General features: G+C 37.4%; 1 protein-coding gene across 1 annotated transcript; it reads left to right on the plus strand.

Moving 5' to 3' along the window:
- Nucleotides 1-14,796: 14,796 nt before the first annotated feature.
- PXDN (peroxidasin) lies at nucleotides 14,797-96,576 on the plus strand. The gene is made up of 23 exons (XM_005153329.3): nucleotides 14,797-15,115; nucleotides 43,139-43,210; nucleotides 43,933-44,004; nucleotides 50,514-50,585; nucleotides 57,923-57,994; nucleotides 58,569-58,640; nucleotides 61,459-61,628; nucleotides 62,908-63,025; nucleotides 65,064-65,233; nucleotides 66,144-66,416; nucleotides 67,608-67,724; nucleotides 68,831-68,989; nucleotides 71,350-71,462; nucleotides 72,418-72,574; nucleotides 76,105-76,213; nucleotides 76,646-76,803; nucleotides 79,678-81,181; nucleotides 82,014-82,148; nucleotides 84,509-84,717; nucleotides 91,494-91,614; nucleotides 94,011-94,143; nucleotides 95,358-95,471; nucleotides 96,114-96,576. The coding sequence occupies exons 1-23, from the start codon at nucleotides 14,904-14,906 to the stop codon at nucleotides 96,234-96,236; spliced, it is 4,455 nt and encodes a 1,484-aa protein (XP_005153386.3). The 5' UTR covers nucleotides 14,797-14,903; the 3' UTR covers nucleotides 96,237-96,576.
- The last annotated feature ends 47,603 nt before the right edge of the window (nucleotides 96,577-144,179 follow it).

Below are 144,179 nucleotides of genomic sequence, written 5' to 3' on the forward strand. Positions count from 1 at the left end.
TCTAACCTGAACTTCCCCTGTTTAAGTTTAAACCCCTTGTCTTATTGCAACAGTTCTTGATGAAAAGTCCCCTCTGGCATCCTTATAGGCCCCCTTCAGATACTGGAAGGCTGCTAGGAGGTCTCCAAGCTGCCTTCTCTTCTCCAGGCTGAACAGACCCAACTTTCTCAGCCTGTCTTCATACAGGAGGTGCTCCAGTCCCCTGATCATCCTCATGGCCCTCCTCTGGACTTGTTCCAACAGTTCCATGTCCTTTTTATGTTGAGGACACCAGAACTGCACACAATACTGCAAGTGAGGTCTCACAAGAGCAGAGGAGAGGGGCAGGATCACCTCCTTCGCCCTGCTGGTCACGCTCCTCTTGATGCAGCCCAGGATACGGTTGGCTTTCTGGGCTGCAAGCTCACACTGCTGGCTCATGTTGATTTTCTCACTGACCAACACCCCCAAGTCCTTCTCCGCAGGGCTGCTCTGAATCTCTTTTCTGCCCAACCTGTAGCTGTGCCTGGGATTGCTCTGATCCAGGTGTAGGACCTTGCAATTCTCGTTGTTGAACTTCATGAGATTGGCATCAGCCCACCTCACAAGCATGTCAAGGTCCCTCTGGATGGCATTCCTTCCCTCCAGCGTATCAACTGAACCACACAGCTTGGTGTCATCGGCAAACTTGCTGAGGGTGCACTCAATCCCACTGTCCATGTCACCGACAATGATGTTGAACAAGACCAGTCCCAACACCAATTCCTGAGGGACACAACTCATTACTGATCTCCAGCTGGACATTGAGCCATTGACCAGAACTGTTTGTGTGCGGCCTTCAGCCAGTTCTTTACCAACCAGGTGGTCTACTGATTTCTCTCCAATTTAGAGAAAAGGATGTTGTGATGTTGCGTGGGACAGTCTCGAACCCTGTGCCCAAGTCCAGGTAGATGGCATCAACTGCTCTACCCCTGTTCATCAGTTCTGCAGCCCTGTCATAGAAGGTCACCAAATTGGTCAGGCAGGATTTCCCCTTATTGAAGCCATGCTGACTGTCACCAAGCACCTTCTTGTTTTTCATGTGCCTTAGCATGCCTTCCAGAAGAATCTGCTCCCAGATTTTGCCAGGCACAGAGGTGGGACTAACTGGTCTGTAATTCCCCGGCTCATCAATTTTATCCTTCTTGAGCATGGGGGTTATATTTCCCTTTTTCCAGTCATCGGGAACTTCAACTGTCTGCCATGATTTTTCAAATACGATGGCCAGTGGCTTTGCAACTTCATTCGCCAGCTCCTTCAGGACCCGCGGATGGATTTCATCAGGTCCCATGGACTTGTGTACATTCAGGTTCTTAAGATGGTCACGAACCAGATCCTCTCGTACAGTGGGCCCAAGGTCTAAGTTTTCACAGTCCCTGCATCCGCCCTCCAAGACTCGGGGGCTGTGGTCGGAGTCTTTGCCAGTGAAGACCGAGGCAAAGAAGCCATTCAGAACCTCAGCCTTCTCCAAGTCCTGTGTAGCCAGTTCTCCCAAAAGCTTCCGGAGGGGGCCTACATCATCCTTGGTCTGTTTTTTAGCCACTACATACCTATAAAATCCCTTCCTATTATCTTTAACATCCCTTGCCAAGTTTAGCTCCAATTGGGCCTTAGCTTTCCTAACTTGATCCCTAACTACCCGGACAACATCCCTGTATTAATCCCAGGCCAACTGTCCTTGCTTCCACCTTTTATAAGACTCTTTTTTCTTGTGAATTTTTCTCAGCAGCTCCTTATCCATCCAAGGAGGTCCCTGGCCCTCCTGCTGCACTTCCTTCTAGTTGGGATGCAACACTCCTCAGCTTGTTGCAGGTGATCCTTGAATATCAACCAAGAGTCTTGAGCCCCCTTACCCTCTAGAGCCGTATCCCATTGAACCTTGCTAAGCAGGTTCCTGAAGAGGCCAAAGTCTGCTCTCTTGAAGTCCAGGGCAGTGAGCTTGCTGCACGCTCTTCTCACTGTCTTGAGGACCTTGAATTCGACCATCTCTTGATCACTGCATCCAAGACTTCCCTGGAGAGTCACATTTCCAACAAGCCCTTCCCTGTTGGTGAGCACAAGGTCAAGCAGATCACCTCTCCTCGTCGGCTCCTTTATTGCTTGCAGAAAGAAGTTGTCTTCCACACAATCGAGAAACCTCCTGGATTGCTTGTGCTGGGCCGTACCGTCGCCCCAACAGATGTCAGGGTGGTTAAAGTCCCCCATGAGAACAAGGGCTTTGAGAGTGTGAGGCTTTTTCTATTTGTCTGTAGAGTTCTTCATCCACAGGTTCCTCTAGATCAGGCAGTCTGTAACATATCCACACAGTAATGTGTCCCATCACCGATTTCCCCTTAACCCTGACCCACAAACTTTCTATTAACTGATCACCTGTGCCCAGACACAGTTCCATACTCTCCAGCCTATCCCTAACATAAAGGGCAACTCCCCCTCCCCTCCTACCAGGCCTATCTTTTCTAAAAAGCCTATAACCTTCCATTCCAACACTGACAATGTTGGACAACACTGGCAACTGACTGGGTGTGTTGGGATGGAATGATGCTCCCCTCCCCCAACACAACTAGTTTAAAGCATCCTTGACAAGTCTGGCAAGCCTCCCAGCAAAGCCACTCTTCCCTTTCTTTATCAGAGCAGTTCCACCAGACCCCAGTAGGCCTGGCCTACAAATTTGGGCCCCATGTCCAAGACACCCAAACCCTTGACTATAACACCACCCTTTTAACCAAGAATATCAACCAAGAGTCTTGAGCCCCCCTGCCCTCTAGGGCTATATCCCATGGAACTTTACTAAGCAGGTTCCTGAAGAGGCCAAAGTCTGCTCTCTTGAAGTCCAGAGCAGTGAGCTTGCTGCACACTCTTCTCACTGTCCTGAGGTTTTCAAATTTGACCATCTTGTGATTGCTGCATCCAAGGCTGCCCTGGAGAGTCACATTTCCAACGAGCCCTTCCTTGTGGGTGAGCACAAAATCAAGCAGGGCACCTCTCCTTGTCAGCTCCTCTATTTCTTGCAGAAGAATGTTGTCCTCCACACAATTGAGAAACCTCCTGGATTGCTTGTGCCAGGCCATACCCTCCCTCTAACAGACATCAGGGTGGTTGATGTCCCCCATGAGAACAGGGCCTATGAGAGTGAGACTTTCCCTATTTGTCTGTAGCATGCTTCATCCACAGGTTCCTCTTGATCACGTGGTCTGTAACAGATCCCCACAGTAATGTCTCCCATCACTGTTCTCCTTTTAACCCTAACCTGCAAACTCTCTGTTAACTGATCATCTGTCCCCAGGTCCCAGAGTTCCATACTCTCCAGGCTATCCCTAACATAAATAGCAACTCCTCTTCCCTGCCTGCCAGGCCTGTATTTTCTAAAAAGCCCGTAACCTTCCATTCCAACACTCCAGTCAAAGGAGCCATCCCACCATGTTTCTGTGATGTCTATTATATCATAGCCCTTCAGATGTGCCCACATCTCTAATTCCTCTTGTTTGTTCCCCATGCTATGTTTGTTTGTATAGAGGCATCTGACCCGAGCTCCAAATGAAGCTGTCTTATTGGCTGGAGTATCTGGAAGATCACTACAATGCTCTGAGCATTTATTATAGGTGCTGGCAACTGACTGGGTGTGCTGGGATGGATCGATGTCCCCCTCCCCCAACACATCTAGTTTAAAGCATCCTTGACCAGTCTGCCAAGCCTCCTACCAAAACCACTCTTCCCCTTCATTGTCAGACCAGCTCCACCAGCCCCCAGTAGACCTGGCAAATCTGCCTTCCCTTTTCAAGGTCCTCCCTTTATCCTGGAGAATTGATGAAAAGACTACCTGAGCTCTGGAGCCCCTAACCACCTCTCCCAGGCCTCTGTAGTCCTTTATGTTCTCCAGGCTACTGCTATCTATATCACTGATACCCACATGGATCACTACAAGTACGTAATAGTCTGTGGGACTTACTAGAGCAGGCAGCCTCTCTGCAACATCCCTGATCTGTGCCCCTGGTAGGCAACACATCTTCCTTGGGACTGGGTCAGGCCAACAGATGGGTGCCTCTGTGCCTTTCAAAGTAGAGTCCCTTATCACTGTGACCTCCTGGCAGCACCAGTACTGATCTTCTTTACCAGTGCATCAGCTGGTTCGTTGTGGTGCAAGTGTGTTTCCCCATTAGCCCCCTGCAGGACAGCGATTCTGGGTGAGGACAACAGATTTAGGAGGAAGCCCCTTGCTTTTAATTGTCGTCTTCCTCCTTTTTTTGTTGTTTTGTTGTTTTCTTTTTTTTTTTTTTTTATTACTGTTTCCCAGTTTCCTGGGTTAACAGCCTCTGTCTTTCCTCCATGAGCTACAGGGGACTCTTGAAGCCCCTGCACAGTTTGTTCCTGGAGCAAGCAGTCCTGCTTCCTCTCAGCTTCCCTGACGTCTTTCAGCTACTGACAGCGTCCCGCAGCTCAGCCCCTGCTGCATGAGGACCTCCACCAGGGACCACTGAGCAGAGCCCTGCCCATTGTGCACCCTCCCCTCACCAGACCAGTGCAGTCACTCTCTACATTCCTAGCTCTGCACTGCAGCCTCCCCTCTCATCGGCTCTGTCTGGGTGCCTACGCTGACCACTGCTGGGGCAGCCAGAGCAGAGCTCCCAGTCAGGGCCCTGGTCATAAGGTTGCATCTCACCATCCCTCTCTCCCTCCCTCCCACGCAAACTACCTAGACCCGTCGTGGTCGCCGCTCTCCCTGGGGCGGGTTTTTACCCAGTCAGGGCTAGTGCCGCTCCTCCTGGCTCTGCCCGCTGTGAGTCAGCTGCTTTCGTCAGCTGAGCTGCCCGCTCCTGCGTGAGTCCTGTTGAAGACCTGAGGCTCCCTCGGTGGTTCTTGCTGCTATGAGTTGAGGCCCCTGGACACTGAGCTTCCCCCCGCTGAGGTGTTGAAGGCGTCCTCTCTTGAGCTACTCACCTCAGCAATATGTGTAGTACCTAAACCTTATTGCTAAAATAGACGTTCCAGTTTTTCTGATTACACATGGCATGATACCTATTCACCTCTCATGTATATGTACCCAGAAACATTTTTAGAGTTAAAATTTAATCTAAAATTTTAGATTAAAAATTCTGATCTCCCAAAACTTACTGCTTCCTAAGAAAAGATGGAGCAGGAGAGCCTTTCTGTGGTATGCCTCTTTGACCAAGAAAGAACTTTATCTTTTAGCTCACATTTCACTAACTTTCAGTGAACCGCAAAAAGCAAAGGTCACAGTATTACTATCACAAAAGGTTACTACTTTTGTTACTCCACCCAGGAAACCAACATGTCCAGCATGTCAACACCAATAACAGCAAATCAAACTACTTTAAGCCTGTTCAGGAGAAATTTATTTGTCAGGTGTAAATTTTCCTTATTTTCACCTCTTTACTTATATCCTGCTTAACTACTTCCCCCCCCCCCCCCCCCCCCTTCCCCCCCCAAAAAAAAAAAGTATTTATTTTTGGATGTTCACTTCCCGTTATCCCACTCTTTCTCCTTTGCATCATCTGTGGTAATTAGAATACATGTGAGAACTATTTCTGAAAATAACTTTAGCTGGATTTCTATCTTAGCAGGCAGGTCTGGAATACACTGTCTGTAAGAATAATTAATTCCAGAAAGAAGAAAGAAGTAATCTTCTTTTTAAGCAGTTGCATTTACTGTTGGACAGCTGATGCATAATATTTAAAGTAAGGAGCAAAATTGTGGTACGACTCAAAACAGATACTGCATCATCAGCTGAACTGCTAAGGTTTTGTAGTCAACTTATGTGACTGTGTATGATTATAAAGTGGTTTGAACTGACTGGGATAAGAAGAGATTCTTCTTCAGACTAGATGTGTAAATAAACAAGAAGTGATAGAAATATTCATGCCAAAGGTTGCGCCTCTAATTGGACATGCTGATTCAGGTGAGGCTGCTAGAATTGCACATGACATGATCTTATCTATAGAAAGGGCTCATGCAAACCATCCCATAGTGCATCTTGTCTACACACAATCAGAACCTGTCTGAACAGAGATGCTCAGCATGCTGGAAAACTATTGTTCTTACATGCAGCATTTGGAAAATCCTGGTTAAAACTTGATTTTTCAAGCTGTAATTCAAATCTATCCACTATTTCCTAAGGAATCTAATAGGCATATTTAAATGCTGATTACAAACTAATGCATAGAAAAAAGGTAAAATATAAATGCTACCTGTTATTGTTAATACTTGTCTATTAAATGATCTGTTTTAATGTTTAGAATGCACTCCCTCAAAATCTCACTGAGGTCAAGAGAAACTCTGACTTTAATGAGCAGGACTTCAAGATATGAGTTGGATAAGGTGCAGAGCTGTTTTTGAAGAGGATCTGCCTAGGTATTCTCCTCACAGTAAGCTCTCCAAAGAAGACCAGAAGGATTCTGAACACACAAAAAGGCTGTGAACAAAGATAGGAGTTTTATTTTTTAAACGGAATGCTCAGAGCAGCTAGAAGAGAAATAAAACAGATGTTCCCATGTGCTCCTTTCACACATATCCTTACTCCTAAGCTAACCAATGACTTTCTGAGTCACTGATCCAGACCTTACTTAGGCCACTTGATCTCAGGAAGCTCTTTGAACCCTCTCCTAGATGTGACTCCCAGCTCTATGCTACAACCCTCTTTAACACCAACTGCTTCAAGCCCCAGCATTCACATGAAGGAGCAAACCTTCTGCTTGTACCACGGGGTTCCTCATTACTTTTTAATAGCACAAATTTATAACAATCAAAGAAAATTAACACTGTGACTCAAAAATAGAAAACAGAATTAGGAATCATGGAAGCACCTTCTAACATTCTGTTTTTTAAATCTAAGACCTAAAAAGTTGTTCTCTTGAGAAAAAAAGGCAGGGAAAACATTAAGAAGGATGAAAAAGAAAGTCTGAAATGAAGAATTAACAGCTGTGTCATTTTAATTCCGGTGTCTTTCCAAAAAAAATACAAACTAAAATTCTAAAAGTCTGTTGTTCATAATGATCTTACAAATGATACTGAAATTATGATATGCCATTTTGCTACTGGTTCAATATATATATTTATTAGTTAAGTGATATTTGGGGCATGTGAAGATAGGCTGAGAAAGTTGGGGCTGTTGAGGCTGGAGAAAAGAAGGCTGCATGGAGACCTCATAGCAGCCTTCCAGTATCCGAAGGTGATCTATAAGGATGCTGTGGAGGGACTCTTCGTTAGGGACTGTAGTAAGAGGACATGGGGTAATGGGTTAAAATTCAAACAGGGGAAGTTTAGATTGGATATAAGGAAGAAGTTCTTTGCTGTGAGGGTGGTGAAGCACTGAAATGGTTTGCCTAAGGAAGTTGTGACTGCTCCATCCCTGGCGTTGTTCAAGGCCAAGTTGGACAGAGCCTTGGATGATGTGGTCTAGTGTGAGGTGTCCCTGCCCATGGAAGGGTGTTTGGAATTAGATGATCTTAAGGTCCTTTCCAACCTTAACTATTTTATGATTCTATGATTCTATATTTACAATAAAAATATTTTCATTTTTTCAGTGGGGAGAGAAGACATGAATTAAAATTTCAGATTGAATTCTATCTTTACTACAAAACATTCCAAATTCATGGAATATTTCATGTGAACTGTATTTTTAAAATATTTGCTTTTCAGCTAAAACAAAAAAGTAATAAAATAAAAAAAAAAATCCAAACTTCCTTCTTTACCGTCATTATTTCCTGACAGCTTTTTTTAGCTGTTGTTATTCTTCTAGGAAAAAAAGAGACAGTGAGAATACTGTGAGAACGATAATGAAAGAAAAAAAAAAACAATACCAGAAAATTCAACAGAAAAAAAAAAATCTGCTATTTTTTCTAATATTCTTCCAACTAATTAAAGTTTCATATTATAAGGAGAAATAATAGACCTGAACTCATTTAACTCAGACATATTTTAAATATATCTTTGCTCCCAGCCAGATCTGGATGGGAATAATTTTGCTTTCCACAGGCTATGCAAAAATAAAGAAGACCAAAACACCCAAATGTCCATTTTGTGGATAAGCATAGGACATCATGATTAGTGGAGGATAGTGAAGGATTGTTGAGGATATAATTTGTCTTTGCAGCTGAAGAGAACTGTACATTACATTGATTTGCATGCAAAATGTACTGGTATTGCTACAAGTTCTAATAGTATTTTGGTTTGCAGTTTTTTTGTGGTGGGTTTTTTTTGTTTTGTTTTATTTGGATTTGTTTGTGTGTTTGTTTTTTCTCCATTTGGTTCTTAAGCAGGCTTTGTTTTGCTCACTTTTATTTAAACCTTGCATCTGTTAAGGCTGTTTTGCTCACTGACAGGTCATTCTAAAATCCAAAGGCCAACATGAAGAGAGCATGAATGGTCATGAAATTTTGGTCATGATACAATAACCTGAGTTACAAATCAAGACCCTGATTTCACTGCTACTGTAAATCAAAGTTGGCCATCTGGAGCAAAGATTTTTGGTTTGTTCTCTTTTTCATAGTTGTTTGTCTATGTTCAAATTAATAACTTACATATCCTGTAGCAAACAACAGAACATCAAAGTTGACTAAAGGAGGAAGATCAGACAGGAATTAGGCAATCTAGGGAGCAATTAGAGGACATCAAGACTACCCTAAGGGAGAGAACAGGATTGAGCTAGCCCACCCTAGTTGAACAGTCCTGCTGACTTTGAACAGCTAGGAAAACATGGATGAGCTGAGGGAAGTCTGTTGATAGCCCAGATCTCAGACAACCTAGCTGAACACACCTTCTTGCCTCTTTGTATACCCTGGTATTTGACCTGAAAGTTTGAGGAACTGTATCTTTTTGTTTTACTGGTTTTAAACACAAAAATCTATGTGGAAAAATAAGCAATTTTTCTTCTTAATGTCCTGTTAAAGTATCACATTACTTCTGTTGTTTTTTTTCAAAGACTTCTGTTCAATTATTACTCCAATCAAACTATGATAAATTAATTTTGCTCCAGAAGAATCACTGCATTTCATTAGAAGCCAAGGCCATAATGACTAGAGCAGACCATTCCTGTCCCAGATTGTATTATATTGGTAAAGTTGCTAATGACTCACCTTTCAGGCTTGTGAGGCATCTTGCCCAAGCTAGTTACCTACACTCACCCGATTGTTAGCAGAGATGGGCATTTCTAAAGCTCAAGTCAGCTGATTTCAAAACCACAGACATGTTGGCTGCAGAGGATCCCTGAAGTCATCTTGGTAAGCCTCCTGCTCAGGCAATGATTATTGACACTACTGTCTCCTGTCAGCCATGGCTTTGTCTAAGCAAATCTGGAGAATCTCTCAAAAAGAGGATTTCCAGCATTTCTATGTAACCCATGGCAGTGTCCCACTACCATCCTGGTAAAAAATGTTTTGACACCATACCCAACATAAACTCTTCAAGTTACAACTATTGCACATTGATGTATATATCATCTACCACTGCAAAGAATTGTTTTGCTTTATCAATTTTTATAGTTTCTCTTCAAGGTGTCATAAATTGCTGGTGGATCACAATCTTGCCCCACTTCACCAGACTAAACTAGCATAGCCTCAGCCTATTCTCATATGCTCTTAGGTCATGTATTCAAGGCCCTTGGGCATCTTGGTCCTCCTTCCAGATTCTCATCATCCCCTTTGATCTGGAGAGCCCAGAGCAGGATGTGTCCTGCCAGGTGGGACCTCAACATGCACTAGCTGAGGAAAAAAGCAGCTTCCCTTGGTCTGCTGACTATGAATCTCCTGATGATGCTCATTCTTTTAAAATTAAGAACAGAAAATACTTACACTGCTTTGGAGAGTTCAACAGGATTTATTCAACACTGCCTCCTGGACCCTTCCTAGGATTTGATATCCCCATGGCCAAGAGCAGTAGGGGTTCCCTAGGACAGCAGGGCAGGACTTAAAAGTAGGGCTGCTTACCCTCAGAGTGGGCCCTGGCTTTCCCCACAGCAGTTCCTTCTCCTTGGGGATGAAATCTACTCTTCCCAGGCTGGCCCTGCACCCCAGTAGCCAGGACCCATCTGGCAAATGGACACAGTCCTACTGCATTTGTCTGTCTTCAGAGAAGATACTGCTTTTCATTTATGTATATAAAACATGTGTCCAGGTTGCTCTGATCCTGGCTAAGGCCTCCAGGCACAGCTGTAGTACAAATAATAGGCTGGAATCTCTTCTGGTGAAGTATTTCCTCAGTGTAGGCATGGGATTAAACTAATAACACCCAATTTCCCGTTATGCTGATAGTAAGGAAAATGACTCTGTGGGAAACCAGGAGCTCACTGATTTGAGTACATTTTCCCTTGGGAAAGTCTCTTCACTAAGTACATCAACTGGCTATTGAGTAAAAGCCTATGTTTTCCTGCATTTTAAGCAGCTTGCCAAAGCAGGGTTAATATTATTTTTCATTTTTATTTGATATTTTTTCCTTAGCATATAATTTAAAAAGCCAGAACGATAAAAGCAGATTATCCTATTGCACTGTTTACTTTTCAAGTCTGACTTCACTAGCCAATGCAGGTTGGTAAGTGTTTTGCCCCCACTTGTGTTACTTGTGATAGTGGTGTGTGATCAAAAATTCCTTAACAATTAGATCTAATAGATCCATATTGTACAGTTCGTAAAAACCCCAAGCTTTTGGACATTTTCCTAAATGTCAGATAATGGGTTAGCAAGGTCCATTTGCTATAGCTACACTTTAACTGTCTCTTTGAAAGGGAGGACACATTAAAACACATTGTCTGAAAGAACAGAATTATTTGGCAAATATGGTATACTGGCTGATGGTAAGCATCTTTCATTGGACACATACACTAGCACCAGGTAGCCTGGTTTAAGTGAACATTCAATGATAATTTGGAAGACAATCTTTTTTTGACAGTTTATATAACACCTGTCCCAGGAATTTCTTTGTATAAAGAAGCAATGCTCATGTAGGTAATCTAATCTGCAAGACATGAGGCAAGTGCACAAATCCTAGAGCATTCCAGTGCTAGGCACACTTTTGTTTGAAGTTGGAGGGAATCTTTTTAATAATGTAACCAGTGAAGGAATAATTTTCCAGAGAAATTCATGATAAGTTCAGGAAAGGAGAATGCCATCTTTCAAAGGTATCAACAACATCATTTTCACAACTAACAGGAAGAAGGAGATGAAGAATGATACGTGAGTCTGGCTTCTGTGGAGACAACATTTTTATTCTTTGCTGGGCCAGTAGATATAATAAACTCTTGAATGCTCATGATCAGAGAAGTTATACTGATCTGACTATGAGGAAGCATGAGGTTATTTAAAGAAGTACTCATGAGTATAAAATAAGCTTTCCTAGATAATTAGGAACAGCTTATGAACAAGCATTCATAAATTTAAATAATTGATTTATCTGGTACTCTGGGTTTAGCACACTTGCTGACATGCCATCCAGCTACCCCATGACATCCACTTTGCAAATGTAATAGAAATAAAAGGCAAGATTACATGCTTTCAAAATCACTCTAAGTTTTGCTTGTGCCTTATTAAACAAACAAACAAAAAAAAACAAACAAAAAAGATTGAAGATATTTAAGCTTTAGGGTCCTGTGCCAGTATATTATGATAAAACTACTTTAAATATAAATTTCTATTGTGCTTTTTAATCATTTATTTTAACAATCTGTTCCTCTTGACTGTTGCTGTTATTATTGACCAAAATGGCCCTAAATAATAAACTAGGGCATAATTCTTTGTCTGCCAAAGTCAATGCAAAGCATTTCCATTGTCAGATATCTGAAGACAAATTAAAATGTCTTAAATGCCTTATTTTGTATCCAGAGATATAATGTTAATGTGGAGATATAAACTGAACTCAAGAGGATGTGAGCTTATATTTCTTGTAACTGAGGTTTTAGCAAAACAAAAGATAAAAGTATTAACTGATGCATCTTTTAGAAAGTGGGTTTTTTTTAGTACTTCAGCAAAGCAAAAGCTATAAAACTAAATGACTGCTATGGAATAAGACCAGCAAGTGGCAGTATTTGACAATAATCTGAGAAGTAGGAAAGTTTTAAAAGCCAACGGAGATTTACACTATATTGAACTATAAGGTAAGTATTTCTCCTAGCATTTGGAAAGAAAGATATCTAATTTCCAACATAAATACTTTTTTTTTCAGTTAGCTTCTCAGCTACAGAAATTAGAAACAGGAGACAAATTTCCCATGGATATTTATATGCAGGGTCAACAAAAATGACCCTACACATTTTATAAAAATTCTTCTATGAAAGCTGGCTAAGACTAGAAAGATATATCAAAACCATTTGGAAGCCTTATTTATCAGAAACCTTCCCTGTCACAGATTTAGAATAGCATGCAATGAATATTAAAATCATAGAAACACAGAATCATAGCATCGTTTAGGTTAGAAAAGACTTGTAAGAGCATTGAGTCCAACCATAAACCTTACACCTCATATGCCACTGGGTATGAAAATAGTCTAACCTACTTGACTTATGAAGCATTAATAACATATTAACCAAGTGCCTGGAGTTTACATATAAGTAAATGGCAAGAATGCTATATAGCATGTTAAGGGTAAATTGCCGAATTAGAATAAAAATATCTATGCACTTTTACTCTCACTCCTAGAATTATGTATCTATAGCACAGATACCTCCAATGCATAGTACAAAGTCTAGAAAAGCCACAGATGTTAAAATCTTTTCAGAACAACTTTAATTTGCTATAGAAAACATAATCAATCTTGATTATGTGTTTACTTTTGAAAGAGATCGCCATAAAGGACCAAAATGCCACAGCATAATATATTTTCCTAATAATCATATTTTCCTAAATGCTACAAATATCCCAATTTAGCAGTATCTCTGTATTACTGTGTTTAATTATCTAACCTCAGACGTTCTGCCGCTTTTAGTATGGGCAGTGCAGGATGACACATTTAAAACCACCAAGATGCTCCAATGTGAGTGGCGTTTCCAACACAAAAACTTACTTTGTGCCAACACCTGCATGCTGTAGGCCAAAAGTGCTTGAGGTTTTTTGCCGGACCAGGAAACAAATTTAATTTTCAGATTATGATATGCACATATCCTAAAACTGATTGCAAATACAGAGGGGGTGATACCCACAGCAGCTGCCTGCTTAATTGACATTGAGGTGATGAACCTCTTTCTTCTGTAAACTCTCTTCTACTTCAGGTTGATATCCTCCTGTGCTAAGCAGCTGGTATCCATGTATATGATTTTTTGAGTAACTTATATGGGTTGAAATAGCACATTATGTCCAGCTCCAAAACAGCATTTAGAAACGTACCTAATTTAGAAGTGTATCTAAATGGTAAGTCTTACAAGAGTCTCTGACTACCCTAGAAAATCAGTAGTTACGTTCCAGATAAACATCAATAAGCCTTCCTTATCTCCAGCCACAGATTGTGCCCACAGGCTCCCAGTTAGCCAGCCTCCAGCTCACTGCAAAGTTGAAAGATGTTTTAAAGGATTCAGGACTTCTTAGAACAAGAAAAACACTTCTATGCTTCCACTAGCTAACTCCTTTTTAAGATACAAGCAGTTGTGTCTCACTGTAGAGAAGAGAAACACAGTGACTCAAGGAAGAATGTAGTCAAATAGTACTTCAGAAAGACAGTTACAGATAATGACTCATATAATCATACTTTGATTCTGGGCCCAACAGTGATCTCCAGCACTTGTATCATACTTCCAGGCTTTGACTTCCTACATGAGTTGTTTGACTTGGCATTAAAAATATAAGTAGTTCCCTGGCTCATGCTAAAACCAAGTTTTCACAGTGAAAATTTGAGTAAGAACTGTTATAGCTTTTTTTTTTCAAGAACAGCTTCTACATTGTTCCTTGAAGAAAAAGGCATGAAGGCAACCCTGCAGTAGTGCCATGGCTTATTTCTGGGGTGGAAATGGGGGTGCTGACGCCCATCATATGTAACAGAATATGTTGTTGTTACACTTCATAGGCTAGCTGTGATCACTGTTATTGTAATTTCAAAACTGACATTCCAGTGTTTTCACCTGGGATAGTCAAAGCATGGAGAGGGCTGGAGATGAGGCATCTATCTAGTTAAGACCTGACATCATATAAGTACAACAGATTCAGAGCAATGTTAGAAATCTCAAAAGCTATCTAAATTTGTGATATCACGAAAGATTTGAGGAAGTGGTGAGATCATGGGAGATAAGGCTACAACCATTATTCTTATCAGTACAGTGACATTCTGATGGTCCTGTTCATGTCCTTGCTGGTGTATACACCTACCCAAAACGGTCAGCTAAGTGCAACTGAAGGCAAATCCTCCAGATTTTCCTGGTTCATCAGTGGAAGTTGAAGCATTAAGAGGGGCAGTCCGAGGATTGTGTACGTGTCTTTTAGACCACAGCAGAAAAGACTTGATGTGTTGTTTTATTTCCCTTATTATTTTTTTTCTCTTCTAATTTCTCCTCTTTTTGTTCTCGTTTTCCTCTCCTTTCCCTCCTCCACTTCATTTTGCTTCCCCTCTCTCCCCTTCCGAGGCTCATTCACTCTCCCGCTTCAGTGGCTACCCTCACCCCTCCCTTTCCTGGGGATGAAGGCGAGGGCTGGGCTGCAGCGAACGCCACCCCAGCCCCGCTGCGCTGCCCCGCTGTGCGTGCGCAGGGCGGTGCGGAGCCCCCGCGGCGTGGCGGCCGCCCAGCCCGCAGCCGGCCGGGGCGGGCCCACAGCCGTCCCCTCCTCCAGCGTGCACGGGGGGACGGGATTGTCCTGCCGCCGACCAGAGCGGCAGCCGCTGCCGGGGAGCGGAGTGGGTGCGACGCCGAGTTGCCGGAGCCCCTCTCCTCCTCTTCCTCCTCCTGCCCCGTGCCCCGCAGCATGGCCCGGCGAGAAGTGGCGGCCGCTCCTGGCCTCTGCCTCCTGTTCCTGGTGCTGCTCGCTCCCCCCGCCGCCGCGCAGCCCCCTCCGCCGCCGCCGCAGCGCGGGAGCGTGTGGTGCCCCAGCCGCTGCCTCTGCTTCCGCACCACGGTGCGCTGCATGCATCTGATGTTGGAGAGCGTCCCCGCTGTGTCCCCCCAAACGACCATCCTGTGAGTAGCCGGGCGGGCAGGGACCGGAGTGGAGGGAGGGTAGAGGAGGAGGGAATACCTGGGGTGGGAAGCACTTTGGGTGGCGGTGAAACCTCAGCCCTTTGTCTGCGGTCAGGGGAGGGGGTTAGACCCGCGGCTGTGGTTCTGCCCGAGCGGCCCCTGGCGCCCCTTCCGATGCTGGTTGTGCTTCTCGGTGAGGGGCGGCGGGGCGGCCCGGGGCTAGGCTGGGCTTGGCTGGACTCTCCGCCCCTTCCCCCCCCCCCCCCCCCCCCCCCCCCCTTGCCTGCGCGGGCCCGCGGCCGGTCCCGGGGTGGCGATAACCTGGAGTCCCCCGCCCGGCTTAGGCGGCGGGAAGTGGGGGTCTGGCCGGTGGCCCTGGTTTTCCAGGAACGGTTAGAGGTGGATATTCTGGTTAACCTGTGGCCATTGTGTCTCCAGTTTAATCGTCCCGAGGAGGATTTTGCTGCTTCCTTAGTATCCCACTTAAAAGCATGTTCATCTGGCAGGGGAATCGACGGGGATAGATGTAGCACTTTCTGTTCAGTTCTGAGACGTGGTGGGGATGAATGAGCTGATCGGGACCCAAACCCTGGGCTTATTGGAAATTTACCTGGTTCAAGTCCCTGCGGAGACTTGTGACCATTATTTGATGTTCTTCTAATCCATGCACTAATGTGTCAGTGTAAGTGCCCGGTCGTTCTTCTGCAGGGTCTGGCCTGAGTGGGTAATAAAATTCAGTATTGACAATGATTGTCATTTATTTAATTCACGATGTTACTGAAAGTTACTTTCCAGCCGTATTTGCCGGTAAGAAATGCAAAGTTCTAAACAAACACCACACACTATTTTGTTTCAAGGCTTACTTGAGGAGCGTATTTGTTCCACTAACCCGTTTATACGTTATTTGGGCTCAGAAAACTCTTGGCACCAGCCCTGTCCTTCCCTTACACACACAAAGCCGTGGAAGCTTAGCAGAACTTGGCCCTGGGAATTTTCTGCGGGGCCTCTTGTAATAAATTGACTTGTGACTTTGTCAGATATTTTCAAAAGGGTTCTATAAAGCCTTGGTTTGTTTCAGCATCCAAGTATTATTTAATGTGAAGAGTACAGTCATTTAGCATTAACTGAGTCCCTCTTTGGCAAGAAGTGCAGCCTTTTGGCAGAATGGGATTAGTCCTGCAGTACTTGTAAACCTTTTAGGGAACAGTACAGGAAGTGGGTGGTTAATGTTTCTTACATTTGAAACAAAGTACATTTACAGAACACCTTTTGCCTTGAGATTACAGGAAACTGTATAAAGTTAGTTTTGTGAATCTTCTTAAATGTAATGAATAAATAAAATCTTTAGGGTATGGAGTTAAGTCTTAATGGTTTCATGTTATAGGTAGAACGGCCTGCAACAGCAGAAAGTGTTAGGTTAAACCTAGCAGGGGTGGAGCTCCCCTTATGGTGGGTATTTATAATCTTGCAGTGAGTCAGAGGAGTATGAACAATACAAGCATTATACTCGGCTAACCCCACTAATATATCAAATTGTCTAGTATCCCAAATCTGAATTATCAATCCAGTTCTGCTACAGTTCTCCTTCTATTCCTTCTGCTACAGACTGTGAGTGAGGAGGACATGGGCCAGAAAATATGAATCTCTGGGACAAAGAATGATGTTACAGTTTATTTAATAATAAGTAGCTTGAAGGTACCAATTATACATAAACAGTTTGCCTATTGTGTATGAATTGCCTACCTTTAGCTGTAGGAGGTACTTTCAGAATAATTATTACAGGTCTGAGTACTCACTGAATTACCACTGATATTTTTTTCCTTTTTTTCTACTATGTAAAAGTGCAGTTCTACACAGCAATGTTACGCTTCATGGATGTAACCCATCACCCACAGAGGGCTTTCTATACACAAGAATAGTTTCTTTTTCAGCATCAAAACAGGAAGCAGTTATTTCGTCTCTGGTTTGACCCTGACAATTTGTCTTTCATGTGGAGCCTGTATATTAGACGTGTTTAGCAGTGGTGTTGATATCTAGATAATTAGAAATAATGAATCAATTTCAATTGAATCTATTCCCCTTTAAAACATGGGCTCATGAAATCCTGCAAAATGTGTTGCTGATGGGTTAAACCCATTTTTACTAGCATTGGTAAATTCCACATTCTTGTTTAATTTGTTTCATCCTTAGGGCACAGATTGACCCTGCAAAGTAATTTTGAAAAAAAAAATCACCATAAATTTTTCCTCATTTTTAAGTATATAGTTGTGTTGATTTTTGCTGAGCACTGGTTCTGAAAACTATCCCATTTTGGCAGCTGAGTTGACTTTGCTCTACTTCACATATAATTTGTTACATGGATTAAAACAGCATGAAGCCCAGACCAGCAATACGAGCCAAATGTTTTTTCCCCACATATCAAAAATGTCCACTCCTAATGTCAGTCTCTCTTTTGAGAAAACTGTTCATAATATTACTAGTTTCTGACCTTGCCAGTGCTACTTCTGGCTGTACATTTTCTCACTGTCTGCTGCTTCCCCTACTTTCTGGCACTTTCTGCTTCCCTGCTGCAGGCAAGGATCCACAGCATACATTTCTTCTGCACGGTGGATTCTACCAGCATTGAAAGTGCTCACGGAGCCTTGTGCGGGCATGTGATTTCACCCAAGATGAGATGATTGCTCAGGCTCTTTATAGGAGTAGGGCTGGCATCCTAGCCCACAGGTCCTTGCTGACTTAAGAATGGAGGCCCATCTCCAAAGCGGTTTGCAAAACCACTTCATGACTTAAGTACTGTTGTGGAAGTTTCCTTTCATATCTGACTAAATACAGAGTGTTCATGTATTCATGGAAATTGCTGAAACATATTTATATTAGACCATTTAAATGGTTGAGGAATGTGAAATTCTGGACACAGTACTATTGCTGTCCTGATTTTGCAGAATTGTATTCCATCTTATGTTTATTTGGGGGATTTCTGTGTTTTTACAGTAATTTCTAGTTCACAGTCTTTGTACTTCTGACTGGGGTCCTTTGAGCATTGATACAATATGTTACTATTTGTATCTTGCTTAAGCATAACCAAAATCCAAACCTGTCTACAAGGCTAGGTACACATACCCAGACCAATACTACAATTCGTTCACAGTTTTTCTTGGCAACACCTGGATGCTCTAGATTTTTGCTAGCTGTATAAGCATAACTACATGTAGTTGGATCTCACAGACTGAACAAAAATAGAAACTAGTGTTCTCTTAAAAGCAGAAAAGGTAAAAACTGACTAAAAAATATTGTCAAAATAAATATTGACAGATACTGACAAAAGATCGTGGACTTGATTTGCACTAAGAATGGCATACAAATCATTGAGGAGAAAATTTTATTTCTAAATGAGTTACTCATAATAGTATTTGCTATGGGTAATTATTACTTTAGCTATCCTTTGTGTCTGTTGTAAGTAAAGCACCTTTCAAGTGAGTGTAATTTTAAGTGATTAGGCCTAACAGGACTTTTGAGATTGCAGTCATTGCGGGTGAGTAGTTTTTGAAAGTAGTCACTGAAATTAAATTGAAGGCAACAGTCTCAGTGTTGCTTGTTACTGCTTTTGTTTACATGATTGCAGCATATTCTAAAAATTTGATAGTTTACAGTGCACACCTTTTTACTTACCTGTTTGAATTTCTGGTTTGTAGTGTAAATGTCAAGGATTCATCCAAAGGGAATAGGGAGAGTGTTAGTTTTTAATTCTATAACGAGTTTCTGGATAGCTGCATTAGAAGTACTTAACATTTTTTTCATAGCTCCATGAGAATTTCTGTGGAATCTAATGTATACTCACAATGCCGGTGAAAAGCACCACTGATGCTTTTCAAAGACATCTGTCTTAATACAATTAAAAAAATCTCCAACAAAACAATTGAATTACACAAATCACGCATTTGTTTGGAGTATACATGAATTACTAAAGAGATAAGGGTAATGAAAAAGTAATGACATTTTGCATTTCACTGTTGATTAGTGATAGCATTATGCCTCTAAATAGGCATTTAGGGAAAAGAAATGGGTGTATGTATGAATTCTGTCAGTGTGGTAGTATCTCAGCTATTATAGCAAAAGGATGCATGCTATATGCAGATCTATGATTTGCAAATGATACATTATCATTCAGGAAACCACCATCCCATTCTCATCTGAAAATGTAGGGTTGTTGCTTCCTTTCAGATCTTTGAAACCCTTTTAGAAAAATTCCAGTAGATTAAGCAATTAGAACAGCAAATAAATACATCTCAGCAGTGTGAAAATCTAAGGATTGTACTCTCAAATCTGAACTATGAGTAAGCTTGATCACTGCTGGGCATCAATTTACATATAGGAGGTAGTCGAGAGGTACGACACTGGTGTAAGATTTTTGGTAAGACAGGGATTTATACCTGCTTAGTGTTCAAGAAAGAAGGGGAAGATGCTGAAGGTTTCTATGAAGTGTTTGAGAATAACTGAATACTAACCCAGATCTTGACAGACTCTTGACTGGGCAGCAAACTGCATTAGGCACCAGTGATGATTTACTTGAATTACAAAAAACAGGGGGAAAACATAAGTTTATTTCAATTAGAAATACTCTTACTTCATGGTTTTCCTTCATAGAAATTTTGTGTTGAAGTACAGAATTCAGTCTGAGATTAGAACACAAATTAAAGTGGCTACAATATATATCTCTATGTATAGTGATGTAGGTCTATATACTGGAGTCTACAGCCATTTTTGATGCCTGAGCTTCCCTTCTTGTGAGTGGCAATGTAATCAATACAGTCCATAGTCCTGGAACAGGACCCAGCCCACCCAAAAGGGGACACTTTCATTTAGAATCAGTCATAGAATAATTAGGGTTGGAAAGGATCACCCAATACTCCATCCAGACTGGCCTTGAACACTGCCAGAGATGGAGCATTTTTGGGGCAACCTGTTCCATTTCCTCACCACCCTTACAGTAAAGAACTTCTTCCTTACATCTAACCTGAACTTCCCCTGTTTGTTTGAACCCATTAGCCCTTGTCCTATTACTACAATCCCTAATGAAGAGTCCCTCCCCATCATCCTTATAGGCCCCCTTCAGATACTGTAAGGGTGCTATGAGGTCTCCACGCAGCCTTTTCTTCTTCAGGCTGAACAGCCCCAGCTTTCTCAGCTTGACTTCAGATGGTAGGTGCTCAAGCCCCCTTATCATCAATTATCATTTACTAGCCATACTATCTAGCGTTATTTGAATTTCCATGAAAAAATTATTTCTAGTCTTGCTGCCTCTCCAAAAAGGACAGAGATATCTATCAGTCGTATCTGCTTGCTCACAACAGATGTCCCAGCCGAAGACATCTAAACCAACAACAGGCACCGCTGTTTGGACAACTGAATTAAGCTGCCTACTGTCTGAGCAATTTAGGAATTTATTCATGCATTCTCCAGCATGAAAGTGTTGACTAGTTTTCTGTTAACAATAAGGGTTTAAACATCTGTATGTAAATGTTGATATTTTTTGTCAAAAGCTAAAAGTATTTTTCAGAAGAGAATGCTTGCATAGTATTTTCATCAGAAAGAAGCTGCTTGCAGAAATTGTGAGTCACACACAATACAGAAAGTAACTTAAAGTATGTTAATTTTTTTTAAGAGGAGAGTATTCTCCTCCACTAGGCCTTATTCTCTGAGGATCAGCAAATCAAACAGATACAACAAAAGATACCAAACCTCCCCAGCAAAACAGCTTGGGAGGGTGTGTAGGATGGGAACCCTGTAAAGCTATTCCTAGACAATCTCTCTGTATTGCTGATGGAACAACGCAAGGCTGAGGCATGAGTATGTTAAGGAGACATTTGCAGAGCTTGTAGGATGTGCTTGGTCATTAGCAGGGACAGAGGGCACAGCATTTATAGAGTGTTTGGCATTTACTGGGACACATTAGGCAAAGCTGCTGAAGGATGCGGCCGAAGGCCCCAAACAGTCCTCATTTACAGAATGTATCTGCATATCACTAGATCCATTAGTAGCAAGGTATTTTTTGTTATTTTAACAGCAAGCTAACCCTCATCAGATTCTTTGTTGAAGAATGGGAAAACATGTGGAGCAAAATCATCCCCATTGTTTCCTGCAAGTATCCTACTGTGCCTTTAACACACCATTATCAGAGGAATATGTTGTATTATGTTACAGTTAGTAAATATAATTTCTGATTTTCATCTGTTTCTACTAAGATATATTTTTGACAAGTAAATACTTACCATTTGAGTGTCAAAATGCTAAATATGTATTTAATTACATTAAGATATCTGTAATGAGTAAAACCATTTGATCTACTGTCTGTTCTTTGAGGGTGACTGAAAGTGTAGCTTATAAACAAGTAGACAGAATTGAGCAGCATTTACTGATTTATCCCTGTAATTTGCAGTTTAGGGATTTTCTGAGCTAAAGACCATTTCCCCATTATATGTAAATCTTGATGGATTTCTCCTCCACAAATCTTTTTTCAACTAGTTTAGCTGCTGCTTGCATTAATAACTTTCAGTGAGAAAGGTGTACCATACAAACTGCATAGTCTAAGTTGCTCTCATCTTTTGTTTGAAGCATAAAAGTTATCAGCTTCACTTGGTGTCTCCCAGCTCTATTAGAAGAGGCAGTGCATACTCGATCCCTGTCATTTCAATGCCTTCAATGATTTTAAGACCTTTGAATCTAAGCTTCTCCATTCTTTTTAAAGTTGAGAAGTCTTCTCACTGAAAGATTTGTGTTCTTAACATCTGAAGTGCTCCTTCCCTCTCTGCTGTGTTTTGAGGTGAGGAAATAATAACTTTCCCCAGTTTCTGGATGGACTGATCTGGTATATGGTCTAATTAGGGGTTTATAGAGCAGCATTAGAGCAGATTGTTCAGCCTTGAAAAGAGAAGGCTCAGGGGAGACCTTCTAACAGTCTTCAATACCTAAAGGCTGCCTACAAGATATCTGAAAAGGACAAGATATCTGACAGGACAAGGGGGAATGGCTTTAAGATGACAGAGGGTAGATTTAGATTAGATATTAAGAAGAAATTCTTTGCTGTGCGGGTGGTGAGATGCTGGAACGTGTTGTCCAGCGAAGCTGTGGTTACCATCCCTGGAAGTGTTCAAGGCCAGGTTGGACGGGGCTTTGAGCAACTTGGTCTAGTGGAAGGCATTCCTACCGGTGGCAGGGGAATTGGAACTAGATGATCTTTAAGGTCCCTTCCAACCTTAACTGTTCTATGATTAGGATTGTCTCTGTTTTTATTTTCTGTTGCTTTCCTAATAATTCCCAATATATTTCTATCTCTTGAACTGTTGTTTTCATTGAATTATCAAGTGTAGCTTAAGATATTTTCTGTAAGTTGTAACGATCAGTTCTAGGCCCACCATTTTATTTGTAAGGTTTGTTTTTCTCTGTGTACATTACTTTGTATTATTAACATGCATTAGGTCTACATTTCAATAGCCATTCATGGAATGTTGATGTGCCCTTCTGCTGTTCTTCCTAGTCTGACTTTGTTAAAATAGAAGAATAATTAAAAGCAAAACTTTGTGCTCGCTGTTGTTCATTCCTTTTCCACTTATAAATAAATTCAATGCAGCAAATCTCCCTGTGAAACTCTACTGGTTACCTTCCAGCACTGTGAGAATTCGCCATTTACTACCAACGTCTCTTTATACTCAGCTGTATTGTCTAGAATACTCACTTTCTAGCTGTTTCAGTAGTGCCTTCTAATTCTCAAAACTTTGGGAGGTTGGACTGGGGTAGCACAAGATTTTTTTATTTGGAAACATTTTGGAAAGCCATGAAGATTACGTAGATGAGGGGATTGTTTAGTATTGTTGTCTGAGTTCCCAGTTGAGAATCACAGTTTTAAATATTTTACTGTCTTTCTGATTCTGCTAACAGGTAGCTTCAGTGTCTTTACTGTGGCTCAGTTTTCCCAAACAGCAGCAAAATTGAAAGTGATGAGTTACATCAATTTTCATCATTACTTTGGGGAATTTAGGGGCATGAGTGACATCAAATAGTAAGTTGGTGAGCAGCAGAGACAAACATGGGATTACTCATTGGAAAGAATGGGTGCATGGACATGGGTAAATATACTCTTTCTTCTAATTCCCAAAGAAGGCTGGTGGAAAAATAACAGAAAGATGACTATCCCTTGCATCATTCAGGTTTGGATCTGAGATACAGTGGGAGGAGTGTCTCATCTAACAGTGTGTAAACATATGCCTAAGAGAAAAATATTACTAATAAATATTCCAGCCTCCTCCCTTTTTCTGAGTAGCTCTTACTGACTTTTCCCCCAGGTGAGGTCAGTACTCATTAAGAGATGAGGTGGCAATGTCATTAGCCAGCAGAAAACTTGGTGAAGTAGATATTAAATAAATATTAGGCTGTCCACATGTGCTTATGGATTGGCTTGCAAGTAAACAAGTTTAAAAGATTAAAAGTCTAGCAGAGAGGTAAAAAGTATAGTTAGTAGAGAACAGAGCTCAGGGTAAGATAGAAGGAAGCTATAGAAAGAAACAAACAGAAAAAAATGCTATTATGACATGAAAAAGTATCAGACAGTTATTCAGAACAGAACAAAAAAAGAAGATAAATAGTGCATGATATGTAGAATTGCTTTTTTTTAATTACAAAACATCCTTTTACAGGAATATTTTACTGCTCATAATGGGTGGAATAAAATGCTATATTGTTTTCAGACCCCAGTTCTTTTTCTGTCAATTGAAAAACAAACTAAATTTCACCTGTTTCGATTCATCTCTCAAGATAGTATTTTTTCAATTACTTCTTTTTGAAGTCAAGTTTCTGAGACTTTCAAAGCTTATTGTATTTGTTTACAGTATTTTTCCCACTTTGTATATTATTTTGTGATCAAATATTTAATATTTTGTACACTTTAGATCTCACAAATGTGAACTTATGCTTACCTTTGTATACATGAGTAATACCGAGGCTTCTGATTCTTCCTGGGCTGAGTCTTTTTCCAGGGAGCCTTACAGGCTAAGACTTCACTTATAGAAAATCTCCACTTATGTGACTTTTAAAATCTATTATCACACAAGCTAAATATAGTTGCTTGTATTTCTGGAGAAGTTTATGTATAAAAATAAGTTAGTATTTTAAGTATTTGTGTGTATGCCTGTGTTTATATACACACATGCTAGATGTACTGTGCCTCTGTGTGTGTATATATACAGTAATATAGAAACAACTAAGTTAAGTCCTATAGTTGTTTCTATTTATCAACAACAATTTTATAATTTCTTCCATTTGGATTTGATGAAAAAAACCCAAAACATTACAAAAATAGTTTTACAGGCTTCATTATTGAAAACATGGGCAAAGTTTCAAGACAATCCAAAGAGATGGTGCAATGAGAGCTGGCTGAGCTGGAATGGAATGACTCAAGTATTTCCTTTTCCTTCCTTTGCTTATCAGGCTGCCAAATTTTATTTCTTTTTGGCATGGAATTATTACTGTTGCTAATGAGAATCAAGTGGTTCTTTTAAAAAGAAAATGTATGTTTAATTTATTGCAAAAAACCAAAGATTCTCAAACTTCCGGAGAAACACATGAGAGACGGATGTGAAGTTTCAGCTTTATCTGCTTTATGTATTTTTGTTTACAAAGATTAGTAAAGATTAGGACCTTGAAGATTTTGTGCAGTGCCTGGCGAGGCTTCCTGAACATTGTGAAAGTTATTAGAATGAAAACTGTGAAGTTTGGTGCAATGTAATGTTCTCTCTTATTTGGTTGTTGTTTTTGTTTTGTTTTGGTTTTCCTAAGTTGTTTTACTAAGTAAAACAATGAGCATACCTTTTTAAATCCAAAGGACTGTGACATTGCACCCCTTTTTTTTTGTTGTTGTGATCTGTTGTTCAAATTTTCAGATTTTTTATTCTTTTTCCAATTACCACTCCCAAATCTTTCGGAAACACTTTCAGCATTTTTTCCCCTACATTGCTTGTTACAACAGTCTGCTCCTTGCCTGGCTGGTTTAAAAAAAGAAAAGAATATTACTTTGTACACAGCATTACCTTACCTAATGACTGTTTTTGGTGAGCAGGATGATGACTGTTAAGTTTCAAGCTATTTGCATGGAGTTAGCCAGACTGATGGATTTATTATCCATTTATTGGCCATATGGCTGCTGGTTCCCTTCATAGGAGAAAAACTACAGAATTAGTGAGTCCATGCTTGCTTTGACTTACATAAAGGCAGTGTGAGCATCATAGCTGGTGCAGCATGAAATTCAGTTCAGACTTCTCAAAACAGTTAAATTCAGAGGCTTATAGCCTCTGTCCAATACCCACTATGCTCTAGAGAAGATAAATATTTTGGTTTTATATGGTTTTATGAAGCCACATCAATATAAAAACTCCCTCGTTGATAACTTGTGGTTACTTAATGCCTGATTATCATGATAAGACAAATTTCATTACAATCAGATGCCATCTGTCATCAACATTCAGATCTTTAAAGCGTGTCTCAATTGATGTCTTATAATGTTTTGAATTTTAATTAATGTTTTAATTTTTCAAAAATATTTTGGAAAAAATGCGAGGCAGTGTATGTTCTGATGCACAGATAACTAGTGAGCCATTCAAAACTCAGAATAAACACAAATAAATGCCATATTACATTGTCTGTTAAGATAATGTAAGAAGCTGGAACACCAGTGTGATGGTGTGGCATATGTATATAAAAAACTCACAGTAAAACTCACAACTTGCTGTTGTAAAGCTCTGCCTATCAAAGCAGGGTTCCTTTTAAGGCTATTTTGTTACTCTTTGGGATAACTAACTTGGGTTCAAGAAAATAGTTTTTGTTTGATGGCATTTTGATAATCTCAGTGAAAATTTGAGAGGTGAGAGTATTTTAAGGTAGTTTTTGTTTTTTTTAAAGACAAAAAAATCATAAAAGTCAGATCTTTGACTTAGGTAACATTCTCAACATCTAATTACGAAGTGGTTTTAAATGCCAAAAAAAGGGCAAACTTCCACTGAGCAAGAAGAACTGCAGAGCTGGGACAAGACTGCAAGAATAGGGGGTTTGCTCTGGCCAGATTCAAGTCATTAGCTTTCTGATTCAATTTTATTGTCCTGAACAAAGCTTAAGTCAGTGTAATAGCACCCATGTAGGAGGTAGAATCAGCTAAAATAAATCAATTAAAATGATTGCTCATTAGACTTTATGTATAGATAACCAGGTTTTACATGAATATTGAGGACATAGTTGACAGATGTGTAAATAATTGCTACTCGGCAGTTATTAAAGGTTTCTAAAGACCTTTCTCAGCATAGAAACTTTTCCTATACTATATTTAATACAACTTTTAAAACTCGTGAATTTTTTTTTCCTGAGTATTCTATCCGTGAGCTAAATTACTTGAAATTTCTAAAATTTTGATACGTGTTGACATGTTTCTTGATTCAGTAAACAACAGTTTTGAAAACTTAGATAGAAATCCCTATAATTCTTCCATTATGTATTTTCTGAGATGTTTTATACCGTGTCGACTTTGTGTTTTTATTGGGGTGGACGTTTTCTTTTTGATGTCTTCTATGTTCCGTAAAGATGGACCTGTTGGAGGGAGTCCAGAGGAGGGCCATGAAGATGATTAGAGGGCTGGAGCACTTCTATGAAGACAGGCTGAGAGAGTTGGGCTTGTTCGGCCTGGAGAGTAGAAGAATCTGGGTGATGTAAGAGCAGCCTTCTAGTAACTAAAGGGGACCCACAAGAAAATCTGGAAAGGGTCATTTTACAAGTTCATGTAGCAATAGGGCAAGGGAGAATGGCTTTAAACTGACAAAGGGGAGATTTAGATTAGTTGTTAGAAATTTTTCACTATGAGGCAGGTGAGGCACTGGAACAGGCTGCCCAAGGAATCTGTGGCTGCTCCATCCCTGGAAGTATTCAGTACCAGGTTGAACGGGACTTTGAGCAATCTGGTCTAGTGGAAGTAGTCCCTGCCCATGGCAGGGGGGGCTGAAACTGGATTATCTTTAAGGTCTCTTCTAACCCAAACTATTCTGTGATCCTATGATTTCTGGGTACATCTTGCATGTGAAGTATTGCATAAAAGAAATGGAAATGTAAGAAATATTGTCTAAAATTTAAAAATAATCTGAGACACAGTATTTATTGGCGGTTTCCAGTTGAGCAGTTTGGCACATTAATGAAGTGTCAGAAAGCAAGGTCTATAATAAAATAAGAACACCCCCTGGTATTCAATGTCAGTCTTTATACCAGTCATATCTGCATGGAAGATATCCATTGATTGACGTAAAATATAATTGTCTTTTGAAGAATTTTGTGGGTATACCAAATACTTTAGATAGTACAGGTTAAGTTTTCCATTTTTTATGAACTTGCAACATGAGCAACATTTAGAGAACAGGTATAAGAGGTAGGCAAATAACTTCTGTACAATGCATACACTCAGGTACTCAGGTATATTATGTAGTTCAGTTTTTAACTCCATGGCATGTGTTCGTAATACCTTATTCATCAAAGAAAGAACTAGTTGTTGTTTGGCATTCAGGATTCAACAATATCAAGTTCAATTAAAACTATTTTTCAATATTAATAAAATGTTTGTCAGATGTTTAAATCTCATCATTAGCCTGTAATAATAAATATATCTTAGTCTGTTATCTGAAGTAGAATTTGCATTTATAGTATCCTTAAATATTAAAATATCTTTTATTTACTTAATGGTTTTGTAGGTTGACTTTACTTTGAAAATATCCTTATGTATCTAAAGGGATATTTCACTTTTTCAAGAGCCAATCTTCTGAACAGTATAAACAAAACAATCATTTTAAAGCAGGCAGGTGATTAGGGTGGAATTAATTGATTTTATTTTTTAGCTTTGAACTTTGGAGATAATTGGACGTGATGCTAGGTGCTCATAAAAAAATTTTTTTTAAGATCTGGACCCAGATGTAAGAAATTTCTGATTGTGTCAGGATTTGAAAAAATCATTGAATTTGTTTGTGGATTTAAAATTTGCTTTTTCTTCCTCTTGTTTGGTGTCTCTTTCATTTCATAAATCTGGCATTTTTAACTGCATAGTGACAAAGCTTCAACGAGGGTGTGAAGTAAAATGTCCATTCAGCTCAGCCTTATCTTTAACCCTGTGGTTTGGACATGGGAAGGATTTCTCCCTCCAGGGACCAGAGCAAGTACAAAATCTCAGGTGAGATTTCAGCCATGACTCCAGTAGCAGATCTGATGCCTGAGGAAACTCCACCAGTAGAAATTCCTTAGTTTAAGAGGTTAACTGCTGGGTCTGTGGCTTGCACTCTTCAGCTTCTTAAATTTTGTTTAAGGTATCTTAAGTATTTGTGGAAATCCCAGCCATAAATTGGCATTTGTATGCCTCTGGATCAGAGGGTATATTTGTATGACTAACCAGTCTTACAACAATGATGATTTAGCTGTGGGTCAAGAGGATTCTTCAGGTGAATTTGGTTAATAATATCTGTGGGAAAGAATTTTTTCGCTAGCTTTTAAGCAGTCCTCTTAGTCAAGCAGAGTACTAATAATTTGTACATTTCCAAGATATGTAAATATATGTTTTTTTGGGTGGTAAGGACATTCTAAGAATCTATTATTTAAAGATGAAATGTAATTAGTAGATCTATCTGCCTATGAAACTAAGATTTTGGTTTTTTTATTTTTGGCTGCAAATAAACTTATTCTTTTAGAGGTGACTTAAAAGAAAAGGTGTATAAAAGAAATTAAAAGAAAAAGTGTATATTAAAAGAAAATAGTGAGTCTAATGTATTTTAGTAGCTGGTCTATTTAGTTTCTCAATGCTAGTATGTACCTACTTGTTTTGTTCGAGTTTTCTGTTGCCAAATAGAGATTGTATCTCTTGGCAGTTAAAAAAAAACAACCCAGAAACACCCTGTGAGTGGTACTTAAGTTTGTTTTGGCTGCTGGGTGCCAGCAATAGTTGCTTATTCATCTTCACAGTCAGTTAGCACAGTTAGCTGAATAGTAAGCATTGGGAAAACATTTGGTTTCACTCTGAATCATTTCCCTGATTTTGTGGCCTGTGATGTCTGTGGTCACTCATGTTAGCCCTGTTGAAGAGGTGGCCTGGCATGCTGCAGGAGGGAGGAACTGTTTCCTGAGGGAACCTGTTAAAACTGCCTTGGGGCCTCACTGAACTAAGCTTGCTGTCAGGGAAAACCGTAAAAATAAGCCAAATATGTGATACAACTTGAAGGGCCAGGTTCAATGCACACAAAGGACTGTAAATGCCCCTGAGCCCTCCTTGCAGAAGTCCCCTGCTAATTTCCCTCCTTGCTGGGGAAGTGAGAGCCACCTATCCTCACTCCATGCTTCCCTGAGCCTGCTGCTCCAGCCTGGCAGCCAAAGTGAATGTCTTACACTGGAAATGTTTACAGTTTTAGCTTCCACAACTGTTTTTTAGTTAGCCTCCCATCTATTGAGTTGCCAGACTAGGTATTTATTATGTGATATGAGATGATAATGATATGATTTTCCTAAAAGCATGTTTGTATATAATTTAGTCTTTAAAAGATATTTCTAGTATTTTCTTTTCATTCTCCTTTGGTAACACTCATCAAATGTTTTAACTTTCCTCCCTTGATTTTTTGCATATGCATATGGCTGAAAGCAATTTCTGTCCTGTCTGATCACTAAGAAATACCCCTTGAGAGTCCACTTTGGCTATGATATGTTATGGCAAGCATGTGAAGTTGCTCCCTATGTAGCCCAGATGGTATTTATATGGCCTGAGTGATAGTTTGATAGAGGGTGAAACCAGGATGCAGGTCGAAATGCGTTCAAAGTGGAAAAAATTAGATTGATTTGAGACTTCGAAAATGGCATTAAACTGTGGAGGCTGAAGTAATACAGAATTGTCTTTGCTTATACTCAGAAATGAACTTTTTGGCCTTAGGAACAATATGTGTGTAAAAACTTCCATCTAAAAGTGTTTTATGCTTTTTTTTCTGCTATTTTTTGGTACTTTGCTAACATGAAATAATTACATACATATCAAAAAGTGCTTTCTAATGAATTATTGACTTACTACTGCCAATATGAGAACTACTAGGAAGATGGTACATGACTTAAAGTAAAATAGATATGATCTCCTGAGGCCACTGGAGTTTAAAATAACACAGACAAGACTGGTAACATGGAAATTTCAGACACATCTATATTTTGCAGCACTCCAATTTTCCAAGTTTTCTTAATCTGGTCAATCCAGGTCTAATTTTGGCAGTGAAAAGAGAATAGAAATGCGCAGGGAAAGAGTCATAGAATTGAAGCTATAGGCATATCATTTAATTCAGTTCTACTTTTGCAACATGAGGTAAAGTGAGATGGGTGCTGATTGATCCAAGTTATGGAATATAATAAAAATTTTGAAAGCATAATATTTATTATTAATCTTTTATTTACTCTCAGTAAATAATAAGTACTCAATACTAAAGTAGTAATAATTAATAAATACTCAGTAAGGTAACCTGTTCCCCAGTGACTAGAAAGTAGGAGTTGGAAATGAGTAGTAGCTCTAAAATTGCTTTAATTGTTTTTTTTTTCTTGTAATTTTGATATTGTTGTTAGGATGTACATAGCAAGAAGGAAGAGGAAGGAACAATCTCTGTTCCCAGAGGTTCCCTCCCTGAAAGTAATTTAGTTGAGAAATGTCGTGGTTTAAAACCCCACCTCAGTCTCCCGCAGTACCACACACTCCACTGAACACACTGCTGAACCCATGACAGGTACTTTTAAGACTGAATGTCTTCTTCTAGTAGATGCTTCCATTGCTTTCTCCCAAGAAACAGGAATGCACAGATGCCTGTGCCCAGGACATCTGCACTGATGAGGAATGAGGAGATAAGTACCAGAGGAGTTCTAATGCAGCACTGTCACTCCCAGTTCTTCTGAGTTGGCTTTGCCAGGAGCAGGAGGAGCTGGAGGCAGAGCAAGAAAATATCTAACTTAAATGCTCTGGCAGCCTGATATTAACCTCAGGAAGCAAAAATACAATTCCCATAGCTGCAGCTTTTTCAGTGAGGTGACCTGGGATTTTCCATGAAGTGGAAGGAAGAGCTGTCGCTTTGGATATAACCGGGAAGCTGGTCTGCATCCAAGTGTTAGAGTACCTGGATTTTTGTTTTTACTCTTAAAAGCCAGTAGTGCTTTTCATATTAATAGGTGAATGTCCTTGACATTCTATAAGAACAAGTATCTGGATAAATTCTAAACCCACCTCTGAGTCTGAATCTAATGACAATTGCTGTATTGGAAATAGCTGGATAGTAGGTAATGGTTGGAAATACATTCTGATAAAATCTGCTTAGTAGAAAGGGAAGATTGATGCATAGATTTACAATTAATAAAGGCTTTTGAGTCAAATTTATATGTTATTTTTAGATGTAGTAATTCCTTCAAATTTCCACATCCTTTGGCTTGATGTTGATCTTGTATTGCAAAGCTTCTTTTTGAATTGAAAGAGACAAAATGGGCATTCTTCATTAAGGTCATTGGCATTGCAGATGCTGGGTATTATTTATTACTATAATAAATATGATGCAAATTAATATGCAATGGATTGGTGAGGCTGCCTGCCCTTCAGAAAGAAAAGCCCCCAAAACTGCATTGGTGGGGAAATAATGCTTTCATACTAGGATAGTTTACCTGCACAGTTTGTTACTTCTTTCACAACTGTCACTCGCATCCCTGTTTTCAGGTGTAGGATCTTCTGTAGAGTTCATTATCCTCAGCTCTCCACTGATACTTGTCCACGGCTGGTGGGTATGCAGCTGGGTACTCCTGTAAGGGAGGGGCTGCTGTGTCAGAGCTAGAAGGAGGCTTAAGAAGCAATCTAACCTCTGGCACTCACTCTGGTAAAATGCAAGTGACTCTTTTATATCAGTGTGGATTTTTTTTTATGAATATGCAAACTCATTTACTTGCATTACACCTGCATCTGTTTTTCTGACAGTAAAGAATGAAAGAACTAATCTGCCATGGAATAAACTGGGAAAAATGACAATGAATTGTGAATATATTTTCCTGCCTGCCTTCCTATTTGAAGTTTTAGTACTTAATTTGTTCATTTCTAAATCTTTAAGAACTGCTGAAAAAAAAAAGAAGTATGAATTTCAGTACTTTACTCCTCTGCACCTGTTTTAAGAAGAATGGTCAATGCTGCACCTCACTTATAGCTGTTTACTTCTAGTCAGCAGAGACTGAAGATAAACACACTGACCCTGGAAGCACAGTGAGACTATCCAATTTTTAACAGCAAATATAGTTAACTACTAGAATGAATAGCAAGTTGTTAGGTTGTGCTTGATTCATGGTCTTTTTGAATCACAGTTTTATATTTTTCTCAAAGGAATCATTCAGCTCTGACAGCAATAATTGCCTTAAGACAGGAACTTCTCTACTGTTATGTGACGTCTTGTGTGGGAGGTCAGGGGATGATAATGTTTCTTTCTGGCTTTCGGTTCTTTCTTATGAGAATATCAATGTTTCATGGATATAGAGCTTAGATTTAGGCATCCCTGTGAGACAGAGAAGTGCGGAAACAGTATTCATTTTGCAAAATGGTAGATTGTGAAGGGGAAAGACTAATTTATTACTATAACCTAAAACCAGTATTTCTGTGGAGTGTTTCACAGCAGTAATTCACACAACTATTAACTACAAAACTGAATGAAACTGTTACAGCATTTGTTTCAGTGGTTCATGTTACTCCATAAGCTACTCAGCTTCTTTGTTTGGTATCTTTGCTGTTTTTTGTTTTGTGTTTTTTTTTTAATTTTAATTTTAATTGAAATGTACAGTTGAAATAATAAATATTGAAAAGGAAACTGAGAAGAGGTTGCATCTCCACCTGTTGCTAATCCTCTAAAAATATTTTGATGTATCACTAGCTCTTGCCAGTAGACTGTGCCAACCATTAGTTAACTCTTTGGTTGATCCAAGACCTTAACTGTCATGTATCTGTGTTACCACAGCACTCATGTGCAGCTATCATGCCTGCCCTATTTTATTGAGCGTGGCACAAATGCAGGACAAGAAGGCAGCCCATTCCCAAGGATATTTCTGTCAAAAATAATCAGTAATTAATCATATGGCTGTAATGTCAACAACCTTCTCATTATTTGGTTTTAGAAATACATCCCCCTGGAAGGAATGAAGACAGATTTTGCCTTTCCTTGTGATGACTTCAGACTGCAGAAATAGCATTACACCTCTTTGAATTCTACCCATACTGTTACGAGGGGAGGTTTCTTTTTTTTTGTGTTTTGGTTTTGTCATTGACGTTTTTTGTTTGGTTTGGTTTGTTTTTTTTTTTTTTTTTTTAAGACAGCATGAGAATTAGAAACAATTATAACATGAAATTTCTGATTGCAAAATGCAGTATTTAGTGAATGGATTTTGGAAGCTCTAAGGCTGGATGAGACAAAGAGCCATAATCATGCCAGAGTAAAATTTCCATGTATAAGTCTTGACAATTAAGCCTGCATGCTGAAAACTTTGAATGAGCAAATCCCACTTGAGTCCTATTAATGGTACTGCATAGCTGGTTGGAAAAATTGGCAACAAGGGCAGCAGAGGGATCTACAGACTTAGGAAGACAATACTGTATTGCTTTCATTGAGTTCACATTTAAATGTTTTCCTTTCAACTCTAATGGCAAAATAATTGTTAATTAAAACAAATCCTTAGCTCTTGGAGAAGGCTAAACTATAAGCTCTCCATTCATCAAAGCTGTACCTGATAAATATATTTTTAAAGACTTCCAAACTAGCATTCTCTTTCAGTGAATCTTACATATTTGTGCAAATCAGGCATCATTTTTATTAGATAATTGATAGGTCATCCAGATTCAATTCTTCATATTTTTATAAGCATGGGTTTATGATCAACATGAGTACTGCCAAATGTCCTGCATCCTGTTCTACAGATTTCAATATTTTTTCTGATCCTACCATTTACTTTTTTACTAAAATTATGGTATACTAAATATTATTGGCTATGATACCCATTCACTAGGCAAGAATTATATTTTCATTTCCCATCTAAAAATGCGGTCAGTTTATTTTATGTGCTGAGGCTAATGTACACATAATAAAACATTTCTCAATGTAAATTAGAGAAAAATCACATATTATATCTAGTCATCTAGACTGGGGAAGGATTAATCCAAAACATGAATTGCCAAGAAAAAGGAGAACAATATAATTTTGTTTATAAAAGAATCACTAGGGCTAAATTTTAAAACCAGGGGGAAAAAAATATCTTGGTTCCTCTGGTATTCTAGAAAATGTTATGCTGCTAGCAGTGAGGGTCACTATAAGTAGTGCTACAGCTGAAAGTGGGGTTTGGTTTTATTTTTTTAAAGTGGTGGCTTTCTCTTTGTTTGTTCAACAAAGTGACACATTTTTTTACAGGGCAGTAGTTAAAGCAGCATTAAAGTGCCATTGACATCATCCAGTTACTGCACTGACTTGATTATATAACCTCTTTTGTGCAATTTTCATGCTCTGCTCTGTTTGAATGTTTTTACTATGCTGATGGCTGTTTTTCATTTCCTGCTGGGATGACCTTGAATAAAAAAAGAGTAAGAGTAAAGTAGACATAAGCAATGTAGTCTTGCTGGCATTTGCAGATCTTTTGTTCTGTGTTGAGAAACATAGTAGTTTGGCATTTATGGTATAGGTTATTTCTGCTGGTTAGTAATTAATCTTCAACAGAAAAAAATGTTTTTCTCTAATTTTGTTCTTTTGAATTTGCCAATGATGATTCCTACCTTATTAAAGTGTCTAAAGAGAGCTAAACAAGTGATAAATGCAGTTGTGCTTTAGCTTAGATTATTAATTTAAACTATTCAGTCTAATAGATCTACAAATCTAATAATTCTCTGTTAAATTGCTCCCTCTTTTTAAGGAAAAATGAGGTTAACTAGTTTGCACTTTTTTCCAGATTCAATATATATCACACAGCTGAAGGAATTGTTATTTTTCTGGTTGGTTGCTTCTTGATGCCAATCAGCATTTCATTATTAGCCTTACCGGTGAATGAGATGAGTAAGAGTGCATTGTCTTTCACATATGCATCTAGACTTTTTATATCTCTCAGTATGAGAAAGTTGTAAAAATGAGAAATCCATCCTTTGAAAGTAGTTTGCATTATTCCTGCCGGTTCTTACCAAACCAAAGCCACCTCCTTTAATGTCAAAGTAATAAAGATCACATTATCATACAGTTTACAATCACATACAGATGAAAAGTTAAGCTTTAAATAGTTTTCACTGAACCTTTTGAAAGTGTCTATTGTTGAGGCAGGGGGTTGGGCAGAGGGCTTGCTCTTTTATGATACACACTTCGTATTTGAGAACCTTTAAATTTTGAAGATACTTAAGACAGTAGTATCCTTTCAGGTATTTCCATTTTGCTGCTGTGATGATTTTGCTTATCTGAGGAAATATCTCTGAATTTAAGTTTATGTCCTAAATCAATGCTGAAGTACTGGTTAACCCTTGAAGCAAGTTAATGAGATACTTCACTGTTAGTAAAAATCAAGATGTCATCTCACTGGTAAATGCTTCAGTATTTTTCTTTTTAACAAATATATAATAGAAGCCAGTAATGTGTTGACATCATGTTTCAAACATCAGTGTAATATACTATTATGCTGATTTCATTCACATTGCCTTTTTCTTGTCCATTGCTAAAAGATACACAAATATTTTTGATGTAAAACATAAAATAAATGCTTTCAATATTATAGGCTAATACAAATGCAGATCTTATAAACTTGAGTTTAAATACATTGTTCTAGTTTACCAGTAGCAAATCTGATGCTTTGGCTTTACTCAGTCTTGATCAATACTGTATTTGGAGAAACATGGAATTCCTTTTTTTGGAATTAGTTTTGTTTGTTTTGCTTAGTCTGATTTTCATGTAGTGTTCCTTAGCATGTACATATCAATGTGATTTATAATCTATTACATCTGAGAGTGGTACTCTGGAAAATAGTCCTTCACAGCAAATTTAAAAAGTGTAACTTTGGTGTTTAGATTGTTCTGATGATTGCATCTAACATTATTAATAAAGGAACAGAACATTTTTATTTTTGGGCAAGAATTTTGGATAAATGCTGGGAGATTACCAAATACTTGAAGGGACCTTCTAAAGTTTGGAAACATAGGTGATGTGGAAAACCAGGTCTACACCAAAAGTGTTAAGAAAGACATAGTCTCATGTCACAGTATTATTTGGGATAAGTAGAAGCAATGAATTCTTGGTTACACTAGCCAGTTGTCCCCCTCAGTCTAAACAGTGAAAACAGTAACAAATAAAGGAATTACGTAAGATTTAAACTAAGAGGGAAACAGGAATGATAGCCTATTTTTGCATTGATCTTTATCAAACTCAGGTGGACTATAAACAGAAGATGAAATTACGCATCACTCCTATAATTTCCATTTGCACATAGAGATCTCTTCTCAAGCATTTTTTTTAGTAATAGAACAAAAATTGCTCAAAGCAACCAAAGTTTTCTCCCTTACTTTAAGAATTTGCACATATTATTTGGGTAGTATGTTGGTGATTCTAGCTGGTAAAGCTGGAAACTATTTCCTCATGTTGCATTTTGTCAATCTGATTTTTATACCCCAGCAAATGAGCCTTCAGTTTTACTTTTTATTTAATTTCCAGCCAGTTGCAGGAAGATGGCAGATAGGTAACCAAAATTCTGACTGTTTTCAGCTGTCTTTGCTGTTAGGAATATTTTTATTTAAAGTTAATATCCTGAAAATTTTTATATTCAGATTTAAGTGCACTAGAATAAATTCATGGAAGACTGTGCATGATAAAAATCTTGCCTAACCTTTAAAAATGATAAGAATACTTGTAGTGATGGTACTAGATTTGAAATCTCTGTAACCGTAACATTTCTGTCAGATAGAGTGTCACATAAAATTCTTCACTAATGCCCTGGTGGTGTGCTTTACATATGTACATTATGTCACAAGATGAATGTTTTAAATTTAAATCATCACATTATACAGTGTTTCTATATCCATGTTAGTATTGGCGAATTTTATGTGTATATGTAGAAAAACATGTCTATGAATGAAGCAGTAGCATAACATTTTTTTGTTTTCCTTTTTTATTAGATTTTAATATAACATTTTTATGTCATGATCATTTTTTTCTGACATAAATTAAAATTCAAAAATAGAAAGCCATTTCTTATATACTCTTTCTATAACAATTAAGGTATCTCAGGGAAATCATACAAAACGTAGTAAGTGGCAAGGTACCTTGTCAGCAGGCAGAGATGAGAAGGACATGCCAGGGGTGGAACAAGCAGAGGAGAAGCCCTGATGTCCTCCTTCCTGTTGCTGCTCCAGCAATTCTTCATAAAGAATTTGCCCATTTGCCCTGGTTAGGACAACACCTTTTGTGTTAGCTGCTGATTAGTGAATGCTTATTACTTAGCATCAAATAGATTATCATCAAGGGGGTGATGATTTGGGTGACTTGTTATGGTGTTGAGCAACTTGATCCATAGGCTGATACTTTGTGAGATGCATGTCAGGAGCACACAAATAGGCAGCCATACTCTAAATCAGTTTGATATAGAACAGTTTGTGATTTTTCTTGGTTTGATACAGCTAAGAATCTTTAAAAGTCAAACATATGCAAGAAGGAATCTAAATTAAGATTATTAAAGTACACCAAGTCTAATCTTTTATAAAAATGATGAAATATGAAACCTTAGCTTTCCTCAATATGTTAGAAAACAAAGGAATAAAGGAAAATTGTACTTTATGTATTTTTTTTAATGAAACCCCTCTGTTTTAATTTCAGTGCGTGGTTTGTTATGAGCAAGTAACTTCTCTAAAAGGGATTCCTATATTTCAAATACGGCTATAGCACTTTTTTAATTGACTTTTCTTGTAAGTAGCTGATGCTTAAGGTTTGTGAATTTGAAAGCTGTATTGTTTGCTGTGTATCCTGTGTGATTTTCATATTCCAAATATTCATTGCCTTTTGGCATGTATTTATTTTATAAACTATTATTTTGTAGACTTGCAGTGAATTTACACCCCAAACGTTGCCATGCCCAATCAGGATGTGTTAACAGAGAACCCACAGTTTTCATTACTGCACACTGTCAGTGCAAGCTTTAAACATAAGGCATTCTGGAGTGCTTGAAGGTGACCTGGGAGCATTAGATTGTATGGGACAATAGAAGATGCATAAATGTTTTATATTATTTACATATTTAGAAGTTTTCACTGTGTTTAGCTAGATAAAAGTATTGTTACAGGTTAATTTTCAATTCTGAATTGAAAGCAGTTTACTGTTGTTAAGCATAGGTAGTCTTAAGGGGGGGAACAAATGGATGCAGTTAGCTCAAATAACTAATTTGTAAGTAACAAAATTAATTTTCATCGAGACAAAAAGTGTCTGCAGTAGTTTTTGTTTGCTTTGTCTCAGAAAGGGAAACGTACAAGTATTGGTTTTATTTATATGCCATGAATTTAGATCGTAAAGATTTTCATAAAGTCTTGTTCACATAATGGTGCATAGAAAGCCTGCTAACCAACTGTGTATGTGCACCCCTGTTGCTGCGTCCTGCTTGGCACAATTCCTGACCCACAGCTGAACACAGTGCTGTGGGACCCCAATCGTTCCCAGGCACTGGAATGCAACTCTCAGGGGCATCCAATCGCTAAATTTTCAGCGTGCTCCCTGGCACGTTCTTGGCCCACGCAGCCTCGCGCTCTGCTGAACATTTCCTGGTCACACTCCATGAATTAGCATGGAGCAGATGACTGACATGGGGCCAGGAAAGCAATCCTGACAGTATTCAGTTTACTTGGCATTGCTGACATATTGCTCTGTGTTACTCATGGGAGATGTAATGCTTCAAAGTGATGGGCTTAGCTTCTGTGGAAGTCTGGCTGAGGTATTTTTGCAATTTAAATTGTTAAGTTGTGGAGGGTGGTAAGAAGGAGGAAAGTGGTAACCATTTAGGGTGTTTTTGTTTGTGAACTGACAGACAAGTTTTAGGGCTTTATGTAGAAGGGAACATTAATTTTTGTTGTTATGAGTCTTCATGTGGGCTATGTTCGAGAATGGGACCTGAGATATCAGTGTTAGAAAATGTTCTGGGACGACAGATTTTCCCCAAAGAAAGATGCTTACAGGACCGCAAGCTGAAAGAATTCAATACAAGAAAGCATTAGTAGCATACTATTCCCTAAAAGTATTCTTATATAGTCTAGGTATAATTTTAAGGAGTAAATATTTTCACTGTGAAATAAATAATAAAGGAGCCAATCCGAGTGTGGAGGTAGGTGTACTAGTTTTTTATTTGAAAAGCTGGATGCATAACATTTAGGTTTGGATCATTACACAAAAGTCATTAGAGTACTCTGAAATCCCATGCCATCATCATAGATGTTTGCATAATTTTCATTGGTTGCTTCATTTATTGTTTAGAGATTAGGGAAGGTAAAAATGACAGCAGCTGGGTGGACTCCCTTGGTCTGCCATTTTAACCTTTTGGTACCCCTTGGCCGGTCAGTGGAAGTCAGGCTTGCTGAGCCCTGAAGCATAGCTTACAGCTAGGGTGCAGTCAGTTTGTAAGAGCAGAATGAGGAACAAAAAGGTGAGAGAGAAATGACTGGACAGGGAACAGTTGTTTTTGGGGTTTTTTTGTTTTTTTTTTTTTGGTAAAAAGTCATGTGGTGGCATGGTTGAGCAAGAACTAGTCTGGGAAAAAAAGGACAATAAACCTCAGCATGCTGATTATCCACACATTATTTTAGCAACACAAATGCCTTTGAAGATCTCCATCATAATAGCCTGTTTGAGCTACCCTTACTCATTTTTCAGTCTACCACAGTCCTCATTCCTGCCATTCACTCTCTGAGGAGATGTTTCCCAGTGCACCCGGTGCTGTTATGCTTTTGCTCTGAGCTTTTCTTCTATCCCCTTAAAATTTAGTCAGTTCTCTTAAGCTGGACACATGGACTCTACCATGGGAGGATGACATTTGAAGCCTGAGAAATGGTGCTTCAGTTTAGCACGGAATATACTTCTTTTTTTTTTTTTTTTTTTTCTTCATAGAATTGTATGGCAGTGGTGACTGATGGTTTCAATTTTTTGTTTGGTTTTATTGTGGTCACCTACTGAAACCTGAATTGGCTTTGAAAGAACTGATGTTTATGGACTTGGTTTATGGAGATTTGCTATAAACAATATTTCTCTAGTTTATATAAATTACTTGTATCAAAACCCTCAATATATGCAGTATATTTCTGTGACATACTATGCTGTTATAAAAGGAAAGTAAGACAGTTTGACAGAATTTCTTCTTCAGACAGTGGTTATGACCTAACAACTTTCATCTTCTGTGTACAAGAAATATCTCATGAAGTATAATTCTATTAGTTTAGAGAACAAGAAAGTTGTGTTCTTTATTTTGAGAAGCATTTGTGATCTGATTCACTTTTTATTTTGGGGGATTTTGTGTTAAAAAATTAATGAAAAATCTTCAAGTTAGCACTTAGAAGTTTTCCTTTTTTTGATGAAAGAGCTCCCCTTTAAAGGAGTGTACCAAAATCATACATTTTAGTAAGATTAACATTTAACTTAACTGTAGTACTAACTTTAAAAAAAACATAGACTTAATCTTCATAAAAAGATTATTGTTGACATCACAGCGTTCTGTGACACATTTTACTTACAGATATGGAATGTGCTGAGCTCTAGAGAAAATTTGGGTCCCATGTTTTATTATGGCTCTATTTTTTAGTACTTTTATGCAGAGTAAATATGAATGGATAGAGTGTCAAACACGATCTATTATTAATCTTGACAACTTCATATGAGAAAGGCAATAATGAAAGAGTTGGTATAAGTTATCACTATATGCAGTGATAGTAAAATAAGTTATTTGATTGCTGTTGCTAATCCCTAGTTATCCTATTGGTTTACTGCAGAATGGATTTGACACATCAAAAGCTCATTTTGATGCTGACTCAGAGGCCTGGCTTCTCCATTGCATTTATCCAAGTTATGTATTTATTTGTCAGCTTCAGTTCACTGTAAGGAATAGACATGCCTTTCATATGGGCAAATGTAGAGTCTTTTACATCTAAAAAGACATTCTGCATTCTCTCTATACCTAATTTGGGCAATGTTAAACTGTAAAAACAAGCAACCAACAAACGGAAAAAAAAACCCCAAACAATTTGAGAAGTCCCATGCTGTTTAGGAGCTAATTATTGCTAGTTGTAATGCTATTTTGAGGCTTTTAAAAAATACTCTAGTTTGCAGTTTTGGTTATTTTAATAAAAAAATAAAATGCTTCCTTGAAAAACAATAAGCCTCCAGTAAAACAAAAAGCTCCCAATAAAATGGAATGTCGTGTCTGGTGATGCTTACAGTGGGATCTGTTTAGAAAATCTCATCACCTGAGATTCAGTATCTCATAGGCAGCATCTCTTTCTCACCAGGGACATGTGTGTTTCCTATGTTATAAGTATTTCTCATGAGTGATGAGCAAAATATAACACTGTTTAGCTCTAATTAAGGAAGGTGCTTTTGTAAATAACAAATTCAAGCTATGACAATTTGTTGTTCTAAATCTGGAAATACTCGGTTCAGGTGGTAGTTGAGTTAGGGGGCTGTCCTGCATGCCTACAGACAGTTTAGCTGCACATTTAAATAAGGGATAGCAGTTTTACTCCCATTACTGATCAAATATTTTGGTGGAGTGTAATACAAACACATGTCTAATCCTTTCCTTACAATGAACAGTAGGCCACATCCTAAACCACTTATGTAGAGAAGTCTTTCTCAGGCCATTATTCCAGAGCTGAATAAGCCCTGGTGGACTGATTCAAGAGGAAGGATGTTTAAGTGTGCTTTTTGAAAAAGACTTCAGGCAACAATACCCCCATTATATACAACCTTGGACAGTGGGGTTATATGGGGTTAGTATGCAGCTGACTTTTTGTCTGCTTTTCTGTATTTCGTTTGATTAAGTACCAAGTTCCAGAGAGAGTTATTAGCTGTTATTTATGTTTTAATTAGGACAGGGTTTGGGGTAAAGATTGAAATTATGAAACGATTATGTCCCACTTTTTGAAAGCAGTTGGTTAAGTGTGTGTTCTAGGAAGGACAGTGCACTGTGTGATCACAGTCTTTCAGATTATACTTTCTGTTTGCTTCACTTTTGTTTGCTTTCCAGAGACTAAGGTCCCTGCTCTCAGTGCACTACCTCACTTGATAAATCAGTTTACTTCTTCTTGGAGAAGTTGTCATTAAGCTATAGATCTAACAGGAAACTGATGATGGTAAAACCATATAAAAATCCTAAGAGAAAGTAAAATTGAATAGGAAAATAAATAGCTGTGGGCAGCTGGATTTACAGGTTTTAAAAGTAGGACAACATAAAGCACTTAAGCCTCAAGCCAAAAGAGTGGAGTAACCTAAAAGTCTTGAAAGCTGTCTCTTTTATTTTTTTCCTGAGCTTTTTCACTGATGCAAATTTTTCTGTATCTGTTTATTTAAAAACATTTTTATTTACTGTATTATTTACAATCAGCTTTTAAAATGTGGAGAAAATTCAATTTAGTGAAATACAATTCAACATCCCATTGCAAGTTGTGTCACTACGGAAGAGAGCATCCTTCCTGACCACATGTTCAACTTAGATACAGCCTACAACATTGACTGCTGAGGACAGATTTGGTCAATCCTCTGCTTAAACTTGTTAAATGGTGTTTGAATTGGTTTTGCCTTCTCTTTTGATCAAAAGCTGTGGCTTAAGCATGTAATCTTATCATCATTGTCACAAAATACTTGTGCTTAGTTCAGTTTTTTTTGTATGAAAAAATACACAGATGTTTTAATAACATGATTCTTATTTCTTTATTCATTATTTTTACAGAGACCTAAGATTTAATAGGATTAAAGAAATCCAGCCTGGAGAGTTTAGACGGCTTAAGAACCTGAACACACTGTAAGTTCTTTTTCAACTCTAAGGCCCTTCTCCCCTTTTGATTTAATATGATTATTTTGATAATGTACCAAATTTGCTCACTTATCACAGGTAAGTAGTTTTACAAATTTCATCTGTATTACTTACAGAGCTGATGGAAATAGGGTTTAGGGCCAAAGTATTTGAAAGCAAAACCAGGTATATGTATATTAAAATAAAAAAGGAAATTTTTTACATCCTAATATTTTATTAACATACTTTAATTGGAGGTATGAAAAATATAGACCTTTACTACATTTTTTTTTCCAAATTTTGCCAACTTTGTAATATTGCATAATAAATCATGGAGTTACAACAAAGCTGTTCAGAGGCTCAGATATGCAAATATATTGCGGTTACAATATATTTGGCAAGCTCAAGATCAACTTTCAACTTCATTTCAGATACCTACAAAAAGCCACATTATTTCAGCTTTTAGATTTTTTTCTTTTTTTATTGTCTGATTTTTTCAGCATTTTCTTCTGAAAGGTAGTGAGTGAGCAGCTGTGAAAGCATGTCACTTTTTTGCTTCCAAGAGTTACTGTTAAGGAGGAAAGCATTTTGTTTTGGATATTTTTAAGTTTTCTTTTTACTGCTACCATACTTTTATTACTCTTAATTTTATTACTACTAATACTATTACATTTACCCCCCCCCCCCGTTTCTATATGCAGAAATAAATGTCTGTTTATTTCTTTCTATAGACTTCTAAACAACAATCAAATAAAAAGAATACCTAGTGGGGCATTTGAAGACCTTGAAAATCTGAAATATCTGTAAGTTAAATCAATGTCACTTTTGCATCAATGTGGAAAGTGTTTTTATCTGAGATTGTACTTTAATCTGACTCATTGTATCAGGAGATAAACCATTTTGAAAATCTGTGAAACTAATTTATGGTGTAGGGGCAACTGCGAATCTTTGTTCCTATAAGTGGGTGCTTTCAGATTTCTAATGTAAGACTACGATATCTGTAGGCAGCAGATTTACTAGTTGCTGTTTACTAGGACTTACTAATTACTCTTTACTGTATACAATTTAAAACAGATTTTAAAAAGGAAGATGTTGAAGGTTTAGGAAATCATCTCTTTAAGGGTTTGCTGAAACCTTCATGCAGATACTTATGTTTGTGTTTTAAAAAGTGGTTTAATAGCAGCTAGTCCTAGATTTGTGTCTGCACAAGCATGTAGATTATGTGAGTATTTAACTACTTCTAAATTGTCCACTGAATGCAGTGTAAGTTTGCAAAATTAAAAATAAGTCAAACACAAAATAGAAAATTACCTTCAGAATTTGCCATAAGTTCTATGTCTTCAGGTATCCTGTTGTCCTGGGTTCAACCTCTATATTTTAAGATTAACCCCTCCCATTTTTAGCCAGCATATTGAGTGTATTAAGTAACTAAATAAACAAAAGGCATTAAAAATTTGTCTGTATAAAAGACTAAAACTGAATATTAAGTTGTCATAGGGTCTTAGCTGTAATCTCGGGAATACAGCTTATATAGTGTCATGTAGAAAAGTTTCACTCTGTTCTCTTGGACTATTGATCAGTGTTTGAATGCTGTACAGATAAAAAGAGGGTCACTTTGAGATTTTATTGTTTCGGAAAGATTCCAGAAGCTGAATTTTCCACCTGCTTTTCAAGGATGCAGCCTGATTCACTGTAAGGAAGTAGGAGGAGGAAAATAAAAATCACATAAACCTATGCAGACACATCACCTCCTTTTCCATGCTGTTTGGTTACATTTCATGGTCTCATTTTTTATGTGCATTGTTTTTCAGTAATAACATTTTTTAATCTGTATACAATAGGATGAAAAAGAATATTGATCAGACTACTGCAATAAATTATTAAAGTCCACAATGCTTGTATTTGTTACACGATGTATTTCTATGATGGATCTGGTATCGGAGTATGTGAGATCTGCTAATTCAGGATGGCTAAGCTTCTTTGCATAGTCAGCAACTATGCAAAAATGCCACTTGTTTCTTGTTAGATCTTTGTTTTCATGTGCTTGCCTTTGCCTAGCTGTAGTAAACCTGAGATAAAATTCAGCTGTACACTCAAAAAAAGAGTGAAAAAGATAACTGAACTGTGATTTATTTTCATGTACATGTAGTTATATCTATATTGTGAAGAAGAAAATCATTCCCCTTTCCTCTTGTTCCCTGAAAAATCTTGATATAAAGTTCAATGTGGTAGTGTATTTAACTGCAGAGAGCTCTTTAAAGCCATCTCCTGTTTTGTTAAAATAAGCTTTAAGATTTTGCTATTTCAGTGGCTGTGAGATAAATGTTTAGCTTTAAACTGTACAGCTTAAAGTTATAAAAATGCTGGTATACGGAAGATAATCAATACAGAAGGCTTAAATGTACCAAATAAATTCAGTTCAGTTTGAAGTTTTCCGCTGAGCAAGTACATGCTAACTGTATTCTATGGAACAAAGGGAACAAAACAGACCATTTTTTTTTCCCGATAGGATCAACAGATGTAGAAGTTAGGGGGGAGAGACTGCACAAAAATTAGAAATATTGTTCAGAATTTAATATTATAAAGCCAGATTATTTGGAATAATTGAGGTTTTGTATAGCCTGATCCTATATGGATGTCTGTGGATGCCTAATTTGTATTGTTGTGTTTCATAAAACGAGATAATTGGACCATAACTTTACTTGTGTTCTTACAAGAATTCAAGTGCTAGATCACAGATGGTTCTGAAAATGTATAATTCACCGAGTAATATTAGAAAACCTTCAATTCTCAGTGGCTTTGATTTAGGAAAAGAGAGGTATATATAAGTAGAAAATGTATAGCTATCAGTAAATATTAATGCATATATATAAAATACCTGTAATATATATATCAAGTATTTTACATATGACAGATAAAATATATATAACTAAATGCTATGTAATTTTATGTAAAATATTTAAGTATAAACCATAATACAGTATACTTATTTCTAAAAAAGCTAGTGTCTGAGAGAGATGTCAAGGCCCTTTCCTGTATCTCTGTTGAAGATAATTTTTTGTGCTACCAAACAAAACTTTTTCCCAGTAAGTTTCAAAGAAGCCCTAGAATTTTCAAAAGTTTATTTGTACTATTTCTCTCTTGAAATTGAGCTGAGAATTTTGAGATGTATATGCTTCCAGAATTGTCTGTCTGAAGAAGAAAGTAATGATATTTTCTCTTTTTTGTGTTCATTACAAATATTAAACTTTGTACAAGTTTGTCTTTACATTATAAAAATATGCATGTATGATTTCTGAAGGTTAGTTTTTAAGGAAAATTTGTTACCATGTTCTTTATGTAATTTGTCTTTGAATTTGTACACCAAAAGTTGTAAAAAAGGAAATTTAATTATTCTTGTTTTGCTATGAAACTAGAGAATACCTTTTTCTGCCTTTCTGCCTATTTCATATACCTTAATGGTGGCAATATGGTTCCTTAGTAAGGATCAAAAAAGGTTTTAGCAACTTGGACCCCATCCATAATATAGTTTCCTTCTGAACTTCTGTATGATTTTGGGGGCCTTATGTTCCCCTTTCTGCAAAGTATACGGTAAGCACTCCTTCTAAATTAAACTTTAAAAGCTGTCTTCACAGGAGCAAAATAATTGGTAACATGTTTGTAATTTGTTGCTCCTGATACAAGATGTGTATGTGTATATGATGTGTATAGTGCACTGAGAATATTTAATTGACTTCCTGTGAGTTATTCATTTTACTAACTTAGAGGTGGTAGTGGAGAGTGATAAGAAAAAAAATATATCTCAACCTTATAGTACAGATTAGGCAGATTTGTGAAAACTTGGTAGGATGATTGTTCCTTATCCTGAAAGTGAACATTTCTGTCTCCAAAAGAGAAGATAATTGGGAATTATCATACTACTGTTTTAACATGTAGGATACTAGAAGATTTGGAATCAGCATTGAAAAAAAAAAAAGGATAAGTAAAAAAAAAATAATCAGGAGGAGATGCAAAAAATACAAAATAAACATTAGCGATTAAAAAAGGTTTTTCAGATAAATAGAAGGTTCTTAGTGTTTACAGAGATGTAAATTAGAAGTTAGTGTGAAGACAGTGGAGGAAATAAAAACAGAATCAAAATAACTTGGGTAACAATATTGATACATGTTCACTTATTAAGAAATGGAGAGTAGAGGAATCAGACATGATAACATTGCAATAATCATAAGATAAATGGAAATTAAGACTATGAAGTGTATTGGTTCTGGAAGTACTAAAAGAGAACACACAAGTTTTGTCTCTGGTGAATAAGGTAAGACAGCTTATAGATTTGCAAAAGTACACAGCTGCTGATCTCAAAATGGGATTAGATCACGTTTTCTCCTGTGTCTTCTGCTGCTGTTGCTGTCATGGTCATCTTACTTTGTCCTTTGAATGTCTCCAGTGATTCCGAATCTCATTTCTTTGCAATTCGTGTTGCTAATTCCACCATCTCCTTTATGTTTCTACATGAATCTCTTTCCAATATTTATTTAATTGTCAGGTTTAACTCTGCAATGCCTCATATTGCTATTACTTTTTACCTTTTCTCCACTCCAAACAATGTATCTGAATTTTACTTTCCTTCAATCACATGACTTCTAATATGGTCCTTTAAAAAAATGTAAATATGCTTATTGTGGATCTAGCAAACTTTTAAATTAAAACTACTATTTTCTAATTTTCTTATAACTGGTTACCTATTTGTTTGTTCATTTCCCAAGTATGCCCAGTACCTATGGCCTCTATCAGCCTTGCTTGCATTTCTGAAAATATTATATTTTTTTATACTCTTCTGAAAACAGTTTGTAGCAAATGCGAGAAACTAACTTAATGTTTTATCAGGATATATCTATCCATTGTCGTCTTAATCCACTGTTTATTCATTGCTTGTAAGATTCTAATGATTCACTTCTTTGAGAGTTTGTAATTAAATTAATTGGTAAATGACTTTTTCTTTGAGAGTTTGTAATTAAATTAATTGGTAAATTACTTTTTCCCTAATTATAATCTAAATCTGTTTTCTGCTAAATCTAAATAGTTTTGTGCTAATGTAACTGGGATGAATTTTGAGAATGTTTTTGTTAAGCATTTTTTCAGTATTTAAAAAGTTCTACTTGTTAGGCACAGTGGCATATCAGACATAAATATTTTTTGTGAGTGCTGCTTATTTGTATTTTGTATTCTGACATCTCTCTCTCTTCATTAGGCAGATATTTATATATTTATTTTATAAATGAAAGACTGGTTAACACATTGGTCATAGACACAATTTTTTCTGTCCTTTGGGTCGCTGGGCTTTCCCTGTGAAAGGATGACATGATGGGTTGAGGTCTTGACAGTCCTGCAGCTGAGCGTTTTCTCATGAGAATAAAACAAGTTGTAGTTTAAAGCTGAATCCCAAATAAAGTCTCACTACAGTGGCTTGATAAGAGCTCCATGAGGGGACACAAAAGGCTGCTGCTCCCTTCCCTGTTGTATGGTTGTAAAAGTCTGACAAGTTTACAAAGTCATTATCCCAGTCTTCCTTTAAGCCATCTGTGTTTTTCTCTCTGCCTTACTTTGTCTGCAGAAAGTAAATAAAAGTTACATGAGTGATTCTGGTAAAACATTTTAAAAAAAAAATGGGTTAAATAATTTGGTTTTTGATAAAACTATTCAAATGGCCTCAAGAGATACTAAACTGAAGTTGGTTGTTAAAACCATCTTAACCTACTCTGATTCATTGGTCTGATCAGAAATTTAGTACTCAGAGAAATAAAAGGAATTCTCACACTGCCAAGTAGAGTGTATTAATAAAGGTAAACAATACTTTACTTTTCAGTCCTTAAAAGTTTCTGAAGAGTGTGGAGAAATGGTACATTTTAAAATTCTCATAGGAAAAAAATTTATTCCTTATTATTCTGTTATTGGGGGACCTCTGCTTTTTGTTCAGATGCATGTCTATGTTAAGTATATTAATATGCTGGAATCTCAGCAAGCAGTGCATTGGATAACTAAATTTAGATTCAAGGGAAGGATACTACTCCATTTTGTCCCCCAGAGTTGCCATGAGTTGAACATCAGATACCTACAACTTTTTTTGTTGTTAGGGCCTATTGTGAAATGTTGCCTGTTGTCAAGTGAGTATAGAAACTGCCACCAACTCCAGCAGAGACAGTATTTTATCTGTTGCATCAAAAGAAGTTTGCCGTATTTCCAGTAACTTACTGAAAACTGTAATAATAGATAAGCTAAAATCACTACTAATAAAATGCCTGCTAATCAAGTTGTGGCCCAAAGTCTCTTCATCCCTTTTCATAGAAATCCATGCCTTATTAACTGAGTTTCAAATCATTTGTCAAGTAATTGTGAGAAAATTCTTAACTGCAAACCTGTTCCTAATCTAACACAAAAAAAGAGTGACTGACACTGAACCCCAAACTATTTTCATTTGCTGCCTCCGTGAAGAAACATCAGCTAAACTATGGGATTTTTCTCAAACACCCTCTCACTAAATCTTGCTGTTGAAAGCATGATGAATGTGAGCACATACACTGATCCATTGGGATTTATTCAAATTCTGTAGAAGAGGTATGGAAACATGTACATACTGGTACTCTGCATATGTTTATTCTGTCTATATTATAGAGTATCAATGTGGACCTAATGTCCATTTTCTACATAGTGATAAAATAAATATGCAATGCTGTTTTATGGATGTGGTACCAATGTTCTAACTTGGTTTGGTTTTATTTATTTTTTTTTTTTTAATATTCAAAATGTGACACAGGCAAAGTTACAGAATTCTCACTGTTCTCCATATCCAGTAAAAAGACATTCCATCATAACTTGACTATTTGTGCCAGTAGTCAGCTGAGCTATTTTAAGGAAAACAAGAGACCAGTGGCATTCCCAGTGCCTTCTGGTAAAGGCACTTCTGATGCAATTTTGTCCCACTGAGCTGAATTTATTTTGACTTTTGGCAAGCCCATCAAGAAACTGAACGGCAAAGAAACAGTAAGTAGTAACAGTGAGCACTGGGAAGCCCAAGACCATCTGGGTGACAGCCTCAGGGCCTACAAGACCCCAGTTTTTCGTCTTTCCTGACAAATTTGGGATAAATTCTCAAGGACAAAGTATTTTTATGTGTATGTGTCTAGTTTTTGTTTTGTATTTTTTTTCCTAATGTGTAGTTGAAAAGCTGTCTTCATGTGTCAACTTATATTCTTCTTTTCCACCTTCATGTAGCTCTTGTTTGTGTACTAATATTACTGATTATTTCTTGTTTCAGCTATTTGTACAAGAATGAAATCCAGTCAATTGACAGGCAAGCATTTAAAGGACTTGCCTCTCTAGAACAACTGTAAGTGCCTTTTCTCTTCTGTGCTGTCATCTCCATGGTTCCCCTGCAGAAGAAAAGTGCACGCCTTGATCCAAACATCCTGCCTGCATGCTCTGCATGTCTGCACTCCCTGGGTTGTTAGGCAGAGAGCCCCATAATCATTTGCATGTGAAAAAACACAATTGGTCTGTGTGTCAAATTCCTCATTTCTATGTTTGTCTCTTATTTGTGATTGAATTCCCAGTGTTGTATACATTGATACATAGATTTGACGAAGAAGCAACTTTATTATGGAAAATGTTGAAAACTAATGTATATTGCTTAGAGAGAGATTGTAGTTCCTTTGAGTGCAGCAGTTACTTTGGTTTATGTAGCATAACTGGATTGAATTAGTCTCTTGAAGTTTAAGCCAGATCTGTTGTATTTTAATATAAGAAGAAATTTCTTAAATTTAAAATATTATTGATGTTAATTATTGCCATATGCAGATGTTTAAAAAGTAAGAGTTCATTGCTTATAATATAGATGTTTCAGTAATGTCTTCTAGAAAGATTGATCAAAATCACTCCTTTTCCTGTATAATGACGAGAATAGTTTCTGTTGATAAACAATGAAAGATACAGTACTTATCGTGACAAAACCTGATTGTATTGATTCCGTTAAGTTTAACTGTATTTTGTTTTATAATCAGAAAGCCTCACTATACATTAATTCTGGTAATGTTTAGAAAACAGAAAGAGTTATAAATGTGTAGCTATTTCACAGTTTGACTGCCAAATGACAGTACTAGACCAGTGAGTTTTGTTGCATATAAATTTTGGGCTGAATATCTTCTACGACCAACATAAATTTTGATACTTATGACAGTTATCAGTTTATTATACATTTTCGATGACATATCAGTTTCCTAATTACTATAAACCTATAGTGGGTATTAGTGGACACCATGTATCTGAAATAAAATCACACTTTGGATGGATACAAAACCATGCAAGCTCATTTTAGAGAGCAATAGATTTCTTTTGAAGGGAGAACTTCTATATAAGTCAATAGTTATAGCTATAAAACATATATATGGGGGTTTTTTATTAATGCCTGTCTCTTCCTCTTCCTCCTACTCTAGAAATGATTAATTGCAGCATATTGACAGCAACTGGTAGGGCTTAATTGCACACTAAAAGCAATTCTTACCTTCTGTGTACAAGTTTAAATATTGAGGCCCATTTATTGAATTAGTAGTGTTTCCAAAATAATGTTCTTCCCCATGTCACAAGCCTCATATGCTGCAAGTGGCAACATTTGTCCTCTTTTCTTTATTTAGTGTTGATCTACATTACAACTGGAAAAACAAAACTAATTTTGGAACATTAATGCCTTCTGAATGTACTTCTCTGCTACATTGCAATTAAGTCTCTCTGCCTGTGTTGGTATCACACTGTATCGGATTAAATTCAGAGACATCAACATTATTCTGTATGAAATCAGATTTTAGAGAGTTTGAGTCTCAGCTTTGACTGTAAAGTAAGGAAACAGAACCTGGCATAATCACTGCTCAGTGTCTGACATTGTGTCACGGCATCAGTTGCTGCAAGCCGTGGCCTCTGGGCTGTATAGCTGCTGAGGATGTTACTGCCCTGCTAGGTGAACATGAGAAAGATCATTTCTTTTAGAGCCCTTGTCCTGGGCAGATCTTAAAAAGAAGCCTTGCCAGGTGGGAAAATGGGAGCACAGGAAGCCAGTGTGAACCTGGAAGTAAATTTACTTGAAGGTATTCATTGAGATTTTAAGTTTATGAGAGATTTGTCTTTTATGCATCTATAACATAAAAATAGGTTCTGACTCTAGAGAATCTGTTTTATCATAATAATTTTGGAGAAAGACTCTGTTCAGGGGGCAGAAGTTAGTCTTTGTGAACAAGTTAACCAAATCCTCTTAACTTCAGTTTGAGACTGAATCAACTATTCCATTGATGTTTCTGCATTTGAGGCTTCTGTTGATTCAAGTTGCCAAACACGTTTTGCTGGATGTGTTGACTCAGCCAAATGCTCTTCTCAGTGCTCAGCAGAGTTCTCAGAAGTAGATGCTGTGGTCCACACCTCAGGGAAAGACTTGATTTGTACTAATTTCTTATACCCCAGTGAGGCAGAATGAAAGCAGAATAGTCGCTTTAAAAAAAAAAAACAACAGCAAAGCAATCACTTTCCTGTTTGCTTTGTTTCGGTTTGGTTTGGTTTGTTTTTTTTTTCTTTTTTTGTGGTTTTGTTTAGTATGGGTTGGGTTTTTTTTGTTTGTTTGTCTGTTGTTGGCTTTTATGCAAGAGAAACTGTAAATATGATTTAATTTAGGAGGCCTGTTGCCTGTGTAAGAGAAGAAAAGCCCCCGTATTTACTGTGGCTGGCAGAATCTTTCTTAAACCTCCACAGCAGAATTTTTAGCTGCTGATGTAGTAGAAATACTTTTTTATTCAGAAATTTCTGCCAAGGGAAAAAGATCTTTGAACCAGGTCTTGAAACTTGCTCGTGCTAGAGTAAATTTTGAAAAAAACCTTGGCAGTTTTAGATGCTTGCACACATTGAGGTATATATATATTTTGTCACTTAACTCTTCAGTCATTGTGGGGCATGAAGGCAGAAAGTTGGCTGATGAAAAGTAGCTGCTTAGTCCCAGTTCAGGCCCTGCTAAATGTGCAAGACGTATGTTTGGGTCTGGCAAATGTGACATAAGGCTTCAGTACACTTACATTTTTTCAGAGCAGCAGCTGGAAGGCAGCCAGGCCACTGAAAGGCAATGAAAGCTGCCTCTATATGCCTGTGCTTAGACAACTGAGTCCCACCTGAAATGTCACAAGTACCTGGCCTGGGAGGTCACAAGTTTGCTGGATCCCAAGATCAAGCTCTATGTGCAGTCTTTTTCCAGATGTGTGTATGTTCTGTTTGTTCCAAATATCTACTATAGTTTTTGAGATCTCAGCTTAAGAGGTGTATGTACCAGAGACAAAGGGTTTTCTCTGCAGTCCTTAACTAGTGGAATACCCAATAATAACGGAATTACTTAAATGTTAACTAATCTTAGTAATTATGCATTTTCTTTTAACTTTCATGTGAGCATGCTAATTTTGCTCTTCCAAAACTTTTACTAGAATTATGTAGTTGTGTACACACGTACACAAACTAGTGTACTTATATACTATATAACTAGAGTTATGTAGTTTTGTACACATGCACATATTCTGGGGGAAATGAGTAGATTAGGTTATTTTATATATAGTGATGAAGCTTGCTCGATTCATTTCATTTCCCACAATCCAATTTTCAGTGGCTTTGAAATGTTGCTAAGAATTTTTTGGGTATTATATTGCAAAGTGTTCTGGATTTTTGCATAACTCTATATAGCAGTTATGCGCATTTACACAGTAGAGCCTGATGAAAATCTCATTGCTACTAAAAACATCTATGGTAGGGAATGAAAGAGAATTAAGTAATAAACAAACAGACTCAAAAGGTATCAAAGAGGCCTTGAGAAGTACATCCGTATTATTCTAGAATAAGATCAGCTAGAGACAACAAATTTAGATGACTGGAATCAGACCTTTATCTGGCTTTATTTGAAAAGTCTTTAAAGAGAGGATTCCATAATCTCCTTAAGAATCAGGTTATAATATTTTATATTGCTACTGTAAAATGTTATTTAAATGTCTTTCCTTGTGGTTTAAGCCTGTTACTTCTTGTCCTACCCCTGGACAAGGAAAACTCTGTGATAAATGTGGGAAATATATGTTTATTATTCTCTTTCAAATAATCAAAATGTCAAACAAGCTAATTAAATATTCAGAACATAGATGATACTCAACTAATGGATTTTAAGTACTTCCCCAAAGGTGTGGAGATACTATTAGAAATGAGCAATTGGCATATATGATAAAAATAATCCTCTATGGAAATACTATGCTACAGAAAACCTAATCCTAAATTTAGTGCTATGAAAAATGACAATGGGACAGAATTTTATTATCAATGTTCATCCTCCGAGATTAATAACAACAAAGAGAAAATCTGCCTATTTGACCAATGCTTTATCTTCCTCTAGGTGTGTTTAGTTTGGACTGTTTTTTTCCTTTACGTATTACCTTTCCTTGTGTTTCATCCTTGATAGTGAATTCAGAATTAAAAAAAGGAAGACACAGGGTTTTTTAGAATCACTCTTCCATGATTTTCTTTGTTTCCATTATGAAAGTCTTTTTAATATCAAGTTCAATACATCTTCCTGCTATTAAGAGCATTTTATACTCTGAACTTAAAAGATGTCGATAAGGATATATCACTGTGATATTATTTTCCTGAATATGATTACTTTAAAGTGAATTTCCAGTCTAAGTAATTCTCTATTAATTAAAGTAGTAAAAATCCTTTAAAAAGAAAATGTGAAACATAGAAGAAAAGAATGTAAGTGATAAATCTAAGTGATAAAAAGTAATTAAAATGTAGGACATAAAGCCAAAGATTTTAAATTCTTTTTATTGTAGGCTTACAATGCAATCTGGTTTCTGCATCTCTTTTTTTTTTTTTTTCAGAATTGTACTTGTTGCTAATTACTTTGTCCACACAACTACACCTTGTTCTGTTCACGAATTGCCTGGCAAGTTGCTCAGGACTTTTTTTCATGTCATAATTTAAAAAGACCTGCAAAATCCAACTATCTTGTCATATGAAGCAGTTGAGAGTATTTTCCAGTTGGACTTTATGATTTGATTTTTTGAGCTACTTTAGGCAGCATGAAATCTGATAGCATAAAGCTGTTACAATAAACTTCAGTGCCTGAATTATTGTAGTTGTATCTGTGATGATATGAAGTCATAAACAAGGCAAGATTTTTAACAGAAGTATTGTTTTAATTGTGCTGATTCACTTGCTTGGAAAAACAAGATGAGTTTTCAGGCAAATACGTTCTTTAAATTCTGTAATTTAGTAACCTGGAATACTAAAACAGCAATGAGCTGCTGCTTTGTGTTTAATGATGTATACATGACTAAAACTCCAAGAGAGGAGTCCTTTCTTTTACTTTCTTTGCTAATGGCACCTCTGATCCTTGCACTTGAAGAATGGGATATGTGCCTCAGTGTTACCTGATGGAATCATAGAATGGTTTGGATTGGACAGGACCTTAAATATCATATAGTTCCAGGTCCCCTGCCATGGGCAGGACACCTTCCACTAGACCAGGTTGCTCAAAGCCCTGTCCTTGAATGCTACCAGGGCTGGGGCAGCCACAACTTCTTTGGGCAGCCTGTGCCAGTGTCTAATTTGTTGTTCCTGTAAGAGGTATTATTTGTACCTACAAGTCTTTCCTTGTCAATGAAAAAGAAGTACAACAGACTAATTTATTGGGAAGATCAGAAGATACTTTTTCAAGGTGTTCATGAATCATAAAAATGCAAGTAGAATTAGCAAAGTTGAAAAGGAAAAAAAAAACCCTGTTGTCTGCACCAGAACTAATGTATGGAATTTTTTCCAAAATCGAAATAATAAACCCTATAGTTGTGCCTTTTTTTTCCTCTTCATCCTCTTTCATTTTACCTTGCCTTGCCCCCTCCCAAATGCTGCTGATAGTGGAGAGGTGGGTGAGCACATCCCTGGCTCCCAGTGAGCTGTGCCCACCTCATGGTCAGTCCCTGCTCACAGGGCAGGTGTCAGTCCTGTTGTGCTAGTCGTTTGTCAGAGCTGGACCTGACTGAAGTCTCTCATCTCTCTGCTGGCGACTCAATTGTATCTTGCAGGAAGTATGTGACTTTGAGTTGTCTGCCTTTTTAATTTGGATGAAATTAGCCTGTATTTTCAAAAGGAAGCTGAAGACTGGCAGGCATAGCATGATTATGCACTTCTTGTTTCCTTGTGCAAACAGAATCATACTCTATGCTCACTACAATATGTGGCCATGCGTTGCACTGGCAGTAAGCAGACTTGACACTCTGTGCCTGATCCACATCCGTGCTGATTTATTGGCTTTTCTGTTGTTCCCCATTCATTGCTCCCTGGCATCGTTTGCTGGCTCACGCTCGGGCCGTGCTGCTGCTGGCGGGGGATCTGGGGGACTGCCAGGCACATGCCTGACTTCCCCGCTGCACGCGCCTTCCAGGGCTTGCTGCAACGACTCTCTGCTGTAATTGCTGCTTGTTCCCGCTTTCCTCTCTCTGCAGTGACCATTCAGCTCAGGTCAGGGAGCAAAGCACCTGCAGTGTTTCAGCACAAGCAAGTTTTACTTTTCATGCTGAAGGATTGATTTTTCAAGAGATTTTGGGGTCTGAGATTTTTCTGTTTGATTTTAAATTGTGGGATTTTTTTCAGTTATTTCTATATGTGCACATTCTGCAGATGTTCCTGAGTTTGCCAGAGGTCACATAGCAGACTTTGAGAGGTTTGGATATATTTGGATATATAATCAGGATCCAAAGTCTATAAATCATTTTCACAGTTCCTTGTGCAAGTCACGTCAATTACTCCTTGCTTTCTCATCTGCAAGTTTATAGAATACCTCCACAGCATAAACTGGAAGACTGGAAAGATCCTGCTTCTGCAGTCCATTTTTACAGCAGTTACAAATTGATAATCTGATTAATTATCTTTTTATGTTAGACTTTTTTCTGTTGTTGTACAAGATTAATAGATGTGTAATACTTGTTGCTGTGTAATATTAATGGCTTACATTAGCTTCAACAGAGTATCAAACAACACAGCTCTGGTGGTTAATTGTACACCAGTTGCTGGGAAGCTCTTTGTCTAAAAGCAACTCAATCAAACTTGGGCTTATATTATGAATTTGCTTGGCTTTTGAGAGCATCCATAGCTTTAAATAGCAGTGTTCATGGACTAGAGCAGGTTACTTAGTATCTTTTGAAATTTTTGCTCAATGTGATAGCAGTGAAAACAGTTGCCCACTGAAAATGTGATTCTGTTGGAAGCAAAATATTTTCTAAACAACCTGCAATATCTTCCTGTAAAATAGAATAATTGTTTTTTTTTCTATATGTATTCAAGTATGCATACTAAAAAAAGTTGACTTGGCAAAAAAGTTCGAAGTTGTATCTCCACAGTAATGTGTTTTTTAAAAAAATTCTTTTGCACATACATGCATGGACACACACACACTATATAGTAGTATGCAAACCCTTCTTGTTTGTCATGTCTTGTATTTCTCAAATTCAAGTAGAGGATTCAGACAATAGAAGAAAGTTAAGCTGCTACATGACTATTACTATTTACATGTGTAAACAGGGTGGAAACTATAGCAAATGCTTTATAACATTTAGCTTCATTAAGAAAACTGTGTTTCAGTGTTTTTCCTTTTGTTTAACATATTTTCAGGTATCTGCACTTTAATCAAATAGAAACGTTGGAACCCGAATCCTTTACCCATCTTCCAAAACTTGAAAGGCTGTAAGTTTGATTTTCTTGGGCTATGATTCAGAAGGCAGCTTACTTCTTTGTTTGAATTAAATCAAATATTTGAAACTGGAAATGATTTTTTTTATTCCCATAGATGATTTTTAGTTGAAATTTTTATCTTTACTGCTACACAGTCTTTGCCAAGAACACTTTGGTCAGGCTGACCTTAAAGGCATACAGAAGTGAATATTGCTTGTGATATATTCTCTATTGCAAAATGGTTTCCCGAAGAGCTGTGATTGATATTTCACTTAAAATAAATGTTAGTAATGAATAAGTAGAAGATACATAGTATGACTCTTCTTTTTTTTTTCTTCTTTGAGTTCCTCATTTGAATGCTTGATGAACTCCCTTCTTTCAGCTACTTTGTCTTTTATGACATGTCCAAATACATGTTGGAGGCCGCTTAAAAAATAGCAGCCAATGAATTGCTGAAAGCATTTCAAAAAGATTTTTTTTTATTTTGTAAAATTACTCTTTAATAGAACTCTCAGAAGAATGTAAATGAAGTGAGTGCATCTCACAATTTGAATTATTACATGCATATTTCTGTGCTTTTTAACAGATTTTTGCATAACAACAGAATAGCTCATTTGATTCCTGGAACATTTAGTCAATTAGAATCTATGAAGAGACTGTAAGTAAATTGAATTATTATTAACTAAAGAAAGTTTAAATAATTATACCATATCTCATCTTGCAATATTTATATTACTTGCAAATGTCTTTTCATTGTGCAATTGTTTTAAATATTAAATAGGTTTTCCAAAGCTGTGCTCGAATTATTTTGCATACATGGATTAAGACCACTGGTTCATATCCTGCTTTCTCTAGTGACTGATTAAATCCTTTTGTTTCCTGTCTTGGAATTATTTGTACTGATACAGTCTTTAATATATATATAGATCCTTCTTTAGATTTTTTTCTTTTTTTCTTTTTTTTTTTTGTTTGTTTGTTTTGGCTTTTGTCTCCCCTTGTCTAATTCTTGTTGGGTTGATTATTTTGGTATTTTCTTTTTTAATTACTATAATTATCCATATCTGATGATAAAAACCATACTTATGAAATGGTGCTCGATGGTTGGAGAATATAATTGTTACTATCAAAAGCAACTCCAGAAGCCATTTCATCTTGGGCTGATGCCAACCTTATGAAGTTTAACCATGCCAAGTGCAAGGTCCTACACCTGAGTCAGAGCAATCCCAGACAGGTTGGGCAGAAAAGAGATTCAGAGCAGCCCTGTGGAAAAGGACTTGGGGCTGCTGGTTGATGAGAAAATGAACATGAGCCAGCTTCAGTGTGTGGTTAGAGCCCAGAAGTCCAACCATGTCCTGGGCTGTGTCAAAAGGAGCGTGATCAGCAGGTTGAAGGAGGTGATCCTGCCCCTCTACTCTCGTGAGACCTCATTTGGAGTATTGTGTGCAGTTCTGGTGTCCTCAACATAAAAAGGATATGGAACTGTTGGAACAAGTCCAGAGGATGGCCACGAGGATGATGAGGGGACTGGAGCACCTCCTGTATGAAGACAGGCTGAGAAAGTTGGGGCTGTTCAGCCTGGAGAAGAGAAGGCTGTGTGGAGACCTCCTAGCAGCCTTCCAGTATCTGAAGGGGGCCTATAGGGATGCTGGTGAGAGACTCTTCATTAGGGACTGTAGTGATAGGACAAGGGGTAACAGGTTGAAACTTAAACAGGGGAGGTTTAGACTGGATATAAGGAAGAAATTCTTTACTGTTAGAGTGGTGAGGTACTAGAATGGGTTGCCCAGGGAAGTTGTGAATGCTCCATGCCTGGCGGGGTTCAAGGCCAGGTTGGAGGAAGCCTTGGGTGTCATGGTTTAGTGTGAGGTGCCCCTGCCTGTGGCAGGGGAGTTGGAACTAGATGATCTTCAGATCCTTTCCAACCCTAACTATTTTATGATTCTATGATTCTTGGAATGCCATTAACTTGGAAAATTAGCATCTTCTTAGTCCCACAGTAACATTTGAAAACTTGAACTCAGTAGAAGTACCATAGTAAGGTGACCTTCAGAGTGTTTTCTATCCCACACTTTGGATTTCCACTGATCTAGGATAAACATTCCTTAAGTTATTCAAGACTGCTGTTTTGAGAAGGGCAGTCATGCATTCATACCCTGCTTTCTGGGAGGACTGCTGATGGCATACTGTGCAGCAAGACATAGCACTCTACTAGGAAAATAGATTGTAAGGGGTGTAACCACAAGGTGGTTCTGCTGATGTAGGACATTTGTCTAATTCTCTGGGACCATACCTTTAACTGTGTCTAAAGGCAGAATTAAGTAAATTTTGATGAGGTACGTGTCTTCCAGTTGTACCTGCTTCACTCATACCTCTTTCAATTCCTGTGGGGTTCAAGTGAACAGAAAGGGATGCTTCTTCATATAATTTGTGGGTAAAATTGAATTTCAGTAGTGACTGTTAGTGGAAGAGAGCTCTGGGCTAGGCTGACCTTGTATCTTCTGACCTAAGACAGCTCATCCTCAGAGGTCATGATGTTTGCGTTCTAGATTTAAATTCTACCAATAGCATCTCATATAATGAGAGAGGTTTGCATGATAACTCTTATGATATTTCTGCTTGTTCTTGCCTGTTTTTCACAGAAGGTCAGGGAAGAAATAATATCTGGGCATTTGTACAAGTGGTTAATAAAATATTAAAAGAAAAAATGATAAAAAAGCTTACTACCCTCAAAGATATACCAAACTGAGGTTGCTTTGCTGTACAATATTATTTCCATTTTGTATATAGATACACTTAATGGTATAGATTTCTGTACATAATGGGTTTAAACCCCCACATTTATATGGGGCTCCTTCAGCCAGAAAGTGCAGTTCTCCAAGTAATAATAGGGCCCTTCACTACTGGAAAGAAAGTCAACAGTATGTATGGGTTCCTGTTATCTGCAATATGCAGGTGTTCTTAGGAAGTTACTGGGCCACTGAATTCAACATGAGCTTAATACTTAAAGTGTGAGTCTTTGTGTCAGTTGCCTGATGATCAAAATGAAAAATTGTAAAAATGTCAGTTTAGCAGTGAAGCTAATACAGTGATAAGTGTTAAACAGAAAGTAATGTGGGGAGATTGATTTAAGTTGCTCACTTAAAGTTTGTCTAACATCTAAATAAACCCTGATTTATTCACTGAATGTTTGGGTTAAAAAAGAAAAGTTGTCTAGATGGTTGCTAGATTGAACACAGTCCTACTCATGCAGTAAAAATAACATGGATTTTTTTGTAATAAAGACTACCAGAATGCATATAAGCGACTGTTACCTGTATTCTGTATTGTCCATTGTAACCACATATAAAGTCTGTTTAATCCAGATTAAGCATATAAATATTTTAAATTAAAACTGCATGTAAAGGAACAATTTTGATCCTAGCAGAATAGTTTAAGGGTTGCTAACAAATGGTGTGGCTGCTTTGTGTTGTGTGTAGGCGTTTGGATTCAAATGCTCTTCACTGTGACTGTGAAATCCTGTGGCTGGCGGAGCTGTTAAAGACGTATGCAGAGTCGGGTAATGCTCAAGCAGCAGCTACCTGTGAGTATCCACGAAGAATCCAGGGAAGATCAGTGGCCACAATTACACCAGAAGAACTTAACTGTGGTGGGTTTGCCACTTCCTAATGGCTTCTTTAACATGCTAAATTTACCTAATCTGTATTTTTTTGTTTGTTTATTATTCTGTTCAATATTGATCAATATTGGTTATCTCCAGAAATCTCCCTTTGCTCTTTCTCTGTTTTTGTCTGCTTCTGACTGATTGATTGCTTCTATGCCTGTCCTTAATGAAACAAATATAGCCATTTGTCCTTGAGGAACTAAATGTGATTATCTGGAAAGACTTATTTTTCCTTTTTATATTTCAGTTTTGATCATAAAAGGATCAACAAGTAGGGTCTTTGGTGTTGCATTAGTGTTGTTTAGCATTCTTTCTTTCCTTCTGTACACAGGAAAGAGAAGAAAGAATCTGTACAGAACTGCTTCTGATTTCATAGATCTTATTGTTAAAACTCTTGTTGATATTGGAATCAAGGTTGGGCCAGTGGCTTTCTTTTTTACTCAGCTATAATTATACGGAGTGCCCTGCACTGTCAGTGGATTAGTGGATAAGCACTTCTGTTTAAATCCTTTTGTTCATCTATATTCCTTCAGCTTGAGTGTGTAAAGGCATGACTCCATGGGCACCATGGGGCTCAGCCCCACATCTCTTCTGTTCTGAAATCAAAATGCAGATTTCTTACCAAGCTGGGGGCATTTGTCTGCACAGCCATGTGATGAGGCCAAGACAGAAAAGAAATAAATAGTCCTTTTGGTTATGTGTTGGATATACCTCTGATCATGAGAATTATGACCATAAGCATCTATAAGGTTTTTGCAAAATATAGTAAAAAGGGAATTTAGTGCAAGAATAAGTCTCATGGCATCCTACCAGCTCTCTGCACATCTAAGGAGCCTGAGTATGGAAACTGCAGGAAACAATCTGGACAAATTATTCTGTAGAAGGCAGGTTAAGCTCTGATACTTATCTAAAGGAAGTTATTTTAAATGGCACTTGTGCTTGTTGTTTTAAAGTTTTTCCTTCATAAACAAATCGAGTCTCTGTTCAAATAAATAAAAGAGCTACTTTAGAACCTGATACAAATTTGCACAGTGCATTTCCAGTCTGCTAAGAGGTCTTAAGGAACAATGGAGAAGGTCAGAAAGCCCACAGTCACTTTTGCATAGGATAAAGTCCATTTAATCCTGATTAAGAAATAAATATTTTAAGTTAAAACATTTATGACATATATTTTTATACAAGGTGTATGAGAATTTTTTTATTTACCATTCCTTAGTAGTTTAAAACAAGTGAGAGTTCCTTACAAGTTTTATTGTTGATACAGAGAGGCCAAGAATTACATCAGAGCCTCAGGATGTGGATGTTACCTCAGGGAATACAGTGTATTTCACTTGCAGAGCTGAAGGCAATCCTAAACCAGAAATTATCTGGCTTCGAAACAAGTAAGTTTAAAAGAGGAAGAGAGAAACCTGATTTAAGTGTGTTTGTCTGGGTGTTTATACAATTCTGGGTGCATGTCCACACACATTATGTGCTCATATATGGAATAGTTACAGCAGAAACAAGCTATAATTAAAAGTAGTATATGAAGTAATAACTTTATTAAATAATTTTAAACACTTAAGAGCTGATAACTTTAGAAAATATTCGTTTATTACTATAATGATGTTGGTAAGATTTTCAGCTGTAGTTATATCTACAAAGTTTCTCACATGCTTTAAATTAATGATTTGTATGTAAGTACCAGACAATCCAACATGGATGTGTTGCACATGCATTTTGTAGGTTAGTTATTGTTTGCATACATTTTGAGGCAAAGCAAAAGCTGTTTTTAAAAGAACTTCAGCTGGATAAGTTAGGTTTCACAGAAAGTCTTCCTTGAGCCTCAGCTCCTCAGAGGCAGCTTTCCTTTGAGGTATAGTCCATTCCAGGAAAGTAGAGATAGATATATCAATTCCCAGGCTCCCTGGACTGGTACATGGAGGGTAGACAAGTACTTGCTTGTATCATAGGACTGTAGGTTAATTCAGGTTGGAGGGCATCTCTGGAGGTCTGTGCAGCCTTCTGCTTAAAGCAGGATTATACCAGGTTGCTTTGTGCAGTTGGAGCTAAAGGGATGGACGTAGTACAAGTTCTCTGGGCAACTTGCTCCATTGCTTCTCCTAACTGCTTAGGGAATTGAGGGAAGAGCTTATGAAGGACCTGTGTCTTTCAGCAGCCCAAGGGCCAGCCTGCTGCAGAGTGGCTGCTCAAGCTCTGCCTGGGTCCCTTCAGCGCTAATGGGCACTGCATGGCTGAACCAGCCATATATCAGCACATCACCTGCCTTACACTGATGTGAATTTATGATAGACACATGAACTGTGAGTTTACCACAAACTTAATCAGACTGGCTTAATAATGCTCTTACACAAATGAAAAACTGGATCTGAAAAGCAAATTCCCATATGTTTTATATTAGCAAATGAACCATTTTAGTTGGATGCTGATAAAATGGAACAACAGAGTACTGGTTTTGTAGCTTTCTGCTGATGGGGGTGACAACCCCACGTGCAGCAAGGGTACAGTGTTTATGGAGTGTGTCAAGAACAGAGCCTTGAACTCGTATGATAAAATTATTACATTAAAATTTTCTTTGGCTCATGTACTTTTTATAATAAACAAAGAAAACATGTATTCAGAGTACACATATGAAAGAGTTTTAAGAAGAAATTTGAGCTTAGGGTGTGGGATTATTGACTCTGGCTTGTTTCCTGGCTGTATGAATGAGAGCAAAGCTCTTTGCAAGGTAGTTGAACATGGCAAGATTTCAGTCAAAAGCCATTAACCTATTGAGCAGTATGGTGAATAGATCAGCAGACTGGGTTTTGTACACAGGGGATACGATCTCATCCTTATCTGTGCTTTTTTCATGATGTAGTGAGGGATGGAGTGAGAAACAGTTCCTTTAATAATAACCCCTAACTGTTCTTAGATAATGTCACACAAATGCATCCATAATGTAGCCTGAAGACCTGATCTTAACTCACATTTCAAGCCAGTACAAATTATAATCAGGTTCATTAGTGCTCCTTGAGTAGTCCGGACAGAAGCTGGCACAAAGATGATTTTATTGCAAGTAACCCCTCTCCTAGTAGAAAGCATCTTGAGTGTTGAACTTATATGATATGCTTCATGTGCAAACATTTTAAATTGGTTTGGCAGTTAGAACTTTTTTTCCTGTAAGTTTTTACTCATTAAAGTGTTTTGGTTTTTCATTTTGAAGGTGTAGTGCTTGCAGAGGCAAAATTGGTTGATTTTTTTTGTCTTCTCTTTAGGAGAAAGCTAAAAGTTCTGTTATTTACTTAACACAGTAAAACTCTTCTCCCCTCCCACTCCCCTTCGGATTATTTTGGGTAATATATTTTGGGTTTCATTATTTGGCAGTTTTCTGTGCTTGTGATTTAAATGTTTAACTCCAGCAGATTCTTTTCCTCACAGTAATGAGCTCAGTATGAAAGAAGATTCCCGTCTAAACTTGCTAGATGATGGTACGTTAATGATTCAGAATACTAAAGAAACAGACCAAGGCATTTACCAGTGCATGGCAAAAAATGTGGCTGGAGAAGTGAAAACTCAGGAAGTTACTCTTCGATACTTTGAGTCACCAGGTAAAGAACACCAAATCTGAATTTTGCATTCAGATAGAGAATTGTTTTCATAATAAGATTTCTGAAAATAAGATGCCTTGGCTTTTGTATGTTCTTGACATATGTATTTTTGTACTTGGGCATCTTAAGAACTAGATCATTAAGTTATATCCCCAGAACAAAAATCGGCCAGTTAATATGTTTATTGTACTATGTGATTCTGATGGTAGTCTCGTAGGCTCTCTATTTAAGGCTTATGAAAAGAAGCTGTTACAACATTGCTCAGTACAATAGTGTTCTCTGTGGATACCTGAAAACCACAAGCTTCCAAACAGGCCACTCATGGAAGCTTTGACACATGCTGTGCAGCCATCCTTATTAAGGAACTTCTTAGCCTGTATCTCTGTGTTGCCAGGTCTTTGTGTTTGCAAGTACTAAATTCCTCTCCAGGATGTAATGTTTTTAAATTCTGGACTTGGCTGTGAGAAAATTTTGTTTTGACACTCAGCTTCAAGTAAACTTAAAATGTCACTGCAAAGCACACACATAGTTGGGAAAAGGTACTAAAATATAGCTTAATCAGTTTGTGTTTCTATTCATTTATGACAAATTTTAGCCTGTTTTCTCGGTCTCAGTGCTTGTGCCTCTGAGGAGACCTTTATGAAGATCGGCAAATGAGAAGGAAATGTTTGAACTTTGTTTTAATGGCAGTCAAGGAAAGAAACATCAGAGCTTATATTTCTTATCTACTGATATTTATAACTGTCTGCCTCTAGATTAGGTTTAAAGTGAGGCAGATTTTGCACTAAGATTAGAAGTATGCTGGAACAGAACTATTAAAAACCTCTAGATTTCCCAGAGTATTGCAGTATCCATATAAATTACCTATGTGAGCCGAAAGTCATATTTAGGCATTGCTTTTTCCTCACAGCCAGGCCAAGTTTTGTGATTCACCCTCAAAACACTGAAGTGCTGGTTGGAGAGAGCGTTACCTTGGAGTGCAGTGCAACCGGGCACCCTCAGCCACGAATTACCTGGACCAAAGCAGACAGAACCCCTTTGCCAGTTGACCCTCGCATCACCATCACCCCATCAGGAGGACTTTACATACAAAATGTGAAGCAGGAGGACAGCGGCGAGTACACCTGTTTTGCAACAAACAGCATAGATAATATCCATGCAACTGCATACATCATAGTCCAAGGTAACTTTAAACTAAGAGTGACAAGCTATAAAATATATTAGGAACAGTATATTACTTTGAACTGTGTGGTTTTGTCTGTTTTTCTGAATTGTCAGAGCTGAACTAAAACCATGAAAGTTTTCGTTTTACTTACAAGATTCTAGTGTAACCTGTAGGAAAGTTGCTATACATTTTACTCTAAGGTATTATATACTAATTCTCTGAAAGTTAAAATCCGTTGATTATTCTCAGAAGTTAATCATTGCTGTTTTGAAATATTTATTTCTTATTATGATTTGTTTGCTTGTAGGAATAAACGTACAATGTCAAATTTATAGGGGATTACATTTTTTCTGTAGCCTATGTGTTAGCATAGGTTTTCTGCAAAACAAAAGTCAAAGTACTGTAACTTACTGTGATTGCAATAATTTTGGTACTGTATGTCAATAATATGAATATAAAATGTTCAAGAACAATCTATAAAAAGCCTCATATATATATATATGGAGAATATTTTTACTTCAAATGTTTTTGTGCTGAAACTTGCATTTACAAAGCATTTTGAAGAAACTTTTAAATTTCTTTCTGTTCTCATGTTAAGCTCTCTAGTTGGCAAACACTTCAGGTTGCAAATACTTTGTTAATGAGTTCTGTTTTTTAAAGCTATACAGAACAACTTGTCCTTGTGGTTTTGTTTATTCATTATCCACCAACTGGATGATTATGTTTTGAGAGCTGAACAAATTACATCTTACACTGATAGTGCCATGATGTTACTGCAGAGATTGGCCCAAGCTTCTACTCACTGCTTTCCTTCTGTGTAAAGAAGAAAACAAGGAGCTCAGGATGGCTTTGACTGGACTGCATTTTCCTCACAATTTAGCCTAAGATTGTTTGAGAGAAGAAGGCATTTTTAATCCAATCTATATTTGACTTTACAAGTCTTACTATACCTCTTACTTTGGACCTGTGGCAGTAGATCCCAGATGTCTTTGCTGGCACCAGGGCCAGGTTGTGAGGTGTTTCTCCTGCAGTGATGGCTACCTTAACTCTGCCGTATAAGGGCCACAATATAAAACTGTCCCGTTAGTGTCTCTTTTCCTACTGATATGAGCTATTCAAGTCATGCAGGAATAATTTCATCATTTCAGACAGTTATGCATTTTTTAATTTGGGGTTTGTTTTGGTTTATCCTGTTTATTTTCTCTTTAGCTCTACCTAAGTTTACTGTCACTCCACAAGACAAAACAGTGATTGAGGGACAGACTGTTGACTTCCCTTGTGAAGCACAAGGCTATCCCCAGCCTGTTATTGCCTGGACTAAAGGAGGTAAGCATGTTCTATTTTCACTTTTAAACTAATAAAATGGTATTTGTTTAGATCCATGTATTTGCTTAGATGCTTCAGTCTCTGAAGGAAACATGGCTCATCTCTTTCTGCTTTAGCTAGAAAGGAAACTGTGTCCCACAGAAGCTAGCTGCCCAAGCATTTTTCAATACTCATTAAAGAAAAGCCATTAAAATATGTCTCCATAATAGATTCCCAATAATGTTTAAGAAATATGGGACAAATTACATGTGGCAGTACCTATTGCAGCTAGTTTACTACAGAGGAAATAGAGATGACTGTCATTAACTGGAAATCTGAAATTAGGTACAGCCCAACTTGTAACTGACATCAGTATAACTGCATTTCTGTCACTTAATGCACATTGAGAGAAGCACTGGTATACACTTTGCTTATAGTTTTATCAGGCAGTGGCAATAAAGGCATTAAACAAGGTCCAGTGGGAAGAAATAATGTAGTGGGTGTTTAACAAGTAAGTAAATAACCCAGTTGAATTAAATGATCCTCTAGCAGGCAAAACAACTCTTAGGAAATTCTAAAATGTGGTAGATAAAGCAGATTTTTAAGAAACATATGATCATTGTGATGCTGATAATGTCGCTGTTACTCCCTCTTAAAAAGATTGCTCCAATCAAATTAAATGTCCAGAAAGGAAGAATAGGGTACAGACACTGATGTGCCTTTTATTTAATTTTTATTATATTCCTTTTTTTTAGGGCTATATGTATTTTTTATGGATTCTCTGTATGGCTTAGGCAGATATGATGAATTGTGTCTTACTCACATGTGAAATGAACAGTAATACCTACTGATGTTCTTATGATGCCTTCTCTTTTGGATGCTTTATCATGCTACTTAAATGAAAATATTTCTACCGCAAAGAAAAATAAAGTTCAGGTTTATGATTGCGTGCTTATGCATGTTTTGTTTGCTTGATGTGTTTATCTTCTGAGAAGTAAAGGTTTCAAACTTTTTTTTAATGATATTCCAGTTTTCTCCAATGCTTCATCAAATATATAATCTTCTGGATTTCCCTTTTTCTGACGCAAAGGTACTTTGTTCTGCACTGCTGCTCCTTTGTGTTTCAGGAGGCCAGTTGTCTGTTGACAGAAGACACTTAGTCCTATCCTCTGGAACCCTAAGGATTTCCAGGGTTGCTCTGCATGACCAGGGACAGTATGAATGCCAAGCTGTTAACATTATTGGGTCTCAACGAATTGTCGTATACCTGACTGTACAGCCTAGAGGTATGTTGTCCATGAAAGCTGCTGCTGAGGAAAATAAAAAAAGTAATGTAAAAAGAATTAAATAAAAAAAATAATATAATCTGGAGTAGTTTATCTTTGCTTAGAAGTAAAAACGCTTTTGAAACAGAGCTTGACTAGTGCTTGGGTTTTCCTTCAGGACTTTTACTGCATTTTCACAATTATTCCAAGTTGCTGGTTTTGAATTTTAAGGTGTCTTATTAGTTTATATAAATTGAGCATGTAGGACAGTGTGCCCTGATAGACTTTATTCATAAAGTCACTTGGAGACCACATAAGCTTACAACTAAACATGGCCTTTTTTGATAAAAGCTTGTTAGCATGAGGCTGTCTTTTGTAATTTAAAAAAAACTTGCTGTTCAAAGTGCTGCTAACATTTAACATTTCTCATTGGTATTTCTGAGCATATCTATTTTTAGGTTCCAAGTATTTTTTAATAAATTATATGTATGGATACTTATCAGTATTTGTACAGAGTATCATTCCTTTAGAACAGTCTGTCTTCTATAAAAGAGGTTTAACTGATTTACTCCTTTTTATAAAGAACGGAGGTTTGCTTTGTGGATGACAGTATTCCTATGCTTGGGAAAATAGTTTGCTTTGCAAAGACCAGTTGCTTATAAGACTCTGTGCTGTTGAATAAATAGGGTAAGTCTCATATTTTTTTGATGTCCAGAAGCGGAACACTTCATTTGACAACAGCAGAATGACCTTCACAATCAAAAGTCATTTCCTATACTTAAAATCAGCAGACACAGGAAAAAAAACCCCACAACCCACTCCATTTATCTTGTGCTTTTCTTTAACTAAATTTTAAGTAAGCTAATTCTAGGATTAATTAGAATCATATTAATATGTTTAGTTTCGTTTAGTTAAGTAATTTGATATTTAACTAAATTCAGAGAGATTAAACATTTAATTCAAAGTATTTCTTGTTGATGACCTCATTTAAATGTTATTTTAGTGAAAGCAGCTCAAAGATCTTCTTGGGCTTAGTGGCTGGTCAGAAAGAAATTCTATCGATTTTTCTTAAATAAGAATACGAGGAGCCTGATTTGTCAAAATTGATGTGTATTATATTTTGGTTTTTTTTCACCTATATGAAGTTGTTGACTAAAATTCCATCTAACAAAACTCAGTTTTATAAAGTTTTATAGCCTTGCAATTGTGTTAAACTTCACTGATTTTAAGAAAATTATTTTTGTGTGACCCAGGTTGCAACATACAGTCACTAAATAATAGTAAATACAAGATTGAAGGCTGTAATGCAGCTTGAAATTGGAGCTCTCCATGTATTCACTGCCATGCTATTTTCAGTTGTGCAAGAAGAGAAAATTCTTTTTCTTTTGGGCTTCTAACAAATGGACTGTACATCTCAGGAATGGTCACTGGTCACTGTGGCTAAATCTGTATTAATTGATATGGATTCATGTTTCAGTTCTGTTTGGTGGCATGATATTACTCACATCCACAGGACCCAAGCTTCCCAGTGCTGGATGTCTGCCTCTGAATGCCTTATTTGAAATGATTTCTGGTTCTTGGCAGCCATTTGTGTACAAACAATTTAATATCAGGGCCACATTCAGTTGGTAGTGTAAATGTACACTGTGTGGCCAAATACATCTCTGTAAAAGCACAGCCCTCCCGCAACCCCCCCGAATACCAATACTTTACAGCAGAAATACAATTTTTAATATCTTTATGAGAAGCACATGCAAATTTATGATGATATTTGAGTGCTGCATGTCAATCTGGATTTGAAGGATTAAAAAATGCATTAATTTTCTTCACACTGATAACTGTGTCCTTAAAATCAGAGGTGATATTTTTGACATGCTAATGCCTAGGGCTTACTGTCAGGACGATAGGCGCTCTGTGAAGTCTTAGCACCTCAGCAAGTTGGGCTGGGGGAATCACAGTTGAATGACTTGTGGAAACTTGCTTTTATCATCTAAGAAATCTCTGTTGTTGTCGCTTAAAAATTAAAACTTGAAAAACTTACAGAAGTTGATGGGATATTCATTCTGGTGATTTTACTCAGATTTTCCTATTCATGGAAATACTTTTAGAGCTTTTAAATTGTGGAACTTAAATGGTTTGGGCAAAAAGTGTTTTGGCTAGTTTCGTTTGAAGTTGAGTTGTTAAAAATCACTCTAAAGAAGACTTCGGGTCTAAAGAATTTTATCTGTAAGACAAACTTCTAAGCAACTACAAAGTTGCAGACAGAATAGGATTATAGGTTCAGGAATGTTGGCTGAAAAAAATCAACAGTGTTTACCTCTTTTTAGGTCATCTTTTGTACAAGTTGTATTTCATACTTTGTCAATGTACCTTTTTTTCAGTGACGCCTGTATTTGCCAGCATTCCCAGTGACATGACAGTGGAGGTTGGCACAAATGTGCAGATCCCGTGCAGTGCTCAAGGAGAGCCAGAGCCAGTAATTACATGGAATAAGGTACTAGGCATTTGTTCAGCTGTTGCAGAAATGCAATGGCATTTCCATCTTTTCATAACGAGCTTTTTAAAGTACACACTGTCAAATTATTGCTTGCTCTGGTGTCTGAAAGCATTACCTGTTGTTTGATCAGCAAATCTTCTTTTAACACAGAGCATGTATATCTATATACCAAACTTGAATTTTATATATGTGTACGTGTGTGTATATATATCGTTATGCAAGTCATTAAATAGACAAGCTAAAATTCGTAATGTCAGCCTTAAAAGGCCTATGTATTTTAGTGGCAGTTCTGTGTGAATAGCCTCTTAATACTTTTGCACTTTCAACTACATCATAGATATAAAGCAATGAAAACACTGTACTGCTGAGCCTTTTTAAACTATTAGGTTGACACTTCAACCAGGACATGTTTTAGTGACTCTTTCATAACCTGTCTGTGGCTTTTGATTTCCATTGGTGCAATAATCGTTATATCAAACTGTTAGAGTTATTAGCAGAGTTAATAGGTTACTGATATTGATCTTCCTGATTATTTTATCTTCAATTAATGAGCATTGGAAAATGTACTTTAGTATACCTTAAACAGCTTCTGAATACATTGTACATGAAGAATTGATACATATAAATGTTCTCAAGAGGTGCTATCTTATTTTTGGGTCTTAAATTTTATGTCGTGAGGACCTATAACTGCTAAAGTACTTTGATTTGCAATAATGAATGCTTTTAAAAGTGAATAAATACAGTGTACAATTTAGAAGTACATGCAACTCCTGTCAACAACGTGTGAGTTTTTAATGTAAGTTTACATAAATCTACTTGAAGATTATCTTGGCATACAAAATAGAAATATAAAAAAAAAAACTCTGTAAAAATAAAAGAGAAAAAGATTGCAAAAATTCAGGTTTGAAGACAAAGAGTATTTAGAATAACAAGTCATTATGCTCTGCTGCAGGATGGAGTGCAGGTAACTGAGAGTGGCAAATTTCATGTTAGTCCAGAGGGATTTCTTACCATTCGTGATGTTGGAACAGCTGATGAAGGTCGATATGAATGTGTTGCCCGGAATACCATAGGATACTCCTCTGTTAGTATGGTGCTTACTGTTAATGGTAAGGTGTATGAATCAGAGGTATGAGTTAGATTATTAGTTGCAAAAAAAGTTAATAAAATATTAAAGTTTTTCTTTTGTTCATGTTTCAGTTTTTCTCCCACACTCCTCTTTTTTTGTTTTTTTTTTTTTCCTTTGCTTTTCTTTTTTCTTCATTTTAATTCAGGCAGCTATCTGCACAGATGTAAGATAGGAATATGTCAGCCACAATGTCTCTATGAGTTAAGCTTCAAAACAATGCTTTGGGCTCCAGTTAGTCATACTACTTTCCTCTTGAAATATTATCTGAACCTGTTAGACTTTGCTAGTCAAATGCACAACCTAATCTTTAGGGATAACTTGACAAAAGGCCTTGCGTCATCTTTAAAGGGGCACATACAGTACTTGATTGAAAATTAGACTGCAAACATTGTAAAAGAGTTCAGGAAAGTCATAATGAATGTAAGAAGCTAAAGGAGAAAACATAAAGAAAAGGAGAATATTTGAGTTTATTACAATTATTTGAATGTAATAATTAAAAATAATAGTTACTAATCATTAATATGTAATAATTTGTAATAAAGCAGCCAGATGCTAAGGATTGACACTAATGCTTTTCTGACTCACTGAGTAAAACTGTTGATTTTTCAGACTCATTTTCAAAAGGAAACTCTGTAATTTTGTTGTTGTTGTCTTTCAGTAGGAAATATGACACAGTCTGAAACTGTAAATGATGTTTCTCAGATGCCAGAAACTGTTCCCTATGGTTGCTGTTAAAGTGAAGCTCTCAGAGGAGCAAAGACGTACTGACAATTGCTATCTTGATAGTATCAATAATGGTATTAGCCAGAAATGCCTAGAAACTTGCTTGTCAATATTTCTTGTCAATATTAACTTTTAAACAAAGTTAATGTGTTATGAATGTTCCTAATGAGTACAAATCGGGGTAACGGGTTGGAACTTAAACAGCAGAGGTTTAGACTGGATATAAGGAAGAAATTCTTTACTGTTAGGGTGGTGAGGTACTGGAATCGGTTGCCCAGGGAGGTAGTGAATGCTCCATCCCTGGCAGTGTTCAAGACCAGGTTGGATGAAGCCTTGGGTGATATGGTTTAGTGTGAGGTGTCCCTGCCCACGGCAGGGGGGTTGGAACTAGATGATCTTGAGGTCCTTTCCAATCCTAACTATTCTATGATTCTATGAAATCTTTTCCTAAAATTGAGATGGAATAAAGGCAATTGTATAGAAGCTGGTGGGAAGGTCTTGCTGGCCACATTTTATAATATTTTGAAGATGCTTTTTTTATATAATTTCCTTCTGTCCTTTTCCATAGTTTTGTAAAAGTGTCTGGATTGAGTGCAAGGTGGGATATATATGGATTCCATTTTCATTGCTTAGAAAAAATTGTCATTTTGCTCCCCCTGCCCTGCTTCACAAAATCATGTGAAAGGTTTACAGGGAGCTTTAACTTTTAATATTTATCCATTTAAAAAGAGAACTTTCAGCAGCAAATAGTCTATAAACAAAAATTAAGTACAGTACAGTTAATATCTGACCACGTTTCTCTTCACTAGGGACTGCAGTGGTAGGACAAGTGGTAATGAGTTCAAAGAAGAGATTTAGGTTGGGTACAAGGAATAAATTTAGTGTGAGAGAGGTGAGGAATTGGAACAGGTTGCCCAAGAGGTTGTGAATGCTCCATTCTCAAAACAAGACCAGATCGGATGGACCTTTGAGCAACTTGGGTCTAGTGAAAGCAGTCCCTGCAGGGGGGTGGAACTAGATGATCTTAAGGCCCTTTCCAGCCCTTACAGTTCTGTGATTTCTTTGACCAAGATTTATGATTCGGACCAGGTGTACCATTAATCAGAATCATAGCTCTGCAAACATGTATCTAAAATGAGCACTGAGATTACATCTATTGTAGACAGCAATAGGGAAGGTGACCAGCCCCCGGATTTTACAGTCTGCAATGTTGCAGTGTTAAGATGGTTCATGGCACACAAGCATTGCCTGAAACAATTGAGTAACAAACCTGTAAATTTTGCTTTCCCTTAAAATAAGTAGCTTACCTGATAGTTTCTGTAATGTTGCTATGAAACAGAAAGTAAGGAGGACAGAAGGTAATTAGGACACATCAGGAGCTACCACTTTAGGCACTATGGAAAGGGTCAGCTGTTTCTGGATGGTGGGAGAATGTTGTCAGTAGTGCAAGACAGCTGGCCTCAGGGAAGAGAAAGGGGCTTCAGCTACAGCTGTAGAGTGCCAGGAGCTGTTTTACTTGACAGTATAGGTGGTTAAGTTTGATTACCCAGGTCTGGACTCTGAAACTCATACAGACATAGCCTAAGCTGCTCATTATGAAAAAATGATGAAATATTGCCTAGGAAAAAAATAAAAAAGGAAGTAATGAAAAACTTGCAAACAACATTTTTTATGTCAGCTGATTTTGTACATCTGCTGATTTTATTCCAGTGTATTTGCTTTGGACTTGTTCCCTACTTTACCCTTCTTCCTGTGTGGCTTCTCCAATCTAAACACACTCTGGAAACTGTTAGTTGTTGCCTCTGGATCTGGTAGTTCTTGGTTTAGACTAAAAGGAAGGTTATTAGCCCTAGATAGGTTGTACAAACATCCAGCAGCAACTGAGTAGTGCATAAAAAAGCAGTTGAATGGGCCTATGCATTACTGAATTTCCAGTGTTATGCAGTCGTTAAATAGCTTATAAGCATGTGATTGTAAATGTAGCATTAAAAAGCTAGATAATTTTGAAGTAGAAAACAAAGTAGTGATCAAAATAAATACTTTTTTTCTAGCCCTTTAAAATTAATGTGTGTTGCTTACTAGACTAAGCTCAGGAGCAGAGCAATGTTAATTTACTCTAGCTGTTCAGGAATATATAAAATTCTGTGGGTTTTTTTTAAATTGAGAGGTTTTGGGGATTTTTTTTTTATTTGTGAAATGTCTTCAAATTTATGCAATGCATGTGTTCTAAAAGGCAAACCAAGACTGTCAGTGTGTTCCACTTGTAACACATTTCTGTAAACCTTTTAAATTCTTACATTGAATTCAGTACTAATTGAAAGCAATGATTTCAACAGGAATACTTGCATTGATTTCAGCGTATATAGGTCAGGCTTTTGGTATCAATGCCCGAAGGCTGGTAGCACACCACACCAGAAAAAACCCTGAATAATTAACTTTTTCTTAGGTAATTTCTACTTGAAATTCTCAGACTAATTAGTGGACAGTTAAACATTGTGTGTACTTATCTTAATTTTGTTTTAGAATTATAAGCAATCAGATTTATAAGCTTATATTAACCTCTGTTATAAATTTTATGTTATAAATGTTATAAATTTTTATGTACAGTGATATTCTTTATAAAAATCCAAAACTGATAAGAATTTTATATTTGGACGAGCTAATGCTTAAAGAACAGGAGTTTACTTTGTACAACTGAAATGATGTCGTGTCTAGACTCTTTTATAGAAATATCTTTTTGTGTGTGTGGTCATTTTTACCATAACATATGGATTCCTCTTTCTGTAGTCCCTAATGTCAGCCGAAATGGAGATCCTTTTGTGCAGACATCGATTGTGGAAGCAATTGCAACTGTTGACAGAGCAATAAATTCAACACGTACACATCTGTTTGACAGGTAACCCCTTCCCTTATTTTTATATTGAGAAGTCAAAATAAATTTTGTATATACTAGAAGTAGTGGAAGATTTATTAAGCAAGAAGCCATTTTATTATTTTAACGACATTGTTAACATCTGGTTAGTTCTGGGAATACTAACAGTTTAACATGTGAAGACTCCTATTTAAACGCTCCTGTTGAGACTTCTATTCACTGCAGCAGTTTTTCTGCTGAGATAATCTTTATTAAAATGCTACTAAATGTTTAGTTGCTGCTGTGTTTAATGTTCTATTACTTAATTTAATATTTTTTTTGTTTGCATTCCATTTTGAGATGAGTAATCAAGGTATGTACTAATCCCCTTGCTGAACATTTACACAATTTATGTAGCATTATTATTTTATAACAACTCCTGTGTACACTTACTATTTTTTTCTAATTATTCATCAGTCGTCCTCGTTCTCCAAATGATTTGTTGGCCCTATTTCGATACCCAAGGGATCCATACACTGTTGAGCAAGCAAGAGCTGGGGAAATATTTGAAAGGACATTGCAGCTTATTCAAGATCATGTACAAGATGGTCTAATGGTTGACTTGAATGGAACAAGTCAGTATTCTCTTGTTATTTTTCTGTGCTGAAGTGTATTTGCCTTCTTAAGTCATTACACTGTTTTCAGAATCTGGGTACCAACTGCAGAACCATAACATTGAATTAAGTGGTGTATTTGAATTTGCAAAACTTTACCAAATGTATGTGCATGTTTGTCCAATTCAGTCCTTGGTTTGCACATTACTGCACTGTGGTGTAACTAAGTTTGTTTGAGCACTCTGAGATTTTTTTTATCTCACATTGACATATTAGGGAAAAAAAACATGTTCAGATTCTTCTACTGGTCACCCAGCCTTTTGGAAAGCACAACCAGAGTTTGTGCCTGCAGTGCAAGGGGTAAATAAGGGTCTGAGACTGTTTATGGCAACCTCCACTCTGCTCAGAAAGCAATCCAATCTAATCCATAGATTAGACATTGCATCCCACCTGAACTTCTAAACAGAGAAGCTGAATATTTTGTTTTAAATTGGTAATGAATGAAGGCCATTCTACCCAAAACATTCATGGCTGAGTTTTGCTAAAAACTTGATTTCAGAAATGTGGGTGGCAACCAGGACAACCACAAATATTTATGTAAAGACTGCATGAATAATAATCATAAGGCAAGAACACCATCATGACTGAAGATGATTTTAACAGGAGTGTTATTATAAAGAAAATATGTTTTCTGGGTGTAGTTTTAGAATGAAACTGCCCTAGTAGCCAGCACATTATAATATGTAATCGGTAGTATCTTTTAAAAGTGTATTTTGCTCCATTACTCAGTGGCGCTTACTGGGTTTGCTCTGTGGTTTGCTTTTCTTTTTCCTGGTCTGTAGCATTCTGTAAAATAATTTACATCTGTCTACAAGAACAGGTTAGTTCTGACTAATGCAAGCAGTAGGTTCTCTAATATCTTTGCTTTGACTGAGGAATATCTTTGCTTTGAGGCTGAGAAAAAACACAGATCACTTGACTGAGCACAGGTTCTGTCCCAGCTAAGCAGATCTGAGCAATCCAGTCGCTTTGAAGGTGGTTTGTTTGAAATTGCCCTGCATTGTAGAAATTGGAAGAGAGCCGATGTGTTTTGCACACATTTGTATTGTTGACTGTAGATGAAGGTCAGAGTCTTTGCAGGCACGCTGGACTGAGCTCTGGACTACAAGGAACATTTCCTAATTGTCTGCAAATAGACTGCACCAGCTTCTTGCAGTAATGGCATTCAGTTCATATTCTTAAGTAGATAATAGTGGGAACACAAGACCAGTGTACACTCACACATTTCCTTTTTGTCTTCTGCCTTTATTCTGCTTGTTTGATTTTATTCTTGACTGCAAGCTTTCCAGATCAAGACCCATTGTGAATGATGACCCCTAGTTAGCTAAAAATACAACTGCATTGCCAAATATTTCACTTCTGGGCTCTCTCCTGGATCCTGGAACCTCACTCATCCACACTGTATATCCATTAATCACACTCAAGGTGTGCCTATGCCTTGGGTCAGCAGGGCCCATTTGAAGTGAATCTCCCACTTGTCCCCACTTACTGTGCTTTGGTGTGAGCTGTGGTATGATCTTAAACAGTGTAGGTTCTTTTCAAATTAAGTGAAAATGTGGTGCAGGGCAGCATTTAGTCCAGGGATACAAACCAAAACTTTTCGAAAGGAAGCCTGTTCCTGTTGCACAGTGGACACAGTAGGGATATCTTTCACAGCATCAAAAATTTCAATCTGCAGACACATTTCTGTTGATTTGAACAAGTTGATAATGTAGATATAGCTGAAATTAATGACTTTTTTGTTTTTCCCTGAAATGGAGCCCAAGTGTTTCTAGGAAAAAAATCACTTTTACAGTGTCTCCTAATAAGCAACACGGACAAGGCGCAGCCTGGATGTTCTGCTATTTGCAATCACCCAGCACAGTACTAGGATACCTTATGGTCTTCAGTCCTTTCATATGCTGTCATACCACAGCAGAGATTATGTAACACATAGCCTTAGTTAGAAATTATAAAAACATAATTCTAATGAGCTGCAGTATATATTTTGTGCTATTCATTAGGACTGTAGTGATAGGACATGGGGTAATGGGTTAAAACTTAAACAGGGGAAGTTTAGATTGGATATAAGGAAGAAATTCTTTACTGTGAGGGTGGTGAGGTACTGGAATGGGTTGCCCAGGGAAGTTGTGAATGCTCCACACCTGGCGGTGCTCAAGGCCAGGTTAGACAGAGCTTTGGGTGACATGGTTTAGTGTGAGGTGTCCCTGCCTATGAAAGGGGGATTGCAAGTAGATGATCTTAAGGTCCTTTGCAACCCTAACTATTCTATGATTCTATATTATTTTTTTATGAACTGATAAAATACAGGAAAACAGTAAGTGTTGTAGTCCCAGAGATGAATGGTGTGGATTGCAGAGGAAACCTATGCCAGATTTTAAATGAGCACCAGTTCTCTTTAGAAACTAGTCCTGGATAATGTGAATGAGAGTTATACCACACCACTTGTCCTGGAGATTGCCTGGTTACGTTGCCTGTGGTTATTTTCTACTGTAGGTTTTTCTTTTTTTATATATATTTTTTATGAATATATATTTTACAAATCTCTGTTTCTTAAATGACAAAGTAGTAATGAGCTCTTTTTGTGAACATTTTGTAAGAATTGTACTTGAACTGAAATTTTACAAAGTTCCCTCCTGACATAACTGATTGTTGCTGAAATGACATAATGCTGTAGTACACATATCAGGTTATTATTGTTCTTTTTAAACAATAGGAATATTGAACCTGGTAGGAAATGCAAAATAGTAAAATAACATTTCAAATAAATTTGCAATCTGTGGGACACTGAATCTATAAAAAATCTTTGACTTTCTCTCTGTCTTCTGGTTTCAGGTTATCACTATAATGATCTTGTATCCCCACAGTACTTGAGTCTGATAGCTAATCTCTCAGGATGTACAGCCCATCGACGAGTGAACAACTGCTCAGATATGTGCTTCCACCAGAAGTACAGGACACATGATGGAACATGCAACAACCTTCAGCATCCCATGTGGGGTGCTTCTTTGACAGCCTTTGAACGTCTGTTAAAGTCAGTCTACGAAAATGGATTTAATTTGCCTCGGGGAATTGAACCCAGGAGGCTCTCTAATGGCTACCCACTCCCAATGCCTCGCTTGGTTTCAACTACTCTGATTGGAACAGAAACAATAACTCCTGATGACCAGTACACTCACATGCTTATGCAGTGGGGTCAGTTTCTTGACCATGATCTTGACCTCACCGTGGCTGCCCTAAGTGAGGCCAGGTTTTCAGATGGTCAGCACTGCAGTTCAGTTTGTACAAATGATCCTCCATGCTTTTCAATCATGATACCACCAAATGATCCCAGAGTTCGAAACGGTGCACGCTGCATGTTTTTTGTACGCTCCAGTCCAGTTTGTGGAAGTGGCATGACATCTCTCCTGATGAATTCTGTGTATCCACGGGAACAGATCAACCAGCTAACTTCGTACATAGATGCATCCAATGTGTATGGCAGTTCGGATCATGAAGCACTAGAAATCAGAGATTTGGCGAGTCAAAGGGGTCTTCTGAGACAGGGCATTGTACAGAGATCTGGAAAGTCCCTTCTTCCATTTGCCACTGGCCCACCAACTGAATGTATGAGAGATGAAAATGAGAGCCCAATTCCCTGCTTTTTAGCTGGTGATCAGCGTTCTAACGAACAGCTGGGTCTTACCAGCATTCACACGTTGTGGTTTAGAGAACACAACAGAATTGCCACAGAGCTACTGAAACTCAATCCACACTGGGATGGTGACACAATATATCATGAAACACGCAAAATTGTTGGTGCAGAAATGCAACACATAACATTTAGCCACTGGCTACCTAAGATCTTTGGAGAGGTAGGCATGAAGATGCTTGGCGAATATAAGGGTTATGATCCCAGTGTTAATTCTGGCATAACTAATGAGTTTGCAACTGCCGCTTTTAGGTTTGGTCACACACTCATTAATCCTTTTCTGTATCGACTGGATGAAAACTTTGAACCTATTCCACAAGGCCATCTACCTCTTCATAAGGCATTCTTCTCTCCATTTCGGATTGTAAATGAAGGAGGCATTGATCCACTTCTAAGGGGATTGTTTGGTGTTGCTGGTAAGATGCGTGTCCCATCACAATTACTCAATACAGAATTAACAGAAAGACTCTTCTCCATGGCACGTACTGTGGCTTTAGATCTGGCAGCTATGAATATTCAGAGAGGCAGAGATCATGGAATTCCTCCCTACCATGATTTTAGAGTTTACTGTAATCTTTCTTCAGCTCAGACTTTTGAAGATCTGAAAAATGAAATTAAGAATCCTGAAATCAGGGAGAAACTTAGCAGGTGAGCCTGAGGTGAAGAAAATCAATCAATTAGCTAAATGTGCATGCAAAAATAGTACCTAAATGTGTTATCTAAAAGAAAATATTTATTAAGAAAAGGATAAAGAAATTTTTCAAGAAACTTCCATCCATACCAGAAAATAGATGTGGAAAATCCCCACATGCAGATAATTTCTTCACTTCTACATCTCCGTGAATGATGAGAAGTTAATTTATACTGTATGTGTTCAGGAAATGGTTAATCTAAAATGTCTGTTTTTATAGATGCTGTTAGATATGACTGTTAGTTCAATGTTAGATCATATTAATGCCAGTCTCATGCCAGTATTTACATGTTTAGTTCCATCTATTCTGTACACTGAAGCAAATGGGAATATTGTTCACTGCACTTTTATGTGGACAACCTTCCTTACCAGTAATCTGCTCTTCATTACTTCCAGTGTTTGAAAATAAGTCTTCAGCTACCTGACATCTTTAGTTTATCTACACAAAAGACAGAGAATTAGTTGTAGCTACAGTAAAATAAAAAGTCTACAGAGGGGTGGGAAAGAGAAGCTATTGAAAAAGAAGCAGTTCCAAGAAATCAAAAGAAAGCCACTAGGAGAAAGGAAATTGTGGGGTGGACTTGCAGATACCTATGACATTACTCATGTCCAACGTACATTGCAGGATTTCTTGTGTATACACCCACAGTTTGTTCACAAACATTGTAGCATTATCACTCATTTTTACTGTGCGTTGTTCATGTCTCTTGCCCTTAGTTTTACCATATAGAGGTTATTTTGTAAATGTAAAATATTTGATATTAAATAGTTGTGATTTTCTATTTATAGGTTGTATGGTTCCCCATTGAACATAGATCTATTTCCAGCTCTAATGGTAGAAGACTTAATTCCAGGGAGCCGACTAGGGCCAACTTTGATGTGTCTGTTAAGCATACAATTTAGACGTATTCGAAATGGAGACAGGTAAATTGAAATACCATGGAAATCAACATTGATTTTTAAATTGAGGGTGCTAAATAACAGTTGCAATGTCTTGTTTCCAAACCAAACTGCATTTTATTTTGATTTATGTATATATAAATTTCATTTTAATACATACTTGATAAATGAAGAATGCAGGTTTAAAACAGTTTTAGATTTATTTATTTTAAAAATCTGTTACTTTTTATGGTGAATCTGTCATACTGATCTGCAAAAAGCACCACAGCCAACACATGCCAGGTTTCTTTTTGCCAGTTATTCAAGTCACTTATCTTCCTGAAAAGTGGATTTTTCTCATATCCTTTAATTGTTATTTATTTTATTGGCAAAGAAATTATGCTGTTGAGACACTTTCACTGGTGTTAGTTAAGTATCTGTTACTGTGTATAACTGAAACATGTATGTTTCATATGTACCAAAAGAGTATCAGTATGTGCACCAAAGGAGATTCAAAAGCAGGACGTTATCCCAAAGAACATAATTTGATAGTTGTTCTTAAATTATTTTATATGCACATTATGAGGAATTTCTTATTTATTGTTTCTACAGTACCTGAAATAAGAAAATAGTCATTGCTATTGTTACAGCAGCCGGATTTCCTTTGTATATTTTCAGGACACTTGTCCGGAATCTGAAAATCACCATTTCCTTCATTTTAACATAATTTGTGACCTCAGATCTTGGATCTTGTGCAGCATAAGGGTAGAAAGAGTTACGCTGATTAGTCCCATCCATAGTGAAAGGGAAACAGAGGAATAATTAGGAAATTGGATTTGATTCACTTAATCTAATGTTATTTGCTTTATATAAGCTATAAAATTGCTACTTAAAATAGTATAAAGGCTTTTTTATTTCTCTAATCAATAACACAAGCCTTTTTGTATGATTTTTTAAAAAATCAGCTTTCTTACATAAAATCTGCTTAAAAATTAAGCTGTGAAACATAAAACTCATGCTTGAAGGCAGAGGGACTAAAAGGAGAAATATATGCAGTATGAGCTCCAGATGCTGGAGACAAGTACCTCCTATTTGTGTCACAACAGGATAATGATACTGGTTTGGGATTTTTAATTTCCTTTTCTCAAACAATATTTACAAACTGTAAGGAAACATTCAGTATTGAAGAAATGGGATTCTGCTGTTGAAAGAATACAAATGTTTTGAAGCAACATGTGAGCAAATAGTAAAATATTATTAGACATAATGAAAGCAACTCGCACTTCTTTGAAAAACCTTTTAGTAGGCAGAGGATCAAAGCTACCGGCTTTGTTTGCAAAACAAATGTGCCTGTGTGAGGAAAAGGAGTGATGTTTGAAGGGAGCCTAAATTCATGTCAGGCTGGAAATTTCAGAATCTGTTTTCTAATCCTAGTACATGGAAATTCATTAGGCATTGTCCAATGTTTTATGAAAATAATAAGTAGGTAGAACTTATTGATCATTCTATGTTTAGTATATATTTTTATTATTTTTTTATAAAGTTTAAAGAGCCTCCTACTTATTTTTTGGTTGAAATAGGTTGGAAAAGTATCAATATGGAATGATAACTAAAGTTTTGTGAGATGTAAACAATATCACAGTGAGCAATTCTTATATGTTGAAATGTATACAGTGGTTTTTTTTTTTCAAATCTTGGATATTAACTTAAAACATTTTATTGTTCAAAGGCTGGCTTCTTTTTCATAGTAATGTATTATTTATATTTTCTATAGGTAACAGGCTTTTAGCCCTTTATGTATGAAATATATATTACTCAAAACCACAGTGTTTCCTTCTTGAATGTAATGAGTTAACTGAGCATATGCTCAGTTATTAATAAGTCCCTGAATTAATATAGTTATTAAAATAGTTTTACAGAAAAAAAAATCCTTAGTAAACTAAACAATCTTATTTATCGTGACAACAAATTAAGTCTAGATTAACCATTCTTCTAATCTCAGCAATTCTGTCAATTTTTGTTTTCATATCCATAAGAAAGTTACCTGGAGATATAAATCTATGGTAATTTAAGGCTCTACCTAAAAAAATCTTACACTTGGTAGTCTAGCTTCATTCTAGATGTCCAAAGATACTCAAAACATTGAAATGGGACTAGAACAGAAATCAAGGGATTTATTGAGGACTTTGTCCCTTTCAGAGTGTCAGCATGACACCAACTAGGGCTGAAGTGACACCAAGCACTTACACTGTGGCATCTGGATCACTCCTTCAGATACAATGTAAAGATGAGAACAGGATTTATGGAATAATTAATATAATTCTAAATACACTATTGCAATATCTCTGGCAAACTGTGTGTTTTGTTTTTTCACTAGCAAACTTGTCTTTTCTGTGAGATTACAGGTTATGGTATGAGAACCCAGGTGTGTTTACACCTGCTCAGCTCACTCAGATCAAGCAGACATCTCTTGCCAGAGTTTTGTGTGACAATGGAGACAACATAACCAGGGTACAACATGATGTCTTTAAGGTGGCTGAATTCCCACATGGATATAGTAGCTGTGAAGATATTCCTAAACTGGACCTCAGGATGTGGCAAGACTGCTGCGAAGGTCTGTATACAGGTGGATTTGCATGTATTAATGTGAGCGTTGTTTATCATCTCCTCATCTTATTTTGGGAAGATATTTGACTTGTTCAGTTTTTGTTAAGATGTTAGAAACTCAAATCTGTAGCCCAGCCTTTGTTAAGAGAGCAGTCATTCCACATATTAAATAGACACATTCTAAACATAGCAGAGAATTGAGCATTGCATGTGTTTTCCTACTTCTGTGGGTAAGTATTCTTGTTCATTGGCATCTTCTTCAAAAGTTAAGACAGTGGGGTGATGTGCTTTTCTTCAGAAATAAACTTTTTCCTATAGAAACAGGACTTACTGCATGATGCACAGGACACCGAGAATTCCATGTTCCTTGGTAGTCTGTATGTTGGCTTTTATCTCACATACAGACTTTCTGCAGGGCCTCTCTTTAACCATGATCATATCAGAATTCACTGCATCTGTAACATAGTTAGAAGATCCCTTCTCTAGGAGAATCTTCTGGGTCACACAGATTTGCAGAATGCTTTGCAGCAGCATAAACAGCAAAATACGTCAGAGGACAATGACCTCTCTGTTGAGATCTCCGTACAGTATTGTTATCATTTTCTTTTGACAAAACTCAAATGAAAAAGTATATTCAGGAATTTTGGGAACCTTTCTGTAGAACTCCGATTATCTAGAAATTGCTGTGAAACTACTAACTGGGAAAAACTTGTTTTTATTAGAGAAGGTAATGGTACTGTTGATTATTATTAGAGTCTTATAATTTACCTAGTAAAAACCTAGCTTTCAATACCAGCATCTTGTAGATTTGCTGAATAAGGGTCTCCAGATCTGAGTTTTTAATCTTTTCTACTGCTGATTATCTTCAGTTTACTACTGCTGAGTAGGCTATTCAATATTCTGTCAAGATATGCATGAATAAAGAACCAGTAGATTGTATTTTAAGAGTTTACACCCTTCCCGTAGTGTCCTTTTAGCTTTTAATAAGATATAATAGTGTCTGATGATAAAAGTCTCCTTTAGTGATATAGCTCAGAATTGAAGGTAGTAGGTAAAAGGTATACTGATCAAGGTTGCCCTTTCAACCTGGTACAGATAGAGTAACTACTGAGGAAGGACTCCAACTAGCATGACTTTACCATGAGAAGAAACTTAGGTATCATTAAGGAAAAAAAAAAAGTAGATAGAGATTTACTGTTCAAAGATACTGCGCAAAATCTCTCTCTTCAAATGCTTTACCGTAAACAATTAAGTCTTACTCTATCAGTCAGATAAGTTCCCTTTAGTATGGTTCATGAAACTTGACAGTTTCGCAAATACACTAATTATATAAATTTGAAAAAATGTAAATCTCTTCTGAGAAATTATATGTTTATTCCTTAAATATTAGGTTGTCACTTAGGCTTCTAGAGCAGATGTTATCTTTGCAAAGTCTTTAGAGTTTTCAACCGTTCAACAACCTAGCTTGTATTTTCATTCAAGAATGTTACTACCAGATAATACTAGTGGATGAAGTACAGTTAGACAACTGAAAAGCAAAAGAAAGGGCAAATAACTAGTGTTCTTTAAAGGAAAAGCCCATCTGTATCCCCTTCTTCAGAACTCTACTTTAGTCTGTGTGGAGTTTAATTAATTAAAAATGAAGTATGCATAGCTTGCATTGCTTTCTTGTGTGGGTGAATGGCTGTGATATTTTCTGTGGAAATCCAGGTTTAATCAATTAATTAAAAAAAAATAATTCTGTGACACTAGGAACTCATCACTACCCTGAGGTGTCGTGGGCATACACAGCATACAACCAGCAACAGCATTTACTTTAAGTTAAATATATTCTGGGGTTTGCTTCTTTGAATTTATTATTGTTTATTATTTAAAGGAAGAAAAGTTAAACCATTCTCCACATTTAAAATACTTCTGATTTTATCCTAAGTTAAAATTTAGAATACAGAATACTGTTCATTGCGCTTTGTGTATGTTTAGTAAGTGACCCATATGTTCAGCTGTCTTAGCTTGGTTAAAAAACACATCTGGTTTTGTTATCCTTCCTGTTTTGTTCAAGTCAGGATACTTTTCCATATGCAGAACAGAAAAACTTCTTAGTTACAAAAATCTGCTGCTTAGATTTCTTGAGTAAAGCTAGTATTTATTTCTTATAACGTAGAGCATTATTCCTCTTATAATAACAATATCAGATTACCTTTAGAATTGAATTAAAGAATCATACAACAGAATTGCTAGTTTATGCTGGGAAAAAGGGGGTCCACTGAACTATACAATTTTTTCTTCTGGTTTCCTTTGCTTTTTACCTTTCTTTGTCTTGTCAGAGATGGTGGAGGAATTATTGCATATTTACAGTGGCTCACTGTTTGAGCAAAGAGCATCCAAGCTTCAGATTTGCCTAGCAATAAACTATTTTTTTTTTAATTTTTCAGGCTTTCTGGGGTCTGGGGTGGAGGGAACCACCTTTTTTGGTTTAGGGGGGCTTGTTTGCTTGTTTGTTAGTTTTTTTAAAGTACTGAGTGTATGCTTCAGTGATTACTGTTACTGACTTTATAGTTTAGTTGTGATTCTAAAACACAGAAATGATAAATCTCTTTTCTCTCAAACATAAACATACTCTTATGGTTATACCAAATATTTTAGTGAGATTAATGATGTCTTAAAATTAGGTGCAAGGACATATTGGCTGAAATGTGAACACCTTTTTACTCCAAATATGCAAATTTGAAATGTTTTCCATCATTAGTTTTTTTTTTTTTTTAATTAAAATTAAAAATTTCTTTAGCTTCTTATTTTAGGTCAAACAATGAACCAGGAGGAAGTAATTCGGACAAGATGCAAGTCATCCTCACACACATAAATTGATTTAGGAAGATGATTTTTCTTAACTGGTTCTCAGCAACCAACTTATCTCTTGTTTCAGGTTGTCTTTATTTCATGTATAACTCAGGAAAATGTCATTATATGAATTACGGTTAGAAGTGTTTAAGTTCCACTTAATTTCGTTAGGAGATTTAGGACACATTCTCAAAGCGCATTTAGATCCTATCTTCCAGTAGGATAAATATATGTTTATGAACTCTTGCATTTTAAGACCAGTCCAGCAATAATGGCATCTATTGCTCCTGTGTTTGACCACATTAATCCATTCGACTTAAACATTGCTTCTAGAAAGCCATCAACTATTTGTTTTAACCCTTGTGGTTTATTCTAATTTAGAAATTGTCTGGCTTTTACCTTGAGTATTATATCTTGCTACATGCTTCTTAGTATGCCCTTCTATCTTCACTGAAAATACTAAACATTGAGCTGAGCACTAAATGCTGTGGGAAACTAACAATTTCAAATGTTAATGGCCGTCTTAGTGTGAGACTGCAAGATCTTTTGTGATAATGGAAATTTTTTACCGAAACTCTTCAAAATGCCAAAATGATACAGTTTATGCCTGAACATGTTTTCTCTTTACATAGATCTTGTGGTTTGCTTCTGTCATATTTATTTTTTGCTTTCTACATTCAAATGTATATTTTTACATTAAAATTTATATTTAAAATTTAAAGACGGTATCTATTAGCTTAATAACAATTCAGACTATTTAATTTATCATTTGTTTAAAAGTCTTATTCAACAGGAAAAAATAAGAGCTGCACTGTAATGTGTAAGGATGTGGCCTGTCCAGCAGTAACAAAAACAACTATTTTGAGTTAGGGCGTCATTTGGGTGAAGAGTTTTTCCTATGTTGTGTAATTTTTAAATAGCTGCTTTGTGAAAACATCTACTCAAAAAATGTTCTGACATTTCAGATATTCAGTCTTTCTCCTCCCTTTTGCTGCTCCCACTGGCATGACTAGTTCTCAGGTACATGCAAATGCTTACAGTAGCAACAACTTAATTCACTACAGGAAATGTCAGAGAATGAAGTGTTATCAAATAGAAGCAATGGTTACATTATATGTGCTTTTCTTCACATTAACTTAGTCTCTAATGTTGATTTGATGTAATCTACTGTTGGATTCATTCTCCTTGACCTGAAATGTAAGAAGTGATTCAAAATTAAGAGTGATCAATACTCCTAATTGTCAGGAGGTTTTCTATCCAATTTATTTTATAGGTCCATTTTTAAAACATTCTGGAAAACAGGATTTTCTGTAGATGTGAATGTGGCTTCCACATATAAATGGATTATCTTGACACTTGCAGTGTAACAATACTTAGCTTCTGGAAGAAAACATTGTCCATGAAGGAAAAAGAATTCTCAGATTGCTTTTAAATATTCAACTTTTCTGCAGAAAATGCATTACTGGACTGGGTTGAGCTAATTTGGGGAAATTTTAAGTAGGCTGAAAAAAGCAGAATGTTAGTCTCATTTTTGTCACCTACTATTACTGTTAGAAGGTACTCTTCATTTAAAAATGAAGAAAGAGAAATTTCTTGATTCAAGCTTTCTTAAAGCTGGAACATTCTGCTCTGTACCTCTCAGTATGACGGTTGTCTTCCTCACACATGAAACAGAAAGCAAGAACAAGAGTTGTTCATTTGACAAGTTGATGTATTTGAGTTTTGAAAAGTATAGAAATGTCAGGTCTATGTACTTGAAGCTGCCACTGGACATATGGTTCTCATATTTACCAGTCTAAGGTGATAAAACCATCCCAGAATTTCAGACCTTTGTTTCTAAAAGTAACCTAGGAATGAAAAAACAATGAGCCATTGTGTTATTGTACAGAAAAAAAATAAAAAAATAAAGAAATCTGTATTGTGCAAGATGACTTTAGCAGTCATTAAACAAAAGGGGGTAACAGAAACCTTTCACAAATTTCTGCCAGGAGAAATTAATATTTCTGTGGCACTCAGGAAACATTTCAAGCAGCAGATTGCTTTTAGTCAGAGAATTTTTTTTTCTTAAGCTAGTTCTTTCTCCAATGGCCCTTCAGAGTGTGACCCCTTTTCTCACCATACTAAATTTAGAAGTGTCTAAGGGTGATCAAAAAATCTTTGTGCCAAGCATCTTACAGACACAGCAGTCTGTTCCCTTCTGAAAGAGCTTAGTTTCTGAGCGGGCAGCAAGAAGATTGTGTGAGAAACAGCAGAACACACAAGAAGACTGAGCAACATGTTGGCAGTAAATATCATCTAGTTCTTTGGTGGTGCTGTTATTATAGAAGGAAGGTAATAAATTTACTCAAGAATGGGACAAGATCCAAGGAAAGAAAAGGGAAAGAGAATTTGGGATAAACTGTGTTCAACAATGATAAATTGTGTTCAACAACTTATGCTTCATCCCTGGCAGTGTTCAAGACCAGGTTGGATGAAGCCTTGGGTCACATGGTTCAGTGTGAAGTGTCCCTGCCCATGGCAGGGGGGTTGGAACTGGATGATCTTAAGGTCCCAACCCTACTCTATTCTATGATTCTGTGATTAACAGTGATCTCTAGATATTGGTTTTGAACTGAAAATCAATCAGTACTTTTTGTCAGTCTTCCCTCACCCCATCTTTATTTATATTAAACTGTGGACAAACTAAATTTTTCCTAACAGGAAAATTATAATAATCTAATTTAAATATAAATCATGTGCAATTAAAAAAATCCAGTGTACTTTTTTTGTGTGATCACAGGGCAACTTTAAATTTGTTTCTTGAATTGCCCAGTTCATCAGTGTTTTCAGGCTCTTATTGACTTGGAGCTTGTGCAGTAATTTGTGCTAATACATTACGTTTTTAATCTAGCTACTACTGAATTCCAAAAAAATACTTTATAATATATTACTGACTTTCTGAATAAATTTGTTCTAGTGCAAATTAAGAGAAACATTAGGGAAATTTTCTTCTTCCCCTGTTCAGTTACTTTCATGGCTCTTTCTGCTCATACCAGACTTTGCTGAGATATGTCTATGTGATTCTGTATTTCAGCTTTCCCTTCTGTTTTCTTAGTAGACACTTTGCTTCTGACAATTGAACATGCTGTTGGTTCCTACTGCAGCTTGGCCCATTATAACTTTTTGTTTTAAAGCTTCTGTGAACAGAAATGAGAAAACTTCTGTTTTTTCATTGTCTCCTCTCCAAAGCGCTGTTCCAGTTTTTTGTTTTGCTTTTCTTTTTTAAATGGGACTCCTTCCAAATACCCACTGTGTTTGGAAGGCTAAATAAAGTGAACTGAAGGAAAGACATGCCTCATCCCATGAAGACATCCTCTTAGGATCTTAGAAGATTTCTCAGGCTTAGGGTTTTACTGTGCACTGGAAAATGTCTTAGGGTCTAAGTGATTTGTGATACCTACAAGTCCTCAAACTTGGAAATGGGGCTAGTCAACTGGTAAAGCGTGTCTGCAAATGTTCTCCAGGATTTAATTAATAATTCTCTTTCAGATGCCAAAAATAACAAATAATAATGCCTGGAATAAGTGAGGAAGAACAAGCTGGTATTTTTGTCATTGCTTTCCTCCATAAGTAACTACCCCTTCCAAAAGCAGAAAATAATTAAAAGAGTGGAAATTTCAGAAGTAAAAAGTTAAAGTAGCAGTGATAGACTTGTGAAAACAATCTTTATTTCTTTGTTTCATACCAAATAGATTGTCTGTGAATAATCAAATTCTCTGCATCCAGTTGGCTTAAAAGTCGTGTTGATGAGACATATTCAACTGCCATCAAACCGATTCCACAGGGATCAGACTGAATGTATGAATTGCCTTAGCCAATTCAGAAGACACTATAAAACCATACTAATATAATAACTGCTGAATTATACTGCAGTTTAAAATGTTTCTAATTCTTGTCTAATTTCAGACTGTAGAACTAGAGGACAGTTTAATGCATTTTCATATCACTTTCGGGGAAGACGTTCTCTTGATTACAGCTTTCAAGAGGACAAGCCCTTGAAGAAAATGAAAATGTCCAAAACAGTAAGGTGAGAATTTTTTTTTTTTTCTAAAGAATGAAACATTTGTTTTCAAAATGGGAGGAAACTGAGTGATATAGTGGTTTTGTGAGTGCATATTATTTTTTTCCCAGTGTTTGCTTTCTCAAGTCTGATTAATGTATTTCATTTTCTGCATTTCTGCGTATTTGCTAACAGCAAACCACTTTTCTTTTTTTCAAGCTCAAATTTCTGTAAGACCCTCATGAAGAAACTCAGTAATGAAGTATAATTTGGGGGATTTGGAATGCCACATTCCTAGTGTGCTGCAGTAACTAAACTAAATTATTTCCTTTATTTCTTGGAGCTGCTAGGTCCTCCTGTAGAAATGGGAAGAAACCAAGTGTTGATAATGCTAGCACAAAACTTTATAATGATAGAGATTGCTTCTAGTACCAAAATACTCAGAGCTGAATGGAGAGCAGTAGGCCTGCAGAAAATGTTGTTTATAACTCACTAATCCTCAAAATACTCTATGTCAGTCACAAATTAACTACACAGGCTTCCTGCAATTTCCAGGGAATCAAAAACTTATTAATTAATGACATTAAATGAGTTCTGCAAGCATTACTTGTGAAGATCCTTCTAAATGAGCAAATTCGGGAGTATTCTGAATTATAGCTCTTTCCATATAGCATGTGTTCTTTTAGCAAATAAAATTATCTGCTTGACTTAAGATGGCTGGACAGACTCTACTGCCTCTTGCAAGGAAAGCAATTAGACAGATATGTAGACAGGTGAATTTATTTGAGTAGTTTATGCTCATGCAGATATTGTAGCACTGAAGAAATGCCATCATTATATTTCAATTAACTGATAGGAAACTGTCCTGAAGTAAAAGGGCCTTTTAGGTGTTTATGATTTTGGACAAGAGAAGACAGCAGCTAAATATAGCTTACTTATAAGAAAAATAAGAAAAGATTCCTTTGAAGTACCTCTTGAAGAAGGATGTTTTGCCTGTGTTTGCAAGTGAACTGTTAGAAGTTTTTTAATATACAAAATAGAAATGCACTTTTTAAAGATGCTAGTCCCATAACTTTAAAACTGTAGGAGGGTTAAATTAAATAAAAATGAAAGCAAGAAAAAAATAAGTGCTTATATCTGAAAACCAGCTTGTTTTCATTAACTTGTCATTTGACTGTGTTTCAGAAATGAAGCTCTGAAATTTATGAGTCCAAATACTAATCAGGACTACAAAATAGTAAATTTACAAAAGTTTATAACATAAATAAAGATAAAGCAACCTCAGTCCTTTAATGTTCTTATCAGTTCTCATGCTCAGTGCTATACTTAAATTGCATTCGTGGTGAGAAGATTCCACCTCCCTTTCAGCTTCTCATTCGCAGTAACATAAGCAGGTGGGGAAGGTTAAACTTTTTGTTATACAACAGCAGCTGGTTTACTTGAATTTTGGCATGTTATGGTTTTTAGAGTTCTTTTTCTTTAATTTAAATGAAAAACTATTAAAAACTAGCTAGAACAACTGCCAAGTACTGTTTTAATTTGTCCAGAAAGATTATAAATCGTGAGCCGTATTATAGATTTCTTTGCTAGTTCATTCTTTGCGTATCCATTAGCTCTGGAAAAGACATGCAAACAAAGTAGGAATGCTTGTATTGATTCAAAGATCTTAACACTGTAAGTGACTTAGTAATTAGTATTAGACATGTTTTTGATTACGTGCTTTCTTAAGTGGTGCCAAATAATATATTATTAGTTATGGACAGTTCCTTTGCTAACTGTTTCCTATTAACAATTTAATTAACAAAATTTAGTGTGCACCTTTCTTACCAAATATCAGCTGGAAACTGCTATAGACAAAAGACTGAATTTTGTGTATGGTAACCAGTACTGGTTTCAAATGTCAGTTAAAATGTGACACAGGAATATGCACACATACGCTTCTAATTTATTTATGGAAAAATAACTTTTTCCTTTCCCATATTTCTTTTAATACACATTTTTCTAATGAGCATAGAGAGGGAGAAACTAGGAATTTGAATGCAAAATGGGAATTTCATATTTGGAAGTAACATTTTTTTTCAGCCTTCCACTTCTGACTGCTTTAATATTTGGAGGCTGTTTCCCAGTGAATTTAAGGTGATGCTCTAGACCGTCAATAATGACAATTTTGTGTTTCCCCCTGTATGAAATAGATGTCTTTTAAGTAGAAGGAATACCTTGTTTCAACTGATAGTAACAGTAATCCACAGTTCACCTGATCTCAGTCTGTCTTCAGCCCAGTGGGTCTGGTGGTTTTTGTGGTTCATACAGTTCCGACATGTATTAGTTGCTTTTCATTTACATTTTTGCTAAGTGTTCAAAAATACCTAGACAAATAATTATGGGTTAAATGCATATCCTGACTTTGTATTCGTTTGTTGCAGTTCTGTGAAACAGAGTAAATATTTTCGTAATGCCACATCAGCATCTAATGAAAATACAAACATGCCCGCAGTGAATGACTTCAAAGAATTTGTTTTGGAAATGCAAAAAACTATTTCAAGCCTCAGAAACCAGGTAAGATGCTATAATGAGTATTTATTAATTGTAGATTTAATTTATAATGTTTTCCTAACACCAATCCTCTTATGTTTTTAATATTTAGACATCCACTGCAGCCAAAACCCACCACATAATATCTCAAACAAAACACAACAGAGAATATGGTGTGTTATTATTCTTTATTTCTATGTTATTTTGAAATCATACTGAAATACTCCACAACTATACCCTCTTGACTTTTGAACCTGAGGCCTTGTGTAATCATTGTATGCTAAACATGGAAACAATCTTTTTCTAAAAATTCATCTTTAGAGTTAATATAAAATGTCTTCTTCCTATCTGAAATACGTAGAATCTGTGTAAAATTATGATTAAAATGTAGACTTCATAAGGAGTCATCTGCCAGACTAAAGCTGTAAACATAGTTAAGATATAGATCACTTTACAGTGGCACAAGCAAACTCTTTATTCAGAATAAATCAGCCATAGCAGAATTCATTTTTAAAAATATGTACCATAAGTGCAGCATAGACAAATCCGCAGTAGGCAGCAATGCTTGCCTACCATAATGAAGTTCCTCTGGAGCAGCTTTTCCATGTCATTTAAAGATATGAAACATATATTTATTTGCACAGTGACTTGATTTCATCTTTGATGGTATTATTTAATTATTCTTGTGCTCAGGCAGTTTCTCTGTCTTTTTGGGATGTGAAAAAAACACAGAGGTTGTTAAAATTTATGTCTTCCTAATTACCATTTCCAGGAAGCACACAATCAGCAAAGTAAACTAATTGTATAATTCTTCTTTTTTTCATCATTAAGGAAAAAATAGAGATAGTAAAATATCCAAAAATATCCAGAATTTATAATTAAGTTGGAGTGGTTTTTGTTTGTTTGTTTCTATGTTTATTTAATTTCATTTTCAGTTAGACATTTTTGAAAGTTTAGATTTGTCTTTCCGTATGTCATATGCAGTTTTCTTCCCTTTGTATGCTCTAGCTGTATATTCCAGTGGTAGGAAAGATGTGTCTTCTGTTTTCTTTTGAAAGGCTATTTCCATATGTATTACCCAATTCCAGTCTTTTAGCATTATGAAAACCAAGTATTGAGAAGAAAAACCCAACAGCTATTTATCATAGGTTATGTAGCATGAGAAAAAAAGACAGAATACCTTACACAAATAAAAAGCTTTCTTTGATTCAGTTGCTAACTTTTTAAAATATTTTCAGATAAAAAAACTTGAATCACACCTCAGTAAAACTGATTGCACTGATGAAAAGGGTAAATCATATTCCAGCAATGAAACCTGGAAAAGGGACCCTTGCACTGTGTGTGAATGCAAAGTAAGTATGTGGAAATCCATTTTGAGATAGAAATTATAATAAGTTTTTTCTTCTAAAACAGCAGTTCCAGTTTTGTGCTTACTAATTTGAGTAATAGTTGCCAATTAGTTTTTTGTGGATCTTCAGTTATTTGGTGCAAAAAAATTATATTGTTCAGATATCCCTGCCCTTGAAACTGGCTTGCAATCCAGCCTTTATATGTTTTTATTATATTTTCATTTTCATTTATGTATAGTTGTATTGGCAAAGTTAACTGCAAAGTGAGAGGCTTCTTGAAAAAGTCCACTAAAATGCATAAAAAGCAATAAAAGCTCATCTAACTTGGTGCTAGTTTTTAATTTTCTCTTATCATGGTAAAGCTTACCAAGAAAGGTAGTAACAGAAATATGTCAGTACTCAGAATCACAGTTTTATGCCTGAATGTTAGCTAAAGTGGTGTACTGCTCCATGAAAGGTGGTATAACAGAGAGAACCTACTCATGGTAAGTTTATGCCAAAATAAGCTATGTGGAGTTAATCATATTAGCCAGGGTCTTAGAGAGGATGAATGAGAACCTATTCTTCATTGATATGAAAAATGTGTCTCTTGTTTGGAACATGTAGCTAAGTATGCTCTGGTTTTGTTACCTTTTCCTGACACAGGCTGGTCAGATAACCTGCTTTGTAGAATCATGCCCACCAACTGACTGCGAAGCACCTGTGAAGGTTGAAGGAGATTGCTGTCCAGTCTGCTTAGAACAAAATATTAATAAAAAGAAACCATAAGTCTGCTTTTTAAGAATTTAGGGTGCATACTCCTCAAATCATATCAATGCCTGCTGATGGCAAAAACAGGTAACTACAGTCTTAACAACAGCAAGAAATCAAGATTTACGATATTCTAATGGTGCTGTAACAGTGTAACATAATATATCATTTTCTTTTCTGCCCATGAAGGTAATCACAATGCAAAAATTAACAAAAGGGAAATGAGCAAACAGGTCAAAGTTAATTGTGTGTTAAACTTCTCAGGTCAGACAAACTGGTGCTACTTTAAAAGAACACTGTCAGGTAGTTTTACATACCCAAAATGGCTGGGTTTAAGACTAACTCTAAAACGGACACTTTAGTTAACAACATTAAAAGTTTACTATCCCTTTTCAGTACCAGTCTGATGTTTAGCTCTTTGTTATTATTTAGCAAATGCAGGGAAAAGGAAAATATGAGGTCACTGTGCCCAAAGTAATGCCATAGAGGGTTAGTTTTTGCAGACACTTATGTATGGAAATTGTTGAGTCACACTAATGTTTCTGTGTCCAGGCCAGCAAGAAAATAACCCTACATGACACCTTTCAACATCCTTTCATTAATGTGAGGAGCAAAGCTAATCAATATTTTCAAGCAAAAAAAGCTAGAATTAATAAGGAAATAGATATAAATGGAATTGGAATGTACAGAAAGGAGCTGAATGTGTATTACAGATGTAATTGACAGTGTTCCTCATTCTAGGAAAACATACACGACAGAGTAGCATTTGATCTAAGCAAACATAACCTTTTTTGCCAAAACATATCTAATTGCTTGGCAACTATTTTTTGTTGTTGTTGTTTCATCTATTCTAAGTCATTGTAAATGGCATTGTCATGACCATCCAGTCCAGTTTTAAAACATTCTTCTCATGATCTCAGATCAGCTCACTCATTTGTATGGCCCTGTTTTGAAAATGTGAAATGATGTCACATGCCATGTTGTATACAAAGATTCCTACTGATTCATTGTGCATGCTGTCAATGTATGACATATGTTCCTGATTACATTGTGGCACTGTTGAAAAAAAGAGCAATCAAAATTAAGCATCATGATTAATTGTGGATTGACTACTTTTTCTAACAAGGTATTTGATTTTTTCTTTTTTTAATCTTTTTTTTTTCAGTTTCATCTAATGCATATATATTTTTACCTCAATATTTTTATCATTCATGTTAAAAAGGGTCTGCCAATGGATTTATTTCCCATTAATAATAATGTTTAAATTTATAGAGTATATGTCTACGCTAGCATTTCAAAGTTGTGACATTTAGGATACAATTTAGAATAATGAATTACATATTTTTTACCATGAATTATATATTATATTCAGTGAAGGACAACTATCATACCTCATTTTACATCTTTTTTGTGTTTATTCAGAATTGATTCTATCCCTTAACACTTAATATGTTAGAATTTATTGCTCTGTCCTTAAGTCCTAAGTCAGGCCTGACTAGAACCAGAGCTCTTGTTTAGTTATATAGTTCACTGACTTCTGATTTTTTTTTGTTCAGATTTGGGAACAGAGATTTGGGTATCAAAGAAATCTGCACAAAATTAAGCATTCTCATCTCAAACATTTGGATTATGTAAACAGACTGAATACTTAATTATCTAATGGCAGATCAAATATCTGTCTAATAACTAACTTAGCACAGCAATATGAGTTCCATTATAATAATTTGGCACATAATTTCTCTGATTACTAACATTAATAATTTCTAATTTGATAAACTGATACCATGACACACATTCAAACTTTGGTGTATCTTTAAAGCTTACTACAGAAACTCGTTTCATGCTATGGTAGGAGCAATATGTACATGTGAGTGGTGTGTTGAAGGTGTGTGGTACACATGGAGCTACAATTTATATTTTTAAGACTATTTTAATTGATTTTATATACAGTGTTTTGACTTATGTAATTTTCTGTTAATGCTTTTAGAAATTGTGTGTGGCGAGCATGTTTGAGTATCATATGGTTCCTAGAGGTTGTCACTCCTGTATTTCTTTGATACTCTGGTATTTTGTTGACTTTTGTTGAGAGTCCAAACCACATGTCTCGTCCTGTAATTCCAACTCAGATGGAACTCCCATTGACCTATAGCAGGAATTCCTCAAAGAGGAAGGATTGCAGAGCTAAACCAAATATAATTTAACTGTCTAAACAGTTAAATAAGGCAGTAATACATCCAGCTGGTTACTACTTGCATTCTTTTATTCCAATTTTTTATTAAATAAACTTTCTCAAGATTTCCGCTTATAGGAGAAGAGAGTTTCCATTTATACATTATAAAGTAGTACCTTATATCTGATTGTTCCTTTTCTCCAGCCTCCAGAGTAAAGTGAGAGGTTTTCTTTGTTGTTCACTGTTTATTCCTATGGTATATAAAATGGGCTTAGGAGTCTGGATATGCTTAAACAACTGCAATATGGGGTTTTATTCTGCCATCCATCCAACTATAAACCATTGAGGAAAAACAAGTCTTTATCCACAGCTTAAAATGTAATCAGTCATGGGTTGTACTAATTCAGTTTTATTGCAGTGTCTGCAGAATCAGCATTGATTTTAGAATTTCTGGAACAGTGGCCAATGGCTTGATGACCATTTCCTCAATATCCACTGTGAGAATATTGCTGTAATATGTTGCAAATTTTACATATTTATTTTCTTTTTTGATGTTACCTAAAACAAAGTCTTTGTTGTTTTTATTTTAATCAGTAAATTTACCAAAGAACTGTTTGCACTGTATAATGAATGCTTTTTCAGTTAAAATAAAATGGGCCACATTTCCAAGTAAATTCCAAGTGATTTCTTCTTGAAATGTGTATTGTTTATGTAGATTAATTGCTGAATAGTGCAGTGTGTAGACTTTTATCAAAGATCCATATAACTTATGCAGGATTATCATGATAAAGACTGTTTCTGAGAGCTAAGCAATGAGCTAATGAGTCATGTAGGGTCAGTAGTTCTGTAATATTATGACACATAGAATTAATGTATCCATTCACTATTCTGTTCTAGGTGATGGGAAGAAAACACAGAAAGGATATTTAAAAATACTTTTTTCTTAGCACAAATGTGTACTTGAAAACTCTTAGTGCTGAACATTTTTCCCCAGTTTTATGGGAATGTCACAATACTTACAGCCTGTTCTTACACATTTTCTTCACTTTTCCACATCTTCAAATAGATCCAGTCATGAATTGTCTTCCAATGTACATGTTTCTACATTCATTCCTTATTCACATTATTTCACAAATGGATACGCAGGTTCATGAAATCTTAGCTCAAAATGGGTCTTCTGTGCAGAAGAGATCTTCTTACTTATCCTATCTTGTTTCTGCATCACAAGATAGGAATTACTGTTGAACAAATGATGAATTACTCTCATCCTTTGGAGAGGTGTTAGGATCAATAGGTCACTGGGTCAGTTCCTTTGTTAGAGCCACCTAAGATTTATCTTTCTTCACAACTTCATACAGCAGAGCATTTTGTGATACAATATCATTGCAATTGCTATAATTTTAAGTTGTCTTAGAGTGAAATGGGAGAAGTTAAAGATGGACTCCAAGACATAGAGTTAAGAATTGTTTTCAGGTTGCAGTTAACCGTTCTTCACTATAGTTTGAATATTAATATTGCATAAGGCAAATCTAGAAAAGCAGAGCTGCAATAGGTTCATTTATGTGTTTCCATCAGGCTGCTGAAATATCCAGTTGCTCTTCCAAAATGTTGATGAGTAGCATTCAGTCACTATCCTATAAAAATTTTAGGGCAATCAGATTGTTTTTTGTCCCCAAATTCAGATAAAATTAATTTGGCAAAGTACTGGTATACATTTTTCTAGTACCTTAGATAAGCATGTGTGTTTCTTTTAACAGACATAGTTAGTTCGTAAATTCCTAAGGCTAATCTGATAATACTGAACTATTTACATTTCTATAACTTCTTTTATTTTTTTTTTGAGAGTAAGCCAGGCAGAGACCTGAAGAGGTTTTATTTCAGTAAATAGGTTTGTGTTATTACAAACAAGACCAAAGCCATGGCAACATGGTTAATTGCCAAGAAGTTTTCTTACAGTTAAAACAACAAAAAATAAACTATGAAGTTTAGTTGCAATTATCGTAGCTGCTTAGTTTCATGCAGTAGTTCCTTTCCTTTTTTTTCACATGTAGCCTGCTGTGACATGGCAGGGAAACTTCTGCACCTCCAACATACTTTTCTACCTAACATATTTGCTGTCCACCTGGCAGTATTATGAATGGTCCTTTCACTGTGCTTTAGTGTTCCAGCCTGGTAACAGACAAAGCAGAGTACAGATCAAATATGTCTAAGTTACAGGAAGATCTGGCCAGCTGTGTTTAGCTGAAAAGCCATGAATTAATATCTCTGTTTAGATTCAGAAATAGAACAGAACAGAAATTCCTGTGATAAAGGAATACATGTAATTGTTGCATTCAGTAAAGATGTTTGTGTCTTTGATGCCTCCCCTAGTGATACAACTTTACATTCCCAAAATTCACATGCTTTAAAAATGTTGCTGTGTTGCCAAAATAAATCCCATGGCCTAGTTATATCTTTGTGAGATGTTGTCTGTTGTTAACTTGGCTTACAGCTATTCCAAGGATCAGCACAGTAAAAAAGTGTCCACACGGTAAAAAGGAATTGGGAATTGTCCTGAGAAAGGGAAAGAAACTGTTACTTTGTTTTGGTGGGGAGAAAGAATGAAAGATGAAATAGAGTATTTTGATTTTTTTTCAGGCAGAATGCAGCAGTTCATCAGGAAGGTAGGAACTGATTACATATACAGAATCAACACGTATGCTAGACTGCAATAGAGAGTCCCCAAGCACTGGAAACCAATTTCACTCTATTGGGCCAGCTATGAGAGAAAAGAGTAAGGCAGGCTTTTAATCCCTTATCTTCACTGTGAGGCATTGCCCCTCTTGCAATGAAGATCACTTTTGAAGATCACTTTTTCTTTTTTCGTCCCCTGTGCTTTCACAGCTAAGAGACTTAAATATGATCTCAAGACTAGAAGCCAAAAAGTTTATTGGGGTAGACTATCAGCCTGACCCCTCAGAATGGCAGCACCTTAGCCGATAAAAAAGGACTTATTCAAATGCCTAGATGGGATTCTTTGGACAGGGGTTCAGAGTCAGCCAGTTAGAAACGTTATCCAAAGGGCCGTACTGTGCTTCCTGTCTTTTTCCTGTGCTTAGGTGACAGATTTGGCACTGTCATGAATTTCCATAATAGCGGTTTCATACTTCCAACAAACTCTGCTCAGAGGTACCAAGCTGAGGGCTCATTCTTTCTTAAGGTCATCCTTACCATAGAAAACCATCTTCTTGCTTCATGTGAGAGGCAAGTGTGACAGCTTTCATGTATAGAGAACAATCCCAGTTGCTGAAGGAATACTCAAGCTGTTTTAATCACGGGTTTTCTCTCCCTCTGGATGAAATTAAGTTATTTTGCAACCTACGTTTTCACTTAAAACCTGAAATGCTAACACAGAAAAAGATTACTTTTGTTTTAATTAGGCTTTGTAGAAGGGGCCTTCTTGTATGCAGTGCAGCAGACTGGAGACACTGTAGGAGCAGAATAAATGTTTTCTTTTAGCTGAAGTGGCTTGGCATGGTTGCATGAATAGCCTAACTTGTTGCCAGGCTATTCTCTTATATTGAGAGTATTTAGAGATTGCCATGGGATTATATCATCAGTCAATTCAGACAATACAAATAATAGGTGCTTTGAGGTCAGAAGATAACAGCTTATTTCTGGTGCAGGCAAATGTTACTGTGGATTTTAAAACTTTCATTTTCACCTTTTTTAAGATGAAGGATTTTGCATATTGAGAATGAAGAATTCATTATTCATATTCATACAGATCCAAAAGCTGCTTTTAGCTGTTTTCTAGCCCCCAGTTTTGTTACTGGGGAAGTTCTTTATTGCCCCATGCATGATTTTGCATTTAACTGTGCTACACTAATTGGTTAAATTCAGACTAGAAAGCAATCCAGATTAATCTGTAATCGTTTTAATTTTCATTAGGGAAAGTAATTTACTTAAGATTTCAAATCTGGTATAGACATTCTGGTGCAGCTGTAGGTGAATCCCTCTTTTACATTCTTTGTAGCAAAAATCAGCCAAGTATGACTGACCATACTTGAGAGCAAGAAAGTAAAGGAAAAATAAAAGCTGAGCTACTGCTTCCTTTTTGTGGTGAAAAGTTGTTCACAAAAGGAAAAAGGCTAGTGGCAGTCACTGGCTTTCCCCATCTGCTGCTGTTTCCTTCACTCTTGATGCACTATTTAAATGTATGAAAGCTTTGAGAGAGAGGCTTTGACAGGAAAGTCAGAATTTATACTGTAGTAGCATACTGTGCAGGTTGTGTGTTCCTAGTGATAATCTTGTCTCTCCTTTCCCTTTCAGGCCACAAGCTTGTCTGTATTGCAGCCTGTAGCTCTGTTTTTAATTTAACTTAAATTAAAACAAGCATAGCTCACACTTACAAAAAAGCAGAAAAATATAGCTGGGGGAAATGTTTATATTAGAAGTTTAAAGCATTTGGGCTACATGAAGCTGTAACTGTGGTCAGGAATTTTTGCATATTTTAGTGCTGGATTTGCACCACTGGAAAATAAAATGCCTTGTTGGCCTACTGAACAGCCATGGTTTGCAGATGTGGGAACTTCCCAGTGCCAGTGAAGTCCGCCACAGCTCTGGAAAATTATTCACAGATGAAGACTTGAGTTCATTCAAGCCTCGGTGTTTCTGTTGAGACTAACACTGCAAGTAAGTACCATTCTTGGTGGGTTTTGTGATAACTGTTTCTTTGCAAGGGGTTAGAAAGGAATATCTGTTTTATGCAGAATTACAGATAATGGTTTTGCTTCTTAGCTGTCTTCTAGATTAGCAGTATTTAATATTTAACTGGCCACGTTAAAGCCTGTAGTATTTATTATTTGTCATATTTTTATATTTATATATGTATACACAGAAAAGTTGCTTACAAGGTATTTTTTTTATTAATTACTACTTTAAATGGTTAAGAAAAAGGGATATTTTATGTAGAAAAAGAAAATGCAAATACCACAGCAGTCACACGTTCATTTTGTAAACCAAAGATAGAGCAGTTACTTATTTCTAGAATACAAACAGAGTGTTCATCCCAGACGTTACAGAAAATGTTCTAATTTCACAGATACTTGCACAGCAAGCAGGATAGTAGTCCTGACTGGTCTGAAGAAATCTTAGAGCAATGACTGTGCCAGCTCATTTCAGTTGTTTTAAAATCATGCTCTTTAATTTTCTTATGGGATCATGGAAAATTTGGGCACTTAAGGTTTAAGTTTTTAATTAGGTATGATCTTGCAAAAGTGCTATAGAAACTGCTTCCTAAATGTATCAACATTTTTTTATTTTGCCTTCCTATCTTCAGCCACCCAGGTGGGGTTCTTTTCATTCTTAAATCCCATAAAAATCTGTTAACAGGAGGTAAAAACAGGGCTGGAATCATGTCTCTGCTAAGCCAAAGTGGTAATGTCACTGACACTGCATTATTGGAACTGCAAACAATCCTTGTTGGGCCAAGGGTTTACTCCAAATAATGATATACCTGTAGTTCTGGATTTTGTACGTTAAGGAGAAGGAATATGGTGTTTTAAGACAAGATCAGGAGATCAGTTTCAATTTCAGTCTACTCAGGTCAGTATGACAGCACTGAACAATATATTTGTATTAGGAAGAAATCCTATACTCTGTAGCATTCCAGGCCTGTGTTCTGACTCTACATGTCCCCATACAACAGAGCTGGATAAACAGAAAATTTACAGGTTTGGTGTTCCTGAGAAGAGAAATATCCCAAGGAACATGTATAACCAATTTACTTACAAATCTCTCCTAATTAGATTGCTAGGGATAGTATGTGTCTACAGTTTAAAGACTAAAGAAATTTCTTTTACAGGCGACCATCAGGTTTGTTATTTTATACTAAAAGCCTTGGTGATGTTATCCCAGATTTTTTTTTTCCCTAGCTCATTTTTATTATACAAGGTCAATTCCTGTAAGTGTCTAGCTACAAATGAAATTGAAATCTGTGTAAAAACTAACTTATGTGGTTTTGGCTAGATTTCAGGAAATCATTCACTCTTTAGAGACTATCCATAACTGTCCCAGCAGATATAGCAAGTTCTCCTAGGCAGCCTGCCAGACTGTCAAGATGATGACTGCTATCTCCGATCTCAGTTAACACATTTTGGTCTTCAGTGAAGATTCCCAAAGCTTGTTACATCAGTCTTGGCACAGCACACTGAGGAAGCATGCATGGGATTATGACTTAGATGAATACATTTCTCTCTCAGACCCTGCGTAAAATATCTGGCAATCAGGCAGAAAAAACATATTTCCCTTTTGTCTTGTAAGCTTGAGAACCTATTAGTTAAAATATCTCCATGGAATACATGAATTTCTAGTTGTAGGCAGGAAGGAAACTTCCATTGAATATGGTTTTCCTTTATCACATGTATTTTCATAGAATCATAGAATCATGGAATAGTTAGGATTGGAAAGGACCTGTTTTCTTTTAATTATGAAATACTTCATTATGAGTTAGTCTTCTGTGACTGTAGTGATTACATGTACTTATTTCTATGGTGCATATCGTGTTTTTTATGTCTATCTAGTGACACCTATGGCTTGGATGCCTTTCTCTTACATGACGCTGGTGTCCCTGCAACTAGACAAAGGATAGAAAATCGTGTTCAAAGTATTCTGACTAAGGGGGTGGGTCTGAGAAAAAACCAACATTTATGGTACCAGAGGGACTAGTTTCATAAGGGAAGTTAAAAGAGCTTTTGTCAAATGACCATCATGAAATGACAAAATAAGACAAAAATTCACAATTATTTAGAAGGAAATATTTGGGAAAATGGTAAGAATGGATTGTTTGAGGTGGTTTAATTAGAATGCAGTTTTGGAGAAGAAAAAGGGTTACTGAGCATTGAGCAATTCTATTCAATTCCTCAATGTGTGGAATAATCCCTGAAGTACGCCAAGGAGATTCATCTGTTCAACTCATAGTTAAAACTTCTACAAAATTAAGTGCAGGATGCACAAAAATAAATAAATAAATAAAAATAACATTTTGCTTATTTGCAAGAATTGCAGCTTATTTAAGCACATTTTAATGCTGATTTATTCATCAGTATCTAGAAAGTTCCATTCTTTGTGAAAGAAATACCATGGTGGAAGAACTATCTGCTGTTATTTGAAATGGGGTTTTTTTAGGTGATAAGTTGCTATTACTGTGTTATTAAATTGTATGTATCTTTGCTAATGATACTAGCATGACAGTATGATCCTGATTAGGAGCATTTTTCCCAGTATCTGATATTAACTAAAATATTCTGTACATATCAATCCATATTTTAGTTGCTTTTCAGTAGCAGCCTTTTGTATTCTCTATTATAATTCTGTTTCCCTGACCTGAAGGAAACACAGACCTTTATACTGAGAAATATATAGGCTGTTTCAGATTATTTTACAGTCTGTATGCAATATCCTGTATTTTATATGTTTTAAACAAATTATATAACTAAAATTAAACCTTAATTGTGGAAACTAGAATTAGAAAGAGATAAAATGGTTTTCAATTCTTCCAGTCAAGCTGTGAGTTATCCCAAGCAGTTAAATGGAGTTTAGGAGGAGGCTTTGCTGTTAAACAGATCAAGTGGGTTGTGTTTTGAATGAGTAAGATAAATGGGTTTGGCTGTAACATGTTTGTATAGATTGTTTATCAGAAGTGCTCTAAAGAAACCATCTGGACTGCTGGATACATAGAAAGGACATGTAGGTAATGGAGCTGCTCGCTCTCCTGTCTCCAGAGCTGCTGGATTCTATATTGATACTAGTTGACATCTTGATCCTAAAAGATGTTCTGGACCAAGCCGGAAAGAGGTGAAAACATCTCTTAACCATTGTCTAGTTAAGTCTGGAACAGTTAATTGAAGGCAGGATAGCCTTGAAGATAAGAAACAGGATGGATTTATTCTTAGATTAGTTTTTGGCATGCTTGGGAAATTAATTTAATTTCTCAAAGTTTAAACTTTCCATCCGTGAAAAACATATAATAATGCAGGTCTCTTTAAAGTCTTCTAAAATTTTCTCAAGCTTGCTAGTGGTCTGTTGTGTCTCAGAGAAAGCTAACTGATGTTCTTTCTTCTGTGTTACTTCCTTTTCCTGTTTGTGTTTCATTTTTACTATCTTTTCCTTTACTTTGAATAGGAATTTGATTAACCAAAGAAAAACAAAACTACCATTTACAAAACTTCCATGAACTTTAACCAGAAGTGGAAGTTGAGCCTTGGATCTGATAAATGCAAGAACAGCTCATTTTATGGCATGGCAGTGATGCTGCCTCCAAGGACTGAGGAATGATGAAGCTCTATATGACAGTAAATAAAGCAGTGCCAGGCTCCATACCTGCAAATTTGACTGTTTAGTTAGAAAGAATCTGCACACTTTCAGCTCATTCCAACTATCACTTTCCAAAAAATTAGCACAATCAGAAAGATCAGTTTTAAAGGGTGTCAACTTTTAGACATCTAAAAACCCCAATGGACTAGATGGTGCCTGGGATAGGTGGCAATTATGTGAGCTACTTGAAGAATACAATTCTATGCAGTTCCTGCATTAGCTGACAGTCTATTTGTATCTAGCCCTGCTCTCACTTCTCTGATGCACCCTTCAGCTTGCCTTCTCTACTGTGCTGCAGTTTGGTTACTTGTTCTTTTTCCCCTTCTTGTATCCTTAACTTCTCATCTTAATCCTTCTACTCCCATTAGCTTTTTATCAAAGTCTGCTCATTTCACTCCCTCTTTGGCTTCAAACTGGGCTAAATTGGAAGAACCAAGCATGTCAACAAGCCCCAGCAGAGCACTTCTGAGTCTAACATAAGCAGATATTTCCTGTAAACCTGATACCTGGATTATTTCCATAATACAAGGCTGACAAATGGCTCACTAAACAATAGACTTCATAAGTACACTATCATTTCGATGAAATGCTTCACAGAATTTCTGAAAAGTCAATAAGAACTGAACTGTAGTGCAATTCTCTGTTCAGCTTCACAGCCAGATCTAGTTCTATGTCCATGTAAGATGCTGAAAAACAAACTAGGACATGATATCACCACCAGATGTTGGATACATAACTTGATGTATTTCTGTGGTTAGTGGGCTGAAAAGCTGATCAAATCATTTTCCCCCTTTGTTTAAGACCAGTGATACATCTGTTAGAAATTGCACTAGGACCTTTGGGATTTTCAAATGCAGTTTTGCAGATGTAATTAATTATACATTGCTAGATAATGAAGATTTAGAATTTTGGGGGTAAGAGGAATGTATTTCATATTTTATTTTTTACTATAATTAAATGTCTTTATGTTCTAGTTCAATTTGCAGAGGGCAGGCTTGAAAAAGAAACATTTTATTTCCTCATTTTTTTCTTAAGATGTGCTAGCTACTTTCACATTAAACTCTTTACACAGCAATTGCTGACAGAGGTGGTCTTATGCAGTGGACAGCACACAAGAGCAATGCAAGAATTTTGCTAGTGTTGACTAAAAATTTGTTATAAAATCATGTTAGTCATTGCTATTCAATGTCTGAAATGCAGAGACCAAACAGAACTTCAGCTAAACTTTATATTCTCTTGAGAATGGATGAAGGTTGTTTGCTTTGAAATGTTCCAAAGAAATGCAAAAAATAATTTCAGTGGAAGATATAGGGCTCAAATGTAGTTCTTTGAAAATCCCAGTATATATTTTATACCAGAGCTGAAGCATGTAAAGGAGAGGTAGGTTCAGGAGCTTTAGGCCTTCAAACACAGCTGATCAGAGTGTTGTCTCCTTTAGAACATTATCTAGCCAAACATATCACTTTTAGACCAGCAGCTTAGTATGTTTTGTGAGGCAACTGCTTTTTACATTTGCTGCTGAAATGTATATATCTTGGCCAAAATCTTTTGTTTCTGAAAAGTGCATTTTTGTTGTATATACTATCTCCTCTCTATTCCCAGCAGTAGCCAAGAAACACCTTACCTCATTTACCTAACAGTGATGATATTTCAGGTCAATTTGTGAAAACAGTTCAAGCAGTGCCTTGTATATCTTAATATGGGAAAGCCCTTGTCAGCCTGTGAAGAAATCTTAAAACACTTCTTAAAAGTAAAAAGTTTCTCATTGGCCACCTGATAAATCCAAGTCAGCTAGACTAAAAAATATGTTTTAAATTTTCATCAACAAAAGAGAAGGTAAAGTTCAGTCAATTGCTCAAACAGTTCTTCTCACCTGATTGCTAATCTGATATTCTGTGGATATGATGTAGTAACTTCATAGAATCATAGAATAGTTAGGGTTGGAAAGGACTTTAAGATTATCTAGTGCCAACCCCCCTGCCATGGGCAAGGACACCTCATACTAGACCATGTCACCCAAGACTCCGTCCAACCTTGCCTTGAACACTGCCAGGGATGGAGTGTTTAACTTTTCCTTGGGCAACCCATTCCAGTGCCTCACCACCATCACGGTAAAGAACTTCCTCCTTATACCTGATCTAAACTTCCCCTGTTTTAAGATTTAACCCGCTACCCTTAGTCCTATCTCTATATTCCCTGATGAAGAGTCCCTCTATGGCATCCTTGTAGATGCCCTTCAGATATAGGAAGGCTGTTATGAGGTCTCCACGCAGCCTTCTCTTCTCCAGGCTGAACAGCCCCAACTATCTCAGTCTGTCTACATATGGGAGGTGCTCCAGTCCCCTTATCATCCTCATGACCCTCCTCAGGACTTGCTCCAACAACTCCATGTCCTTCTCTCTGGATTAAAATCCATTCTCTGGGCTGCCATTTGAACTTTCTTTGCAGAGATCTTTTGCTCTGAACCTCAAGTGCATACTTGAAGTGTGTCTTTTCCTCAGTAAAAGAACCTAAGAACTTAAAACAACCTCCTGAATTTCCTCTAACTCCTGCTAAAGCTGTCTAGCTAGAGCTGCAGTTTACTCTGAATTGCAGGTAGGTTTGAGGTTTTGCTCTCTTCGGTTTCAGGTTTGCAGAACAGTTTTGAAAAGTACATTCCCAAATCCTTAATGTCCCCCCAAAACCAGAACACTAGGCAAGCTACTGTGTGTTAATTTTAAGCCTTGCAAGTCTCCTGACATTTTTATTTCCCTGTAAGAAAGCAGAAATTTTATGTTTAGCTATTTGTTTTGCTGTCAAAAAGAAAATAAAAATAAATAAATTCTCTCTTATTAACCAGACCAGTTTGTGGACACCAGGGAGTCCTTTACAAACCAGCTTTTCTCAATATTTTACTTTCTTCCAGGTGGCTGAGGAAAATAATGCATCTGTTCCAAATCTCAGCAGACCCACACATTACAGACGTCACTGGAGCCTTAAAACAAACATGTTGTATAAAACTGGAAATGTTTCAAGAGTTCCCACAATTATGAATTCATCTGATACTCACTTGAGAAACATAACAGCTTGGAACAAATTATCTTTTCTAAACTAGCTAGCTGTAGCTAGGTTTTGCTCTGTGTGTGTGTGTCCAAAGGGGTAAGGAGGCAGCAGGGTAGACAGATGGGTTGAACAATACCCTGTGCTGAATCAAAAAAGGGACAGAAGAGGTTCCTGGCAGCCCAAAATGTATGACTGGGAATGATGTAAGGTTTTACTCTTCTCTGGTGGTTTGAGTTGTAGGATCCATTGATTTAAATTGTCAGTGAAAGATACATGCAAAGAGAGCAAGTTCTCACTAAGTCAAAGCAGATCCCTTCTGCCAGAATTAACTCCCTTGCTTACTTTATTGAAGGTATTTATGCATTATTTCATCAGGAATATTCCCCTTGTGACACACTTCATGTTTTAAAGAAGGTCCTGAGAAATCATTATGACCTCATGGTGGATATTTTAGCTTGGTTCTACATGGGACATAGCCAACATCATTCATATTTTCAGTGACAGGGTATTTTATAAGGTCTTTTCTTTTGTAAAGAATTTGCAACAACTTTTTATCCTTATTCAAACAACATCCGATGTTTCCCTTAAAGAAACCAGGCTGTTTTGTTATGGTAACCTCATTTTCACATGTTAATTTTTCTTTATAGATTACTAAAATCAAGTATAACACTAATCTGGCTATGAACTGTTCATTAGTACAGTTATGAATATATTGTTATATGCTACTGACATTTTTATGTTTTGGAGTATAGATATATGCTTTAGAAACCATATTAAATGTACATTGTTTTAAATGCTTGGTACAGGTATGATGTTCAAATGTAAAATCATGTTATGGACTTCAATTACTATGCCAGGTGTTCATCTTTCCCAGCTAGTTCCTCCAATTCTCTGCTGAAAATTCATGCTCCAGATTCTCTTCCTTTCCCCTGTGTTCCTTGGGAACATTTCCTTCCTGCTCTCTGAGATCTCTATAGCAGAAAACACAATTCCCTATCTTCAGTATACCAAGTTGTTCTTTTATACATTCACTTATGAGCAATTAATATTTTTTACTTGAAAATTCACATCAGATAATGCTGTGACAAGTAATTCAACTTAGTGAACTCTGATGGCAGTGCTACACTGATGGTAATAAGTATTTCTGCCCTAAAGTAAGGAAATCCCCTCATACATGGCAGTACCTTGGATGCACCTCTGAAGATGATTGATGTTAGGTGCTAAGTAAAGTGATGATATGGTCATGGAAAAAAGTGTGAATTCAGGAAATGAAGGAACAGCAACAGAGCCACCTACAGTGCTTAGGAAGTGTTTGGAGAGCTGCTAACATGTGGTAATATTACTGTGATCATTGTGTTACTTAGAGCCATGGGACTTTGTTCAGAGAACATCCAATTAGGAACCTTGAAAGAGGAGAGATTAGTCTCTGAAAGCCTTTGCAGTAGCAGGGAAATATTAATTACAGACTGAAAATTACCTCTGTACCTCAAGCCCCATCATAAAAACACAGAGCACTGGGCAAGCTCTTTATTTTTCATCCCCTTTGTGACACTTGGATTTCTGTTTGCATACTTAAAGTTATAATCACAGTGTACATTATTGCTAGGAGGCTGCAGATCATGCCTTTTCCTTGCTGTAGTCAGGAAGGGTCTGTTTTTCTCATAGCATTTTTTTCCTGTTGTCCTCAGAACAACTTATTGCTCCAGTGGTTACCATAGGGACTAGAACGACATTCAACATATTCTTCCACAGTGTTTTTGCAGGCTGCTGCACAAGCCTGCACAATTCCAGTAGCGTGACACTGTGTTATCTTTATTTATTTAAGACTTTATCTCCTCTCTTAAGAAAAAATGCATTATGAATTCTGGACAAGTTCACAAGAAGAAACAAGTAGCACTAGCCATCTCATTAGCTCATTTTTGTTTCCCATTCTCTCTTTTAAAAGCAACTTAAAAAGAAGAAAAAAAAAAAAAACAACAAGTGCCTTTAACCCTTTTTGAAATGCAGAGATTACTTTTGTCTTACCCTCTTAGACCTACAAGACATATAGATGTAATCAAGATTAGAGAAAGTTAACACAAAGGCCATTTCATTTGTGTCCTGGGAGTAATAGAACAAGAATCCTTTCTTGTTATTAGTCATTAGATCAAAGCTGCATTAAGCAGGAATGTTGTATTTACATTCTAAACTTGGGTTTCACTCAGCAAATGGCTTTAGGCCCAAGCTTTGGTGATTAAATTAGGTACTTAAAGTCTGGTGAAACACTTTAATGAAAAAAAAAATTAAAAAATACTTGACCTATGGTTCACATTTACTTCTGCCTTATTTTACTACCAAAAAATAGTTTTTTCAAAAGCACGCTGGTTGAACATGTTCCTGTTTATTTTTCAGTCACCTAATCACTTACATGTCAAGTGATCTTGGTTGTTTCAGTGCTTGGGCAAAGATGCAAGGCACTTTAAACTGTCCTCTGCTTGGCCTACAAAATTTCAGGGATCTGAAGTCACTCAGCAGCTTAGAGACACTTTACCCTATCTTTAAATGAGTACCCTCTTTAAGTGGAAACTTGTAAAATTGTTCTGTAGCTCAATCAGTAAAACTTCTATCTATCTCTAGCACTTTGATATTTTCTTAAATGTTTTCCTTACATTTGCTAGGCTTTGGCATTGTAAAAATGGTATTCTTTTGAGAAATAAAGGGAAATTGAAAATGCTTCAGAAAGGTGCCAGTCTAAACTTGCCCTTTCACTAAAGTTCACCTTCTTGTGTGATTAACTGTATGTCTCAAACTAGATATTCTCTGAAGCTGACTTTCCCTGGGCATTCTCTGTAAAGCTGACCCTTTTTTTCTTATATTGTGAAGGCACTTTAAGGCCATAGGTCAGGTGATCTGGCCAAGAGAGAAGAAATAAGGCTTAATTTCTGGGAATGGGTCAGGAAATTATAGCAGCCCCAGCAGAAACCTATTTATAGAAAATTTCCCCTAAGAATGGAGCACCTTTTCAGATACACTTGAGACATGTGCCTGTTTAAAGCTCACTGAACAGCCAAGTTTCCTCATGCAGTCTCTAGGCTGATGAATATTAGCTCTGCACTGCAGAGCTATGCCACACCCCAGCTACCACAGCTTTTTCTGCTTCTTTCTTCCATTTGAATCTTAAAGCAGATTTTGCCTCTGGATTAGAATATGTTGCATGTGTTTGGAGAACTTCGCATGTTCGGTATTTGCCGGACACTAAGCAGGAACCAAGTTGTATGTTTAATCTGATAAATCTCACATCCCTGACTCTGTGAGCTGTTCACACTATGAGGTTACGTGAGAATTCATGCATACTTGGATGCGATGGGCTTCTAAAAATACCATACTCCAATGTACATGCACACTGACAGCAGAAATGCCAGACATTCCTCACTGCTCAAGGCTTTTCTATTGAATGTGTGTGCAGATGAAAAAGAAACTAGTTCATGGAATAAAACCACCTCCTACTAAGGCAGTGTTCTAAGAATTCATTTAGCAGGTTTTTTTGCTGATTTTTCATAGATTCTTCGTTTCAAATAATTGGCAACTGTGGCCCAAAGTTCTATAGGTCTTCTCCTGCCCTTGGCTATTCAGCAAACTTGACTGTGAAAAAAAATCAAAGGGAGGACTGCAGTCAAAGGAAATTTGTTATTGAAACAAGAGTGAATCTGCTTCCCTGCCATACTTTCCATGGACAAAAGGGTATTTCTTTTTCCCTCTGGTACCTACGGTGGCATGGCTTTTGTTAGAAAGTTAGTCTGCCAGAGTTACAGCTGTACAGGATTGCCTGCCAGCTTTTGCAGCCAAATGGTCTAAAGCAATCCGTAACAGCACAGCTGTCTCATAGTACAGTGAGGTGAGGAACACATGATGAATAGCTAAGTCTGTGTTTGTGGGTGAAATGGGGAAGGAGAAGAGATCAACGAGGCTATTGCAGAATGCAAGTAATACAAATTATTCTGAGAATTTTCTGTCAGTTAAATGAGCTATGCATCTGATAGTGCCTGAAAGAACAGATGGATTTAAACTAGGATGCCGCATTCAACTCATCTGTCACCAAGAACGGCAGGGAAACATTTTAATTCCCAGCTTTACCATTGCTGTTATGCTTATGGCATTCAGTAAGATCCTAAAGTTGTAAGATCCCATTTCCCGTTGACATGCAGCCATATTCTCAATAAGCAACAATTCTCAGGAGAATTCATGAGAGTTTTCCAAAAACACATAACTGTTAAAAAATATTTTGGCACGGTCAGTTCTGCCACCAACCCAAACTATAATTCTGGTAAGAAACATTCAGGCTTAAGCCAAGACTAAAAATCTTTCCTTCAGCCCATATTTACTAATAAATATATCTGATGTTTTGCTATCAGTAGAATTAGCTATATTTGAATTCAATAGTAGTGAACAACTCATTGCATTTATTGAATTTTATCTGTCATCTTCAGGACTTAAAAGTTGCTATGTAGAATTTTTTAATACAGGTAACCTTAAAATCAGTCAGGTGTGTGTTAAATCGAGAGTGTGATATTCTTGATTCCTTTGAAACATTCCATGCCCTGAAAGCACCAACAGATCTTACTGGCCCTGCACAGCCTCCACAGGGCCTCACCAGTCCCTGTCTGTAAGCTCAGGACCCAATTTCTGTTCAGCCTGGGGCTCTCTGTCCTTCCCTAAAGTGTTTTGCAACTCTCTCTGGAGGCATTTCCCTGGCTCCATTTCCTTTTGCTCCTGATAGGATCCCCAGCATCTGGATCTGGGGGTGTTGATGGACCCTGCTACTAACCCTCAGCCTGTGGAACTGCACCCTGATGCTGATGGTACAGCTTTCACTGGATCACCATCGACTCCCATGCCTTTAGGCTGTTGCTGGCCCTTGCTACTACCTGACATCAGATTTTGATCAATGGATTAGTTTTTATTTTCTGATTTAAAGAGAAGTACGTTTTGTGTACAACTCTGCAGCACCGTTTAAACTTCATCCGACAAACATCTGCCTTTAAAGAAACAGGGAAGTGATCAAGTTTCTTCATGAAATTATTTGTGTAGTTTGCCTCTGTTTCAGACTCAGTCAGCTCCTTACGTGGTGCAAGCGCTCTTTGTACAAATGCAAGCTGATACACAGTGTAGAGGAAAAAAGGTTACAAGATTGGCTGTCCTCAGTATTTGGCAGTAGCTCCACATTTCCAGAGAGCCTTCTCCTGCCAAAAGTCTAGCTCATGGGGGTGAGCTAAGCAGTAGTGATGGACGAACTGGCTGCATGGACCCTGCTCTGGATGCACATGCATGGGAAAAATAAATCATAGTGGCCAAAAGTCTTTTAGTAGGGATCAGCACCAGAAAAGGCCTTGTATCTTTCTCTCCTCATTCTCTTTGTTATTCTTAAAGGCAGAAAAGTGTAAGTCTCACCAAGTATTCTTCCCTCAGCCCTATTTAGATTACTCAGTCCTAATTCCTTCAGTCTTTCTTTTTTGGCCGTGTTTTTAAGACCTTCAGTCATTCTTGTTGCTTGTCTGGACTGACCCACATTCTTCTTGATCTACACTGCCCAAAAATGGACACGGTACTTCCCCTGAGGTCATACTACTTACAAGTGGAAGGAAAGAGTTACTTCATGTGTTTTGCAGACAAAGCTATTGTTTATCTATCCCAGTATGGTATGTTCTGGTTTTTGTAGCAGCCTAATATTAAATCATTTTCAGCTTGTGACTCACTATAGCTCAGAGACCCTTTTTCTGAAGCACCAGAGATCATAATTATTCATCCAGTCATTATACAGCTGATTGCTCTTGCTTGTGTGCAGAACTTGACATTAATTCTTGCTGAATTGCAATGTAGCCTTCCCTAGACAATTTCTCTAAAATCGCTCACTGATTCTGCTGTAAGCCTATTTTTAGAACCACTTTTGTTAACAGAAGGTGGTTAAAGCCACTGTCACTGATGCCTCATTACCACAGGTAATGTAGGCAATGCCATGTCTGTCACTCTGTATTAAGGTGACCCAGACACTGATAGCACTAAAGACACATCTGTTTAGATGCTTGGGGGTAAATATCAGCTGGCATTTTACTGCTTTAACTTCCACTGCAGGCAGTGAAAATATGTTTCAGTGTGATTTCTGAGTATCTGAGGATTCCTTACTTAACCAGCCCATCAGCACAGTCATTCTTGAATGTCATCTGAGAAGCCCTAGGCTGACGCAGACTTCTACAGGAGAATGAAAGAGGGCATAAAGGAACCTGGGGATGTCTGTGCCCTATCAAATGTCAAACAGGTGATCCTAAGACTCTTCAAATGGCATGGGACGCCTCTGATAAACTGAATCTATCCTTATAAGTTTAATAGAGGGAGAGCTGAAGCGCTCTCCAGGCTTCATTGGCAACACACTTTAGAACTCCACACACTGTAACTGGAACTTAGCCTATCATGCTGATAGGTATTTCTGTGCAATACTTACTGCAAATTTAACACCTTAATATATTCTAGCAGGAAGAGGAACTCTGAGGTGGAATGGTTGTTGTCCTTCTCACATAAGTGCCATGTAAAGCATTTTCTCACAGTTCCTCCCTTCTCTGAAAAGAGAAAATGACATTATGACAGAAAAGGCAGGGATTTCACCAAAATATTAGGATGTGCTGCATTAGGTGACGGACTTTCTTCGTGTTATGGAGAAAAATTAAAATCCATAATGAATATCAACTTGAATTTCCTTGTAAGAAGCATTTAAAGTTGAAGGACAGTTGCACATATTTGGTGAGGGATACACAATCTCAGCTTTGCTTGCCAAATACTAAATAATGACTGGGGATTTTCTTTCAAGTGCAATCATCTTCTATAATCTATGATTAATGAGGTTTTCACTTAGTAGAGAACTCCAGGAATGCCCAGTGTTCCCAAACATTGAACATTTTAACAAAATCTGCACTGAATTTGTTGAACTCTTTCAATGTCTTTCATGCTTTTTTTTTCAGATAAATGTTTTATGATATACAAAGGAAATGAGAAATAGTCAAATTTTCTTTCAGCATATGGGACTAAGAATGATGTATTCTTAGTTTCTCACTGATTTTTACTAGGACTGATGTATTCTTAGAGTAGGCCATCAGGTTATTTTTCACTTTAAATGAGAAACATTTGTAATCCATTTCTAGATCATTTATACCTCAAAAAAGACCTTATAGTATTTCAGTTTCAAGAATGATGGCTATAAGCTCCATAGTTTTCTGGGTATTACTTTCAGTATGTCTCTTTCATGTAATTATTTGCTCACCCAGTTCTTCAGACTCATTATCATACATCTTAATCGTTATCATTAACTTCAGAATGTCTTCAGAATGGACAGCAGTATCTGCATGTCTAGCATGTGCAAATCTCATATAAAAAGACCTAACCTTAGTTGATCACTCCATGTTTTTTTTGTATCACTCTGTCCAAAAATGATTTAATTTCACCTTTTTGTCACAATCCTTAAAACTGAAGAAAAAATAATATTTTTTTTTCCAAGGCAAAGCATGGAGTTCATAGAAATAAAGTTTTGTTCCAGATCAGTGAGAATTCATCTCCCATAAGAAATGATCAGGTTATCTGAGGGAGGTGTTGTAGCTGGCCATGCTGAGAGTAGTCAGCAGGTCAAAACAAGTGAATATTCCCCTCTACCTTGCATTAATGAAATTACATGTGGAATATTGGTGCAGTTTGGGGCCTTTCAGTGCATAAAAATTATGAAAAACAGCAGATCCAGCAGACATACACTAAGACACAGTGTGGTACATAAAGCATGAGAAGGATCAAAGAAAAATAGACTTGTTCATCTCAGTGAAGAGAAGAAAAATGGGAGATGTCTAGTTCTTATCTTCAGTTGCCTGGGAGGGGGAAGATATATTTAAACTCTTCTCAGATACAGTCAGTGAAAGGAGGCAACAGCCACGACTTGCAGCAAGGGAAATTCCAGCTAGAGATATGTATAAAATTTTCACTGTGACAGTGGTTAAGCACTGGAGGAGGTTGCCTAGAAAGGATGTGGGGTCTTTATCCTTGAGACAGTCAGAACTCCACCTGGCACAGCCCCAAACAGCCTGACCTGGCTTAGTAACTAGCCCTGGTTTTAGGAGGCAGTTGGACTAGATAGCCTCCAGAGATACCTACCAACCAAATTTTTTTTTTTTATTGTAAACAACATGCAAACCAAGTGATGCTGGATTTTTATTTCTTTAATACCAGTTTCACATCACTTTTAATTAGAGGATAGGGGGACAGAAGGAAAAAAAGAAGGGTAGGAAGCACCAGTAACTGAAGCTATTAGCTTTTTTTAATTGAAAAAAAAACAACCCAAAAACCCATGTCAACATCTGACATATACTTAACTCAAACACTCTTAATTGAAAATAATAACACTTTTATCAAGCCTCTTTATCAAAGTTTATGGTGCATTTATTTCTTATATGACACTCCATTACTGTCAACCATGACCTGAGAAACTTGACAGATGGAGAAAGAACAGCAGTTCACTGGCAGAACTGGGAATCAGATGCTTTCCTCCCAAAGAAATATTTAAAGCTTTAGACAATTTTGACTGTTTCCTGTCAGGGGAACTCTTTTTTTAACTGCTGTAACTTTTAATGGATTTTCAAAACTAGATGAATACTATGCATGGTTTGTATATCCAATATCACAATTGGATAAAACATGGTCAGCTTCCTAGGTCATGTTAGAAAGCATTTCATTGGTAAGCATCTTTATTCATGTAGCTTCTAACTGATTTGTCTTAAATTACATTCACATCATCTGAGTCCCCATATTGCAATGAATTTCTGAACAAAGAAAAGGGAAGGCATACATGTGTTCTGTTTTTTCTCCCAAGATCCCAGCATAAAATAGAACTGTGAAGAAATAGCCACCACAGAAAAAAGCTCTTCTGTTCCAGCTGTTCTATTATGACAGCTTGAGCCTTTGAACGTTCTGTCTCCTGTTGAGCTACTCTTTTTCCTGTCTTGTTTTCTCCAGTCTGACAGCTAATTTTCTGGCTCTCTATTCACTTCTGCCTTCCTTCAGACTTTTTTTCACAGCTATCCTTTCTGCTCACATTTTTTAATCATAGTGGTGTGGATACTCCTGGTGTGTAACTGTAATTAATCATGTGCATGCATCCAATCTGCTTTGCTGGAAGATCTCTCTGAGGAAAACATCTCTCTGAGGAAAACAGTGGGGTTCCAGTTTCCCTGGAAAATTTTACTGTTTGAGCTTCAGTGGATTCTTAGTAAGTTTTGACAGAACTGGATATTTTACTATTTGACTCTTTATTTGGCAGGCAACAGAGAAACTCAAAAGTTAGCCACTGTTGCTCAAGTTGCAAAGTTTGCATGACTTATATGGACTTGTTTTTTTCCCCTGGCGGCTGAATCCATTTCTTATAATTGACTTTCTGGACGGATACACCCGCTTGTTTCCCACCTTTTTTCATATGCTTTCATTTCTACAGACATGATGAAAGATGGTAATAAACAAGGGATATGACACTGGCAACTTCACAATGCTAAAACTGTGAATAATTGTGGGAAATGTTTGTGAAGAATCTTAATAATGATAAAAGCAACAAAAGATGTTAATTATTGTCAGACAACTATGCATATTTCAGGCCAGCCATGGCTGGAAGCACACGTTTCAGCTTGGTGTAGCAGGCTGCTGTGTAAGATACCACCTATGGGGAAGTTTCTTTTCCTTCAGTAGTTGGAAGCTGGTCCACACCTTTAAACCCAAGGACTTCTATATCAAAGAAAAGTTCTCTGAATCTTTTCTATCCTCTGGATAATTTTACTATTCATACAAAAGTCCAATACTTCTTGGAATACAGTTAAGTTATTTGGCTTCAGTAATGTCATGTCTGAATCTTTTCAAAATGTATTCACTCTTCACAGCCCATAAAACTTATGGGAATATCTCAGCACAGAGTACATTCAGGTTAACAGAGTTCATTCACTGGAAACAGAATAAAATGCAGTGTTCAGAGCAGGGGGAAATTCTGCTGAAACTGTGAGCTGGAATGGAAGGAAGATAAGGATTTTTCAGTATAGCACACAGTAAGTTAACAGCATTGGAGTAAATGGGATGACTCAGTGTTGTTAAACAGAAGTATTAAAATCAGTCCCCAAAGGAAATAGCTTGGGTTTAATCCCCATATCCAACTCCCACTTAAAGCAATAACAGCTGCAAATGAAGATCTAAGGTGAAAGAAAGTTGTGTGTTAAGATGAATGCTTCTTGGAAAATTAGAAAAAAACATGCACAGTGGATAATGTAAACCTTTGTTCTAACAATGTCGATCATATAACCTTAGAACCAGTTACGGAGCACGGGCTCCACTAATCAAAATGTAAAATAGAGTACTTTGCTGAAGAATGAAAAAATCACAGGTGTTTCTGACTGATTTTAGCTTGCAGTGAGAAAATATCATAAGCAATCCACTTTGGAAGTGCTCTATATACCAGAGCAAGAGTGGTATCTGCTGGAAAACACTGCTGAAGGAATTTCATTTAGATATACAGAAAATCGGTACAAGCACCAAAAAAAATCTATAAACTAATTGTGAGATATATTCCTAATCAAACCTGGAGAAATTAAGCTTATAGATTTGTTCTGTTTGTATGTATAACTTGCTGTACCCTGGAAGGTCTCAGACTGCAATCTCTAATTCGTTCTGTAATGGCTGCTGAACTCCCACTCACTTATTAATTCTTTTTCAAATGTTTTGTGGTGCAAAAACTCAAGATGTTCAGTCCTGAAAAAGGCTCAGGCTTCAAAGCACAGATTATCATTTCCTCTCACATGTACTCCAACATGATTTTTTTTTCCTTTGTTTCTTACTAAACAATGGGGAATATCTTTCTCACTGTGAGATTTACTGCTCCTTACAAGTATCTGACAGTTAACCTTGGTAGTCATTTTATTACAGGAGGATGCAAGAAATATCTGTGAAAGTTCTGGAACTCTGCTCATCTGGCAGCTGAAGGATTCCAGCAAAGCCTTGCTTGGCCTCAGGCTGAGAGGACGGAAGTTTTAATTGCCCATGTGAATACCCTAAATCAAAGAGGAGCTTGCCTATTGAGGAGCATTTGCCAGTGTCTATATGAGAGTTCAGCTGTTCTTGTGTTTCACGTTTTTTAAATGTCAAAAATGTACTGTACTCATTTGGATGCACTGAATAATTACACTGTGTGGTTATTAACACAAAACAGGCAGTCTTCCCCATTCAGTATTTTTCCCAGAATTCTAATCCATATGGTATAATAGTATGATATCCTGTTGATTCCTGATATAATTTCTAATTATTTACAACAAATTTCCAGACTTACACATGCTGATATTGCTAGGAGTACTTTAATTCACCATTTTTTTTCATCAGGCACTGGTTTTCCATCATTTGCTCAGGAACTTTATACAGACAAACTTACTGTGGTGCTATCATAATGTTATTCAGCCACGAATGCCCTTTTACCCACAAACATTTGTGGCTTAGAAAACATTTCTTCAGAAGATACTCTATCTCAAGTGAAAAAGAGGTCTCTGTATCTTCCATAGGTAAAATGCTATTCTATAAATATCAGTGTGTGAGTATTAGCAACAGAAATAAGAATAATACTTGGAGAATCAGTAGGTAAAGCTGCATAATTTAGTCTAATAGCATACCCTTACTAAGCACCATGTGTTTTTACTTGTGCAAACAGCTGCATTCGGGAATGTCCCAGTCGTGTGTGAAGTGATGGCTTTCCCAAATCTGTGATGCATCCAGTGAGAGGCGAGTAAACTGAAAAGTTGAGTTCTGTGTTCTTAGACACAGGAACTGTAGAGCCAAAGAACATTGCAAATGGGCTCTAATGCCAGTATTTTCAGCGAGGTAAAGTTTATACCAGCTGGAGATTCAGGCCATATATTTTAAATATTGTGTTTCTGCTACTTTTTGTGACTTAAGACTTTAGAACACATTCTCTATATGCAGGCCTAGCAGAACATGACATTAAGGAAAGCTGAAGGGGCTATATTAATTGTAAGAATTACTTCCCATGGCAGACTTATAATCTTGGCAAAGAAACACAGGTTTGATTTAGGAGCAAAGCAGAAATCAGCCTGACAGTGGGCCAATACTAACTGGCCAATTTCAACTTCTCCCACCCTCAGGATTTTTACATAGTTGCACTACTGCTACATTAGTTGTAAATCAACATGTGAACACTAAACTAGATCACCTCCTTCAACCTGCTGGTCACGCTCCTTTTGATGCAGCTCAGAATACAGTTGGTTTTCTGGGCTGTGAGAGCACACTGATGGCTCATGTTTAGTTTCTCATCAACCAGCACCCCCCTGTCCTCTGCAGGACTGTCCTGAATCACTTCACTGCCCAACCTGTAACTGTGCCTGGGATTGCCCTGACCCAGGTGTAAGACCTTACACTTGGCTTGGTTGAACTTCATGAGGCTGGCATTGGCTCACCTCTTAATCCTGTCCAGGTACCTCTGGATGGCATCCCTTTCCTCCAGTGTGTTAATGCACCACACAGCTTGGTATCATTGGCAAACTCAATACCACTGTCCATGTTGCCAAAAGAGATGTTGAACAGGATTAGTCCCAACACCAGCACCAGAGGGACACCACTCATTGCCAGGCTCCATGTGAACACTAAGCCATTAACCACGGAACAGATGCAATCAACATCAATCCCTTGAATTTATGGTGATACTAGTCTGAAAGTTACTTTCTTCGTATGTCTAATTGCTAAAATAGAGTTTACAGCTAATGAAAAGGTCTTGCATTTCTACTGGTCTAGAGAGTAAAATTTTTGTTCACATTTTTTTGCCAAGGTAGCTCTTTTTTTTCAATAGATATTGCCATGGATAATACCTTTCAAATCTATGCCAAATATGTGCTGCCAAAATGGTTTGACTCCAAACGTTTTGCAAGTAGATGTCTTTGAATGTTTCCAGAATTAATGTTGATGTCTTCTGTTACTAATATAGAATCAGTGCAGAGAAAGCCATCAAAAGTTTTAGCACATTGCCTCCTGTATACCTCACTTTATTAGAGGACTATGTATTGCTAGATCTTCAGTCAGCATAAATCAATGTAGTACAACCATGAGGATTTTTGCCAGCTCTGATCTAGTGTCTAGTCAATACTTGGCCTGTCCGCTAAAACAACAGGTAGGTTTGCCAAGTTGGACATACTAGCTGTATCTGAATGCTTCTGCTTTGCTATGGGAAATGTGGGCCTATAGTATCAATAAAAAAATATTGTTTGGTGCCCCAGATAAAGAATCTTCCTTACCCTTTAATTTGATTGTCCGCTTCACTTACACTTGTACTTGGGTTTTTTTCACCCAGATCATACAACTCAGCATAGCAATCATCTGTCACTGTTTGTTCTGGATCTTAACCCAGCTTCTGTAGAAGTCAAGGACAAACTCCCACTGGCAGATGAGACAGAAGATCAGTCATCAAAAGCGAAAATATCCCTGGAGTACTAGCTCTGCACAGGGATATTCAGGAGAAGATGATCACAAAGAAACAGTGGTTATTACGGAGAAGAGAATTTTTCTGGGGAAGAAGCAGTCAGGATGTTTATCAGAGCTTTTTTCATGTTGTGTTCTGGCTTTGACATATTTTTTCATAGCAAAAGTACTTCTATTAGCTGGTTTCTTGCCAGGTAGGCTTTTTGTTTTGATACTACTTTGCAGCTTTCCCTAGAAAGTTCCCTAAATATGCCTGAATATTTCTCTATTTTTACAGTCCAAGTTAAATACTTTTTTCTATTTACTACATGCAAAAACTGCAGCTAACAGAAATAAAACAGAAAACAGTAAGGAATTTGGGTGTGATTTTTCAAAGATTTTTTTCCCACTAACTTAGATAGCTTACCTCAGGACAATTAAGTCTACTTAAGTATATAAAAACACTGGCCTCCTCAGATGAAACAAAATTTGGGTCCTGAAACAATTTTTGGATAAGACCCAAAATGTAGATTTCAAAAGCTGGGTGACACACTACTTGTGTCTTAAAATATAAAACTATTCTGGCAGTATCAAGAGTTTGCCTGTAGGATAGAGATTTGGTCAAGAAATGGAGGGGATTCACAGAAAAGTGACCCAAACACCTTTTCAAAGACTGAAGACTGGGAGGGGGAAAGTGGAAAAGAATGGATGTTTCTACACTTCCTATTTAAGCAGGTGTACTCAGTTCCTTTCTCGCCTTTCCCGGCTTGTCTTCCATGATCTCATATTTGTGCTTCTTCACGTACTGCATCTTTTATTTCTTCTCTGAGACTGGTGTGGACAGTATCACAGTTCTTGACAGTGTGTTGGCACAGAATAATATTTGTGTTATCAGTGTTGCTAAAGGATTTGGAAAGATTTGTCCTATAATACCAGTACTGAGTACTCAGTCATCCAGACAGTGTAAACTGGTGCTCAGTCCAACCAGTGTAAAGTCTTAGCACTTTTAACTCACAGTAACTGGGGAGTGGGTGTTGGCTGCCTTTCCTACTATTGGGAGCTGTGGCATATAAGATGCTGTACTTTTATTTTAGGGTACACATGAAATTAAATTTGACTAAGACACTATGAAACAGAAATATACCAGACTTCCTATGGTTAAGAATACACTCAAGATGGTTATTTTTGCATGTTTATTATCCTAGCTGGCAACATTTTGATTTCTGATCTTTTCTTTCTTATTCGCACGAGTTCTTCAGCTTTGTGGAATGCATGTTTGTTGTCCTATCCTGACATCCACACATTTCTATTTAGAGGTGGGACCTCACAGGTTTATCACATAATGATTATTTGCTATCCTTTATAAGGAGATTTTTGCTTTTAGAGAAGAATTTTGCTATCTCCTGTAGTAATGTTTTTTTTTCAGCATTTTCTTGTATTTTGTGCTGTGGAAGTGGTCCTTATTAGAGAGCACTTCCTTAAAAGAATGGGTTTTTTTCTTCATTCTCTTGCATCCTTTCAATAATTGGTGTGCCTTCATTTACTTCAATAGATTCAGCTGGATAAAAGGTGTTTGTAGTAAGATTTTTCTTGAAACTGTATCTGGTCTTCCCACAGCCAGGCAGAAATCAGTAACAGTTATACCACAGATCCTCATTTGGATCTTGTTGGTCTAGGATTATGCAATTCTTTGATATTTATTTTGCCTTTTTCCAGCTTAATCTCATTAGTTTTTATTTTCCAATTTACCCCCCTTTTGCTTTTACCCTCCACAAAGACACACATGTGTGTATACAGACGAGAATATATATACATATCCCTATTTCTTTAGCATAGTTTGTGGTAATACATTCACACTTTTGCAATCTCTTTTTTTCTCAGAGAAGAGGAAACTTTTATGAATTGATAGAATTTGAAGTGGAAATGAGCCTGGTAGGCAATGCTTCTGGGAAGTGAGTTTGAACTGGTATCGCTCATGGCTAAATGATATAACATGCATCTCCTCTAATTCTGTCTATAAACAAGCAGATTCTTAAATTAATATTTTTGATTGTCATTTTAACATTTCTTCATATGATGAGAGATGCTGTAATGTTTTCATTAATAGATAAGAATGCTATTATTTAGTCCTGCTGTTGCTGTTTTCATTTGCACATTTTTCCTTATGGTAAATTTGAGTCAAAATGGTTTCATTTTTTTCAAATGGGAAGATGATATGACATAGCATCCTGTAGGCAAAAGTTAATATCTGTCTGAGACATAAAGGATTTGCTTGCAATAACTTTGCAATCATTCTGGACTATAAGCTTAAAAATGTAACCAATCCATTATTTCTATTTGGAGTAATGCAGAAAAATAGGACATGAAGCTATTTAGGTGTCTTTTTTTTTCTGAAAAACAGAGTTCTCATGGACATGTGAGACAGTCTGTGGCTTGATTCATGTATATTTTTTCTGAAACAGTCTCATGGTTTCAGGGATAATCTCATTTCACACGGTGGAGGGGGGAGGGCAACTTTTAATTGCAGTCAGTAAAATGACATTAACTACAGTGAATACGCATATGCAAACAAACACAAAGTCCTGTGTGAACTGGTCCTCAGCTTCCTGTGGGAATGACATCTTCAGTGGATTATATTTGAGCCCACTGAGAATCAGTTGGGATGACAGCTGAGCTGGAAGCTATGCAAGAATACTGGCTGCTGTCTGGTTTCATATGTTAGTGATACCTATACTTAGCCTACTGTCCAGGGTAGTAACAGTAAAATTGGTACACAGGACGGCTCCAAAAGGATCCTGAGTGTGATTCTTCCAGGCAGTTTTAACATTATTGTCAAGATTCTTCCTGAAATGTGTTTTCTATTTATGTCTTTTTCATGGCTCAAGGACAATCAGTTGTTAGTAATGGTCATTTTCATGCCTTATCCTTGGTGCATTTTTTGATAACAAGTAAATTCTTAAAATAAAAACTCTTACGGTGTAGGAATTATATGCAGAGAGTTGAATTAGCAAATTATGTACATGGGCAATGTTACATAAAGCCCAGAACAGAGATCTCTCTCTACCTTGTTGCCCTTTCTATCTGTGAATATTTATTTAGAATTGCATTACCTTGCTTCATCAGGGATATATAGGGGTGGCATGTAAACACTTTAAAACACTCATGGCCTTTGAACAAAAGCATGAGGGGGATGTGTAAATCAGGTTCCCTTAGTTCCTTCAAAAGTCCTGCCACTAAATAATGTTATTAGGATCATTTAGAAGTGATTTATTGATGTGAAAATCATAGCATATAACTTATATTTCAATAAGAAAGAAAAATTTCAAGTAGGAATATGAAGCCCTTGTACACATTGATAAGATTCTTCTGAGCCTTCTCTTCTTCAGGCTGAATAGTCCCATAACCCTCAGCCTTTTCTCACATGGCAGATGCTTTTGGTCTTCATGGATCTTCACTGGATTCACTCCATTATGTCCATGTCTCTCATATAGAATCGTAGAATCATAGAAACGTTAGAGTTGGAAAGGCCATAAAGATCATCTAGTTCCAACCCCCCTGCCATGGGCAGGGACACCTCGCACTAAACCATATCACACAGGGCTTCATCCAACCTGGCCTTCAACACTGCCAGCAATGGAGCATTCACAACCTCCCTGGGCAACCCATTCCAGTACCTCACCACACTCACAGTAAAGAATTTCTTCCTTATATCCAATCTAAACCTCCCCTGTTTAAGTTTCAACCCATTACCCCTTGTCCTGTTACTGCAATCCCTAATGAAGAGTCCCTCACCAGCATCCCTGTAGGCCCCCTTCAGATACTGGAAGGCTGCTATGAGGTTTCCACACAGTCTTCTCTTCTGCAGGCTGAACAGCCCCAACTATCTCACCCTGTCTTCATATGGGAGGTGCTCCAGTCCCCTGATCATCCTCGTGGCCCTCCTCTGGACTTGTTCCAACACTTCCATGTCCTTTTGGTGTTGAGGGCACCAGAACTGCACACAGTACTCCAAGTGAGGTCTCACGAGAGCAGAGTAGAGGAGCAGGATCACTTCTTTTGACCTGATGATCACACTTCTTTTGATGCAACCCAGAATACGGTTGGCTTTCTGGGCTGTAAGTGCACACTGAAGCTGGCTCATGTTCATTTTCTCATCAACCAACACCCCCAAGTCCTTCTCCACAGGGCTACACTGAATTTCCTTTTTGCCCAACCTGCAGCTGTGCCTGGGATTGCTCCAACCCAGGTGTAGGACCTTGCACTTGTCATGGTTAAACTTCATGAGGTTGGCATCAGCCCACCTCACAAGTGTGTCAAGGTCCCTCTGGAGAGCATTCCTTCCCTCTAGCGTATCAACAGAACCACACAGCTTGGTGTCATCGGCAAACTTGCTGAGGGCACACTCATTCTCACTGTCCATGTCACTGACAAAGATCATAGAATCATAGAATAGTTAGGATTGGAAAGGACCTTAAGATCATTTAGTTCCAAACCCCCTGCCATGGGCAGGGACACCTCACACTAAACCATATCATCCAAGGCTTCATCCAACCTGGCCTTCAACACTGCCAGCCATGGAGCATTCACTACCTCCCTGGGCAAGCCATTCCAGTACCTCACCACACTAACAGGAAAGAATTTCTTCCTTATATCCAGTCTAAACCTCTGTTGTTTAAGTTTCAACAAGACCGGTCACAACACTGATCCCTGAGGAACACCACTGTTACTAGTCTCCAGTCAGACATTGAGCCAGTGACCATAAGTCTTTGTGTGTGGCCATCCAGCCAGTTCTTTATCCACCGAGTGGTCCACCTATCAAATTGATGACACTCCAATTTAGAGACAAGGATGTCATGTGGGACAGTGTCGAACGCTTTGCACAAGTCCAGATAGATGACGTCAACTGCTCTACCCCTGTCCATCAGTTCTGCAACCCTATCATAGAAGGCCACCAAATTGGTCAGGCAGGATTTCCCTTAGTAAAGTCATGCTGGCTGTCACCAAGAACCTGTTGTTCTTCATGTGCCTTAGCATGCCTTCCAGGAGAATCTGCTCCCAGATTTTGCCAGGCACAGAGGTGAGACTGACTGGTCTGTAATTCCCCAGGGCATCCATTTTCCCCTTCTTGAAAATGGGGGTTATATTTCCCTTTTTCCAGTCATCAGGAACTTCACCTGACTGCCATGATTTTTCAAATATGATGGCTAGTGGCTTTGCAACTTCATTTGCCAGGTCCTTCAGGACCTGCGGATGGATTTCATCAGATCCCATGGACTTGTGTACTTTCAGGTTCTTAAGATGGATTCAGGGCTGTACCCAACACTCCAGACTGAGTCTCACCATGAGCAGAGGGCAAGGATCACCTTCTTCATCCTGTTAGCAGCACTCAGCTTAATGTATCCCAGGAAGCTGTTGGCCTACGCTGTGATGGCTCTTTGACAGCTCATGGCCGACTTCATATCACCAGGACACCCTGGGCCTTCTCTGCTTTCAAGCTGTTTGCCCCCAGCTTGTGCTTTTCAGCCAGAGAGCACAGGAGTAGTCTTGTTCTCAGTCTCCTTCAAAGGAGCTTGTTTCACAAATAGCTCAGGGTATAATGGCTTTTCAACTTTATTCAGACAAGCTGGATGTATAAAACTGACTGCTGTGAATACCCTTCCCTTCAGCCTGTGGAGTATTTTTGATGATCTTGTCATTGCCTTATAAAATGAGCGAGAACTTAGGAGCAGCAGCTTCTGTCTGAATACTTAAGAAATTAACCTGAAATCTAAAGAGCAGATACGTCGTAGAAGTGCTAGAGTGAAACAGCTTTATAAGAGATCTAATGTTCATCCTCACTCCCTTTCACTGAAATGACATCGTTTTGGAATTACTATTCTTGCTTTTAACTTACCAAAGTAACATTTAATATGGAATTAAAATTAAATCACTTAATAAGTGCTTGTTTTCAGAGACAATTCCTAGAAATCATCTGCTTTCAACTTAATTCTAGCTGAGGCTTAATGGTGGGATACACCTCTGCAGTCTCAAGCTATTGTCTATCCTTGCTTGAATGCAGATATTTTCTTTCCAGACTACAAGTTTGTCAATGCTAAACAATTCCTTCAGTCCTGATCTGGAAAGAGTATTTTTCTTGTCCTTGTTCAATTGTCACAGCATCTTATTTTACATTATCTAAAGTTATTCCAGGTTTTCTCTGTAGTCCTAAGGTTGTTTGCCCCTAACATACGATTTTTAGATGTAGTGAAGAATATGTTCAGTGTCTCCTACCATTAATTTATGCTAAGATCTTGTGGGTGTAAAAGAAAATGGAGTAACTTGGCAGTATAAAATGTTGTGTGTGAAGAAGAAGGATTTGGTTTAGTGTGAGGAGTCCCTGCCCATGGCAGGGGGGTTGGAACTAGATGATCTTAAGGTCCTTTACAACCCTAACTATCCTATGATTCTATGATTGTATTTCCCACTGTCATTACTTTTGGCTTTTTATGTTTTATACATTGAATCAGTGGCACTTCATTTGATGTGTATTTTCCTTGAATAACCTAAGAAAGTGAGGGTCAAATGGAAAATGTTTTAAAGGACTTGTTGATTTAGTTTAGGAATAAATTCTGCATTATGCTTCATATGCTACTCAAAATCAAGTTGTTTGTCATAATTTAGCAATATTTTACAATGTACTTTTCATTCAATGCCCTTCTCATCTTGACTGAACCTACACTTTATATGCAGTACACATACATAGAGTATACAAGCTCTGTATATGTTATGCAAACTCAAGGTACCTCAAATGTAACCAGAAAAAAAAAAATCTAAACCCTTCTTTTCATTAAACACATGCTATTGGTCTTTTTGAATGCCTGAAGATATGAGACCAGACCTGTATCTACCTTTAAAAGACAAAAAAAAGGTAAAACCTGCTATAAGCAGGGCTCTGCTCCATGCAGCAACATAATCTGTCTTCAGCTGGAACAATAACTTGGATTAGACTCAAGAGCAATTAGACTCAAGAGCAGCCCCTTTTCTTACCGTGAAAGGAAGAAGCTTTGAGACAAGCAGGACTGTAAAACTTCTATGTGACACATTTGAAAAAAATGAGTAAGGATGTTATGTAAACACTGTGTCCTAGTGCTCTGCAGACGAAGGAGCTCTCTGCTCCCATCTTTTGGTGATCATCAGGAAATCTGCTGGTTTTATCTACACAGCATGTTTTAGTGTCCAGGGTTCATCTGTAATAGCTATTTTTCTCCTCCTGAGTAGCTGGTGCAGTGCTGTGTTTTGGCTCTAGTCTGGAAACAATGCTGATAACATACCAATGTTCTACTTGTTGCTAAGTAATGCTTACTATGATCAAAGACTTTTCAGTCTCATGCTCTGCCAGTGAGGAGGGGCACAGGAAGCTGGGAGAAAGCAGAGACAGGACACCTGAATCAAGCTAGCCAAAGGAGTATTACATACCGCAGCACGTCATGCCCAGTATATAAACTGGGGGGGAAGGGGAGGAGTCATACATAAGGCCCAGATGGCTGCTCCGGTAAGGCTGAGTATCCATCAGTGCATGGTGAGCAGTTGTATTGTGCATCACTTGTGTTTACCGGTTTGCTTTTTTTTCCCTTTTTCCATTTAGTTTTATATTGCCTCCCCTCATTATTTCCCTTATTATTATTATTATTGGTGGTACCAGTAGTGGTTTGTGTTATGCCTTAGTTACTGGACTGTTCTTATCTCAACCCATGGGAGTTACGTTCTTTCGATTCTTCTCCCCATCCCTCAAGGGAGCTGGAAGAAAAATGGTGGGGGAGTGAGCGAGAGGCTGCACGGTTCTGAGTTACCAACTGGGCTTAAACTATGAGATTTAACCAGGACTATATCTGAACAGAGGCTTCAGGTCTTCTCAGTGGTTAAATCATGCACATGAGGAGATCCCTGTAACTATGAGCTCTTCTGTTCACTAACAGAGGAAGACCTTGATGCTGTCTTCAAAATCTTTGCAGCATGTAGTTTTAAAAGTCATTGGTAAGTGGCACTGCAAGAATGTAAAGAGAAATAGGGGTTCCTTTTTCAGCTACAGATCCTTCTCAAGGGGAAGAAAGGCCACAGCCTCCACTGTAGAAACATGGCTGAGGGTTAGTACAGGTGGCCTTTTGCCAGGATACCCTGCAGGGCTGCATGATCCCAGAGGCTACCCACCTCCATGGGAATGACAATATGTGTCCCTTACACACTGACAATTGACCAAACTGGACTATTACATCCGTGCACTTAGAGACGGGGTTTTGTGTTGACATCAAAATGTTAGCAAGGGTAACAGGTGAAGAAAAGTGACATTTACTTCATGGATTATCATATAAAGAGAGAATAGATTGAGGAAATGTCTATTAAATAATAATGTTTTCTCAAGTAGACACTACATGTGCTTCTTTCCTTGGTAAGGTACTCTTATTTGTGTGCATATTCACTGCTTGTGAGATAGGGAAAATTATCTATTAAGGTTGTCTTGGTAAAGCGGATAATGGTTTTCACTGCAGGCCTGAGATAACGATGGCTGTCCTTTTCACAGGGATTACAAGCTGTTTGGATCCAGACCTTTCTGTTAATGATCCCTTGCAGGAAGGTCACACTTAAAAAATGAAAATGCTTTCAGATCTCAGCCAGCTACTGCTTTAGTAAAAAGGTAACATATGGCAACCCGAGAATACAATGTATGACACCTACGTGATGCATAAAATGAATCTTCCAGAACTCTCAAGTTTCAAGGATGTCACACATATAGTTTCTCTGTGAGCTTCCTACCTACCTTACTAAATGCTGCCCAATGTCTTCCCCATGAGAGCAATCACTATATGTGCAAGGATAGCAGGCTGTGAAGCAGCAGTTGATGATCCTCCACAGGTCTTCCTGAGTTCCTGTCACTTTGTCTGCCCACTGGCACAGAAGAAACTGAGAGAAACAAAAATTCAGTTAAACTTCATTTGGGTTCTGCATTTCCTTGTGGATTAGACAAATTTCTAAAAACCTAGCAACCTTAGCCAGCCTCTTTTTTTCAGTCAAATGAGCAATGAAATTTTAAAGGATTTTTGAACATTTTCCCTTTCAAGATACCATAAATTCTGAATCTGTTTAAAGGAAAAAGCTAAAATTTTCTCATTTTATTTTTTCTCACTCTAGATAACTTAGTTGAAACTACTGCAGATGTCTCCTTTTTTATTATACTCACTTTTACTATGAAACAACTATAATGGTTCCAGACTGCTTACCAGCTTGTTCACCTAAATGAGGCAGAACCTTCTAAGTAGGTGCCATGGTTTAAGCCCAGCCAGCAACTCAGAACCACTGCTGACTCACTGCAGCTGCTCGCTCACTCTTTCCCTTATTCCCTCCCTTTCTTACCCGCCGCTCCCTCAGAGATGGGGAGGAGAATCAAAAGAATGTAACTCCCATGGGCCGAGATAAGAACAGTCCAGTTATTAAAGTATGACACAAACCACTGCTGCTACCACCAGTAATAATAATAAGGGAAATAGCAAGGGGAGAGAATATAAAACTAAAAGGGGAAATCAAAAAATAAAGCAAAGCAATAAATACAAGTGATGCACAATACAATTGCTCACCACCCGCCAATTGATACTCAGCCTGGTCTGAACAGCAACCTGGATGACACCCCCTAAGTTTATACACTGGGCATGATATGCTGTGGTATGGAATACCCCCTTGGCTAATTTGGTTCTGGTGTCCTGTCTCTGCTTCCTCCCATCTTCCTGTCCCCCTCTTTACTGGCAGAGCAGGAGAGTCTGAAAAGTCCTTGATCAGAGTAAGCATTACGTAGCAACGACTAGAACATTGATGTATTATCAGCATTGTTCCCAGATACTTAATGCCCATTGTTACTAAAACACAGCACTGCACCATCTACTAAGAAGGAGAAAAATAACTGCTGAACCTAGGATACTAGGTTGATAAATGGAAAATGGAATGTTACATCACAAGAATTCTTGTAACACAGTAACAGCCAATTGTACTACCACATTTTTAAAGATTACCTCATCTTTTTCACAGCAGGCAGCTCAGGTTATTTGGGCCAAATCTCATATACATGAAGTGAATTAATTTTGTTTACATTATATGTGTGCAGGCTGTGATTCATAGAATCATAGAATAGTTAGAGTTGGAAAGAACCTTAAGATCATCTACTTCCAACCCCCTGCCATTGGCAGGGACACCTCACACTAAACCATATCACACAGGGCTTCATCCAACCTGGCCTTCAACACTGCCAGCAATAGAGCATTCACAACCTCCCTGGGCAACCCATTCCAGTACCTCACCACACTCACAGTAAAGAATTTCTTCCTTAATCCAATCTAAACCTCTGCTGTTTAAGTTTTAACCCGTTACCCCTTGTCCTATCACTACAGTCCCTAATGAAGAGTCCCTCACCAGCATCCTTAGAGGCCCCCTTCAGATACTGAAAGGCGGCTATGAGGTTTCCACGCACTCTTCTCTTCTCCAGGCTGAACAGCCCCAGCTTTCTCAGCCTGTCTTCATATGGGAGGTGCTCCAGTCCCCTGATCATCCTCGTGGCCCTCCTCTGGACTTGTTCCAACACTTCCATGCCCTTTTGGTGTTGAGGGCACCAGAACTGCACACAATACTCCAAGTGAGGTCTCACAAGAGCAGAGTAGAGGAGCAGGATCACTTCTTTTGACCTGATGATCACACTTCTTTTGATGCAACCCAGAATACGGTTGGCTTTCTGGGCTGTAAGTGCACACTGAAGCCGGCTCATGTTCATTTTCTCATTAACCAACACCCCCAAGTCCTTCTCCACAGGGCTACACTGAATTTCCTTTTTGCCCAACCTGTAGCTGTGCCTGGGATTGCTCCGACCCATGTGTAGGACTTTGCACTTGTCATGGTTAAACTTCATGAGGTTGGCATCAGCCCACCTCACAAGCGTGTCAAGGTCCCTCTGGATGGCTTTTCTTCCCTCCAGTGTATCAACGGAACCACACAGCTTGGTGTCATCGGCAAACTTGCTGAGGGCAGACTCATTCTCACTGTCCATGTCACCAACAAAGATGGTGAACAAGACCAGTCCCAACACCGATCCCTGAGGGACACCACTTGTTACTAGTTTCCAGCCAGACATTGAGCCAGTGACCACAACTCTTTGTGTGTGACCATTCAGCCAGTTCTTTATCCACCGAGTGGTCCACCTATCAAATTGATATCTCTCCAATTTAGAGAAAAGGATGTTGTGTGGGACAGTGTCAAACACTTTGCACAAGTCCAGGTAGATGACATCAACTGCTCTACTCCTGTCCATCAGTTCCGTAGCCCCGTCATAGACGGTCACCAAATTGGTCAAGCAGGATTTCCCCTCAGTGAAGCCATGCTGGCTGTTACCAAGCACCTTGGTGTTTTTCGTGTGCCCTAGCATGCCTTCCAGGAGAATCTGCTCCCAGATTTTGCCAGGCACAGAGGTGAGACTGACTGGTCTGTAATTCCTTGGGTCATCCATTTTCCCCTTCTTGAAAATGGGGGTTATATTTCCCTTATTCCAGTCATCAGGAGTATGTTCTCCCAAATACTATTTCCCACAAGATGTCTCATCTACAGCCACTACACAACTGCAGAAAAACTCTGTATACAGATGTTTTGATCTTCAGACAAGGACTGGACAAAATATTTCTCCATGGTTTAGGAATTTGGCATGTATAAATAAATTCTTCCTTCTACTTCTTCTCTCAGAGCATCATTCCTGAACTCTATGTCACTCTTTCAAATTCTGTCTTCCTGTCACTGAATATAATGTTGCTAAATACCTGAAGTAAAGAAACAAAGTGATCTTTAACCCCAATGGACCTCAGTGAAGCTGGGGCAAGGGAAAGCAAAATCAGGCCCAGAGCATTTAAAGTGCAGCTGTGGCGGAAATGAGGAAGGAAGCAGAAATGTGGGAGGATGAGTAACAAAACCAGAGAAGTGTATGGAAACTCTTGAATTTTCTCAGGGGCATTCTCCACCCCACGACACAACATGTTTCTTAACTTTTTAAAACTCCAATGTAATTATACAAAATCTCTCTCTCCCATTGTACCCAGTTTGGGCTTTACTTATGTGCCACTGACCTCTTTGCAAGAATCATTTGAGCTAGTAAATGTAGATATCTGCAATTTATAGTAAAATTATTTTAACCCACTGCTAAGGTGTCTGGCAGGAGATTTGATTCTTTTAGATAATTAAGCCTGGGGCAAACTGCTGTGTTTTCCTGGCCTAAACCTTTTTTGGGGAAAAGAGAATTTGCAATTGGCCTAAATCTTTGAGCTCTCAAGCAGTGAATTTGCTGTTGCTTTGTTCTCACAGGATGTTTCTCAACAAGCAAGAGTATTTATAGCAAATATGGGAAGAAATAAAATTAGATTTAATTTGCCTTCTTGATATATGGGACAAAATATATAAGCATGAAAATGAATGTTTTCAAAAGCTGTCCAACTGAAACAATTTTCACTTTTTAAAGAGATAACCCAGCCTTGACCTTCTGAAAAGCAGACTCTAAGCTAGTATTTAGGTCTGAAATGCAGTTGTATGAATTTAAAAGGAGTTAGCAGCAGCATATAACAAAGTCGCAAACAAAACTCCTCAGTTTTAGCCATCTTCAAATTGCTTACATCTTTGTAGTCACATCTCAAAGGAATATTAATGGAAATTCTAGTTTAGGACATGTAGTGACTGCTAAATAAGAAAGGACAGTGTAAGTGAAATAAACAAATCCAGAAGTTTCCCTGGACACCATTTAGTTTTGTAAAGAAATTAATTTCTGTTTATATTTAGTCACAAAACTCTTTTTCACAGGCTAGCAGCCTGAGAGCAAGTGTAGGCTGTGGGTCTAGAAACCTTGTTTGGGCAATATTGTGTCCAGATGTGTTTTCTGCACATAAATGGAGTCCAGAAATTGAGATTTTGAATTATGAGCCCATTTAGGATGAGATATAAAGGCTCAAGGCTTGAACATCAGTTCCTCAGAAGGGAAAATGCTAAATGAAAATTTGCTGAAGGATGATACTCATCTTCAGATTCGAACCGTCGCAGTGCTGGTGTGAAATAGAAGACATGGTAGAAGTAACATGTCAACATAAATGAGCAGCATGGGGAGAGTAATGCATCATAGAGATGTTAATAAGAGTGTGGCTGTGTGGTAATCAAACTCCTTATTGCAAAGATGAGGACAAAGCTGGCAGTAACATGTAGTAGATATTAACAGTCAGAATCTGGAGCCTACATAGGAGGTGATTGTAGTCACTTGTAAGGCCTTCTTTAATATCTTGGCTTAACTGGGGATGAAACCTCACAATCCACTGATTGTCCATAACTACACAGATGTTTATTTTGTAAATGGATGTGAACTGTGTTTGAAGACACATCGATTAGCACAGCCTGTTACATTTTCCCCTTAGCTATTTGAAAGTAAACTTGTGAACCTCTCCTGTTTTACCCCATCAAGCAGGAATTAAATAAAATATGTTTATGTTTATAAAGATAAACATAGTGCTTAGACTTTCAAAATGATAGCATGAACATGTCAGGCAGAAATATGTTCTGCAGTAAAACTCAAAACCAGCAAATCCTATATTCTGATTTTTCACCAAAAATTCTATGGAATTATAAGAAAGGGCTGGCTTATTTCTTACCTCTGCTGGCTTTCCTTTAATATCCCCATCTGAAGATGTGAGTTTCTTACAAAGGCTGCAATAATCTTAGTGTATGTAGAATGATAATATAGGCAATTATTTATAAAATTCAGTAGCAAACAGCTGCTCTCCCAGTTTATCTTCTTACACTGCTGTGGGAGAAACAGGGAGCAATAACTAATCACCCTGCATGGAAGTTACTGCATTGCAGTCCTTTAGACCTGTGCAATCCCTGAGGCGTGAGCTCTGAATTACTAGAAGGTGCTCCTGTACAGCATAAGACAATAGCCAGTTTCTGTCTCAAAATTACTTGATTTTTTTCAGCGTAGAAAATCACTAAGGAATGTGGAATAATTTGGCTGATGAATGGTACATTTCTCTTGCACTACGTATTTATAAATCTGGCTGGTTATAACAAATACAGCATCTTTACAAACCTGGCACTGACACAGCCTTTATTAAGGTAGGTAAGTAACAGATATATCTGAATTTACTCAGACATTGTGTCATGGTTTATGACAGAAATTTGGGATTTAGACTGAGTAATTGTGCCAGCACAGGAATACATCACACTTTAGTAAATTTGAATGTTTAACTTCAATTCACTTAACATCATTTACATGGAAAATATGAAGGACTCTTGACGTTACTACATATAAGTGCTATTTTGGAAAGCTGCCATACCTAAAAGAAATTCATACACAGGAAAAATAAAGGAGTTCAAAATTTCAGTTGTGGCAGAAAGATCTAAAAAACAAAGGCCCACTGGGCACAGTTACATAATGAAATGTTGTAGATTACCTTAAAATGGTTGCTAGTTCATCAGTGCTCTGAAAGGCTCCTGGAAAGTTTTGTCTTTATTAATAGAATAGACTTTAAGAAATAGAGTAGTAATTACAGTCAGCAAGCCAGGCACTGCTAGGACATTACCGAGACACCTTGTAATCCAAATGGTTGTGGAAACAGGTTTCATTCTTTGGAGCAATGCAGACACACCACTGCCTATGGAAAGAAGAAGAACTTTGTTAATTGTCTCTGAGGAAGTGTTCTTTATTAGAGTCCTCATGAGAAATACACAGATATACGTTCCTGGACAATGAGAAGCTTGAGAAAGAAATTACAAAGACCAGACTATCTGGAAAAGGAACATAGAATATCATAAGCCTTTGATACCGTGAATAAGAAAATTAATGAAAATTGTCTTTTAAGGAAAAAAAAATCATAGAATACTTTTGGTTGGAAAGGACCTTAAGATCATCTAGTTCCAACCCCCCCTGCCATGGGCAGGGACACCTCACACTAAACCATATCACACAAGGCTTCATCCAACCTGGCCTTAAACACTGCCAGCAATGGAGCATTCACAACCTCCCTGGGCAACCCATTCCAGTGCCTCACCACACTCACAGTAAAGAATTTCTTCCTTATATCCAATCTAAACCTCCCCTGTTTAAGTTTTAACCCGTTACTCCTTGTCCTATCACTACAGTGCCTCATGAAGAGTCCCTCCCCAGCATCCTTAGAGGCCCCCTTCAGATACCGGAAGGCTGCTATGAGGTTTCCACACAGCCTTCTCTTCTCCAGGCTGAACAGCCCCAACTTTCTCACCCTGTCTTCATATGGGAGGTGCTCCAGTCCCCTGATCATCCTCATGGCCCTTCTCTGGACTTGTTCCAACAGTTCCATGTCCTTTTGATCTTGAGGACACCAGAACTGCACACAGTACTCCAAGTGAGGTCTCACAAGAGCAGAGTAGAGGGGCAGGATCACTTCCTTTGGCCTGCTGGTCACGCTGCTTTTGACACAGCCCAGGACATGGTTGGCTTTCTGGGCTACAAGCGCACATCGAAGCCGGCTCATGTTCATTTTCTCATTGACCAACACTCCCAAGTCCTTTTTCACAGGGCTGCCCTGAATTTCCTTTTTGCCCAACCTGTAGCTGTGCCTGGGATTGCTCCAACCCAGGTGTAGGACCTTGCACTTGTCATGGTTAAACTTCATGAGGTTGGCATCAGCCCACCTCACAAGCGTGTCAAGGTCCCTCTGGATGGCTTTTCTTCCCTCCAGCGTATCAACGGAACCACACAGCTTGGTGTCATTAGCAAACTTGCTGAGGGTGCACTCAATCCCACTGTCCATGTCACTGACAAAGATGTTAAAAAAGACTGATCCCAACACCGATCCCTGAGGGACACCACTTGTTACTGGTCTCTAGCTATTGACAGCGTCCCGCAGCTCAGCCCCTGCTGCACGAGGACCTCCACCAGGTTGCATCTAGCACAGCCCTGCCCATTGTGCACCCTCCCCTCACCAGACCAGTGCAGGCACCCTCTGCACTCCGAGCTCTGCACTGCAGCCTCCCCTCTCATCAGCTCTGTCTGGGTGCCTTCCCTGACCACCGCCGGGGCAGCCAGGGCAGAGCTCCCAGACCAGACCCTGGTCATAAGGCGAGCACTCACCATCCCACGCTAACTGCTTCGACCCGCCGTAGTCGCTTGTGCTCCCTAGGGCACTTTTTAACCAGTCAGGGCTGGCGCTGCTCCTCCTGGCTCCACCCCCTGTGAGTCCCTGCTCGGGTCAGCTGAGCTGCCGGCTCTTGGATGAGTCCTGTCGAGGGTTTGAGGCTCCCTCGGTGACTCTCACTGCTCTGAGTTGAGGCTCCTGGGCACTGATCTTCCCCCACTCCAGTGGTGATGGCGTCCTCTCTCGAGCTACTCACCTCAGCAAGTCAAGATGATAGAAAAATAATTGTGACTTTCACATACATTTTGGATTGTGAAATCTTTGTTGCTCCTGACTGAAAATAAACATTGAAATTTTACTACTGAGCTTTTCTGGTATGTATAGTAACTATACTTGGAAAGGAAATACCGATTTTTTTTTTTGCATGAATTTTCCATATAGCTGATGTGAAAAATCAGTGAGACAGAATGAAATCTTTAAAGAGCTAGCCTGCAATATAGGCACATCTCTCTCAGTCAGGCATCCCCTGGAAAATGTAAAACCCTATAGAGTACTGATTACAAACAAGGACACAAATTGCACTGTATTTTGTGAGGTGGAGTTTTGTACCGGTCCCTGCAGAGTACTCATTGCCATCGCTGAAGAGGCAGAAAGGAGACAGCATTCTGCTCTACTATAGTAACAGAGAGGATGATGAATGCAGGGCAGAACAATGTGGCAAAAGCATAAGGAAGTTATTTGTGTATATGTTGCTAGAGGTCAGGCAGTGGTGCATTATGTAATCTATTCTCAAGTTTACATAGTTTATAACTTCTCCCCCTTTCATCATACCTTTTCTTTCCTATTGCCCTTTAAAGATACTCCATCTTACTGTATATTTCTGGGAAGTCTGATAACTTTCTGAAAATCTGAACTTCAATACTAGAATTATTGCAAACCAAAATGGCAAGTGATAGGCATTTCAGCTTTTCAAAGAACAGCCAGGACCTGCCTGGATTCCTTCTACTTTAGACAGCTGTAATGTGAGCATCTGTGCTCAGGCTAGTCAGGCTTATTTCACCACCATCACTGAAGAAGAATCAACTTTCACAGTTTGATAGGAGTAACCTTATGAATGCCTCTGCTGAGGTGAATCCTATCCTAGACATGACTCTTTCTCTTCATTGCCTACAGAAGGGTGATGAGCTTGGATATAAACACGTACCTTGCAGGTATCCAAAGTTAAATGAAATGATTCTCACTGAAGTTGTCCTTTGTGAAAAAAAAGCTAATACATGTTTTGTGTCATTTTGTTTTGCAATGCCAAAGTGAACACTTAGCAGTTAAGGACTGTTTCAAAATGTCTGCTTCAAAATACTTCCCACAGTAGTGAAGAAGGAGGGTTTATGAGAACAGCTATAGTATCTACAATGAGTGCCAAATCTTCCCATGAATGGTTAGTTAAGGGAGCACAACATTTCTTCAAATTAACAAAAACCTTATGAATATCCTTACAAATATACAAGCTCACTTTTTAGAAGGAATGACATTGTTAATTGAGTGCAGATGGTTTAGATCGCTAGGCAGAAAAATAATCAGATAAGTAAGAGTGACATGATGCAAAGGAAATTACAGCATCAGAATAGAGAAAATTACTGTTGTTCATATGTAAATGAATCAACTGTAATTCACTCTGGTAGGTATATGTGTCACAGCTGGTTAAAGGATATAGTCATTCAAGACCATTCATCTCAGGTACTATTTCTAACAGTTCATCTGTCAATGCTAGACCAGGAAAATGGGAAAACACACAGTTTGTTTGTTTGTTTGTTTCATTCTTTCTTTTTTCTTTCTTTGGAATGTCATTTGCAGGCAACTTTACCTACCATTTCACTAATTTATTGAATATACCTTTAATATGTAGTTTGAATATTCATAACCCATAGAATTTATTATAAATGCTAAAAAGTAAGCAGATATTAGTATGGTCCCCCAACTACAAGACGAAGAAACTCAGAGGGAAAGTTTAGTAGTACACTGGTGGTAGTATGCTGTCAGCAAGTTCCACAGGAATAATTAAAATGTGCCACTCATGTCCAAGTCCCTATGCCCAACTGCTAAGCTTATTTTGTTATTTATTAATATTATTTTATTTTATTATAAAAGGCTCAAAAGAGTAAAATCAAAATGTGATTTTAATGATTCCAACTTCATTTTCCCTGAATGAACTGAGGCGTCCTGGAATCATCTTGCTGATTACAAAACAAAAGCTAAGCTTAGAGGCAGTCTGGCCAACTCTCATGGATTCTTCTGAGCTCACATGCCAGCTAGCAGACTCCTCCACTGAAAAGGGAATAATTTTCTCCAATTTGGGACAATGCTTGAAGCCCTTTCTAGGGTCCCCAGCTAGCCTTCTATATGAATATGACAAAAACTGAGAGGAAATAATTTCTCATTTTACCCTTTAGTTTTCTTTTGACTTTTGTTCACTATACCACATCAAGCAAAATACTGATAAGGCTTATTCCTTGACAGCTGGTTCAGTACATAGACTGTATGCAAATGCCAGCTGCTTAGGTTGTCTGATTCTCTGAAGGTGGACCTAAGCTGACCAATGGACACCAGATTCCCTTCTCTCAGTTCCACTTTGCTTCTGACAAAAGAAAACTCTGTGTGTTGGATTCGTTTGCCATAATGAGGATGTCTACAAGGTTAATGTTCATACTAGCCATTGAGCTGCCCTTCATCCTTGGGTGTAATTCATCTCATCCTGGAAGAGATACCCATAACAGGTCAGGAATGTGCCCTTCCATACTTCTTTCTCTCCATTGAACAATTTGTTCAGCCCTGAGGGAGAAGCTGGGAGGGAGTTAGGATACCTATCTGTATTTAAAGACTGATGACATGAGCACGTTGTTTTAATGCAACTCATATCATCCCTGGCCAGAATCAAGAAGAATGTCTGCCCATTAGAAAGCTCTGAGGGTCTATTGTACCATGAAAGTTTTAAATTTAGTATTTCTACTACTAGATGATAGAACTTTGCCAAAAATCCTTAACTGCTTTAAAATGTTCTCTCCTGTAGCAAGGAACAGCATATTCTAGAGAAATTTCTTGTGAGAAATGACTGACATAAGGCCAAAAAAAAAAAAAGAATTTAATAAAAAAAAATAAGGGTTAGGCACTGCCTAATAACATAAATACATGGGTTATTATTTATTTTCCTGCTTCATACGCAGTAATATTTCCATGTCTTCCTAGTACATGAAGGATATGTCCCAAGATTTTTATCTAGTTTTTATCTTGAAGGCATTTGAAATTGCCTCTCCAGATGTTATTAAATAACCAAAGCATGCTGCAATCAAGCAGCCTAATTCCCTGGAAAGGAAAATAATTTCCTGTACCTTATTTACATATCTCTAATTTCTTATAAAGCTTGTAGAAGAGACTTATGACAATGGTAGTTGATGCTGCTTTCCCACTTAACAACAAATAGTTCAAATTCTCTGCTGGTATTAACCCCATTCACTCCCATCAACTAGCCTCCCGGGAATCCTATTAGAACAAATTTGAGTACAAGTGAGTTTGTCACTTTATAGTATAAGGATTTAGCTATCCCACAGGAAAAGTATAAAAGGCTGAGTGGAAAATTGACATAACCCTTGCTTCTGTGAGCCTGAGAGCAGAGGAAGAAAGAAATGCATCTCTTCTAGGAGAACTAGTTGTGCATTTGCTCTCTAAAATGTTAGCAGGATGCACATGCCTTTAATTGGATAATATAACCCTTGCATGTTAGACATTACCATTTTAAGGACAGTTTCCATTATATATTCTGAAGTCCTAACTTGTACCAATAAAAAGCAATTTAACACTTGAGACTAGTGGTCTCTAATATTTGCAGACTTGGACACTTCTGAACTACGTAGATCAAAATTAAATTCAGTTTCAAAGAGCTAAAATTTAAAAAAGGTATTTGGGTCCTCTAATTCTTCTCTGTCCTGTGTGCAGTCTTTATCCCCATCTGAGAACAGTACAAAGCTAAGTAGAAAGTAATCCAGACCATAAAATAAAAGCACACGTGAATTATCATCTAGCTGACAAAACAGCTTAGCTTGAAACCTGTCCTTTGTAGCTGGATACTAACAGGCAAAATGTAGTTTAGAACACAGTAGGGGTAGTGACATTAGAAAATTTTTATGCTTTATGTCTGTGAATGTACACATCCACCTTGAAGCTTTCTTTTGCTGTTCTGTGTGTGAATATGCAATTTCAAAACTTGATCTCTACAATAACACAGAAGAAAGGAGAGAAAAATAGCCAAACAAAAAGAAACCCTGCAAAAAATCCTTCTTTATTTCTCAAGGGGACACAGGGCCGTTTCTCTAGCCTAACACTGGAGCATGAAATGTGAGAAGTTCCTCTCCTCTTTTTCCCTATGCATCATTAAAGGGCAAATTTAGCTAACATTTCTCAAAATTTGTTCCCTTGAGCCTCTCATAGGTTCGTTCTGTGATATCCTATTTCAAGAATTTCCCATTTGTTCAAATGAAGCCTCATTAACGTTAGATGAAGTCCTACAATAACTTCATAACTCAGTAGACATGTTCTGGGACTTAGTTTACCCCGTTTTGTTGCTGCAAAATAACATGCAGATGGTTTATTATGCACAATCACTTCCAGTTCATTTCCCTGACCTATGTCCTATGACATTAACATTAGACATTATAAACCTCAAGTGCATTAAAATATGAGAGTTTTTATCTTCACAGTCAT

The sequence above is a fragment of the Melopsittacus undulatus genome, chromosome 3 (assembly GCF_012275295.1).
Source record: "Melopsittacus undulatus isolate bMelUnd1 chromosome 3, bMelUnd1.mat.Z, whole genome shotgun sequence".
In the NCBI taxonomy this organism is placed as follows: Eukaryota; Metazoa; Chordata; class Aves; order Psittaciformes; family Psittaculidae; genus Melopsittacus; species Melopsittacus undulatus.

Coding starts and splice junctions, on each gene's coding strand:
- PXDN (XM_005153329.3), top strand. CDS start 14,904: ATGGCCCGGCGAGAAGTGGCGGCCGCTCCTGGCCTCTGCCTCCTGTTC. Junction 72,575..76,104: donor TATGGTGCTTACTGTTAATG/GTAAGGTGTATG, acceptor CTCTTTCTGTAG/TCCCTAATGTCAGCCGAAAT. Junction 82,149..84,508: donor CGTATTCGAAATGGAGACAG/GTAAATTGAAAT, acceptor GTGAGATTACAG/GTTATGGTATGAGAACCCAG.